We start from the raw sequence: 105,477 nt of genomic DNA, 5'->3' as shown, positions 1-105,477 counted from the left end.
CATTTAGAATTTTTACTACATGTAGTTTTTTTGGAACAGAATTTAAGTAGTCATAATCTACATTCATGTAAGAATATCAAATTAAACATTCTCTATATAAAATTCACAAGGCGGTTTCCACAAATACTATCTTTTTAATCTTTACAATTACAGGAGTTAAAGTTCTTTCCACACTGTAGCAGAGGGTTGCATAGGGACATTAAGTAGGTCCTCTGAGGTTGCTCGATTTAAAAGTGGCATATCCAGAATTCGAACCCAAGTACTCTCGTGATTCCAAATTTATAAAGGTTTCTACTCTGTTACGGGGGGGGGGGGGGGGGGGGTTGTGAGAGGGAGAGAGAGAAATTCAAGTATTCTTGAATATAAAGTAGAACTATTCATGTATATGGTTGTGGTTCAACCAATTCCCTGAACCATACGGAACAGTGGTGAGGTCTTCCACTATTCACCATAATTCCGCTATTTTTCACTTTTTTTTTTTTTTAAAGATTTTATTTATTCATGATAGTCACAGAGAGAGAGAGAGAGAGAGAGGCAGAGACACAGGCAGAGGGAGAAGCAGGCTCCATGCACCGGGAGCCCGACGTGGGATTCGATCCCGGGTCTCCAGGATCACGCCCCGGGCCAAAGGCAGGCGCCAAACCGCTGCGCCACCCAGGGATCCCTATTTTTCACTTCTAAGCAAAGGATGTGCGGATCAGCAAGCCCTGAGGCTCTGTGTGTGGTGCTCTCGAGGCGTATTCCTCTCCCAGGGCACCATCCTCTCCTGCCCTTCATCGTCCTGCACCTGCTTGGACAGATTCTGGGTCCCTGCGAGCCTCGGACTCCTCCCCTTTGTGCTCCTCCCGCCCCAGGAGGAGAGATGCGGGATGTGGTGAGGCTGGGCACCCGGTCTGCAGGTCTCGGCAGCGGAGCACCCCTCGCGCGGGGGACCGAAGGCTCCAAAAGGTGCTGGATCTTCAGCGAGGGGTGTGATGGGGGGGGCGGCAGGGGGGCGCCCGGGCGCTCACTCGCTCGCTCTGTGTCGCTCTCTAAAATAAATAAATCAATCTTTAGAAAATGTTAGTAAAATGGTTGTTGGGCGCCTGGGTAGCTCAGTCGGTGAAGCATCTGCCTTCAGCTCAGATCATGATCCTGGGGTCCTTGGATCGAGCCCCGCCTCAGGCTCCCTTTCCCCTGCTCACAAGCTCTTAGATAGATGATGATAGATGATAGATAGATAGATAGATAGATAGATAGATAGATAGATAGATAGATAGATAGATAGATAGATAGATAGATAGATAGATGATAGATATGAATGAATGAATGAATGAATGAATGAATGAATGAATGAATGAATGAGATGGTTTGGGGTTTTCTGGCAGGGAAGAAGGAGGACTTTATTCAATTCAGGTAGTGTTTTCCAGTTTGCCAGAATTAATACTATACTACAGTAATGGAAATGGTAACGTTATTTTTTTAACGTGTTTTGTTAATGCATCTGCAGTATTGCTTACATCTTTTTGTTGTTGTTGGCAAATTTTCCTCCATCCTCGGAGCAGCAGTGAGCTTTTTATTTATTTTTATTTTATTAAGATTTTATTTATTCACGAGACACACACACAGAGAGAGAGAGAGAGAGAGGCAGAGGCACAGGCAGAGGGAGAAGCAGGCTCCATGCAGGGAGCACGACATGGGACTCGATCCCAGGTCTCCAGGATCATGCCCTAGGCCGACGGCAGCTGCTCAACCTCTAAGCCACCCAGGTGCCCCAGTGGTGACCTTTTTAAAGCAGCTCTTGTATAAAGCCCCAAAAATTCTAACTTAGCAGAATTGAAAGTAAAGCTCTGTTCCAGGTGTGCTCCGCTCCCTAAACTGTACTGTGATTGCCCAAATCTTAAGACTGTCCTGGGTGGATCACGAGTTCCATGCCTCAGATTCACCCCCTCATCTTCTGGAATCCAGTCAACAGGGGACTGGGTATGTGCACTAGCTCTGGGGGCCTCATGTGCCTCACCTGACTCAACTTCTCCACTGCAGAGACCCCAGTGTTTTGAAAGAAAAAAGTGTGATTTCTTCTGACTTCTAAAACCTTGGGATTTCCTTTTTTACTTTCTAATCCTACTGCCATATTACAATTTTTGGTGCCACAAGATCAAGTAGGAGATTTCCTACCTGATGACTGTCACTAATTGGTACATAGGCCAAATGGCTTCTTAAATTTAAAATTGTACTGGCAGCGACTGGACTCATATTCCCTAGAAATCTATGTTGTGTTTATATAGCCCGAGAAGAATATCTCAGTCCACAAAATATTAGAGACAAGCATAAAAGGAGCAGCTTACTAGAAGGATATTGGTTTGCCACATACCTTTAGCACCATGTTAAACCCTGGAAGAGGGATTATATTGGAGTCGACGTATCAACATTTTGAAAATTATTCGTATTGCTTTCCAGTGAATCCTCCCAAACCCCACATTTAAACAGGAGATACCATACTTAAACGTTATTCTCTTTTTGAAAACTTTATATGGTTATTTCCCTCCTGGGTGGGCTGGAGTTGAGCATCTGCCTCGGGCTCAGGTCATGATCCTCAGGGTCCTTGGGATCGAGTCCCAGATTGGCCTCCCCACAGGGAGCCTGCTTTTTTTTTTTTTTTTAAGATTTTATTTATTTATTCATAATAGACACAAAGAGGAGAGAGAGGCAGAGACACAGGAGGACGGAGAAGCAGGCTCCATGCCGGGAGCCCGACGTGGGACTCCATCCCGGGACTCCAGGATCATGCTCTGGGCCAAAGGCAGGCGCTAAACCACTGAGCCACCCAGGGATCCCCAGGGAGCCTGCTTCTCCCTCTGCCTGTGTCTCTGCCTCTCTGTCTCTCATGAATAAATAAATAAAATCTTTTAAAAATTAAAAATAAATAAAATCATAGATTCCTTCAGAGGGCAGCCAGGGCCATTTAACTTTGTGTGGTAAGTCCTAAACTATCCAGAACCAAGCTTTCTAGCAACTTCTACCAGCAGACAGGCAAAAATGGGGAAACAAAAGCCTTAAAAAGACCGACCAAAGGTTATTAAAATCCATGCAGAAACATTCATATGCTACTTGGAAAACTCCCCTGGGTCCTTGCTTGTTGCCTGCTCAGTTCATACACGATTGTCATGGGCTTGATGACTTTCCTATGCCCGATATGAGGATGCCAATCAGAAGTGGGGAATGGGCAAACCCCAAGTAGACCAATGCAAGAGACATTTATTGAAGGTAAACTCCTGTCAGTCCCTGCGCTGGAAGACAGTGAAGCAGCCCTAAACATCCAGCCGTGGAAGGCTCACCTGGACCGGGGCCAACGAGATGCCTCCAAGGACAGCGCGGCTAGAACCCACCTTAGGAATGGGAGTAGGATTCGAAGACTGCACCCAGGAGAGACCCACTCATTCTAGGGAATCTGGAAAGATCTGCCAACGGTGGTGACAGCTGATCTGGGGTTGGGGGACCCAGCAAGAGGGAGGGGGCTTTCCAGGACCCTCTGAGGATCCCTCGCCCTGGGCACCCAGGAACCAGAGCTCAAAGGGGAGAAACTCCACCTGGTGCAGCTCTGCTCCCAAGAGGTGACACCAAGAGGGTGAAAACTGTGTTACTTTTGTTCCAGCTCTGCCCCCCTCTGCTTGGTCCCAGAGGCAGACGTGCGTGGCCTAGTAGGTCAAGCCTCAGCTTTCTGATCAGAAGACTCAAAACCAGACCCTTCAGGAAATAAAAGTCGAGAACCCCAGAGGTGGTTCTGAATTCCAGGGCTCCTTCCTGAGCTGCCCCTGAACAGACCATCCTGCTCAACACACCACAGACCACACAGCTAGCCGGCCACCACCCAGGGCCCCCACCCGGCCACTAGGTGGCACACGAGGGGGCCAGAGCTTGAGGAGCCCGTCCACAGTCTGGGAACCCCACTGACTTTGGAACTGCAGATTATAGAAAAGGAGCTGGAACTTGCGGTTTGGACCTAATCGCTGCACCAGGGTGGATTGTCTGCCTCAACAAAAATATCTATACTCTCCAGAGCATTTAACTTAATTCAGTGATTCTCTCCTCTCTCTCTCTCTCTTTAGTGTATTCACAAGGTTAATCAGCCATCCCCATGATTAATTATAGGACCATTCCATTCCATTCCATTCCATTCCATTCCATTCCATTCCATTCCATTCATGTTAGCTTTCCCTCCCCAAACCCTCTCTCATCCCTTAGCAACCACTAGGCAACTTCTGTGTTTATAAATTTGCATGTTCTGGATATTTCATATAAATTGAATTATATAATATGTTGTCTTAGTGACTGGTCTCTTTTAATTAGCATAATGTTGTCAATGTTTATCCACACTGAAGCATATATCAGTTCTTCACTGCTTTTGAATGAGAGAATATTGCTATATGGGGATACCACATTTTGTTTATAAATTTACAGTTAATGGACATTTGAGCGGTTTCCACCTTTGCCTGTTAGGAATCACGCTGCTGTCTTTTTTTTTTTTTTTTTGAGACTTTATTATTTATTCATGAGAAACGCAGAGAGAGGGACAGAGACAACCACAGAGGGAGAAGTAGGCTCCCTCCGTGGAGCCCGATGTGGCACTTGATCCCAGGACCCCAGGATCATGACCTGAGCCGAAGGCAGATGCTCAACCACTGAGCCACCCAAGTGTTCCTGCTGCAAATATTTGTATGCAAGTTTTTGTGCAGACACATGCTTTCATCCAATTCATGAACATGGGATATCTTTCCATTTATTTTGCTCTCCTTTAATTCCTTTAGAAAATGTGTACTTTTCAATCTAAAATCTTACATTTCTTTGGTTAAATTTATTCATAAGTATTTTATTTTTATGATGCTATTCTAAATGGAATTGTTCTTTTTTTTTAAATTTTTTAAATTTATTTATGATAGTCACACACACACAGAGAGAGAGAGAGAGAGAGAGGCAGAGACACAGGCAGAGGGAGAAGCAGGCTCCATGCACTGGGAGCCCGACGTGGGATTCGATCCCGGGTCTCCAGGATCGCGCCCTGGGCCAAAGGCAGGCACTAAACCGCTGCGCCACCCAGGGAATCCCCTGGAATTGTTCTCTTAATTTCAATTGCTCGTTACTATTTTACAGAAGACGACTGATTTTTAATTGACCTTGTATCATGCAACCTTGTTGAACTTGTTTATTAGCCCTAGTGGGGTTTTTTTTTTTTTTTTTTGAGAACTAAGAGATTTCCATATATAAGGTTATGTCATTTGTGGAAGAGATATTTTCATGTCTTCCATTCCTATATAGATGCCTTTTTTTTTTTTTTTTATCCCTAACTGTCCTGGCGAGACCCTCCAGTACAATGTTAAACAGAAACAGTGAAAGAGGACATCTTTGTCTTGCTCCTGATCTTAGAGGGAAGGAAACCTTTCTATCTTTTGCCATTAAATATGATGTCAACTGTGCGGTTTTTGTAGATACCCTCTCCTAAGTGAGGAAATTCCCTTCTGTTCCTACTTTGCTGATTATTTCTATAATAAATAAAAGGAATTGAGGCTTATTAAATGCTTTTTTCTGAACTTGTTGAGATGATCATGTGGTTTTGTCATTTAATTCTACCTACTATGTTGTAATACAGTAATTGGTTTTTGTATATGAACCAACTTCATATTCCTGGGTTAAGTCCCACTTAGTGTAATCCATTTTACAAGCTGCTGGACTCAGTTTGCTTAAATTTTGTTGAGGATTTTTACACGTTTATTCATAAAGGATATTGGTCTGTAGTTTTGTTGTCTTTTTCTGACTTTGGAATTACAGTAATACTTTTGCCATGGATTACATTAGAAAGTGTTCCATTCTCTTCTAATTTTTTGAAGAGTTTAAGAAGGATTGGCATTGATTCTTCTTTAAAAATTTAGTAGAGGGCAGCCCCGGTGGCCCAGCGGTTTCGCACCACCTTCAGCCCAGGGTGTGATCCTGGAGACCTGGGATCGAGTCCCATGTCAGACTCCCTGCATGGAGCCTGCTTCTCCCTCTCCTTGTGCCTCTGCCTGCCTCTCTCTCTCTCTCTCTCTCTCTGTGTCTGTCATGAATAAATAAAATCTTTAAAAAAAGAATAAATAAAAATTTAGTAGAATTCACCAATGAAGCCATTTGGTCCTGGGCTTTCATTATAGGGTGTTTATTATTATTATTGTTAAGAATTTTATTTATCTGTTTGAGAGAGAGCATGAATGAGCAGGGGGAGGGGCAGAGGAAGAGGGAGAAGCAGACTCCCTGCTGAGCAGCAAGCCTGGGGTGGAGCTTGATCCCAGGACCTGAAGATCACCACCTGAGCCAAAGGCAGACACTTAGCAGATAAGCCACCTAGCTACCCCTTATTTTTTATTATGTTTTTAAAGATTTTATCTATTCATCTATTTGAGAGAGAGAATAGGGGGAGGGACAGAGGGACAGGGAGAGAGAGAATCCCAAGCCAACACCATGCTGATCACAGAGCCCCAAGCAGGGCTTGATACCAGGACCCTGAGATCATGACTCAAGCCAAAACCAAGAATCAGTAGCTCAAATGACTGAGCCACCCAGGCATCCCTGGGCTTTTGCTGTTGTTGGTGTTTTAATTACCAACTCAATCTCTTATATAGGTCTGGTCACATTTTCTATTTCTTCTTGACTCATCTTGGTAGTTTGTGTCTATGAATTTGTCCACTTCATCTGAATTATCTAATTCACAAGCATATGATTGTTCATAGTATTCCCTTATGATCCTTTTTCTTTCTGTAAGTCAGTATGAATATCCCTTCTTTCATTCCCGATTTTCATAATTTGAGCCTATTTTACTTGGTTAATTTAACCAAGTAGCCATCCTAACCATGTATAAAATGATCTTATTGTGATTTTTATTTTCATTTCTCTAATGATTAGTGACATTTGGCATCTTTTCATATGATTGTTGGCCATTTGCATATCATTTTTGAAGAAATGTCTAAGTTTTTTTTTTTTCTAAGTTTTCTACCTATTTTTTCATTGGATTTTTTTGTTTTTTCTACTATTTTTCTAGTCTATTTCACCAATTTCAGCTCTAATCTTTGTTATTTCCTCCCTTCTACTTGCTTTATGCTTAGTTTGTTCTTCTTTTTCTTTTTTTAAAATTTTATTTATTTATTTATTTATTTATTTATTTATTTATTTATGATAGTCACAGAGAGAGAGAGAGAGAGAGGGGGGGGGCAGAGACACAGGCAGAGGGAGAAGCAGGCTCCATGCACTGGGAGCCCGACGTGGGATTCGATCCTGGGTCTCCAGGATCGTGCCCTGGGCCAAAGGCAGGGGCTAAACCGCTGCGCCACCCAGGGATCCCTGTTCTTCTTTTTCTATGTCTTTTTTTTTCCCTTCAAGTGGGCTCCATGGCCAGCAGGGAGCCCAAAGTGGGGCCTGAACTTATGACCCTGAGATCAAGACCCAAGCTGATATTAAGATTGGACACCTAACCAACTGAGCCACCAAGGTGTCCCTACTTTTTCTATGTGTTAAGGTTTAGGCTATTAATTTGAGATCATTCTTTTTAAATATAGGACTTTTCAGCTATAAATTTCCCTCTAAGTACCACTTTAACTGCACCCCATGAGTTTTGGTATGTTGTATCTTTATTTTCATTCATCTCAAGGTATTTTTAACTTATTTTTAAAAAGATTTTATTTATTCATTCATGAGAGACAGAGGAGAGAGGCAGAGACATAGGCAGAGGGGAGGAGCAGACTCTATGCAGGGAGCCCGATGTGGGACTTGGTGGATCCCTCCCTGAGCTGAAGGCAGATACCCAACCGCTGAGCCACCCAGGGCATCCCTCAAGGTATTTTTAAAAATTTCCCTTGTGATTTCTTTTTTGACTCACTGATAATTTAGAAGTATACTGTTTAGGAGCACCTGGTTGGCTCAGTTGGTTGAGGATCTGACTCTTGATCTCAGAGTGATGAGTTTAAGTCCTTTGTTGCCATGCTGGGCATGGAGCCTACTTGAAAAAAAAAAGTAAAAAAAAAAGTAAAAAAAAGTAAAAAAAAAAAGTATGTTAATATGCATATATTTATGGATTTCTGAGATTTCTTTCTGTAGTTGATCTCTGCCTTCACTCCATTGTTGTGGGAAAACATATTTTGTATGATTTCAATTCTTTTAAGTTTATTGAGTTTTCATTTATGCCCTGACATATGGTCTTTGTGAGAATGTTTTATGTGCACTTAAGATTTAACATGCAGTGTGCTGTTGTTGGAGTTTTCTTTAGATGTCTTTTATATCAAATTTGTTTACAGTGTGTTAAGGTCTTCTATTCCCTTGGTGATTGCTGTCTAGTGGATCTACCTTTATTATTCTTTAAAATACATTTGATGACTGAAAGGAAAAATTTTAAGATTGTTCAGTGCAGTTTACAATGTATATAAATGTACTTTGAGTCATCTATAACATGAAGAAAGGAAGGCAAAGATATCTCTATGGCCTTTAGATTTCTACAGTCTACTTGAAATGATGTGGATATTCAATTTAAGTCGTCTGTAAATAAGTATATTGTAATTCCTAGAGCCACCATTAAAAAAAACAACAACTATGCAAGGAGATTTATTCAAAGAAAATAGACAAATTAAACAAAATGATATTATTATTCAAAGTATTCAAATAACTAAAAAGGCAGAAAAGAGTAAACAAAGAAATGAAAAATAGAACAAACAGGAGCACCTAGGTGGTTCAGTGGTGACTGTCTGCCTTTGGCTCAGGTCGTGATCCTAGGGTCCTGGAATCGGTTCTGCATCCGGCTCCCTACAGGGCACCTGTTTCTCCCTCTGCCTATGTCTCTGTCCCTCTCTGTCTCTCATGAATAGATAAATAAAATATATTTTTTAAAGATTTTATTTATCTATTCATGAGAGACACAGAGAGAGAGGCAGAGGGAGAAGTAGGCTCCATGCAGGGAGCCTGACATGGGACTTGATCCTGGGTCTCCAGGATTTGGCCCTGGGCTGAAGGCAGCGCTAAAGCGCTGAGCCACCTGGGCTGCCCAGATAAATAAAATCTTAAAAAAAAAAATAAATTGCTCTCAGGAACACAATGATTATAAAACCGCAGTTTTTCTTATAAAGAAAGGTGTGGGGGATCCCTGGGTGGCTCAGCAGTTTAGTGCCAGCCTTTGGCCCAGGGCATGATCCTGGAGTCCTGGGATCAAGTCCCACATCGGGCTCCCTGCATGGAGACTGCTTCTCCCTCTGCCTCTCTCTCTCTCTCTCTCTTTCTCTCTGTCTCTCATGAATAAATAAATAAAATCTTTTAAAAAAAAAAAAAAAGAAAGGTGTGGAAGATGTATCTGCAAAAATACAAAGAAACGAAAGCCTCCTTTTCGAATCAAACTGTGTAATTTCATAAATCAGACAAATTAGTCAAAACAAAATACTGTTAATAGTAAATGTGTTCTATATTGTTGAAATATAATTTGAATTCAAACCATTTGGGGACACCTGGGTGGCTCTGCGGTTAAGCACCTGCCATTGTCCCTGGGTCCCAGAGTCCCAGGATCGAGTCCCACATCGGGCTCCCTGCATGGAGCCTGCTTCTCCCTCTGCCTGTGTCTCTGCCTCTCTCTCTCTGTGTCTCTCATGAATGAATAAATAAAATCTTAAAAAATAAAACCAACCAGTTATTTTCCAGACCTGTATATAAGCTGAGGCTTATCACTAACTTGATCTTGTTTCTAAATTGTCAGAATGTTTGTTCTCTTTATATTAAGCTGATGTATTCCTGTTCTGAGAAAGCCATTCAATAAAAGCAGTCTGGGGGTCGGGGTTGGGGGCAGTATTTTTAAATATCTGGAAAATACAGACGACTCACGTGGAGATGATTACTGTAAACATTTTGTTATCTACTGTTCTCTAATATACATAAATGGGGGGGCTCTTCAAATTACACAACTATAGTCGTCCAAAAGCAGTATTTGTGGCCTCCCTTTTATATGACACACTTTTACTTTCCTCCTAGAACACGCTCTTCTAATACACACGAACTTTAACAGGGACGCTCGGTGTCCACAGGGGCCCGAGGTCACGTGTCCCCACCAGCGTCCAGGAAGGGGCTTCCCTTTGACACGCTCGCCAAAGCATCCCGGCTGCTTTTCCCTTTCACAGCATCACGTTATTAAATTTTTTTAAAAGATTTTATTTATTTATTCATAGACACACAGAGAGAGGCAGAAACGCAGGCAGAGTCGGGGAGGGAGAAGCAGGCTCCGTGCAGGGAGCCCGACGCGGGACTCGATCCCCGGCCTCCAGGATCCCACCCCAGGCTGCAGGCGGCGCTAAGCCGCTGCGCCACCGGGGCTGCCCTACGTTATCAAAATTAAGAAGAAGCGGCGCCAACTTTTGAGGAGCCCTCCGGTACACACCGCCCCGCCGACGGCCTTCCGTTCAGCAGCGCTCAGGCTTCCCGCCGCCGCTCCCGCAGCCCTAGCGCCCCCCGCGCCCCGCAGGACCGCGCCGAGCCTCGGGCGGGGTTGGCCGGAGCGCCGTGAGCCGCGCGAGCGACGCCGACGTCGGCGGGCGCACAGTGCTGACGCAACACGCACGCTGGCCCGGCCGCTCTTCGGCCGGCGACGGCGCTGCGTCACGGGCTTTCAGGCGCTTCGCTCCTGGAGACGGGACCGCGGTGGGCCTCGGCTCTGGCCTCCCGCGCCCTGGGAGTCCGGTCGTTGGCGCGATGCGGCGCAGCAAGGCCGACGTGGAGCGGTACATCGCCTCGGTGCAGGGTTCCGTCCCGTCGCCCCGAGAGGTGAGTGGGTCCTGGAGAGCCGGGCGGCCCCCGCCCTGCCCCGGCCCTGCCCCGGCCCCGCGCAGCGCCGGCGTCATGGCTCCCGGCGGCCGCCGCTCCCTGGCGCGCTGAGGCGCCGGCCGGCTCCCGCGTTCCGGTGGGCGGCGTGGCGCTCGCGAGCTCGGGGGTGGAGGGGGGGGCGCGGCGGGCTGCCGTTGGCGTCGGCTCTTCCCCTTCCTCCTGGCCTGCTCCTGACGCTCCGCGCTCGGGGGCCCATCCCGCCCGGGGCTCCTGGGCAGCGGCCGCGCGGCCTCGCCCCGGGCTGGGGAGCCGGCCAGCGGCGGCGGCGGGGCTGTGGTGGTTCGCCGGCAGTAGCCGCTGCGGCAGGAGGCCCTGCCTGGCCTTGGAGGGCGGCGGGACCCCGCGGGGCTGGCGCAGCTCGGGGTCCGCGCTGGCCCCTCCCGGCGGGGCGCGCACACGACGCCGGGGGACGTGGGGGCCCCACTCTGAGCATCTGTCACCGCGCGCCCGTGGGGACTCTGCCCCCGCTCTTCACACTCCGCTCCCGCTGCCAGCACTCCGCGCACGCTGCTTTTATTTGCCCTTAGCTTTCACAAACGCAGTCTTGGGAATTCTGAATTTCTTACAGGCCATTGTTACTACGGCTTAACATTTTTAACCTTTTGACAACACGTTCAGCGTATTTTTTCCTCTGAAGATAATGTATCATATGTTGTGGGTTCATTAGTGATTGGATGTGGAGGGTGAGGAACAAGGCTAATGGGTGAGTGGTGTGCCCCGGATCTTGAGTTAGTTTGCTGGGAGTTGAATCCCAGCACTGCCCCCTATAAGCTCTGCGATCAGAGGCGAGTGAGTTGGGTAATGGTATTGGTAGGAGTGCCCAGGATGGCCGGTGTTAAACATTTAGGGCAGTGCCTGGAGCATGGTACGCACTGAACACTGATGTCAGAACAGTTCTTGGGGGTCTTTTATGAGAAGGGCCTATGAGAATAAAGATAGGTGAGGAAATTAAACTGAGAGATGGATGTGATTGTAATAGCTGCATTTTTTAAAAAAAGATTTTATTTATTCACGAGAGACACACACACAGAGAGGCAGAGACACAGGCAGAGGGAGAAGCAGGCTCCACGCAGGAGCCTGACGTGGGACTCCATCCCGGGTCTCCAGGATCACGCCTTGGGCCGAAGGCGGCACTAAACCGCTGAGCCACCCGGGCTGCCCTAATAGCTGCATAATTGTATCTCTAACCATACATTAGGCATAGGTCTCTGTAGGATTTCGGTTGTGGGTCTGATTTAGTTTCTTTTATAACAGAGTTGGTTATAACCTGTTCCACCAGAAGAGAGGAATAGGTACCTACATAGAGATGGCTAATTTATTTTATTTTTTTTTTTTGAGATGGTAATTTTAAACAGCTGGCTTTAAACACAAACGTGGTGCCAGAGTCTAAAACAGAACTTAATTAAGGTTTCTGGACCGCTGAATTAATAAACCTTTTTTTAAAACAAATTTAGAGCTTTTATGAGATTTTTAGTGGCTCCCAAAAGATTAAGATCTTATGTCTGAGGACAGAATTTAGAATGTTCTTTGAACTACTTAGCTTTTTCCATCAAATAAAGAGGGGTGGAGTGAAAAATTTAAGGACTGATTATTATGGCTACCCTTGTTTTACATTTAAAGAGTATTATTTAATCAGATGTTTTTCTTCAAACCTGAGAACTTGGGGATTTCATTAGCAAGTGAGTAACTTTGTAGCAGGTGATGATATTCTATAATCTTAGGTCTAAGTGAAAGGACAAAACAGTACTTTGTATAACTTGGAATCAGGCAGATGGTGGAGGAAGCAGAGTGACTGTTGAGAGTAGAAAGATTAGGGGGATCCCTGGGTGGCTCAGCGGTTTAGTGCCTGCCTTTGGCCCAGGGTGTGATCCTGGAGTCCTGGGATTGAGTCCCACATTGGGCTCCCTGCATGGAGCCTGCTTCTCCCTCTGCCTGTGTCTCTGCCTCTCGCTCTCTCTCTGTCTCTCTCATGAATAAATAAATAAAATCTTAAAAAAAAAAAAAAAAAAAAAACTTTAGAAAAAGAAAAAAAAAAAAAGAGTAGAAAGATTAGTATTTACTTGGCTCCCAGCTTGGTAGATACCCACAGTGTGTGAACTGGGGATGCTTTCTGGGATGTCCCAAGTTCTGGAATGCTGTGATGGGTCCACAGTCTTACCTTCCCAGGCTTCCATTATGCTTTCATTTATCTCTTTTGTTTTGTTATTTTCTATTCATGCCTGCTTTTGCCATTATTGAAGATATTACTTGTGTTCTTTAATTTTTCTTTCCCTAGTTGGCTTCTATTTAGTTTTCCTAGATTTCTGTTGAGTTGGCTTCCCAGTCCATAATACCCCTCTTACCTACTGATCAGAGGCAACTTGGCAGCTCTTGGTTGATTGTTCTACCATTTACATCTATACTATAGACTTCTGAATAGCATAATATATACTTTTATTTCTCTGTTTCCTTTTCCACATTTTAGACACTTCCTGTGGGCTTTCCACTCTGTCCCCCAGATATCTGTCCACAGATCATTTCCCTCTCTTTTTTATTTTTATTTTTATTTTTCTTATTTTTATTTTTTTATAGATCTTTTCCCTCTCATTCTTCAAGGTCTGTTGTGATTTTTAGTTAAATGAATAGTTTGTTTATGTAATTATGATAAGGTACATATTTATACATTTGAGCCACCTTTTTTGTGTAGTTTTATCCTTCTTTGGAGTTAATAGTTGCTTTATTTTTTTGGTTTAGTTATCTATGATGTATTACTAATTCTTTACCCAAACTCAGTTTAATTCTCAAGTGTGATCAAAGAAGTCACATAGTCCACTGATTTCAGCTTAAAATTTTTTAAAAAGTCTTTGTTCTGGAGCGTTCTTGTCTTACTCCCGCAGTCTGGGCTGGTTTCTTCTCTTTGCTACACAGTTCTAGCTCTGGGACTTGGCTTTATCATCATCTTGAGAATTACCTTTACTTCTTTCCTGTTTTAGACCCTTGGTTTCTTGTAACTCAGTGTACTCAGTTTCCTTTGTTTTGGTGTAGCACAATCTCCAGTTTGTTTAAGAAGGAATGGTTGGAAATTTTTTTTTTTTTTAACATGATGTGCCTGAAAAAGTCTTCACCTAAAGTTTATAGTTGGTTATCAGATTCTAGGTTTGAAATAATTTTTTCCTCAATTTTGAAAGTATTGCTTCATTTTCTGATCATTTTTTTTAAAAAAGATTTTATACACACAGAGAGAGGTAGAGACATAGAGGGAGAAGCAGGCTCCATGCAGGGAGCCTGACGTGGGACTCGATCCCAGGACTCCGGGATCACACCCTGAGCCAAAGGCAGATGCTCAACTGCTGAGCCACTCAGGCGTCCCCATTTTCTGATCATTTGTATTGTTAGAAATCTGCTGTGATTCTTGTTATTGATAGCTTGTAGGTTTTCTGGAAATTTCCCTTCAAAAACTTATTTCTTTCGGTTCTGGGACCTTGTGTTACTCCTTTGAGCATTTCTTCCCCATCCCTAGCGCACACACACCCTCTGCCCCGCCCCCCCTTCAAAACACCTGGAAGTGGATTCTGGTTTGATCCTCCGTATCTTTCTCTCTTGCTTGTGTCTTCTATTCTATTTTTAACCTTCTCTTCCAGGGGAAGGTGATTGGGGAACTCACCACTCAGTATCTAGACTTTGCTTATCTGTGTCTATGACCTCTGCCCTCATCCCTTATCAGGACTCCATAAGTTTGGAGCTCATTGGTTTATACAGAGAAAATATCCATTTGCTTATATTTTTTGCAGGGGGTGTTGGGGACTTGGGGAGATGGGGAGATAGTGAGTCAATTGGCTGTGCAAGATGAGGGTTAATGTGGCATCTCTCCAGATCTGAATGTTCCTATTTTCAGCCCCACGTCAGTTTTGATAGGAGTTTAAATGAATTTAAGTATTTGTTTACAATGGCATAAAGTGTCATGGAAAAAAAGCAGTGACTGAATCATGGACTAACTGAATTATGAATAACATTGGCTCCTTTCCTTTCTACCTGTGTATCCTTAAACAAGGCATTTAACCCCCTCAGACTTAAGTTCTTTTATAAAATGAGCAGAATGGAGACAAGACTGTTAAATTTTCCAATTTTGTGCTTCTATATATTATTCTTTAATAATTGCTGTTCAGCTATCTTAATATAGTCTTTAATGAGATATTTGGAAGCAAAATAGGCTGTGGAGTTGGTTTTTCTATTATGTGTTAACATTGTAACTTGTGGGATTAATTAATAAATAAATAAATAAATAAATAAATAAATAAATAAATAAATAAATAAATTTTTAAAGAGTATTTATCCATGAGAGAGACAGAGAGAGAGGCAGAGATACAGGCAGAGGGAGAAGCAGGCTCCATGCAGGGAACCCAACGTGGGACTCAATTCTGGGTCGCCAGGATCATGCCCTGGGCTGAAGGCAGTGCTAAACCACTGAGCCACCCGGGCTGCCCAGGAATTAATTAATTAATTAATTTATTTATTTTTAAAAAGATTTTATTTATTTATTCATAGAGACACACAGAGAGGCAGAGACACAGGCAGAGGGAGAAGCAGGCTCCATGCAGGGAGCCCAACGTGGAACTCGATCCAGGGTCTCCAGGATCATGCCCTGGGCAGCAGGCGGCGCTAAACCGCTGCGCCACTGGGGCTGCCTGGAATTTATTTTTTAAAAGGAGGAAGAAAAGTGTTCATTTTAATGCCATCTTGCCTGTTGTGCATTATTATTGTCATAAACTACTTCATATCTCTTAAATTTATGAATTTGGGGAAGAGGAATGGAGGCTCTGTGCCTCAATTCTGCTGTATTCCTTCTTTGCTTTTTAAAAGTATTTATGATTACAGTTCTAGTCCCCCTGTTTTTCTCAGGTGTTTGTTAGTCCTGAATGAAGATTGATTGCTTATAGTTCTTATATAGTTATTAAAAAATATTTTGTTTATTAGAGAGTCTGAAGCGGACTCCATACTAGTTGTAGAGTGTGATGCGGGACTTGATCCCACAACCATAAGATCATGACCTGAGCTGAAATCAGGAGTTGGAAGCTTAACTGACTATAGTTAACCCCTACAGTTCTTTACTTTTAAAATATATCCTGTAAAGGGATGCCTGGGTGGCTCAGCAGTTGAGCATCTGCTGTCAGCTCAGGGTGTGATCGAAGAGTCCCAGGATCGAGTCCCACACTGGGCTCCCTGCATGGAGCCTGCTTCTCCCTCTGCCTCTCTCTGTGTCTCTGCCTTTCTCTCTGTCTCTCTCATGAATAAATAAATAAAATCTTAAAAAAAAATGACTAAACTCTTAAAAAAACAATATATCCTTTAAGGATGTATACTGAATACTGTCATACTAAGGTCACTTGGAATAATTTTCCGATAATTCGGTAATTTCAAATCACAATTTCAAAATCACAATTTTGACATGAGAGTGTATTTTATACAGTTTAATTGAGATACAGTTCACATGCCATATACTTCACCCATTGAGTATGTTCCACAGTTGATTTTAGTTTATAAAGTAAGAAGTGAAGAAAGTGGGGGCACAATTATAGTATGCGACACCCAAACTCAACCAAATCTGAGATTCCTGGAAAAACCTATCAGTTACAGAATTGGCCACTTCCTCCCCCGCTGAAACAGGGGCTTGTCAGGGGAGACCGGGGAATAAGTCAGGTGGCAGGACCGGTGGTTGCTCTTGGGGCTGGGAGTGATCTCTGTGACTTTCAAGGCCAGGTGGTCTCGGACTCAGGATCGAGACTTCATCGTAGATGCAGCCAGACTCAACAAGATGGCTGCGACCGTGAAGCCCTGGGCAGCGATCCGGGTGCGCATCATAAGCTGCAAGCGGTGGCTCTGACCCTGGTGGAAGCAGTAGAGGCCGTAGGTTAGGGCGGCCGCCGTGCCCAGGCAGCCTATGGATACCATTGGGTTCTCGTGGGTCTTCCGAAGGAATTTTTCCTTGAAGCTTTCTGGAGTGCTGCAGATACTGGGGCTAAAGCCCTCAATGACTGGGGGCTGTGATGGTTCAAAGGGTGCCCCCGGAGTCACAGGGCCAGGAGCCGCCTGTCCCGGGCAACAGCTTTGGGAGAAATCCACAGTCGATGTTTTAAATTGTAAAATACATGTAAAAAAATTTACCATTTTAATGCTTTAAACATTTAAAAAAATTTTTTTTTTTTTTAATTTTTATTTATTTATGATAGTCACACAGAGAGAGAGAGAGGCAGAGACACAGGCAGAGGGAGAAGCAGGCTCCATGCACCGGGAGCCCGACGTGGGATTCGATCCAGGGTCTCCCGGATCGCGCCCTGGGCCAAAGGCAGGCGCCAAACCGCTGCGCCACCCAGGGATCCCCATTTTTTAAAAATTTTAATTCCATTATTGTTAGCACAGTGTTATATTAGTTGCAGGTGTACAATACAGTGATTATTTTTTTTTTTAATTTATTTTTTATTGGTGTTCAATTTACTAACATACAGAATAACCCCCAGTGCCCGTCACCCATTCACTCCCACCCCCCACCCTCCTCCCCTTCCACCACCCCTAGTTCGTTTCCCAGAGTTAGCAGTCTTTACGTTCTGTCTCCCTTTCTGATATTTCCCACACATTTCTTCCCCCTTCCCTTATATTCCCTTTCACTATTATTTATATTCCCCAAATGAATGAGAACATACAATGTTTGTCCTTCTCCGACTGACTTACTTCACTCAGCCAATACAGTGATTATACACTGCTCATCATGATAACTATATGTCTTTAATCCCAGTCACCAAAAAGAAAAAAAAAAAAATCCCCATCACCTATTTCAGCTATCCCCTCTCCCACTTCCCCTCTGGTAACCATCAGTTTGTTCTCCGTAGTTAAGTCTGTTTGTCTCTCTTTTTTTCCATTGCTCATTTGTTTTGTTTCCTAAATTCCACATGAGTGAAATCATATGCTATATTTGTCTTTGACTTATTTCACTACACATTATATATTTTTTTCTTTTTTTTTTAGATTTTATTTACTTAATTCATGAGAGAGGCAGACACACAGGCAGAGGGAGAAGCAGGCTCCACGCAAGGAGCCCAATGCGGGACTCGATCCCGGGTCTCCAGGATCACACCCTGGGCTGAAGGCGGTGCTAAACCGCTAAGCCACCTGGGCTGCCCTACACATTATATTTAGCTCCATCCACGTTGTTGCAAATGGCAAGATTTCATTCTTTTTTATGGCTTAGTGATACTCCATTTTATAAGTATATGCCGCACCTTTATCTATTTAACTATCAATAGACACTTGGGCAGCTTCCATAATTTACCTTTTGTAAATAATGCGGCAATAAATATAGGGATGTGGGTGTTCCCTTGAATTAGTGTTTTTGTTTTTTTTCCTTTAACTTTTTTTTTTTTTTTTTAGGTTTTATTCATTCGATAGAGTATGCAGATGTGTGCACAAGTGGGAGGGACAGAGGGAGAGAGAGAAGCAGACTCCCTGGGGAGTGGGAAGCCCAATGCAGAACCCAATCCCAGGACCCTGGGATGATATCTTGAGCTGAAGGCTAATGGTTAACTGACTGAGCACCCAGGCACCCCTCTTTTTAAAAATTGTATTATTTTTTTTGGGGGGGTGTCATATGAAGGTTTTCTGTATTTTGGATATGTCATTTGCAAATCTCTTCTATTCAGTAGGTTACCTTTTAGTTTTTTATTGTTTCCTTCACTGCAGAAGCTTTTTATATTGTTGTAGTCCCAGTAGTTTATTTTTGCTTTTATTTCTCTTTTCTCAGGAGATCCGTCTAGGAAAAGGTTGCTATGGCCAGTGTCAGAGAAATTACTTCATGTGTTCTCTTCTAGGATTTTTTTATGGTTTCGGATTTCACATTTAGTTTTTTGATCCATTTTGAATTTATTTTAATGTATCATGTAAGGAAGTGGTCCAGTTTCCTTCTTTTGCATGTAGCTATTTGGGTTTCCCAACACTATTTGTTGAAGAGACCATCTTTTTCTCCCTGCATATTCTTTCCTCCTTCATTGGAGATTAACTATATTTGGGTTTTCTATTCCCTTCTGTTGATCTATGTGTCTTTGTGCTAGTACTTTTTAATTTTTTTTAAAAATTCATTTATTCATAAGAGACACAGAGAGAGAAAGGCAGAGACATAGGCAGAGGGAGAAGCAGGCTCCATGCAGGGAGCCCGATGTTGGACTCGATCCCGGGACTCCAGGATCACGCCCTGGGCCAAAAGCAGGCGCACTAAACCATTGAGCCACCCAGGTGTCCTTAGTACTAAGCTTTTGATTACTACACTGTAATATAATTTGAAGTCTGGAGTTGTTTATGCCTTTAGTTTTTTTCTGGTCTTTTCCAAGATTGTTTTGGCTATTCAAGGTCTTTTGTGGATGCATACAAATTTTAGGATTATTTGTTCTGGCCTTTGTGAAAGATGCTGTTGGTATCTTGATAGAGATTGCATTAAATGTGTAGGTAGCTTTGGGTGGTGTTAACATTTTAACAATATTTGTTCTTCCAGTCTGTGAGCTGTCTTTTTTTTCCTGTTGTCTGTAATTTCTTTCACCATTGTTTTAATTTTCATCTCTTAAGTTTATCCCTAGATATTTTTGGTGCAGTTGGAAATGGGATTGTTTTCTTAATTTTTATTTTTGCTGTTTCATATATATTAGTTTATAGAAATGCAATATATTTCTCTGCATATTGATTTTGTTTTCTTGACTTTAGTGAATTCATTTATCTGTTCCAGTATTTTTTTTTTTTTTTTTTTTTTTTTACAATCCTGAGGTCTTTCATTTTCTTTACAGTTATCATGTCATGAATTCATAGGGAACGGGTTCCAGCAGTTCAGGCTCCTTTCCATTGGTTCTCACAAAGTGTGCTTCTGGGTGGGGCAGGCTGGCGCTTCAGTTGGACCCAAGTACCTTTCTCTTTGGCTTCTTCTTTTTCTGATCATTTTCCTTCACACGCTTCAGGAAGCTATCTCGGCTCCTTGAGTGTTTAATATGCTCAATGAGGACATTAATTCTCTTGGCAAGAATCTTGCCCTTGTTTGTTTACAACAATGCCAACAGCATGCTGAGTAACATTGTAGACCCTTCCAGTTTTGCCATGGTAACATTTGTGGGGCATTCCTTTTTGAACAGCGCCCATTCCCTTGATGTCCACAGTATCACCTTTCTTATAGATTCGCATGTATGTGGCCGAAGGAACAACTCCATGTTTTCTAAAAGGCCTAGAGAACATATAGCGGGTACCTCTCCTCTTTCCCTTTGTGTTGGTCATTTTGGCGAATTACTGGAAGATGGCGGTTCTGGCCGAAAGGAAGCTTTTTTTTTTTTTTTTTTTTACAATTTTATTTATTCATGAGAAACAGAGAGGGGTAGAGACATGGGCGGAAGGAGAAGCAGGCTCGCTGTGGGGAGCCCCATGTAGGACTCGATTCTGGGACTGTGGGATCATGACCTGAGCCAAAGGCAGACATTCAACTGCTGAGCCACCCAGGCATCCCTCAGTTCTAGTAGCTTTTTAGTGGAGTCTATAATACATGGTATCACATCATCTGCTGATAGTGAAAGTTTACTTCTTTACCGATTTGGATGCCTTTCATTTCTTTTTGTTGTCTTATTTCTGTAATTAAGATTTCCAGGACTGCGTTGAATAACAGTGGTTAGATTGGACATCCTTGTCTTGTTCCTGACCTTAGGGGAAAAGTGCTTAATTTTCCCCCATTGATAATGATGTTGACTGGGGGTTTTTCAGGTAAGGCCTCTATTATGTTGAGATATGTTCTCTTTTAAACCTCTTTGTTGAGGGTTTTTATCATGAATCATGAATAGGTATTGTACTTTGACAAATGCTTTTTCTGTATCTATTGAAATGATTGTATGGTTTTTATCCTTTCTTACTGATGTGGTCTATCACATTGATTTTTAAGTATTGAGCCACTCTTGCAACCTAGTAATAAATCCCACTTGAATGATTTTTTTTTTTAATGTGTTGGATTCAGTTTGCTGGTATTTTGTTGAAGATTTTTGCATGTATGTTCGTCAGAGACAGTGACCTGTAGTTCTCTCTCTTTTTTTTTTTCCTAAAGATTTTATTTATTTATTCATAAGAGCCACAGAGAGTGAGAGAGAAGCAGAGACACAGGCAGATGGATAAGCAGGCTCCATGCAGGAAGCCCAATGTGGGACTCGATCCTGGGACTCCAGGATTATGCCCTGGGCTGAAGGCAGGCGCTAAACCACTGAACTACCCAGGGATCCCCAGTAGTTCTCTTCCTTCAGTGGTGTCTTTATCTACTTTTACTATCAGGGTAATGCTGGCCTCTTAGAATGAATTTGAATTTGGAAGTTTATTTTCTTCTTCTACTTGTAGTAGTTGGAGAAGAATAGGTATTAGCTCTTCTTTGAATGTTTGGTAGAATTCTCCTGTGAAGCCATCTGGTCATGTACTTTTGTTTATTGGGAGTTTTTTGATTACTGATTCCGTTTCATTGCTGGTAATTAGTCTGTTCATATTTTCTATTTCTTCCTGCTTCAGTTTAGGTAGGTTATATATTTCTAGGAGTTTATCCATTTCTTTTCTTTTCTTTTCTTTTTAAAGATTTTATTTATTTATTCATGACAGAGAGAGAGAGGCAGAGACACAGGCAGAGAGAGAAGCAGGCTCCATGCAGGAAACCCGATGTGGGACTTGATCCCGGGACTCCAGGATCACGCCCTAGGCCAAAGGCAGGTGCTCAACCACTGAGCCACCCAGGCATCCCCTATCCATTTCTTTTAGATGTCCATTTTGTTGGCAGGTAATTTTTCACAATATTGTTAAAATTGTTTATATTTCTGTGGTGGTGTTTGTTGTTTCTCCTCTTTCACTTGTGATTTTGTTTGAGTCCTCTCTCCCCCTCTCCCCCCCCCTTTTTTTTAATGAGTTTTTTGGTAGACAGCAGTTTTTTTTTTTTTAAGACTTTATTTATTTATTCATGAGAGAGAGACAGAGAGAAGCAGAGGCAGAGAGAGAAGCAGGCTCCATGCAGGGAGCCCGATGTGGGACTTGATCTTGGGACTGCGGGATCACACCCTGAGCCAAAGGCAGACGTTCAACCACCGAGCCCTCCCAGGCGCCTAGTTTTGATAATTTAAAAGAATCACATCTTGGTTTCATTGATCTGTTCTATTGTGTTTTTTTGTTTTTTAGTTTCTTTAACTTTTCTGTTTTAATCTTCATTATTTTCTTTTGCTTGTTTTGGGCTTTATTTTTCTAGGTCCTTTAGATATAAGGTTACATTGCAGATTTTCTTGTTTCTTGAGGTACACCTGTATTTCTGTAAACTTCCCTCTTAGAACCACTTTTGCTACATCCTCAAGATTTTTGGATTTTTAAAAAATTTTTTTTTAAATTTATTTATGATAGAGAGAGAGAGAGAGGGGCAGAGACACAGGCAGAGGGAGAAGCAGGCTCCACGCACCGGGAGCCTGACGTGGGATTCAATCCTGGGTCTCCAGGATCGCGCCCTGGGCCAAAGGCAGGCGCTAAACCACTGCACCACCCAGGGATCCCGGATTTTTTTTTTTTTTTTTAAGATTTTATTTATTTATGAGAGGTGCAGAGGGAGAAGCAGCCTCCATGCAGGGAGCCTGATGTGGGACTTGATCCCAGGACTCCAGGATCCACGCCCTGGGCTGAAGGCAAGCACCAAACCTCTGAGCCACCCAGGGATCCCGGATTTATGTTTTCATTTTCATTTGTTTCCATGTACTTTTTGTTTTCTTCTTTGATTTCTTGGTTGATTTATTCATTGTTTTGTAGTACTTGTTATTCACTTTCCGCGTATTTGTGGTTTTTTCAGATTTTTTCTTGGAGTTGACTTTTTGTAATCATGTTGTGGTCAGAAAAGATGCATGGTATAACTTTGATCTTTTTGAATTTGATGAGATTTGTGGCCTAGTATGTGATCTGTTCTGGAGAATGTTTCATGTGCACTTGGAAAGAATGTGTATTCTGCTGTTTTAGGATGGAATGTTCTGAATATATTTGCTGAACCTATGTGTTCCACTGTGTCATTCAAAGCCACTGTTTCCTTGTTTTTCTGTTTGGATTATTGTCCATCAATTTAAATGGAGTGTTAAAGTCCCTACTATTACTATATTACTATTGATTAGTTCCTTTATGTTTGTTATTAACTGTTTTGTGTATTTGAGTGATCCTATATTGAGTGCATAATTACCTAAAACTGTTATATCTTCTGGTTGGATTGTGTCCTTTACCATTATATAATGTCCTTTTTTAGTCATTTGTTAGTCTTTGCTTTAAAATCTGTTTTGTGGGCAGCCCCAGTGGCTCAGTAGTTTAGCGCCACCTTCAGCCCAGGGCATGATCCTGGAGACCTGGGATCGAGTCCCATATCGGGCTCCCTGCATGGAGCCTGCTTCTCCCTCTGCCTGTGTTTCTGCCTCTCTCTCTCTCTCTCTCTCTCTCTCTCTGTGTGTCTCTCTTGAATAAATAAAATAAAATCTTAAAAAGAAAAAAAAATAAAGTCTCTTTTGTCTAATGTAATTATTGCCACTCCAGCTTTCTTTTGAAGCCATTTGCATGACAAATGTTTCTTTTTCCCTTCACTTTGAATCTGCAGTGTCTTTAGGTCTGAAATGAGTCTCTTGTAGGTGGTAGGTATATAGATGGTTCTTGGTGTTTTTTTTTTTTTTTTTTTAATTTTTATTTATTTATGATAGTTACAGAGAGAGAGAGAGGCAGAGACACAGGCAGAGGGAGAAGCAGGCTCCATGCACCGGGAGCCCGACGTGGGACCCGATCCCGGGTCTCCAGGATCGCGCCCTGGGCCAAAGGCAGGCGCCAAACCGCTGCGCCACCCAGGGATCCCAGGTTCTTGGTGTTTTTAATTTAGTCTGTCACCCTATGTCTTTTGATTGGAGTAATTAGTCCATTTACATTCAAAATAATTATTGATAGGTATTTATTGCCATTTTATTACATGTTTTCTTGTAGATTTGCTCTGATCCTTTCTTGATGTCTTTCATTATTTGCTGGCTTTGGTGATATATTTTGGTTATTTTTATTCTTTGAATATCTATTACTGGTTTTTGATTTATGGTTACCATTAGTTGTATAACATCATCTGCATTTATCACTCTGTGTGAAGGTAATGTTTATGTTTGAATCCATTCTTCTCCTTCCACATGCCCCCCATGTTTTAGGTATACGGTGTCATTTGTTAACATCCTTTTATTTTGTGAGTTCCTTGACTGATTTTTACAGGTATTCTTATTTTTAAGTATAAAAAACTACTTTTGTGATACCTTCTTTTCATACTTACAGTCTTTTCTTTCCACTCAAATAGTTCCCTTGAATTAATTTCTTGTAGGGCTGGTTAGGTGGTCATGAACTCCTTTAGTTTTTGTCTGAGAAACTCTTTATCTCTATTCTGAATGATAGTCTAGCTGGATACAGTGCTCCTGCCTGCAGATTTTTCCCTTTCAGCATTTTGAATATATCATGCCACTCTTTCCTGTCCTGTAATGTTTGTCCTGAAAAAAATCTATTGATTGCTTTATGGAGTTTCCCTTGTATGTAACTATCTTCTTTTTCTTGCTACTTTAAAGTTTTTCTTTGTTACGACTTCTTGCCATTTTAATTACTGTGTGTCTTGGTGTAGATATTATTGGGTTGATTTTGTTGGGAGATTTCTGTGCTTCCTCAATCGGGGTATCTGCTTCCTTCCCCAGATTAGGGAAGTTTTCAGCTCTTATTTCTTCAAACAAATTTACTGCCTTTTCTCTCTGTTCTTCTGGGATCCCTATAATGTGAATGTTGTTATGCTTGGTGGAGTAACTGAGTTTCCTAAGTTTATTCTCAATTTGCAGAAGTTTTTTCTTTTCACTTGCTCAGCTTGATTGCTTCTTCCAGCGTGCTATTTATTCTATCAAGTGTGTTTTTAATTTCATATATCTTTTATTCCTGATTGCTCTTGTGTGTGTGTGTGTCCTTTTGTTAAGAGTCTTTTTGATGTCTTCTACTCTTTTTTCAAGCCCAGGGAGTATCCATATGAATATTACTTTAAATTCTCTATTAGGCATATTATATACTTTTGGCTTAGGTTTCTTTCTTTCTTTTTTTTTTTTGGCTTAGGTTTCTTGATGTGATCTTTTTTTTGTCCTGTTCTTTCATTGGGGCATATTTCTCTCCTTATTTTGTTTTAACTCTTTGTGTCTGTTTCTTTGTGTTAGGAAAGTCAGCTACGTCTCCCACTCTTGAAGGTAATGGCCTGAGAGGAGGAGGATGTAATGCCTGCACCACAAGGTCCTGTTTCTCAGGACCTGGCACCTCAGGGAGTGTCTCCTTTGCATGTTGGATGTACTCTGCTGTTGTGTTTTGGCAACTTTTTTTTTTTTTTTTTTTTTTAAGTTCAATCATTTAGAGAGGTTTCTTTTGCCTGTTGTGGGCAGTGTTTGTTCCCTGCTGGGGTGGGTGTGTTTTAGCAAAGTGCATGTTGGTCTGTTTATGAAATGAGATCTGCTGCCATGACTCCTGAACCGAGCAAAATGCAGGCGTTGGGGAATGTGGTGTGGGCAGGTTTTGCGCTGATATTCTGGGGCAGGTACCTACAGGGCTGAGACTCAGGGAAGTGTAATTGGAAAGGATAAGTCCCTCTGGGGAGGAGGGGGGTGGGGAATGGTTGATGTAAGCAAGTAGAGTAGGAGGACCCTATTAGGGGTAATACCACTCTATTTCCTGTAGGTGGTCGTGTGTTTATGCTGGGATCCTTGGAGGGAAATAGTCCCTGCCTGCTCCTTTGTTCCTGGAGGGAATTCTCTGTTATCCCTGCCTCTCTGGGACACACTCTAAGTTGAGTTAATAACTCTTCCCCCTGTATGCCCCAGATGTTTTTCCTTTTTTTTTTTTTCCCCAGATGTTTTTCAAACTGCTGCTTCTATGTATATCTCTTGTGCTTTGTTTATGCTTTCTGGGGTCTCAGAGCCAGATCTCCCTGATTTTTAAATTCCTCGGCCCCTCTTGATTTCAAAGCTAAGTATTACGGGGATTCCTATTCTGGGGGTGGGGGTGGCGGTGTGATAATCTGTTTCTTGTCCTTCGATGTGCTAATGGCTCTCTCCTAACTGGATAGCCATAGTCTGTTTTGCTCCCAAACCAGGTCTCTGCCTTTCTTACCTTTTTGCCTGTGGCCTCTTCTCTCAACCTTTAGTTTTGGAGTTCTGCCAGTCTCTGGATCATTTTCTGTGATATTTACAGTAGTGTACATGTTCCTGTGGGATGAGGTGAGCTTAGGGTCCTCCTCCTACTCTGCCATCTACCCTGCCTTCATGAACTACTTTTAAGTATACAATTCAGTAGTATTAGTTACATAAATAGTGTTCAACTACCACCACTATCTATGTTCAGAAACTTTTGGTCACCCCATGTAAAGAAACTTTGTAATTATTAAGTAGTAACTCCTCAGGTTTCCCTTTCTCCTAGTCTCTGGTTACTCTTAATCTACTTTCCTTCTCTATGAATTTGCCTGTTTTTGATATTTCATATAAGTGGGAGCATACATTTGTCCTTGTATCTGGGTTATTTAGAGTGTTTTAAGGATTCACCCATGTTGTAACATGGATCAGCCTCATTTTTTTATGGTTGAATAATAATATGTTGTATATATCATATTACTTTTTCATCTGTTAAAGGACACTTGGGTTTGTTTCTACTTTTCTGCTTTTGTGAGCATGCTGCTGTGGACATGGGTGTAAGAATATCTATTTGTGACTTTGTTTTCAGTTCTTTTGGGTATATATCCAGGAGTAGAATTGCTCGTCATACTCTTTAAAAAAGCTTTTGAGGAACCCCAAACTGTTTTTCATAGTGGCTGTATCCCCACCAGCAGTGTAAAGAGGGATCCAGTTTCTCCACATTCTTACCAAAAACTTATTTTCTTTCTTTCTCTTTTTTAAAGATTTTATTTATTTATGCATGAGAGACAGAGCAAGCAAGGCAGAGACACAGGCAGAGGGAGAAACAGGCTCCTCGCAGGGAGCCTGACGTGGGATTCGATCCCTGGTCTCCAGGATCACACCTTGGGTTGAAGGTGGTGCTAAACCACCGAGCCACCCAGGCTTCCCCATTTATTTTCTTTCTTTCTTTCTTTCTTTCTTTCTTTCTTTCTTTCTTTCTTTCTTTCTTTCTTTCTTTCTTTCTTTCTTTCATTCATTCATTCATTCATTCATTCATTCATTATTTTTTTAAAGATTTTATTTACTTATTCATAGAGACACACACACAGAGAGAGAGGCAGAGACACAGGCGGAGGGAGAAGCAGGTTCCACGCAGGGAGCCCGATGCGGGACTCGATCCCGGGTCTCCAGGATCATGCCCCGGGCTGCAGGCGGCCCTAAACTGCTGTGCCACTAGGGCTGCCCTATTTTCTTTCTTTTTAAATTGTAGCCATCCTTATCAACTTGAAGTGGTTTTTATTATGGTTTTTATTGGTGTTTTCCTTTTTTTTTTTTTTATAAAAAAAAGATTTTATTTATTCATTAGAGACACAGGGAGAGAGAGGGAGAGAGAGGCAGAGACACAGGCAGAGGGAGAAGCAGGCTCCATGCAGGGAACCTGAGGATGGGACTAGATCCCAGGTCTCCAGGATCAGGCCCTGGGCTAAAGGCGGCGTTAACCGCTGAGCCACCGGGGCTGCCCTATTGGTTTTTTCCCGATCATTAGTATTGTTGAGCATCTTTTTCTGGTTTATTGGTTATTTCCATATCTTCTTTAGAGAAATGTGTAGTCAAGTTCTTTGCCTTAGACTTTTTTTTTTTTTTAAAGATTTTATTTATTCATGAGAAACGGAGAGAGAGAGAAGCAGAGACACAGGCAGAGGGAGAAGCAGGCTCCACGCAAGGAGCCCGATGTGCCTGGGTCTCCAGGATCACACCCTGGGCTGCAGGTGGCGCCAAACCGCTGCGCCACTGGGGCTGCCCCCGCCTTAGACTTTTAATAGAATTTGTTGAGTTGCAGAAGTTAGTTACTGGATTTAATTTCCAAATATTTTTTCTCATCCTGTATATTGTCTTTTCAGTTCTTTTAAAATATCATTATGATGCACAGTTTTTAATTTTGATGAATTTCATTTTATCTTTTTTGTTTTGTTTCTTATGCTTTTGGTGTCATGGCTAAGAATGCAGTACCAAATCCATCTTGGATGAAGACTTATCCCAAGGTTTTCTTCTGAAATTTTTGTAGTTTTTATATTTAAGTCATTGACACATTTTGAATTAATTTTTGCCTATGGTGGGGGTGAGGGTCCAGTTTTATTCTTTTGCATGTGGAAAATCAGTTGTGCCATCACCATCTATTATAGAGACTTTTCCCATTGAATGTTCTTTTCCCATTGAATAGACTTGCCACCCTTGCCAGATATCCATTGGCCATAGATTTATGAGTTTATTTCTGAACTCTCAGTTTTGTTCCTTTGGACTATATGTCTGTCCTTAATGTTAGTATCACCGGTTTGATTGCTTTAGCTTTGTTGTAAATTTTGAAGTTGGAAAGTGGTGACGCCTCCAACTTTGTCAGTTTTGAGAGTGTTAGTCTGTTTGGGGATCCATGTAGTTCCACATGAATTGGAGAATTGACTTTTCCTTTTCTGCAGGAAAGGCTGTTGGAATTTTTATTGGGATTGTGTTGAATCTATCTATTGCTTTGGGTAGTAGAACCATTTTGACAATATTAGGTCATTGTATCAACACACTGTTTGATTTGTTTAAGTCTTTGTTTCAGTCTTTGGTTAAATTTATCACCAGGTATTTTACTCTTTTATTTTTTTTTTATTTTTTATTTATTTTTTTACTCTTTTAGATGCTATTGTAAATGGAATCGCTTTCTTAATTCTTTTTTTTTTTTTTTTTAAGTTGTTCATTGTTGGTGAATAGAATCACAGCTGACTTTTGTGTGGCTGTCTTGTACCCTGCAATGTTACTGAATCTGTTTCTTAGCACTAGTGGTATTCTTCTGGGTTCTTCAGGGTTTTCTATATACAGAATCATATCATCTGTGAAGAGAGAGAGTTTTACATCTTCCTTTTGTTTCATATTTGGAAGCCTATCTCTCTTTCTTCTCTAATTATTCTGACAAGAACTTCAGTGTTGAATAGAAGTGATAAAAGCTGTTGCTGATCTTAGGGGGAAAGCCTTAAGTCTTTTACCATGGAGTATGATGTTAGCTGTGGGCTTTTCATTTGTGGCCTTTATCATATTTGAAGATATGTTCTGGTTTTTGAGAGAATCCTTGTTTTCTGAGAGTTTTTATGAACAGATGTTGAATTTTGTGGGAAATTTTTTTTCCGGCAACAGTTGAAATGATTTTTTTTCCTAATGTATTCTTTTCTTTCTTTCTTTTTTTTTTTTTTTTAAAGATTTACTTATTTATTCATGAGAGACACAGAGAGAGAGAGAGAGAGAGAGAGAAAGAGAGGCCGAGACACAGGCAGAGGGAGAAGCAGGCTCCACACAAGAAGCCTGATGTGGGACTCAAACCCGGAAATCCCGGATCACTCCGCTGAGCCACCTAGAAGTCCCTAATGACGTATTCTTGATTAATTTGTGTGTGTGTGTGTGTGTGTGTGTGTATGGAACCATCTTGCATTCGTGGGATAAATCCCAGTTGGTTACATATTGGGCGTATACTACTTTTAATATGCTGTTAGATTCATTTTGAGGAATGGTATTTTGTTGAGAACTAAATTTTTTAGAACTATTTTTTAGAGCAGTTATAGATTCACATCAATACTGTGCAGAAGGGACAGATACTCCCCACATACTCCCTGCCTGCACACAGGCTTGGCCTCATCCATTATCAATATTCTCCACTGGAGTGGTGTATTTGTTACAGTTAAACCTCTTTGGACACATCATTATCACCCAAAGTCCATAGTTTACCTTAGGGTTCAGTCATGGTGTTGTATAACCTATTGGTTTTGACAAAGATATACTGATATGTGTCTGCCATTACTGTGTCACACAGAGTAGTTTTACTGCACTAAAAGTCCTCTGTGCTCTGCCTATTCATCCTTCCCCCAGTCCCTGGCAACCACTAATCTTTTTAGTGTTCCCTTAGTTTCTCCTTTTCCAGAATATCATATAGTTGGAATCATACAATATGTAGCCTTTTCAGATTGGCTTTTTCATTCAGTAATGTGCACCTGTCTCCTCCATGTCTCTTCATGACTTGATAGCTCATTTATTTTAAAGTACTGAACAATATTAATATTCTCTTGTCTGCATGTAGCACAGTTTATCCATTTACCTACTGAAGAACATTTTGGTGGTTTTAAAGATTCAACTATAAAACATTTTGTGGGAGGTTTTTGGGTGGACCTAAGTTCTCAACTCCTCTGAGTAAATATGAAGGAGCACTGTTACTGGATCACATGGTAAGTGTATGTTTAGTTTTGTAAGAAACTGCCATACAGTCTTCTACAGTGTCTACCATTTTGCATATCTGCCAGGAATAAATGAGATTTTCCGTAGTAGCACAACCTTGCCAGCATTTCCCGTAGCGGCACAACCTTCTTACTTAGCATTTGGTGTTGGAAGTGTTCTGGATATTGACTATTCTGATACATGTAATGGTATCTCAGTTTAATTTGGAATTAAACAAATTGATGTGGATCCTTTTATATATTTATTTTCTGGTTTTATATATTTTTTGGAGATGTGTTTAGATCATTAATTCATTTTTAAATCATATTTTCTTTTTTTTTTAACAGTCAAATTCTTTATTACACAACAGAAGGGGGAATTAAGTTTCTGGATATAAAAAATGAAAGCTGGGATCCCTGGGTGGCTCAGCGGTTTAGTGCCTGCCTTCAGCCCAGGGTGTGATCCTGGAGTCCCAGGATCGAGTCCCGTATCGGACTCCTTGCATGGAGCCTGCTTCTCCCTCTGCCTGTGTCTCTGCTTCTCTCCCTCTCTCTGTGTCTCTCATGAATAAATAAAAATCTTTAAAAAAAAAAAAAAAGAAGAAAGCTTCAGGAGGACATAAGTAAGAGACAGCTCCAGCGTTATACAAAGACTCACATATACATCATAGGACCATCATGGCCTCCCTCACCATCACTCTTCCATTCACTCTCTGCCATCCAGTCTCACAGTCTCACACAGGCTCCACACAGGCAGGACTCCTGCAACCCACACACTTGCTGCTTCTAAAGATTCTGCCCATTTGTCTGTCTCTCTCCATCTTCCATAGTCTCCTGCACCAGTCCTCTTCTCAGCATACCAATTTCTTGGTCTTCCTGAGAACAGGTCAGACTGGTCCTGAGAATGACAGAGAAGGGGACCTAGGGTTGGGGAATCCTTGATTCAGTCATGCTGCTCCTCAGGAGATGTGGAGCCCAGGACATGTTGGTATTGAGGAGATAGGAGGTGGCGCTAGAGGCGGAGGAGTGAGTGGAGGCAGGTTCTGTGGAGGAGGAACCTAGCTACCAGATTGTTTTTTTTAATTATTAGTGTATTTTGGAAAACAGTCCTCCCCAGATGTTTCTATTGCAAATAATTTTTTCCACTATGTAGCTTGTCTTCATTCTCAGTGTCTTTTGCAAAACAATTTTTTTTTAGAACAAATTTTTAATTTTAATGACATACAGTGTATCAGTTCTTTCATGGATAGTGCCTTTGGTGTTGTATATGAAAAGCCATCATCAAACGTTGAGGTCATTTAGATTTTCTCCTGTTATCTTCCAGAAGTTTTACAGTTTTATATTTACATTTAAGTCTGTGATCCATTTTGAGTTAAATTTTGTGAAGGGTATAAGGTCTGTGTCTAGATTATTATTGTTACTGTGTTGCACTTGGATATTAGTTCTAACACCCTTTGAAAGACTGTTTTTCCTCCACTAAATTGCTTTTGTCAGAAATCACTTGACTATATTTATATGGGTCTATTTCTGAGCTGTCTATTCTGTCCCATTTTACTGTTTATAATTTTGCTAATATACACTCTTTTTTGAGAAGTCTATGCCTTTATTGCCTGAACAGCCTACTAGAGAGAGATGAAGTGGGAGGAGTGGGAGGCCTCAATACCAGGTCTGCTGTGCTTCACAGGCTTGTAGGTAATAGAGAACTCGCCCAGATAGTGGCCAATCATCTCGGGCTTGATTTCTTAGTTGAAGGTCTTGGCATTGTAGACACCCACCATCTCAGCATGATGATTGTGTTCTACAGGTGCGTCTTAACCACCTTGGGCTTTTCTGTCAGGGAGCCTTCTTCTTGGCCTTGTGCAGGCACTTCAGCAGTGAGTGCTATTTCCTCCACAAACCCTGGTTTAGCCTCCACAGCTGCCAGGCTCTGTACAACTGCATCAACTGCTCCTAGGGCATGTCCAGCAGCTGGTTGTCTGTGCCGCGGTAGGTGAAAGTTGGGAAAGGTGAGCTACTGCTTCTTCACTTCTGCCATCTTGTCAGCTTGTTGGGAGGGACCAGCTAATAACTCACTGTCTTGGTTACTCCAGCTTTATAGTAAGTATTGAAGTCAGGTACTGTCAGTCCTTCCAATTTTTTTCTCCTTTAGTATTGTGCAACTGTGGGTTTTCTGTCTTTCTGTATAAACTTTAGAATCACTCTGTTGATATCCACAAAATAACTTGCTAGATTTTGATTGGAATTGCTTGAATCTATAGATACAGTTGGGAAAAACTGACATATTGTCAAGATCAGATCTTCCTATCCATGAGCATAGAATGTCTCCAGTTATTTAGTTCTTTGATTTCTTGCATCAGAGTTTTGTAGTTATCCTCTTATAGGTCTTACACATATTTTGTTAGATTTAGAACTACAATTGACCCATAAACAACAAACTGCATGTGTCCACTTAATATGTGAATTTGTTGATACAGTACAGTACTGTAAATGTATTTCCTCTTTATTATTTTTTTTTATGATTTTCTTAAATTTTTCTCTACTTTTTTTGTAAGAATGCAATGTATAATATCACTTGCAGAATATGTGTTAATTGCCTGCTTATGTTATTGGTAAGGCTTTTAGTCAGTAGCAGGCTATTAAGATTTAGGGGAGTCAAAAGTTATATATGGGTTTTCAATTGAGCTGAATGTTGATACCCACGTTGTTCAAGGATCAACTGTATTTTCATTTTGGGGGGTGCTAATATAAATGGTATTGTGAATATGAACTTATATTTCAAATTTCTCTTGTTCATTGCTGGTATATAGGAAAGTGATTGACTTTTTATTACTATTGTCTTTCAAACTTCCTTATTTTCAGGAATATTTTCATCATTTGTTTTGGATTTTCTACATGGACAGTTTTGTCTGCAAATATACTTTTATTTCTTCCTTTCCAACTTGTGTATCTTTTCTTTTCTTGTGTTATTGTATTAGCTAGGACTTCCACTATGATGGTGTAAAGGAGTGGTGAGAGAGGGGACATCCTTGCTTTGTTCTGATCTCAATGAGAAAACTTTTGAGTTTCTTACCATTAAGTATAATGTTAGTTTTTATAGATATTCTTTATTAAGTTGAAGAATTTGCCTTTATTCCTGATATACCGAGAGGTTTTTTTTTTTTAATCATGAATGGGTATTTTAGTTTTGTCAAATGTTTTTTCTACATGTATTGATGTGATCATGAAATTTCTTTTTTCCCTTTGACTTGTTGATGTGATGGATTATGTTAATTGATTTTGAAAGCTGAACCAACCTTGAGTATCTGGGATAAATCATGGGTCATGGTATATGATTCTTTTTATACATTGTTGGATTAGGTTTGCTAATATTCTGTTAGGATTTTTGTAAGTATGTTTTTTGAGTGATGCCAGTCTGTAGTTTCCTTGTAATGTTTTTGTCTAGTTTTGGAATAAGGTAATGCTGGTCTCATTGGATGAATTAATTATTTTCCTTGTTTTTCTCTTCTGAAAGATTGTAGAGAATTGGTGTAATTTCTTTCTTATTAAATGTTCAGTAGACTTCACCAGTGAACCTGGTGCTTTTTGTTTTAGAAGATTATTATTTATGCAATTTCTTTAATAGATACAGGCTTATTTAGGTAATCTATTTCTTTTCTGAGTTTTGTCAGATTGTGTCTTTTAAAAAATTGGTGCATTTCATCTAGGTTATCAAATTTGTGGGCGTTGAATTAATAGTCTTCCCTTATTATCCCTTTTGTCATGGGATCTGTAGGGATGCTCTTTTTTTAAATTAAAAAAAATTTTTTTAAAGATTTTATTTTTTCATGAGAGACACAGAGAGAGAGAGAGAGAGAGGCAGAGACACAGGCAGAAGGAGAAGGAGGCTCCATGCAGGAACTCGGTTCTGGGACTCCAGGATCATGCCCTGGGCTGAAGGCAGGCACTAAACTGCTGAGCCACCCAGGGATCCCCCGTGATGCCCTTGTTAATGTCTGATATTAGTAATTTGTGTTCCCTGTCTTTTTTCTTATTACCCTCATGGCATGTTATTGGTTTTGTTGGTATTTTCAAAAAAAAAAAAAAAATCAGCCATTAGTTTTATATATCTTATGTATTTTATGTTTTTCTGCTTTAATTTTTGCTTTCTTTTTTGCTTATTTTGGATTTAATTTGCCTTTTTATAGTTTCCTAAGGTGAAGGCTTAGATAACTAATTTTAGATCTTTTCTAATACATGCATTCATTGCTATAAATTTATCTCTACTGTATGGTAATGTATTGATGGCAGGCTCTTCTCTGTGGGCCTCTCATAGTATACCTGTGCCAGAGGAGCATGCAGCCCCGAACCATTGCCCAGCTTCCTCACTGGTGCACTGTGAGCACCAAAGGGGGCTGTATACTGTTAAATTTGTGTGTGTGTGTGTGTGCCTAAGCAGTGTTTTTGCTGTATTCCACAAATTTTGGTAAGTATATTTCTTTTTTCTTTACTTCAAAATATTTAAAAATTTCTCTTGATATCTTCTTTGAGTCATGTATTATTTAGTAGTTTATTACTTAATTTCTTAGTATTTTAAGATTATTCAGTTATCTTTGTTACTCCTTTGTTACTCTTTTGTTACTCCTTTGTAGTTTGAAAACAAAGGATTTCTGTTCTTTTAAATTTGGTCAGGTGTGTTTCATGGCCCATAATATGGTCTATTTTGGTGAATGTTTGATGTAAGCTTGAGAAGAATGTGTTTTCCCTTGTTGGATGAAGTAGACTAGAGATGTTGATTATGTCCAGTTGATAGATGATGAATATTTAGTTCAGCTATTGTTTTTACTGATTCTACTTGCCTCTATTTCTGATAGAGGGAAAGTGAAGTCTCCCAACTATATGTAAAAGTGTATTCATCTATATCTCCATGCAGTTCTGTCCGTTTTTGCCTACATACTGTACTAAGTACATATCACTTTAAGGACTTCTTTGTCTTCTAGAATTGATCTCCATATCAAAATGTAATGCTCCTCTTGATCCTATATGACTTTCTTTGCTCTGGAGTCTTCTGTTTGAATTAGTATGGCTACTCTTGCTTTCTTTTATTTAGTGTTAGATTGGTACATCTTTTTCAGACTATTTACTTTCATTTATTTACGTATTAGTTTCAGGCATACAACATGATTTGATATATAGTGAAACGGTTGCTATCTGTCAGTGTATATAGTCATAGAATTTTTTTCTTGTGTTGAGAACTTAAAAGATTTACTCTGTTAGTAACTTTAAAATATGCAATACAGTGTTATTAACTATATTCATTATGCTGTATATTACATCCCCTTTGACTCCATTTATTTTGTAACTGGAAGTTTGTACCTTTTGACTCCCTTCACCCATTTTGCCAACCCTCCCAACTCTGGCAACGACCAGTCTGTTCTCTGTATCTATGATCTTGAGTCTTTTTTTTTTTTTTAAGATTTTATTTATTTGACAGTGAGCAAGCACAAGTTGGGGGGGGGGGGAGTGGGCAGGCAGAGGGAGAAGCGGTCTGATGGTGACATCAGATTGTGACCTCAACTGAAGGCAGACATTTAACCAACTGAGCCACCCAGGCGCCCTTGAATCTTTGTTTTTGTTTTTGTTTTTTGAGATTCCATATATGTAAGTGAAATCATACAGTATTTGCCTTTCCTGACTTACTTCACCTAGCATAATTCCCTTGGAATTCATCCACATTATTTTAAATGGCAAGATTTTATTTTTTTTAATGGTTAGAATGAAATTCCATTGTATATATGTACCATATTTTTTTTTATTTTTTCATCTGTCAGTGGACACCTAGATTGTTTTCATGTCTTGGCAGTTGTAAGTAATGCTACAGAGAACATGGGGATACATATATCTTTTTGAGTTAGTATTTTCTTTTCTTCATTTTTAATCTATATATATTTTTTAAGGTTTTATTTATTCATTAATGAGAGATACAGAGAGAAAGGCAGAGACACAGGCAGAGGGAGAACCAGACTCCTTGCAGGAGCCCGATGTGGGACTCGATCCTAGGACCCTGGGATCACGCTCTGATTCAAAGGCAGATGCTCAACCACTGAACCACCCAGGCATCCCGATCTATATGTTTTTTTTTTTTATGTGGGTTTTTATATTTATTTTGGATTTCTTGTAGACAACATATAGTTGAATCTTAATTTTTAATCTACTGACAAAGTCTTTCTATTGGTTTGATGTTTTAGTTCATATTGATATAGTTGGGTTAAGAGCTATCATATTTATTGTTGTTTTCTATTTATTGTCCTAGTACTTTGTTCCTATTTTTTGTCTTTTTCTGTCTTTTGTGGTTTTCACTTAGTATTTTCTATGACTTTTTTGCTCCTTTTTTAGCATATCAGTAGAACTTTTTTTAGTTGTTTAGTGGTTGCCTTAGAGAGTTTGCAGTATACATTTAAAACTAATTCAAGTCTACTTTCAAATAACACTACTACAGTACTTCATGGGTAATGGGTAATACAGTACTTCATGGTTATATACATTTCTCATACCTAATGGAAATACATATTGGTGTTTTGAACAACTGGTATATGTTAGATCAGTTAAGAAAAAGGAAAATAAATTTTATCTTCACTTCTTTTTTTTTTTTTACAGAGATGGAATTTCTCATCTGTATCATTTTTTGTTTCTCTTTTATCAACATCTTTTGTAAGGCTGGTGTGCTGGTAGCAAATTCCTTCAACTTTGTGTGAGAAGATATTTCTCCATTTCTTGCAAAGAATAATTTCATGGAGTACTGAATTCTAGGTTGGTTGTTTTTCTCTCAACTTGAAATATTTCACTTCACTTTTTTCTTGCTTACATGGTTTTTGAGAAGTTCACTGTAATTCTTACCTCTGCACCTGTCATAGGTGAGATTTTTTTCCTTTATGTTGTTTCTTATTTTTAATAGTTTGAATATGATATGTGGTGTATTATTTATATTATGTTATTATTATTACTTTTGTCATTTATTCTGCTTGATGTTTTCTGAGCATCCTGGATCTGAGCTTCCTGGATTTGTGGGTTTTTGTGTAATTTTAAGTTGGGGGAAATTCCTAGTAGTTATTGTTTCAGATATTTCTCCTGTTCCTTCATCTCTTCTCATTCTTGTAGTCTGTTTCATGGATGTTACTCCTTTGATAGTTCCCACAATTCTTGGATATTTTGTTTTGTTTTGTTTTCTCTTTGCTTTTCAGTTTTGTAGATTTTTTTGAGATAGTCTGAAGCTTGCAGATTCTTACCTCAGCCATGTTCAGTTTATTTATAAGCCCATCAAAGGCTTTCTTCATTCCTATTATAATGTTTTTGATCCCTAGCTTTTTTTTTTTTTCTTTTTTTGTGCTTAGAATTTTTATCTCTCTGCTTACATGGCTTATCTGTTCTATTTTATCCATTGGAGTCCTTAGTGTATTAATCATAGTTATTTTAAGTCTCAGTCTGATAATTCCAACATCTCTTGCATATCTGAGTCTCATTCTGATGCTTGCTCTATTTTATTTTTATTTTTTTCAAGATTTATTTATTTTAGAGAGGGCACCTGTGAGAGCAGGGGGAGGGAGAGAGAGGGGGAAAGAAGCTTACTCCACCTAGTGTGGAACAGGATGCAGGATTTAGGACTTAATCCAATGACCCTGGGTTCATGACCTGAGCTGCAATTAAGAGTTGGATGCTTAACTGACTGAGTCGCCCAGGCACCCCTTGTCTCTTTTTAAACTTTTTTTTTTTTTGCCTTTTAGTAAGTCTTGTCATTTTTTTCCCCTTACATCTCGACATGATGTATTTGGTAGAATTTAAGTAATGTGATGGGTTTTTTATATTTCACACTTATTTCCAACAATTGTCAATGACAGTTTAGGTTTTCCTACCCTAGCACTGTCTCCTGTGGAGGTTTCTGCTATGGTGAGGTTTGATTCTTTGTATTTGTCTCCATTTTTGAGGGGCAGTTAGTGATCTACCTAACTTACCCTATGGATGTAAAAAAGAGTTGTGATTTTTCTTAGTTCAACGTTTTACTTGTAGGATGGAGTGGCTACTTCTAAGCTCCTTATGTGCCAGACTGGAAGCTGGATGGATGTCTAGAGTCTGTTTTAAAGTGTTTCTCTTTTTTTTAATTGTGATATGACTATTTTAATAGTTTTTTTTTTTTTTTAATCTAGTTAAGTCTTTTCCTACTAGCTTTTGGGTTCTAAAACTAAAATACTGCATCTGAAGCTCTTTTTGGGGCAGTTCATTTTATCTTTGCATTTCTAGATTGGTGCCATTGTAAATCTCAGATTTCTAACTTCACTTGGGTCTATAGCATTCTGCAGTTCATTTCCCTTTCCCTTTCCCCACCATCCATAAATTGTGGCAAAAAAAAAATGCATACACACACACACACACACAGTTTACCATTTTAACCATTTTTTAAAAAAAGATTTTATTTATTTATTCACGAGAGACACACAGAGAGGCAGTGACACAGGCAGGAGGAGAAACAGGCTCCCCACAGGGAGCCCGATATGGGACCCAATCTCGGAACCCCCAGTATCATGCCCTGGGCCGAAGGCTCAGCCGCTGAGCCATCCAGGCGTCCCCCATTTTAACCATTTTTAAGTGTGCAGTTCATTAATGTTAGTGTACATTATTGAGCAACAGAGCTGCAGACTTTTCATCTTGCCAAACTGAAACTCTGTACCCATCGAACAACTTCACATTTTTCCCTTCCTCTAGCCTCTGGAGACTGCCATTTGACTTTGTTTCTATGAATTCACTACTTTAGATACCTCATGTAAGTGCATTCATACAGTATTTGTTTTTCTGACTGATTTACTTAGTATAATGTCAGTGTTCATCCATGTTGTAGCTTGTGATAGAATTTCTTTCCTTTTTAAGGCTGAATAACATTCTGTTGTTAGTATTACATATACTACATTTTATTTATTCGTACATCCTTTGAGGGACAAGGGTTGCTTAGAACCCTTGGCTGTTGTGCATAGTGCTGTTATGAATGTAAGTATGCGGATACCTTTCCAAGACCTTGCTTTCAGTTCTTTAGGTTATATATACACCCAGAATTTGGGTTGTTGAATCATATGGCACTTTTATTTTTTTTATTTTTTATTTTTTCATATGGCACTTTTAATTTTAATTTTATGAGGGACCACCATACTGTTTCCATAATGGTTGTATTATTTTACATTTCCACTAGCAATATATAAGGGTTCCAACTTTTCCATATCACCACCACCATTTGTTACGAATTTATTTTTGTTAGAACTTTTTTTTTTTTTTTTTTTTTTTTGGTTAGTAGCCATTCTAATAGGTATAAAGTGGTATCCCAGGTGATTTTGATTTCCATTTCTCTGGTGATGGTGAGCATCTTGTTATGTGCTTTTAGAACATTTGTATATCAATTTTGGAGTAATGTCTATTATAAAGGTTTTTTTTTTTTTTTTTGAAGACTTTATTAATGAGAGACAACAAACAGAAAGGTAGAGATATAGGAAGAGGGTGGAGAAGCAGGTTTCATGCAGAGAGCCTAATGCAGGACTCGATCCCAGGACTCTAGGATCACGCCCTGAGCCAAAGGCAGATGCTCAACTGCTGAGCCAACCAGATGTCCCAGATATAAAATATTTTGCTCATTTTCTAATTGGGTTGATTTTTTTTTGTTGTTGTTACTGAGTTGTAGGAGTTTTTTTTTTTTTTTTGGTAAAGATTTTATTTATTCATTCATGAGAATACACAGAGAGGAAGGGAGGGGAGATGGAGAGAGGGAGAGAGGCAGAGGCAGAGACACAGGCAGAGGGAGAAGCAGGCTCCATGCAGGGAGCCCGATGTGGGACTCGATCCCGGGTCTCCAGGATCACGCCCTGGGCTGAAGGCGGCACTAAACCGCTGAGCCACCTGGGCTGCCCTGTAGGAGGTTTTTTTTGTTTTTAATATCCTAGATACTAATTCTTTATCAGCTATATGGTTTGCAAATATTTTTTCCCAGTCTGTAGGTTGCCTTTTTACCCTGTTGTGTCCTTTGATAAACAAAAGTTTTTAAGTTTGATGTGCTTCTTTGTGTTTGGTGTCAATTCCAAGAAATCTATTGCCAAATCAAATGTCATATAGCTTTCTCCCTATGTTTTTTATTAGGAGTTTGATAGTTTTGAATCTTAGTTTTAGGTCTTTAATTTGTTTGGAGTTAATTTTTGCAGGTGGTATGAAATAAGGGTCCAGCTTTACACTTTTGCATGTGGATATCCAGTTTTCCCAGCACCAGGTGTTGAAGACTGACTTTTCTCCACTTTGTTGTTAGCATCCTTGTCAGAAATTATGTGACCATATACATGAGCATTTATTTGTGGGCTATTTACCTGTCCTTGATTGCTACTTTCTCTTACTCCTACCTTCTCTTACTCCTTCTAGTCACTGTTTTAGAACTTCGCTGTCCAGCTGAAATTCTTCGCATTTACTCCACAAACTACCTTGCTTCTTTATTGGTGAACTAGTCTGTTGGCAGTGAACCGCCAGGCCCTATTCATTTTTCTGTCATCTGTATATTTCCTTTTCAAGGTACCTCCCTGACAACCTTTCTTGTTCTCCTCCCTTCGGTTTCCTGAAATAAGGATTTCCCCTTTTCCTTTTGAATTCTCCTCACCAGCTGTTTTTCCATAAGCCTGAAAACATATCCATGCCCTTATTTATCTTAAATAACTATCCATCTCCATGTCTTGTTATTGCCCTATTTCTTCCCTCACTTTATCAGTCATTCCTTTTGAAAATTATTTAGCAGTATTTGTTCCTTAAGAGAGGAAATAGTGTGATATACAAGTAGGAAATTTATGTGTGTATGTATACACACAATTTTATGCTTTTTTCTGTAGTTTTAAATGAAATTTTCTTTTTTTTTTTTTAAAGATTTTATTTATTCATGAGAGACACACACACACACACAGAGGCAGAAACAGAGGCAAAGGGAGAAGCAGGCTCCATGCAGGGAGCCCGACGTGGGACTTGATCCCAGGTCCCCAGGATCATGCCCTGGACTGAAGGCGGTGCTAAACCGTTTGAGCCACCCAGGCTGCCCTGTCCTGAAATTTTCTTAATCTTCATGTATGCTTTTATGATTTATTTATTTATTTTAAAGATTTCATTTATTTATTCATGAGAGACACAGACAGAGATATAGGCAGAGAGAGAGAAGCAGGCACCACTCAGGGAACCTGATGTGGGACTCAGTCCTGGGACTCCAGGATCATGCCCTGGGCTGAAGGCAGATGCTTAACCGCTGAGCCACCAGGGCGTCCCTACTTTTATGATTTAAAATGTATCTGCTTATTTAACACTTTTTTTGGTGTGGAGTAAGAAGTGTAGTAAGAGAAAGGGACTGTAAATTAAGGTGCCATAACAGATTTATGTGGCATTGCTAAGTGACATTCTTTTTTTTTTTTTTTTTAATTTTTATTTATTTATGATAGTCACACAGAGAGAGAGAGAGAGAGAGGCAGAGACATAGGCAGAGGGAGAAGCAGGCTCCATGCACCGGGAGCCCGACGTGGGATTCGATCCCGGGTCTCCAGGATCGTGCCCTGGGCCAAAGGCAGGCGCTAAACCGCTGCGCCACCCAGGGATCCCGCTAAGTGACATTCTAAAGCAATGGAGAAAATATGGATTATTCAATAGATAGTTCATGAAAAAATGACATTGGTTTAATAATTTATTTTTATGTATTTATTTATTTTAAAGATTTTATTTATTTATTCATGAAAGAGAAACAGAGACACAGGCAGACGTAGAGACACAGGCAGAGGGAGAAGCAGGCTCTATGTAGGGAGCCCGACATGGGACTCAATCCCGGGTCTCCAGGATCAGGCCCTGGGCCGAAGCCACTAAACAGCTGAGCCATCCAGGCTGCCCAATAATTTACTTTTAAAAAGAGACTCTCGTCTATGTTATTTACCAAAAGAAGTTTCAGATCTAAAAGTAATTTTAGAGAAACTGATATAGATGAGTATATCTATATACTGACAAATGAGAAAGATCTTTTTTAATATCTAATTTGAAAAAAAAAAAGTTTTTACTGCAAAAAAATTGAAGGTTTATTTCACAAATGCATCAAACATGGATAAATGATAACTTGGGAAACCTGGAAAAAGCCCTCAGGAATGCCTGGGTGGTACGGTTGGTTGGGCATCCAACTCTTGGTTTCTGCTCAGGTTATGATCTCATGGATCATGGGATCGAGCCCTACATTGGGCTCTGCATTTAGAGAGGGTCTGGAGTCGGCTTAGATTCTTCCCTTCTGTCCCCTCCTCCTTGCATATGCTCTCCTCCTCTGCCCAAATAAATGGATAATTTCTTTTGTTTGTTTTAAAGCTCTCAGATGTCAGTATGGTTAAGAATTCTTAAAAATTAGCAAGACAGCCTTTTCAAAATTGGGAATGGCCATGGTATATTAGTAGAGAATTTATACTATAAATATTTCATTGTGGATAGTAGAAGCCAGTCTTATCAGAGGAATGTCAGGTTGTCTTAGTGGTTCTTCTTTTGCTTATCAGATTAGCAATGATTGAAGAAATGGGAAAAATTAATTTTGAAGAATATATACTCTGACTTAGGCATTCAGATACTGAATGGGGAAATGATTGCTATGAATTTTATGGAGAATTGGCAACATAGCAAACAGTTCAGGTATGTGTATTCTTTGAACTATTTAGTTTCTAGGAATTTATTAGGAAATAATGGTACACAAATTTATGTGTATGTATTTCAAGAAATAGTGAATATGTAACATCTGCCAATTAATGTTCTTGATTCCTGGTAGTGGACAAGTCACACAGGCCTTATTACCCTAATGGAAGCCTTATAGTTTTGAGGGATAGATACCTATAAAAACAAAAATACTTATGTATAAATGCAGTGAAGGAGATAAGCAGGATTTTGTGAGAAATAATGAAGAGGACATACTTTAGTCAGGAAAGACTGTGGGAGAGTGCTATTCAGAACTGCCTGAAACACCGGTGCTGCTGTGTTGTCCTGCCTAGTTGGAATTCTGAAAGTGTTTAGTCAGAATGTCACTGATGTTAGCTTTGAATTAATTGCGCATTAGGCAAACTCACACAGGTGGTTGATGTCTCAACTGTGGTTTCTGAGCAGGATTATTATGGAGATAACCCATTATCATCAGAGTTAAACCAGTTTGTCTCATGGAGGTCTAAAACCTGTTCATGTTGGGTGAAGATCTAAGTAAACCTAGCTCTATTAGTGAGTCAGCAGTCCAGTGAGAGGTAAATTCTGCTACACAAAGATAGGATAAAGTGACATCAAGGGCCAAAAAGTGAGGTTTCTCAGGACTTGACTGCCAAGAGTCAGTATGGTTACTTTTCTGCTCTCTCAAAACTTAAGATCAGAAGGATTGGGGGACCCTTCTTTTCTGGGTCTGTATTCCTACTGAAAATGTAGATTTATTTATTGTTTTCACTTCTGTTTCACTGGAATTTTCTCTTTTTACTCAGCTGACCTAGAATACCCATGGTTTTTTTTTTTTTTTTTTTTTTTTTTAACGTTTTGAAGATTCTGCTTATTTATTCATGAGAGACACAGAGAGAGGGGCAGAGACACAAGCGGAAGAAGTAGGCTTCCTCCAGGGAGCCCGATGTGGGACTCAATCCCAGGATCCAGGGATCACAACCTGAGCTTTGCGAAGGCAGATGCTCAACCACTGAGCCACCCAGGCGTCCCTAGAATACCTGTGTTATTAACAGTTACACTGGACCCAAGATGTCAAGGGGAAGTGAGGGGCATGATGGGGAGTGGGTAGGGAATCTTCCATTTATTCTACGCTTATTGTTTCACTGTGCCAGAATAGAATCATGCTCAATAAGGGTTGTTCTGTTTTGTCAGATGATTCTCTCAAACTCATTGTCCCCTAGTTACGGTTTCACTAGGATAGTGAGAATCTTGTTAATTCATTCACACGTGTCTCTCTGTAGATGATGAGGCATTTATTTAAGGGAACCATAGTTTCTTTTCATTGAATTTCTCACTCTGACACTGAAAGCACTGGATAGAAGTCATACCGTATCAAAATCTGCTGTAGGGGATCCCTGGGTGGCGCAGCGGTTTAGCGCCTGCCTTTGGCCCAGGGCGCAATCCTGGAGACCCCGGATCGAATCCCACGTTGGGCTTCCGGTGCATGGAGCCTGCTTCTCCCTCTGCCTATGTCTCTGCCTCTCTCTCTCTCTCTCTCTCTCTCTCTGTGACTATCATAAATAAATAAAAATTAAAAAAAAAATCTGCTGTAGCCTTTGTTTAAAAGATGCCTCACAGCTGCCATAGTTGGAGAGATGCATTCTGGTTTTAGTCACTGGCTAAACTACAGTATGCAGGGCCAGATGAAGTAAAGTTGGAGAGCTGGGCAGACACCATGCTAGTCTTTGGTGAGAAATTTGATATTTTCAAAGCATAATGGAAGCAATGGAAGGATTTTATATTTTAAGTAAAGGCATAACATGGTTTGTCTTATGTTTAAAATGATATCCTTTTGGTTTATGAATTAGATGGGAGGAAAAATATACAGAGGGAAACAGGAAGGAATTAGCCTTTTCAGAAATCCTAGAGGGAGATCATAGAGGCTTGTTGGACTTTGGTTATAGCAACAGAGTTGTAAAAAATGGGTGGATTGACGTGATGTAGAAGGTAGAACTGACAGGTTTTGGTGAGGATATTTTGCACCTAAGTGTAGAGCTTAGGAAAAATGAGAGCCAAAGATAGATATTTGAGAGTCAGTATATTGTCAATAGTCATAGGTGAGATTCAGTATATGTCACAGAGGAGATCTCCTCAAAGAGGATTTAGGACTGACACTGGGGAAGTCAGTATGAGAAAGAGCCTGAAGAGTGACCACTAAGGTGGATGTCAAACTGGAGATTATGATTATTTTTGAAGTCATGAGAAGAGTATTTTTCAGATAAGTGTGATTTAGAGTATTTTCTGTAGGTTTGATTAAGAAGGAAAAATTGAAACATAGCAAACAGTGGGAATAAATTTTTGTAGTCCATCTGCTGTCTAGTCTGCCCTAGTCAGTCACTTTTCACTTTATTATATATCTGATCAAATATCCCCTTAATAAGACCTTTCCTGACAACTCTTACTTTATAGAACTTCTAATACCATTGTTTGTGCCCCTCTACCATTACCAGCTAAGAAAGAAGAAACACTGCCAACTAAACAGGCACAATGTTAGGATTCCTGTGACTTGTGAGATGAATACTGAGTTTAGTTTTGTTAAAATATAGTGTACTGTAAATAATTGATAGAATACTGTAAACTCTAGGACTCTTTTCTGCTCCTGTATAGGTAGCAGTTTGTCTGTCATCTCTCCTAAAATACAGGCTTCATGAGGACAGATTTTTTTGTGTGTACTACTGGTTCCCCAGTGCCTGGAACAGTGCCTTGTGAATAATAGTAGGCACAACAAACAAATCCTAAGTCTACATTTTTAAGGAATAAAGTGAATAAATGAAAACATACTGATTTGTACACTTCTTTCTTCACTTAATATATTGATTTTTTTTCTGTGTCCTTATGTAGTTTTCAAAATTAGATGTTTGACAGCTGTGTACTTTTATGTCGTGTGTATAACATTATCTGGTATGTCCCAGGAACTTAAACTTTGGAACTTAGGGAAATAAAAGAGCCAGATTTTTGACTTGGTTTACTACTGGAGAATTCAACTTTTATTTCTGCCTTTTTAATTCTTTGAGCGTAAAATATTGATTTCTAGAGAGAACAATTACCTGGGCTAGGAAGTCCCCTGTGCCTTAATGGGTTGGAAGTACTTGCTTATTTTTCCCCCAAAAAGCCTTGCATTTGGCAAGAGAAAGACCTTTCTAGTCTATTTCACCTCCTCTAAGAAAGGTTTCTGTTTAGTTATTTGTAAAGTGAGAGAGTGGCACCATGTGGTTTTTCAGGTTTCTTGATGATATAAATTCTTAATTTCTGACATTGTCTGTCTTGCTGTTCTTAAATTTTAGTTTTATGATGAGAATTATGAAACTTGGAATGATGACTTATTTTATTATGATTTATTTATTTTAAAAAAGATTTTATTTATTCATGAAAGAGAGAGGGAGGGGGCAGAGACACAGGCAGAGGGAGAAGAAGGCTTCATGCAGGGAGCCTGATGTGGGACTCCATCCCGGGACTCCAGGATCACGTCCTGGGCCGAAGGTAGGCGCTAAACCGCTGAGCCACCCAGGGATTCCGGGAATGATGAATGATGACTTTTAGAACATATATTTCTTTTTTTTTTTTTTTTTTTTTTTTTTTTTTTAAAATTTTTTTATTTATTTGTGATAGTCACAGAGAGAGAGTGAGGCAGAGACACAGGCAGAGGGAGAAGCAGGCTCCATGCACCGGGAGCCCGATGTGGGACTCGATCCCGGGTCTCCGGGATCGCGCCCTGGGCCAAAGGCAGGCGCCAAACCGCTGCGCCACCCAGGGATCCCTAGAACATATATTTCTATAGGCAGTTTTTTCCTACCTTTTAGATGAACAAAAATCAAGTATATTAATATTAACCTTATTTAAGACCGATTTTTAGTTATGTGAAAACTTTACAAAATTCAAAATATGAAAAATTAAAAGAACTCTTAATTTTTTTCAGAAGTCAATGAAAGGATTCTATTTTGCAAAGCTGTACTATGAAGTTAAAGAATATGATCTTGCTAAAAAGTAAGTATCGAACTATAAAGATACTTTAATTTTCTAAAGTCATTCCCCCTCCCCTAAGATTCTTAACTTGAAATGGGTGAAAATACTTTTTTTTTTTTTTTTAAAGCAGTTCTTCCTAAGTATGTCCCGGAAATAAGGTATTATATCACTTCAGACTAATATAAAGAACTAGCCTCAATTCTGTGGAGATTAAGCCTAGAATGAGTATCTCCTGCATGCCTGTCACTTACTTATGCCTAAGGCAAGAAATCATTTGGCTTAAAATTAAAACACTTCTAAGGAATAAAAGAGAACCATGTTTATTTTTATTTTTTTTCCTGGTTAGATACCTGGTACTTTAATCAGTTGGAAAAATACCAATGAATACAAAATTAAACTGTGATTTCTGAGCAGGACAATAGCTTGTGTAAAAGATCTTTAATTGACTTAATAGGTGACACTCTTGAGGCTTTGTCTCACCTGTAAGGCCAAGAAGGTTGGTGATCTGATTTCCTGATTTGGAGTGGCTTAAAGCAGGATATTAGGCGGGAGGTTAAAGGCATTTATGGGAAGATGGAAAGAAATGCTGATAAGTAAGGAAAATGGTAACCCTTTTATTTAACTAGCAGCAGTGGGGCTGTCAACCTTGTTCCTTATTCATATGACCCCTTTTCCTCCAGTTTTGGTCTTTGGTTTATCTTCACATATGTATATGTTATATACATATACATACATATATATACACACACAATATTATATATATATATTTGTAATATTCATTGAACCTAGATGATGCTTATATGTTTAGCTGTTAACTTGATTTAAGAAATGGAAATTATCTACATTGCTAGTTTATTTAGTAATTTTTCTTCTCTATTTTAACTGGAACAGTACAATTATTAGATAATATTTTCTTGTTTAAAAGATCAGTAACACAATTTAAAAAAGGTATTTGAATAGTATATCCTTGGGTCACCTAACTTGGTTAGTCAGTAGAGCATGCACTTCTTGATCTCTAGGTCATAAATTCAAGCCCCACATTGAGTGTAGAGATTATTAAAAAATAATAATAAAGTAAATAGTACATTGTCTTAGTTGTTATCTGGGGAATTATGCATTAGTATTTTGCATTATGATACTTTAAGAATATTTACTATAATCTTTTTCTAATTCCTATGTAAAATTCTTTAGTAATTGGCCAAAATGTAATTAGGAAGAAAAAGCAATTTATGCAATATTTTTTTTATATGTGGGTAGCATTGGAAAAAACTTTTGGTAAATGTAGTATTTAATGGTAAAATAAGTATATTGTCAATATTTTACATATGTTTGTATTTAATCATTCTTTTTATGGATACTTTTGCATTGTCTGCATATTCTAGTTTAAATAGTGGTAGTCAATAATTAGAATAACTGAATTAGTTTAGTGGTTGCTTTAGTTTAAGATGTGCTCTTCGGGTTAGAATTAAATACAGTTCTGAGTGTGATAATCTAAAGATTATTTTTGTATTATTTTTAAACAGATACATTTCTGCATATATTAATGTGCAAGAAAGAGATCCCAAAGCTCACAGATTTCTTGGACTTCTTCATGAAGCAGAGGAAAATATAGACAAAGCTGTAGAGTGTTACAAGGTAAATTATTTAAGTTTAAAATACAGCCCTTTGCAGCCACATGCATGATGCCCAGAGTAATTTGTATAATAAATAAATCAAATGTATTTTATGGATATCATGAAAATAGCATTGGTCATAGTGCTATTAAGCAATACAGATTAGAATAGATCTTAAATTATTTGGCCCAAAGCACGCTGTGATTTAATCATTAACTTAGCACTTGTAAAAGAAGATTAACACCTATAAATTCTAAGTCTAATATGGTTCAAGATGCTGTTCTTATAAGTGTGGTTTTCTTTCTTTTTTGGAGGCACTTACCTAATAAAAACATAATTTTTATTTAATTCATGTGGAAAAAAATTCCAAGACACTTTAAGTTTGATTTTAAACAACTTTGAAATAACGTATTGCCATTTAGAAAAGTTTTTAATGTGGGCAGTGATAAATTTTTGACTTTTATATATTTGAGTGTAGGTACTCGATGAATTCTAATTTATTTTTTTCTTTTTTGGTGTCAGCGTTCAGTGGAATTAAACCCAACACAAAAAGATCTTGTGTTGAAGATTGCAGAATTGCTTTGTAAAAATGATGTTACTGATGGAAGAGCAAAATATTGGGTTGAAAGAGCAGCTAAACTTTTCCCAGGAAGCCCTGCAATTTATAAACTAAAGGTAAAGACAGAACAAAACAGTAAACACGGGAAAGCTTAAGACACAACCATTTCTAATATTTGGAGTTTAAAAGACATTTCAGTAGCAAACTGAAGTTGAGGGTTGGTGGGAAATGTGTGAAGGTGTGTGGGAGTTGGTGGGAGATGGGTGAAGGTGTTCAAAAGGTACAAACTTTTGCACTTTGTGTATAAAATATATTCTGGGGATATGATGTATAGCATAGTGACTAATGTTACACATACTCTGTTGTGTATTTGAAAGTTGTGAAGAGAATAAGTAGATTTTATAAGTTCTCATTACAAGAAAAAATAACTTGTTTTAAAGATTTTATTTGTTTGAGACAGAGAATGAGCATGAGCTGGAGGGAGGAGACAGAGGCAGAGGGGCAAGCAGACTCCTTGCTGAGCAGAGAGTTGAATGCTGGGCTCCATCCCAGGAGCCTGGGATCATGACCTGAGCTGAAGGCAGACGTTTAACTGATTGGGTTGCTCAGGCACCCCAAGAAAAAAAGAAATTTAGAACCATATGAAGTGATGGATGTTAAATTTACTGTGGAAATTAGTCTCTATATACCTGTCAAATTGTTATATTGTACATCTTAAACTAAGACAATGTTGGGATCCCTGGGTAGCTCAGTGGTTGAGCGTCTGCCTTTGGCTCACGGGGCAATCCCAGAGTCCCGAGATCGAGTGTCTCATCGGGTTCCCTGCATGGAGCCTGCTTCTCCCTCTGTCTGGGTCTCGGCCTCTCTCTCTGTGTCTCTCATGAATAAGTAAAATAAAAAAATAAATAAAAAAAAACAAAGACTAAGACAATGTTATATGTCAATTATATCTATAAAAAATGGCAGACCAAAATTTTTTTCCTTCAGAATCTTTCTGAGCATATGCTGTTTTATTAGGCACTATTATGTTTTACAAATGGTATTTACCTTTATGAAATGATTGATGTGGGTATTTTATGGTTTTGTAGCTAGATGGTAGAGCTAGCATTTAAATTGAGCTCTGTCTGATGTAAAGTTTTTGCTTCATTGGGTGAAAAGAATAACAATTTAGGGTTTTTATATAGGTTTTTAAGAACTATTACCTAAAAATGGAAAGGGTTGGGTGCCTTGCTGGCTCATTCAGTAGAGCATGTGACTCTTGATCTCAAGGGTATAGAGATTACTTAAAAATAAAATCTTTAAGAAAAAAATGGAAAGGATTGTGTTAGGGGACAGTGAAGTTTTCAAGCAAAAGAGAATAGTGTCTCCAATAATTATGAAAAATAATGGGAAGTTTTTACTAATGTATTGACCAACTCTAATGTTTTATTTATTTATTTATTTATTTTTTTTTTTAATTTTTATTTATTTATGATAGTCACAGAGAGAGAGAGAGAGAGGCAGAGACACAGGCAGAGGTAGAAGCAGGCTCCATGCACCGGGAGCCCAACATGGGATTCGATCCTGGGTCTCCAGGATCACGCCCTGGGCCAAAGGCAGGCGCCAAACCACTGCGCCACCCAGGGATCCCTAATGTTTATTTTTAAATTTTTTTTATTTTTTAAAGATTTTATTTATTTAGGACGGAGAGAGAGGGAGAGAGAGAGAGGTTTTTACTGAATAAAATATACTTAAGTAAGTCTTTTGGAAAGTCTTTTCCAAATTTCCAAATTTGCTAGGTACCTGACAAGTACCAGCTGCATCTCATGAGAGCTGCATGCTGTCCCTAAAATTTGCTTATTGTGGTAAATGGTTTGTGAGTACTGGCAAGGACAACCTCCTCAATGCTTGGTGGACCCCGTACGGAGCTAGTATATTCCAGTCCAAAGAGTCCTCATCTGTGCTTAGCTGTGACATCTCAGTGGATAAGTACATAGTCACTGGCTCAGGAGACAAGAAGGCTACAGTCTGCAAAGTCATCTACTGAAAACATGTGGTTTAATGTTTATAGTTGAATCAGGCCAAAATGTTTTGAATTTGTAGAAATAGAAAAGTTGTAACATTAAAAGGAAAAAAAAAACCACCATGAAAACCTGTTTCCAAACCTTGACACAAAACTATTTTGAGTCTACAAAGAGGAGGCAACGAGTCCCATCAACTGAGAGTCACTGATCTACCTAGACCAAACGGACACCGAGGCAGAGTGGACAGAGGGGCCAAGGGCTGTAGGCAGAGCCTGTTCTTTCCTTTCTGTGTGATCTGCCTAGATTACCTTTCTGTTCCTTGCAGTTCCCCTCACGTTCTGTGCTTGGTAGAGCAGTAGTGTCTCCAATGAACTTGTTTCCTGGTTTTGCATCTTGTGAAATGTTTTTTTTGTATTTTTGTTGAAGGTTAAACATTTGTATAAATTGTAAATATATTTGGTTTATTACAGTAAAGGCTTTAGTACCAATAAAAAAAAATTTGCTAGGTAAACAATTTTAAGTGTGTAGTTGACCCTTGAATGATGTTGGGGCCAGGAGCCATGAACCCCCTGTGCAGTTGAAAATATGCATATAATTTTTCCTTAAAGATTTTTTTTTATTATTTTTACTTTTTTTTTTTTTAAAGATTTTATTTATTCATGAGACACACACAGAGAGAGGCAGAGACACAGGCAGGGGGATAAGCAAGCTCCATGCAGGGAGCCTGATGTGGGACTCAATCCCGAGACTCCAGGATCACGCCCTGAGCTGAAGGCAGAGGCTTAACCGCTGAACCACCCAGGCGTCCCAAAGATTTTTTTTTACTTTTATTTTTTATTTTGTTTTTTAATTTTTTTTTTATTTTAAAGATTTTATTTATTTATTCATGGAAGACACACACACACACACAGAGGCAGAGACACAGGCAGAGGGAGAAGCAGGCTCCTTACAAGGAGCCTGACATGGGACTCGATCCTGGGACTCCAGGGTCACATCCTGGGCTGAAGGTGGCGCTAAACCGCTGAGCCACCTAGGCTGCCCAGATTTTATTTTTTAAAGTAATATCTGCACTCAATATGGGGCTCAAACAACCCCAAGATCAGGAGTCACATGCTGTCCTGACTGAGCCAGCCAGGAGCCTCTGCTTATAAGTTTTGACTCCCCAAAAACTTTAATAGTCTACTCTTGATTAAAAATTTTACTGATAACATAAACAGTTATTTTATTTAACACTTGTTTTGTGTATTGTATGTATTATATACTGTATTCCTACTCTTAAAATAAGAGAACAGGAAATGTTAAAAATCATGAGGGAGAGAAAATATATTTATAGAGTATCATACTGTATTTGTTGGAAAAAGAATTCACATATAAGCAGAACTGTGCATTTCAAACATTTGTTCAAGAGTCAATTGTATATTGTTTTTAACAGCTCCCCACCCCCATTATACATATTTTGGGTAGAATTTATTTTAGATTTTATTTATTTGAGATAGAGTGAGCAAACATGGTGGGGGTTGAAGGAAGAGGGACAAGCACACTCCCTGCTGAGTGCAGAACCTGACATAGGGCTTGATCCCAGGGCCCTGAGATCATGACCTCAGCTGAGGTCAGACATTTAACCCAATGAGCTACCCAGCGCCCCAGTAGAATTTATTTTGAAATAATTATATTAAAAAAAAATAATTATATTTTTCATAAGAGGTGGCAAAGATTATACAAGGAGATTCTGTGAATATGTAATGTATAGTTCAATATCAAAATCAGGAATGATATTGGTATAATATGTGTGGATAGTTTTTTCATTTTATCACATGTGTAGATTGGTGTAAACCACCACTGCAGTTAAAAGTACACAACTGTTACATCATCACAAACCTCTCCCTCATGCTATCCCTTTTATTTTTTTATTTTTTAAAGGATTTTATTTATTCATGACAGAGAAAGAGAGACAGAGACACAGATACAGACATAGACACAGACACAGGCAGAGGAAGAAGCAAAGCTCCATGCCCGGAGCCTGACATGGGACTCAATCCTTGGTCTCCAGGATCATGCCCTGGGCTGAAGGCTGCGCTAAACTGCTGAGCCACCAAGGCTGCCCTGCTATCCCTTTTATAGTTCTCTCCACCCCCTTCTTCTTGTCATCCTCTGGCAACTGCTGATTTGTTCTCCATATTCATAATTTTGTAATTTCAAAATGTTATGTAAGTGGAATCATGCATTATGTGGCCTTTTGAAATTTTTAATTCAGCATAATGCCCTTGAGATCAATCCAAGTTGGGTGTATTAGTAGTTTGTTCCCTTTTATTGCTGAGTAGTATTTTTGTGTATGGATGTATTCCACAGTTTAACCATTTACTTTTGGTGGACATTTTGGTTGTTCCCAGTTTTTGGCTATTAGAAATCTCATATGAATAAATGTGCACAGATTTTAAAATCTAAAGTATTTTTAAAAACCCTAGAGATAAATACTAGTAATAACATCAAGTTTTCTTCTTTCCATAATCAGTTGGGTTTTATTTTTTTTTAAAGATTTTATTTATTTATTCATGAGGGATACACACACACACACAGAGGGACAGAGACACAGTCAGAGGCAGAGGGAGAAGCAGGCTCCATTCAGGGAGCCCCATGTGGGACTCGATCCCGGGACTCCAGGATCATGGCCTGGGCCGAAGGCAGGCGCTAAACCACCGAGCTACCCAGGGATCCCATCAATTGGGTTTTAAATATTAATTTATAATGTCGGGTCTAAGTGTAGATTTCTTTACCTTGTCTTTGTGTTAGTCTCAAACATAAATTGGATTGTCAAAGCCAATAAGGAAATTATTTGATGACAATGACATTAAGGAATATAGATAGATAGATAAAGATAGATAGAAGTTTATTTTTCTTGTATTGTAAAATGCTTCTTCTCAAAGATGTTGATTTTCTTTAGTAAATTTAGAGACACTGGTCTCTAGGGGTACCTGGCTGGCTCATTCAGAGGAATGTGAACTCTTGTTCTCAGGGTGGTGAGTTTGAGCCCCATGTTGGGTGTAGAGATGACTTAAATAAGTAATTACACTTAAAAAAAATACACTGTTGTCTAAAGTTAAACCTTCTTACATTTGATTTTTTTCTTCCATTTTTTGAAATTGAAATACTTGAGACTTAAAACTGTTTAGTAGAGTAATTCTGTTTCTCCTAAAATTTAAGGCTTACTTAAGGTAAATAATTTTTTGGTATTTATTTTAATGAATGAAAATATTGGTTAGAGGGCTTTTTTTCTTGAACACGAGAGTAGAGTTTTTCAAAAGCACCCATGAAGGTGTTGATCTTTTAGTTAAAAAATTTAAAAAATATTTATGTTAGAGCGTGAACGTGAGTGGGGGGAGGGGCAGAGAGAAAGGACCAGAGACTGACTCTCTGGCAGATCCCTTACTGAGCATGGAGCCTGTCACAGGGCTCAATCTCATGATCCTGAGATCTTGACCTGATCTGAAACTAAGAGATGCTCAACTGACTCAGCCACCCAGGTGCCCCACAGATTTTTAAAATATAAGTGAAGTGTAGGGTTTTTTTTTTCAAGATCTAGAAAGACCAAGTGTAAGTTTATTGAAATGATAATGAGAGAAGGAGAGAGATTAGTGAAGGAGAGGGCAATGAAACAGCACTAATGGAGAGCTTTGGTCTTTGCTGTGTGGAGGGAGCAGGGAGAAGGGGAGTATAAGTTGGAGTGATGGCTTCAGTTTTTGCAGTGAAGGGTGGAAAGTGTGGGAAATGTGAGGAAAGATGATCATGAATTAACCTTTTCAGGAAATGGAGAATTTTTTTTAAAGATTTTATTTATTTATTCATGAGAGACAGAGAGGCAGAGACATAGGCAGAGGGAGAGACAGGCTTCCCGTGGGAAGCCTGATGTGGGACTCAATCCCATGACCCTGGGATCATGACCTGAGCCCAAGGCAGACACTCAGCCACTGAGCCACCCAGGTGCCTTAGGAAATGGAGAATTTGTATATTAGAGGTCAAGTATAATTTTGTTCTAGGCATTACCAGTTTGGAGACTTGAGATTAACTAACTAATTTGAAAGTTAGTCACCCTGCTTGTGATCTCTGCCAAATTCCTGGATGCCCTACCCCCTATTGCTCAACTGTTAGTGTAATAGGCACAGGGAAAGCAGATTGTAGGGTTCTTCTATGGAAAGGTAGAGGGAATTAATTGAGGGGATCTGTGAGCAAGCAGTAATTATGGATGTTGGAAATTATGACACTTTAGCTTGGCAGAGAAGGAAAATACATGTTATATGGAAAATTAAAAACCTGGTGATATCAGTAATTGAATAAAGCTTCTTTCCATGTGGTAGTGACAAATATATGTGGCATTGAAGGTCTGTGTACCCACAGAGAGGTGAAAGAGTAAGAGAGGTATAGTGATCTAAGTGGTATGACCAAAGTACAGATTCTGAAGACCCAAGACAATGCTAAATGGATGGCTGAGACTGGAATGTAGAGCAAAGCCATGGAGATGAGGCAATTAAAGAACTGAGTAGAGCTACTTATATATCTTTGTACATCTCTCAATTGTTAATACTAGTGAGAGCTTTTAGGAATGAAGGAAGAGTGTTTTATTCTAGTTGCTCATGAGCAGGAATGAGTGGAAGAGCTGGATAGCATGTCCTTTGGAAAACAGGATTATAAACAGGTATGTGTGGGGAGATATGATTTGGAGGTGAGCAGCCACTAACCCCACTTCCTCTATTTGTATGTAGACTAGCAGAGAAAAGGCCACCATGGCAGAGAAGTAACAGAGCTTATATCAATATAATATTCCATTTAGTTAAGGCTAGATGGTGAAGACTGAGAAAATTGCAAAACAGCAGCAGCTTAGAGTGGGAGCCGAAAGAGTAGAGGATTGAGTCAAATTTAGGGAAGAACAGAACAGTTTGAGGATAAGGACCCCGGTATGAGGTTTGACTCGGGAGGCCTAGGCATGTGGTGGTGACTGGGGTGTATAGAGATGTGGGGCAATAGTCCTTGCGGTCTGTGAGGTGTATATGGGGAACCATTGCTATAATCACAGATGTTTCTTTCCACATAAATTTCTTGAGGTTTAGCTTCTGGGTTGGAAACAGCTCTCTTCCATGAGAGTTGGTACTTCTGGTTGGTAATTTACTAAAACTAGACACAGTGAAGTGGTGCTCATCAGAACTGCTATGTTTTTAAACTTGACAGGTGTTTTTCTAAACGATGCTTTTTTAAAAATAGGAACAGCTGTTAGACTGCAAAGGTGAAGATGGATGGAATAAACTTCTTGACTTGATTCAGTCGGAACTTTATGCAAGACCTGATGATGTCTATGTGAACATTCGACTAGTAGAACTGTATCGCTCAAATAACAGATTGAAGGATGCTGTGGGCCACTGCCATAAGGCAGAGAAAAACATAGCTTTGCGTTCAAGTTTAGAATGGAATTCATGTGTTGTACAGACCCTTAAGGTAGGTAAAAACTCTTGAGTCTCTGTACTTCTATGTAGACAATTAATATACATCATTTTGTACTTAAATGGTGCTCTCTAAGACTTAAATTTCTTTCCTTTATGCATAGCAACTGTGAAATGAAATTTTTACTAGGATACTTTCAATTTTATGATGGGAAGATTAGAGATAAATAAAACATATATATATCTCTTTGGTGTTTTCATAGGCTGACGTAAAAATCATTATGGTTTTATGAGTAATGGGAATGGGTAAAGGAATATATAGGCGTAAAACTAATTTTTTAATGCTTGATAAAGTTTTGTAATTGAGTGTTTTTTTCCATAAAATAGGAATATCTGGAGTCTTTACAGTGTTTGGAGTCTGATAAAAGTAACTGGCAAACTACCAATAAAGACTTACTTCTGGCCTATGCTAACCTTATGTTTCTTACGCTCTCCACTAGAGATGTGCAGGAAAGTAGAGAATTATTGGAAAGGTATGTTGACTTAAGGAACGTACTTCAGTGTCAATTATAGATTTTTTTTTTTTTTTTGGTAATGATTCAGTTCATTGATCTGAACATCTTTACAGCTTTGCTGTTTCTGTAACATACCTAGGGGTAACAGTTAATACGATAAACTACTTGGGAGGAATTTTATTTCTTTTGTATATTACAATTGGTTTTGTAGGACTTTGATTTTTAGAAAATTGTGTTACTGTTCATATTTTATTAAATTATTACAGTTATGTATCCAGTTTTGGCATACTTCATAGTTCTGAAAATGTTCTGCTATTTCACATTTTATTTCAAAGGCGATATAATCTTGAGTGAAAATCAAAATAGACTTCCATCTGTCAGATGTTGTAGTAGTGGAAGCAGTTAGCATCACTAGTATTTCAGAACACTCCTAACGTTTTAGCTTAGAAACAAGATAACTAAAATATAATGTATGATTTTTCTGTTTTTCTAAATTTTGATTTCAAGGACCATAGCTCCACTTTATTAAAATAAATTTCACTGAACAAAAGCATCACTTGGATTTGTATAAAAATGTTAGTTTAGAGCAGGAGTTAACTAGAGCTTGTAGGCCAGATATGGCTCACTGCCTGATTTTGTAAATACACTTTCATCGGAACACAGCTGTGCCTCTTGTTCGTATTATCTATGGCTGCTTATATGCTACAGTGGTGGAGTTGAGCAGCTGTGGCAGATTATATGCTTGTGGAGCCAGAATAGTATGTGGCCCTTTATAGAAATAGTTGTCAATCCCTAGTTTAGACTGTCCATTTGTTTTTAAAAGTAATTGTTCCTTACTTGATATTTGGGGTGTTAGAGAGTGGAGTAGTTTTCTTGAAGAATTTCTTAGTGTCCTAAGGTGGTAGGGTAAGAGCGGTATCCAGAACCATTTTAACTTTCAGATTATTTTAGAAAAAATTTAGGATGTTTTCTTTTGTATGACTTATATACCCAAACATGTTTGGTGTGTGAGCAAATGGGGGTGGAAAAGACCATTTCTCAGTAGTACTATAAAAATAATTTAAACTTCTCAGATACCCTGAATTGGTCTTGAGAAACTCTAGGGGTTCCTAGAACTCCCCTCATATAAACCTACTTAGAAATCATGCTTCACATTTCTGTTACATGTTTCACCATTTGGATTTAGAAGCACTAATAGTACATTTACAGATAATAATGAGAAATACAATTTAGGCCTGTAGTCATCTATGTAGTAAGAAGAGCAGTTATTGATAACTTAAATATCTTATCAGTTATTTATTTATAATTTGAGAATGACATGTCTAATTTGAGAAATTTCAACTTTGAATTAAATAGTGAAACCATATGGTCAGTAATAAACTAGAAAACATTTTAGTTTTCCATCTTTATTGTGGTCAGTTATGAAAATTTCATCATAGTCCATAAATTTGTCATTTGATTTATATCTTTTCTGTGATTAGAGGGCTGTAGTAACTGGATTAAGACCTTCTAGAGGTTAAGCTTGAAGTATAGAAAGTATACTGAATAAAAATAAACACTAGATGATTCATAATTTATAGAGAATAAGGAGTATTAGTTTGTGGAAGATGATAATTCATGAAACCATGATTATTCACAATGCAATGGGTTTAATACCTGTTTAATAATTTAATATTGCAGTTTTGATAGTGCTCTTCAGTCTGTGAAATCTTGTGTGGGTGGAAATGATGAGCTCTCAGCTACTTTTTTAGAAGTAAAAGGACATTTCTACATGCATGCTGGTTCTCTACTTTTGAAGATGGGTCAGCATAGTGAAGTGCAATGGCGAGCTCTCTCTGAACTGGCCACATTGTGCTATCTCATAGCATTTCAGGTAAGTTTTTTCTAGTTTTGGTTGATATTTCACTGTGAGACTGCTGTATTTCACTTGGAGGTGTATCCTGGTATATATTAGAACTATTAATAAATCTGAAGAATTGAAGTCAAAATAGTTAATTTGTTAGGTGGAAAGTAACAAGATGTACACAGCATTAATGAGGTGAAATAGATATGTTGATACATTGCTGGTGTCAGTCTCTATTGCTATGACTTTAACTGGAAGACTACTGTGAAGAGTTTGATCTTTATTCTGCCATTTCTGGGAACCTGTAATAAGGAGATAATCTCAAAGATGGGTAAAATTTGATTCAAAAAGATGTGCAGGGATCCCTGGGTGGCGCAGCGGTTTAGCGCCTGCCTTTGGCCCAGGGCGCGATCCTGGAGACCCGGGATCGAATCCCACGTCGGGCTCCCGGTGCATGGAGCCTGCTTCTCCCTCTGCCTATGTCTCTGCCTCTCTCTCTCTGTGTGTGTGTGTGACTATCATAAATAAATAAAAATTAAAAAAAAAAAAAGATGTGCATGCGTAACTTGCACAGAAACCTAATTAAGTAAATTTTGGGGATGGTTACATAAGCTGTGATAGAAGACTGTTTTTGTCACAAGCACTTCAATGTTAATTGAAACACATATGTTAATAACATTATATATAATATATAGTAGTATATTTTTGGAAACATGATTCCTTTTTTTATACATAGAACATGATATGAAGGAAATATGCCAAAATGTGAACCATTACTTTTAGATGATGAGATGCTGGCTATCATTCCTTCCCACTCTATTTTTGTAGTTTTAATGTTTTCTTTAGTGAACCCTACATTAATTCCAAAATGAGAAGAAATAAGCAGTCTGCTAAAAAATGAAAGCCTGGCTTATAAAAATCATTGGTAGTTTTAGAGAACTATCTTTTTCTTGAGGGAAAGTAAAGAGGATTCACTGTAGAATTATTTTTAGGGAAGGCTCCTTCTAGTTTATATTGTATTGATCTTTTTTTTAACATTTGATATTCAGCTCACAAGGTTAAGTGTTCCTATTTGCACAGCAGGAGCATTTAGGTTCATGAAGATTATATGTATTAGTGAAAATTAGTGAAGTTAATGAAGTTTGCTAACTTATGTAGGCACTAAAAGGTTCTTAGATTATTATTTTAAAGAATCTTAAAGTAGGTGACATTATTTTTAATGGAAACTGGAATCTTAAATTTTTAAAATATACATGATTTTTATTTTTTTAATTTTTTAATATTTATTTATTTTAAAAAAGATTTTATTTATTCATGAGAGACACAGAGAGAGAGGCAGAGGGAGAAGCAGGCTTCATTCAGGGAGCCTGACATGGGACTCGATCCCTAGTCCCCAGGATCATGCCCTGGGCTGAAGGCGGTGCTAAACCTGCTGAGCCACCCGGGCTGCCCTATTTTTTTATTTTTAATTTTTAAAAAAGGATTTTATTTATTTATTCATGAGAGACACAGAGAGAGGCAGAGACACAAGGCAGAGAGAAGCAGGCTCCATGCAGGGAGCCCAACGTGGGACTCAATCCCAGGTCTCCAGGATCATGCCCTGGGCTGAAGGTGGTGCTAAATCACCGAGCCACCTGGGCTGCCCAAATATACATGATTTTTAAAGTTAATACAGTCAACTGTTTTAAACTTTGATCCTTTTTAATAGTAAATTTCTTTCTCAAACCACTCCCATCTTCTTGACTGTTTAGTCACAAGACAATATTACTGATTTTTTGTTATTTAGAAGTTTGTCAGCATATGCAAGCATAATCTACATCCCATCTTTACTTTTTAAAACTCTTTTGTCTCAGTGAAAGTATACTTTTTCTGCTGTCTAGTATCTTATTTCATTTTCTCTTGTCCCATTTTAGCACATAGACATCTACCTCATTTCTTTTACTCTCCACACATTTCCATTGAATGGATAAATAATGAGACCTCTTAGATGCTTAGATTATTATGTGTTTATAAAGCTTAATTATCAAATGATTATAAACTTAGAGGGGAAGCATGGACTGGCATGGAAGTCCTTAAATCATGTTAGGGCAGCTTTTTTAATGGTAGGATTTTTTTTTAGACTCTTGATCAGGGGAATGCTGTATTATTAGTCTATCTGCATTTCAGCTAGGAATTAAAGTCTCTCTTGAAACTGTTTAATTCTGATGAGGAAATGTTGACTTGGGATATGACTGAGTGGATTCATAACTATTTAGTCACAAATGATAGCTGTAAAAGGGGCCAGTTTTATGAATTGAATTCAGTTTGAAAGCAAAAAGAATAATGTCACATTTTGTTTCTCATTTTGTGTGCTCTTCAACATCTTCAGAGACAATTTACCATCATGTTTAGAAAACTTGTGGTTAAAAGCATAGGTCAAACTAATGTTTTTAAAATTCAAAATCAGAAACTTTTAGATTCATGAATATATTTCCTTTAAAGAAGTAACTTCTTTGAAGAAGTGATTGTATTCATAGGTTTAAAATTCGAGTGGTGTAGAAGAGTATACTGTGAGAACTCCTTCCTGCTTCTGTTTAGTCATTTACTTCTCTTCCCTGGAGGAACTAATGATACTAATTTCTTGTGAGTTCTTCAAGAAGTGAAACTTTTATGCCTATGCAAGCAAATAGATAAGCACATACTCTCCCATTCCCCTTTAAAAGGTCCAGAAAGCAGCATTCTGTACATCCTATTTCCTTTGCTTATTTTCATGAAATAAATATTGGTGATATTTCCATGTCAGTATAGAAAAGACAGCATGAGTATTGCATCTTCATTTATTTTGATGATTGCATATCATTCCATTGTATGGATGTATCATAGTTTTAGTCTTTTTGTTTGTTTGTTTGTTTGTTTAACCAGCTTCACAAAACCAAGACATTAGTTTCCTTTTACTTTTTTTTTTTTTGCTATGCTACCTCTAATAATTCTTTAATGAATAACTTGTGACATTTCACATGTTTATTTTTTTATTTTTTATTTCTTAAAGATTTCTATGTATTTATTCATGAGCGACACAGAGAGAGGGACAGAGACATAGGCAGAGGGAGAAGCAGGTTCCCTCCGGGGAGCCCGATGCAGGACTCAATCCCAGGACCCAGGGATCACAACCTGAGCTGAAGACAGACCCTCAACCGCTGAGCCTCCCCATTTCACATTTTTAAATTTATGAGTAAAGTAAATTCTTGAAAAAAGAATCAAAGTGTATCTATGCATTTATAATTTAGAGCTTTTGCCGGTTTTCTGACTTCACAGAAGTTGCACCAAACTAAACCCTCACTACCAATTAAGAAAATAATTGAAATTTAACAGCAGTTACTCTAGCCACCCCTGTATTACTTTTAGAATATCTCTAGTAAGTGGCCCTTGCCTGTGATTGAATATTTTCAATGATGAACATTCACTACTTTCACCATATAGCCCAATGCATTTTTGATGGTTTGGGTCTTGGGTGCTCCCTTATGTGGAGTAAAATAGCACTTCTCAAACCTGTTACCTCTTGATGTTATTTTTCTTTTCGTGCTATTTAAAAACAAACTTTTTAATAGATAACTTTCTTATCTGAAGGGAGCTATTGTATTTTCTCGTCATTCTGTTCCTCATTTTTCAGCTCTTCATAGGATGTGGCTTGGAGTCCTTTGGTTGTCCCACCTTATCCCAGTGGTATCCCATATTATCCATACTTTTTGAAAAGGTGCTATATATAGTGTGGCATGCAAAGATGCTTTTGTAGTAGAAAGTAATTCCTCAGAAGTTAGTTTTTGTAGACACTTTTTACATATTATCTGAATTCCCTCTTCAGTTTTTTTCAATGGAAAACTGCAACTCCCAACTTAGTTTAACCATTGGTTAACTGTTTTGTCATCAAAAAATCACAATGTAATAGAAAGGAACATCTTACTATTAAAATATGGGTATCACTAAATAAAGGACTTTTGATTCTAAAATTATCAGGTTCCAAGACCAAAGATTAAATTAATAAAAGGAGAAGTTGGACAAAATCTGGTGGAAATGATGGCCTATGATCGTCTGAGCCAATCAGGTAATAGTAATGTTTAATTTTATTTTAAAAAGAAAAGAAAATTTCTCTGTTAGAGCACTCTTAATGATAATCTTCTATTTGCTTAGGAGAGAATGTGTCATAATCACTAATTTCTTTTTGCCATACTGGATGAGGGCAAGAGATACAGAATTAGAAGAAATATCTAGTTCAGAAGGTAACAAATGTTTGATACATTTTGCTCCTGGATGGAGAAACTCTTTAACCAAACCTCCCTCCTTTATCTAGCTGCTAGAGCCTCCATTCTGAATATTTTAAAGCACTTCCTGAACTAAGAATAATTTCACCACCCATTTAGCATTAGTAATTTATAAGATACTCCTATGGGAGATATAAAGATGAAGAACCTATGGATTTCTTGAGAAACTGACAACATAGTAAAGAAGATGGAAGATATATATACATTTACATACTGTTAGGCTTTTGGCGTTTGTAAATTTATTCCCAGTTTTGACTATTTGGATGGATCTTAAAAGGCCTATTACGTATTATCTGGTTTTGCTGAGTTAGAAACTTCAGGATGTTTATGTAGCTAGCAAATTTAGCAATGAACTGAAGAGACATAATGCTTTTTATGTAAGAAGCAGTTTTGATATAAAAATTGAATGAACTTTGTAAAGATCAAGTAGTATTATTAAAGTTACTCTAAGCTTTGTAGTTAGGCTCCTGTTCAAAGTATATATTGCTTCTCCATCCTACAACCTATTTTGTGGGAGGTGGACTTTCAGTCCTTGAAGAAATGGCTGTATTTTTTTCCTTTTGTCTCCTGTCTACCTTTGCAAGGCTGTTACAGATACTTCTGCAGAGTGTCACAGCTAGTAAAATGAACTGTGTTTTAATGTCTTGATCTATATATTCCTGAACTTGTCTGCAGATTTTCAGAGAGAGAAGTCAGATGCTAACCAGACCTGACTGACCAGCAGAATTGCTCCAAAGAATGTGTTTTTTTTTTTTTTTTAAATGCTTAAGTGAGATGAAATTCACATTGTATATAATTCATTTAAATGTACAATTCAATGGTTTTTTAGTATGTTCACAGAATTGTGCATCCATTACCACAATCAATTTTCGAACATTTTCATCATCTCCTAATGAAACCTCATAACCATTTTCCCCCAAACCCTTTAGTCCTTGGCAACCACTAATACTCTATCTCTTTAGATTGCCTTATTCTGGACATTTTATGTAAATTGAATCATATGATATGTGGTCTTTTGTGACTAATATGTGCTCCTTTGTGACTGACACTTCTTCCACTTAGCATAGTGTTTTCAGGGTTTAGCATTTTAGAGCGTGTACTAGAACTTCATCCAAGGAGTGTTTTAAAAATAGATTCCTCACCCCAAACCTGTGGAATCAGAATCTCTAGGAGTGCACCCTGGAATTAATTATTCTAAAAGCTTTTTTAAGGATGATTCTTTCCGGCTAGCTTTAAAAATCAGTTTATCAAATTAGAGAACTTGAGCTTGACTCTGTTCTCCTATGGCCACTTAAATGACACACTTTAAATACTTATGGCATTTTTCAGACATATTCTGGTCTTGTCTTTCCTTTCACTCTAGATATAGATAACAAACCTTAGTCTGTGTCCATTTTTTGCATGAGCACTCTTTTTTGTTCAGTTGTGGTTGCTGGATTGGCAGATTAATTCTGAGATAATCATGTTTTTTCTCCTCAGAGTATGAATGAAACTGTTGAGTTTCCTATGAAAGAAAATGTTGAGATGCGAGTAAAAACAATGTTTTTTAAATGATGGAAATAATTTGTTTTTCAGGACACATGCTGCTAAACTTAAGTCGTGATAAGCAAGATTTTTTAAAAGAGGTTGTAGAATCCTTCGCCAATAAAAGTGGGCAGTCTGCTTTGTATGATGCTCTGTTTTCTAGTCAGTCACTTAAGGATAGATCTTTTCTTGGTAATGATGATATTGGAAACATTGATGTGCAAGCACCAGAGCCTGATGATTTGGCTAGATATGATGTTGGTAAGTAGTATCTTTTTAAAGTAAACATTTTGTATCTTAATCCTTTTATTTTAGGAGATTAAAAGCAAATAGAAACAATCTCATAATCTCATTACCCATAGATAATGATATAATATTTCCCTGTATCCATTTGAGGTTTTTTGGGGGGATAGGATGGTGTAAGGAGTTGGTAGTGCTAGTGGTGGAATATTTTTCTTCTAAATAGTGGTTTATACTGTACATGGGATTGTCTTCTTTCATGGATTCTCTCTTTATCTGTTTTTGTAAATAACAACTTTTAATGGCAATATAATACATTATATGAGTTAGCCATAATTTGTTTGCCACTTATTGCTGCTTGACATCTAATATGTTTTCAGTTTTTTCACTATGAAAAATAAAGTATCTTTATTTCAAAATTTTCCATGGAGTTTTCTTAAAACCAGAATTACTGGAATAAGGTTGATGAACACTTTTAAGTCTCTTGCAAATTGCCATATTGCCAGAAAGGTTGTACCTCTTTATGCGTCTAAAAGCCCATAACTTTTTTGGTATTCAATTTCTTGTGGAAGAAAAGATATTTTTACTCTCCCAAGGTTATTAATAAAGTGGTATCTCATTGTCTTAATGACTCTCTACTGAAAGGAAAATTCAGTTTCAGGTTTTCTTACTGGGGGTGGCTTCTGTCAATACAGTGTTTTATTGAGTTCTAGGGAGTACCTTTTTTCTCTTAAATGGACTTGAAAAGAGCTTTCTTCATCATAACTGTTGCTACTAAATTTCCTAAATATGGAGTGTGAATACCTTTAATAAGAACATGAGACTTAGCAAAGAATTTGCCCCAGCTTCAATATAGAAAAGTAATTATAAAATTAAGATGTAATTGACAAAACTGATGGCACAAGCAAAATTTCCAAAACCTCAAGCCAGTTTTCTCCTTTCAGGTGCCATTCGAGCACATAATGGTAATCTTCAGCACCTTACATGGCTTGGCTTACAGTGGAATTCATTGTCTGCCTTACCTGCAGTTCGAAAATGGCTAAAGCAGCTGTTTCATCATTTGCCCCAGGAAACCTCAAGACTTGAAACAAATGCACCCGAATCAATATGTATTTTAGATCTTGAAGTAAGCAAAGATTTTAACAAATTAAGTATTTTGAATTTTGTTTAATTTTTTTTCTAACTTAAATTGATTTTTCTTTAAATGAAACAGGTATTTCTACTTGGAGTTATATATACCAGCCACTTACAATTAAAGGAAAAATGTAGTTCTCACTATAGCTTCTATCAGCCACTATGCTTGCCACTTCCTGTGTGTAAACAGCTTTGTACAGAAAGACAAAAATCTTGGTGGGATGCAGTTTGTAATCTAATTCACAGAAAAACAGTGTAAGTAGCAAAATAAAAGTATTCCTTTAACTCATTGCCTAAGTTTTTAACCTAATAGTCTATTTAATTTAAAAACTTCCTGCCTTAGGTATTTAATTCTCATGTGAAGGTTGAGTTTGTCATGATTAATGTACATGTAAGTTTTAAACTGCGTGTTTATAAATCGGTTTTATTAAACTTTTTTTAGACCTGGAACTACAGCAAAATTGCGACTTCTAGTTCAGCATGATATAAACACACTAAGGGGACAGGAAAAACATGGCCTTCAGCCTGCCCTGCTTGTGCATTGGGCAAAATGCCTTCAGAAAACGGTGAGTTTGTTAAAGTGTAAGCATTTTTAAGAACATTACCTAATTTTTAAAAATCCTAAACTTTTCAATGAGTCTTTTAGTTCAGAGAAACAGTAAGAGCTTATTTACATTATGCTAGGTGAAATGTATTTTTTAAATATTGCCACAAAATAGTTAATAGTTAAAATATATAAGCACTTTGAATAGTACCTGGCACAGTAAATGTTATATAAATATTAGCTGTTATTATTACCACTAAATAATTAAGTTACGATAATTATTATCCAGCCTGAAATTTTTTTTTTACATGTAGATAACAGAAGGCTCTGTAGGTTAAGGGCATTGTAGATCTTTATAAATATTTGAGGACTGTTCTATGGCAAAGTTAGGTGTGGATGTTTATTTCTGTGACCAAACTGTGACACAGAGTGGCAGGTTTGGGCTATGTTAAATGGCAACCTTTAAAAAATAGACAGGGCTACTTCATTAGGTAGTATCATTGAAAGTGTTTGAAAGTTGGGTCTAGAATGATCCCTGGTATTAAGGTGATTGGTATGTGAGGCCTATGACTTTTGAGATTCTGTTTTGCCTTGATTTGAAATTTTAACCAGTTGTTCCGACCATTTATAAAAGAATTTTTAGATTCTATTATTTGTGTTCCTTAGGATGTGTGCTTCCAATTTTCTCTTTTAGGGCAGTGGTCTTAATTCTTTTTATGATCAGCGGGAATACATAGGCAGAAGTGTTCATTATTGGAAAAAAGTTTTGCCAATGTTGAAGACAATCAAAAAGAAGAGCAGTATTCCTGAACCTACGGACCCTTTGTTTAAACATTTTCATAGTGCAGACATTCAGGTAATGGAAGATCCTTTTGTGAATGAACTGGAAATGTGAATTTCCAGTTTACAAACAAAGAAATAGAATTACAAACTGTTTAAGTCAATTGCCTGGATACTTGTTCCTTTTCTTGTTTTCAAAACCCACTAGCTATCACAAAATATAGTAGAAAAGAAGACTGAGCTGTTACTTAGATCATGTAAAATCTTTGGGAAATCACTTGGGTTTGATATTCTGGGGAGACGCAGTTGGACTAAAAATTACTAAATGTGTTTAGGCATCTGAAGTTGGCGAATACGAGGAAGAAGCACACATAACATTTGCTATATTGGATGTAGTTAATGGAAATATAGAAGATGCTATGACTGCTTTTGAATCTGTAAAAAATGTTGTTTCTTACTGGAATCTTGCATTGGTAAGTAGATGGTGATACGTGAATTAAAAGCTTTTTGTTTTAAAAACCTAATTGTTTCATAAAAGCATTTTTGTATAGATTTTTCACAGAAAAGCGGAAGACATTGAAAATGATACCCTTTCTCCTGAAGAACAAGAAGAGTGTAAAAATTACCTGAGAAAGGCCAGGGACTACCTAATAAAGATTTTAGATGACAGCGATTCCAATCTTTCAGTGGCCAAGAAGGTAAGCTGCAGGCTGTTTGTACTTTCTTGCTGTTGCTAGCTGGATGGTAACTATTTTTGCTTTGATTTTATAGTTTGATAATTTCAAAAATACTCAGTAATACTTATTAGTGCACAGAAGTGGTGTGTATATATTAGCATTGCTTTTTCTTAGGTTTGGTCTTCATTCATTCATTCATTCATTCATTCATTTTTTTAAAGATTTTATTTATTTATGAGAGACCCACACAGAGAGAGAGACACAGGCAGAGGGAGGAGCAGGCTCCATGCAGGGAGCCTGATGTCGGACTCTATCCCAGGTCTCCAGGATCACACCCTGGACTGAAGGTGGCGCTAAACCGCTGGGCCACCGGGGCTTCCCGGTGTTTCTTTTTTTAAACTTGGGAATCTAGCTTTTTTCCTACAAAAGTACTTGTTAGGGAATTTAGAAAAGGCTTATAAGGCAGAACATTCATTTTTTTGTTATCTTGGCAATGTAATCAAAGCAAATACTGCAGGAGCACCTGGGTGGCTCAGTGACTGAACACCTGCCTTTGAGTCAAGTTGTGATCCTGGGATCGAGTCCCATATTGGGCTCTCTGCAGGGAGTCTGCTTCTCCGTCTGCCTAGGTCTCTGCCCGTCTCTGTGTCTCTCTCATAAATAAATAAATAAAATCTGAAAAAATAAAGCAGTGAGCGGCAGATGGGCTGTGGCCATCGCGGCCCTGGAGTTTCCGCTTGTACTCTGCGCTTGTGGAGCGGGCTTCTGGGCACTTGGCAGACACATGAGAGAGACCCAACAGCGAGCTGCGTTACTGTCCTGGGAGCTCATTCCCATGAGAGTAGAACTTCTACGAAAGAAGAAAAAGGTAAATCCTAAAAAGATCAAGCAGTAAAGGACTGTTTGAAAAAAAGGATCAGATGACTGGAGAAAGCTAGCCAAGAGCTAATTCCCATTGAAGATTTTATTACACCTGTGAAGAAGCTCTTGGATAAAACAAGACAGCGGCCTAACATGGAGCTTCCCTTTTGAAGAGAGTGAGCAGAGAGCTCTGCTTCTCAAGAAGTGGTCCCTCTACAAGCATCAAGAACACGAGAAGGAGAGGGATGCCATCACATCCATGCTTGAGTCCCAGCAGGAAGCTCTGCAGGATATGCTGCTACTCATATCCCCAGAGCTACATGCGGAGGCTAGCTATCAAGTGGGACCCCAATTTGTTCCCCTTTGAAAGAGAAGGGCCAGATTACACACCACCAATCTTCAGCTACCAGCCCCCTGAGGGCAGGTACCATGACATCACCAAGGTGTACACACAGGTGGAGTTTAAGAAGTAGAGCTGCAGGCACCTGTCCTGTCCACAGAACACACTGCCCTTTCAAGCCAGAATGACCAGGGTACAGGCCTGCTTGTCACAGAATCAGGCATGCTGTGAATAAATACATTTAATCAAGAAAAAATAAATAAAAAATAAAGCAAATGTTGCAGCCTAAGGACCGCTGTTAATTTGGCAGTTAAACATTTCACTGAAATTAAAAGTAGTTGCTGACACCTTCAGAACATTTCTTCTCATCTTTACCATTTGCTATGGACTTTATTTTTTCTGTCAGCAGTTTGAGACTGTCATCATGGTATTAACTTTAGTTGTATTCATCCTTAAACATCATTTGTTGATTAATTCATGTTGCTGCTCTTATATTAGGGATGATATTGTCTGGTACATTCTGGCATCTGTGTTTCTCTCCCCATTCAAAATTAATAAAAAATTCAAAAATAATAAAAATAAAAACAGTAGCTTATTTTGTTCATGTGGAAAAACTTCCCAAGTTAACATTCCTCTACCATTATTGTTAACAAGAGAGAGAAAAACATCACACTTTAGCGTCAGAAGACTTTAGATCATACAGCAGTTTCATGTGTGTTCCTATGTAAAGTATTAAATGCTTATTATACAAAAGTAAGAACATGTAAGTAAATTAGTAAGATAAAGTCTTTGTATTTATTTCAGAGTTGTTTATTTTTGCAAACCAAAGCCCTTGATTCATGCCTTTTGTTTTTAGTTGCCTGTGCCACTGGAGTCCGTAAAAGAGATGCTTAATTCGGTTATGCAGGAACTCGATGACTATAGTGAAGGAGGTGCTCTTTATAAAAATGGTTCTTTGCGAAATGCAGATTCAGAAATAAAACATTCTACACCATCTCCCAGTATATATTCTCTATCACCAAGTAAAAGTTACAAGGTAAGTAGAAAGAAATGAATCCCTCCATTGCAGAATAGTTTCCATTCTAAATGCTTTAAATATTTTTTTATTTTTTTAGTTTTCTCCCAAAACTCCACCTCGATGGGCAGAAGATCAAAATTCTTTACTGAAAATGATCTGCCAACAAGTAGAGGCCATTAAGGTAAATTACTTAATATCTTTAAACTGTGCCTCTCTTATTCCCAGGTTTCTTCTTTGACTATTCCCTCACTTCTTTGTAAAGTTGTTCAAAATGTCCCTTTGCCATTCTACTGTAGAGTCCTCCTGTTTTGTATATGTCTACCATGAAATTAACCATATTATTTTTCCTATTTTTTAATTTAAATTTTTAAACTTTAATTCAAGTATAGTTAACCTAGTGTTACATTAATTTTAGATGTACAATATAGTGATTTAACAATTCTGTATATTACTCTGCTTATCAAATTAAATGTATTTTTTTATTTAAAAATTTTCTTTATTTAAATTCAGTTAAGTTAAATTCAATTAAGTTAACATATAGTGTATTGTTAGTTTCAGGGGTAGAATTAGTGATTCATCAGTAGTATGTAACACCCAGTGCCCATTGCATTAGGTCATTAGGTGCCCTCCTTTTTTTTTTTTTTTTAAAGCCGAGGTTTATTTATTTTATTTTATTTTTTTAAAGATTTTATTTATTTATTCATAGAGACACAGAGAGAGAATGAGAGGCAGAGACACAGGCAGAGGGAGAAGCAGGCTCCATGCAGAGAGCCTGACTTGGGACTTGATCCAGGGTCTCCAGGATCACACCCCAGGCTGCAGGCAGCACTAAACCGCTGCGCCACCGGGGCTGCCCAGGTGCCCTCCTTAATGCCCATCACTAAATTACCCCATTCCCCCCACTCACTCCCCTTCAGTCACCCTGTTTGTTCCTTATAGTTAAGAGTCTCTTATGGTTTTTCTCCCTCTCTGTTTTTATCTCATTTTATATTCCTTCCCTTCCCCTATGTTCATCCTTTTGTTTCTTAAATTCCACCTATGAGTGAAATTATATGGTATTTGTCTTTTTCTGACTGATTTATTTTGCTGAGCACAATACCCTCTAGTTCCATCCATGTCATTGCACACGGCAAGATTTCATTCTTTTTTTTTTTTTTTTTAATAATTTATTTTATTTATTCATGAGAGACACAGAGAGAATCAGAGACACAGGCAGAGGGAGAAGCAGGCTCCATGCAGGGAGCCTGATGTGGGACTTGATCCCGGGACTCCAGGATTATGCTCTGGGCCGAAGGCAGGTGCTAAACCGATGAGCCACCCAGGGATCCCCGATCTCATTCTTTTTGATATCTGAGTGATACTCTGGTGTGTGTGTGTGCATGCACGTGTATGTGTGTATATATAAAAAGCATTTTATATATGTATATATAAAACATATACATACACACATATATAGAAAATATATTTTGAAGTTTTATATATAAAACTATATATATAGTATATATAGTTATATATATGTGTGTGTATATACATATATATATGTATATATATATATAAAAACATCTTTATCCATTCATCTCTTGATAGATATCTTGGCTCTTTCCATAGTTTGGTTATTGTGGACATTGCTGTATAAACATTGGGGTACATGTGTCCCTTTGAATCACTATGTTTGTATCCTTTGGATAACTACCTGGTAGTATAATTGCTGGGTGGTAGGGTAGCTCTATTTTTAACTTTTTGAGGAACCGCCGTACTGTTTTCCATTGTGGCTGTACCAATTTGCATTCCCACCAAGATAAATGTGTTCTTAATCCCATTTACCTATTTTACCCATCTCCCCTCTGATAACCTCTGTTCTCTATAGTTGAGTGTGTTTTTCTGGTTTATCCCCCCCCCCCCCTTTGTTTTGTTTCTTACATTCCACATAGAAGTGAAATCATATGGCATTTGTCTTTCTCTGGTTTATTTTGCTTAGCATTATACTCTCTAGATCCATCCACATTTTTGTAAATGGCAGGATTTCTTTCTATTGATTGATTGAAGATTTTATTTATTCGTGAGAGACGCACAGAGAGAGGCGAAGACATAGGCAAAGAGAGAAGCAGGTGTAGGGAGCCTGACGTGGGACTTGATCCTGGGACTCCAGGATCACGCCCTGGGTCAAAGGCAGATGCTTAACCACTGAGCCACCCAGGTGTCCTGGATTTCATTCTTTTTAATGACTGAATAATATTCCTTTGTATATATGCACACCACATCTTTTTTATCCATCTCTCATTGGCCACTTGTACTGCTTCCATAATTTGGCTATTGTAAATAATGCTGCAATAAACATAGGGGTGCATATATCCCTTTGAATTAGTGTTTTCATATTCTCTAGGTAAATACCCAGAATTATGATTACTGGATCGTATGGTAGTTCTATTTTTAATTTTTTAAGAACCTCACAAACTGTCTTCCACAGTTGCTGTGCTGTTTGTACTCCCACCAAGTGTATGAAGGTTCCGTTTTCTCCACATCCTTGTCAGCACTTAATTGTTTCTTGTGTTTTTGATTTTAGTCATCTTGACAGATGCGAGGTGATATCTCATTGTGGTTTTGATTTTCCTTTCTATGATGTTGAGCAACTTTTCATGTGTCTTTAGGCCCTAACCACATTTTTAATTTTTTTTTTTATTTTTTATTTTTTATTTATTTTTTTAATTTTTTTTTTATTTATTTATGATAGTCACAGAGAGAGAGAGAGAGAGAGGCAGAGACACAGGCAGAGAGAGAAGCAGGCTCCATGCACCGGGAGCCCGACATGGGATTCGATCCCGGGTCTCCAGGATCGCGCCCTGGGCCAAAGGCAGGCGCCAAACCGCTGCGCCACCCAGGGATCCCCCTAACCACATTTTTTAAATTACTTGTTTCTGCTTCCTCCACCAGGTGTGAATCCTTCAAAGGGAAAGATTCTTTTATCCAAAACATAGCAGCATTCCTGATATAGAGGTGGTTCCCAAGTGATCGAATTGAACTAGAGAAATAAACTAATCATATCTTGGTCTAGGAGTTCATTTCTCAGACTGATTGGTTGTGTGTGTCGTATTTTGTAGCTAGATATTGATATGTGGTCTGAGTTCCACATAACTTAATTATGTAAGGAAATGGCTATGTATTTGTGATCTTATTTTAGCTTTATGAAAGTAATCTTAACTGTTAGGCTCACAGAAGCTTTATTTACTTATTTGGAATTAGAAGTGCAAGTAGGTTGTTTCATCCTCATTGGATAAGAACTAAAGCACCGATAGTTTTGAAGTTACAGCAAGTAAATCCTGATGTGTGTGCGGTTATTACAGTGTTATCAGCAATGTGAGAGACCTAACAAAAATGCTGTTTGGAGGGAAACAGAATTTTGGATTTGCACAAAGTTTTGTATGTTAGTTTTATACAATTGTGGCCTATTATGATATTACATACCACCTTTGGGTTGTAAGTTCAGCTACCCAGGGTTGTATTCTGTAGAAGTGTAGTGGAACATTACTCTGTGTTCTGAAAATCTGGGTTTTAATGGTAACTCTGCCACTAATTAATGCTCTGAGCCAAGCACTTCATTACTTTTCTATTTGTGTGGCTTTTCATCTGTAGAGTAAGAATTGTTGAAACCACTTCTCAGCACATTTTGTAGGTGTTTGAATTTTTAAAATTATGATTATAGCATTAATTGCATGTTCAAAACTACAGTCCAGATACCAGTAGTGACTATTAAATTTTTCCAGGTGATTCCATCAGTTTCTAATTTTTGGATGTGTAGCATCTAGGCTAAACACAGTAGATGGATGAATGGGGAAAATTTTATTTAACTTGAAAATTCAACATATTTCTGATCTCAGTATTTAGGGTTTTGGGAAATACCTATTTGAAAACACTTTTAGAAGAAGAAAGCAGATATGCTGGTGTGTCTGTGACCTTACCTGCAGCAGGCTGGTCAGATACCTGGACCCATATACAGATATTTGATACTGTTTTCAAAAACTACTGTTGACTGATGCCACTGTAGTTTCTTTGGAAAAAGAAGTAGTTTCTTGATAAGTGCCTGTTTTGTAAGGGACATTTTGTAGTTTCTGCGATTGGGGAGACTGTTGCCATTTAGTTGTCTGTAAAACAATAGAGATGTGATAACTAGCCACCTAGCCACTGTTAGAAAACAGTATGTCTGTTTTCTGTAGGCAGCAGGGTGGTATGAAAACATATTTGGAGTAAAATCTGGTTTGAATTCTAGCTGTGCTATTTCCTGTATCCTTTTTTCCCTCATTTTAAGATGTGAGTTAATATTGTTACCTGGGTAAGGATTGAGAATTTAGAGTGCCTGGACTATATGATTATATACTTAATATATACTAAGCAGGTAACAGTTATTTTCCTTTTCCTAGTGGATCATTACAGCGTCAACCTTGAAGGATTTTTAAGCAATTGTGTATAGTATCAGGAGGTAATTTGGAACATTGAGTAGCCCAGATGGACTGGAGAGGAAAACAGTGGAAAGGAGGTGCTAGAAGGATGTTTGGGGCAATACTTCTGAGGACCAAAAATATCAGAGAAGTTTAATTTGTAGGTACTTGTGTTTTTGAGCAAGGAAGTGTCTTGGCTAGAGCTCAACTCTAGGGGCACCTAGGTGGCTCAGTTAAGCATCTATCTGCCTTTGGCTTAGGTCATGATCCCAGGATCCTGGGATTGAGCCCTCTGTTGGGCTCAGTGGGGAGTCTGCTTCTCCCTCTTCCTCTTCCTCTGCTTCTGCTCTCTCCTCACTGTCTCTCTCTCTCTCTCTCTCAATAAATAAAATCTTAAAGCAAACCTTAACTTTGGAAAGATTAATTTAGGCAAGTGTGGAATGGAAATGGAGATGAAGCCATCTAGGAGGTTATCAGTTTAGGTGATAGCTAACTGTAATCTGGAATGAATTTGGTAATATGGTACTAAGGAATGAAAGAATGGGAGGAAATAAATTTTAACAAATTGAGGATCATTTTCTTAAATCGGCCCCTAATACATAGATCTTACTAGAATATCGAATCTCTAAAAACACATCAAGTATTTAAAGTACCTAAATTTAAAATATTTATTTGCTCTAGCACTGTTTCTGGCATGACAGAGTTGCTTACAGTTGTTTTCTTTCTCCAACAGAAAGAAATGCAGGAGTTGAAACTACATAGTAGTAACTCAGGGTCCCCTCATCGTTGGCCTGCAGAGAATTATGGACCAGATTCAGTGCCTGATGGATATCAGGGATCCCAGACTTTTCATGGAGCTCCACTAACAGGTTAGTTGGCAACTAGATAATTCCACATTTTAGTAAAATCACTGTACTTTCCCCTCCTTTACACAATAACTTGTGAACTCACCTTGTCTATATACATTTGTGTATATATACATGTTTATATATGTCTGCTTATATGTTTCTTAAGTTGTGTTTGGTATTACTGAGATTTTTATAACTCTAAGCAGAAACAAGCTTTATCTTAACCTCTTTGTATATAAAGGTTTAAAGAAACCTTTAATATGTATGTCAGAGAAGCTGACACTGAGGTAGAACTATTCCTTACTTTTGGCAAATGTTACCTGATATTGTTAGGCATTAAGAGATGGCTAAATAAAACCTTCTTTGGAATTATTTTGGTGATATACTAAGAGGTATGATATTCATAGGAAATCTTGTGTATTTTGAAATGCAATGGTCATACCGATAAGGAAGGAGTTGGAGCTTGGGCTATACTGGAATTTGAAGTTGTGCTGTCTAGTAGATAGTGATCTCTGAGTCAGTTTGTGTGCTAGAAATGTGGGGATAAAACTTGCCTCACATTATTGTGAACATTTTTGTATGTGTGGGTGTGTGTTAGGCATTTACTTAGAGTTATAGTAAACACTTAATGAAGAGGGGTGTCCCGTGGGTTGTCTGTGTGCAGAAGTGCTTTGTGCATGTAATTTTACTTAATCATGGTAACCCAGAATGGTAGATGCCATCATGAGTTCATTTTTTTTAAAGATTTTATTTATTAGAACGAGAGCAAGAGAGATACCACAAGCTGGGGGTGGAGGGGGAAGAGGGAGAAGCAGATTCCTGGCTGAGCAGGGAGCCTGACATGGGGCAAATCCCAGGACCCTAGGATCATGACCTTAGCTGAAGGCAAATGTGTAACCGACTGTGCCACCGAGGTGCTGTATGAATTCTGTTTTTATAGATGAGGAGATAGGTTTAGTAAGGTTAGTTAATTTATCCATTATTGTATGGCTAACTGTTGGTAGAGTCAGGGTTGAAACTTGAGTGATCTTAAATGTAAAGCCATTTGATAGTATGATATATTGCCCCCAGGCAGCCAGAAATGATAATAAAAACAGGTTTCTTTGGCATGAGATAGATTGCTGAAATGGTAGTAGTATGCTTTTTTTCCTAAATGGTTTTAACCCAGGGAAGATTTAGAGTAGTATGTTCCAGTTTAGATGAGCACATGTATATGATGGTCCATAGGGGCATACTGAAGGCAGCCTCACTATCCTCTTTTGACAGTGTCTTCTAAATGCAGACAAAATAAATCTTTGTAAAGTCAGACTTACTAAATGTTATAAGTCATAGATAAATACATGAAATGTCAAGAGTTCAAACATTGCTCACTTAAAAACCATGTGCACTATGTAGAGCCTTGCATAGAGAAGATAAGTAAACTGGCTAGCCTTTTCTAGGGCTTTTTGAATGCTGTGTGGAATTGATCATTTGGCACCTTTTGAGTCACAATTTCCATTTCTTCTGTGTACAGACATAAATGGTCTTCTGGTTGTTAAACATAACATTCACATTGTCTCATTTTATTCTTGCAATTACCCTATGAAATGTGTAGAAGCAGCACATCCTCATTTTACAGTTGAGAAAATGGAGACCCCAAACAGCTAATTGACAAGGTCACAAAGCAGCTTTGTGGCCCTGAAAGGAGAGCTCAAGTTCGCTGTTATGCATTCCTGTGCTCACACATTTTGTTTTTCTTAATGAAAGTAAAAATATACCAAGATTGTATATTTGTTTTTTTTAGTAAGATGATTAAAAAACTTGATTAATAAACTTACAGGAAATATTCAGAAGTCCTGAGCAATGTATACTAAAAACTAACTGTACCATATAGAATGCTATTAACGTTTTGGATCATTTCCTTCTGGTCCTTTCTCTTTGTATGTGTAAAGAATTTTTAGTGAGATTTTTATCATTATTATGTTGTAAGTAGATGAGTGATCTGTTTTTGAAATATCAGAGTTCTGAACATTTTTCTTAAATGTTTTTTGAAAATACTATTAACGAATACAGGGTATCCCATCATGTAGAAGCATTGTAAATTTTATTCCCTTACTATTTCCAGTTTGTTATAAATAATGCTGTGGACACATTCTTAGGATTGTTAGAGTATTAAAAAATTTTTTTTTTGTGTTGGAAAATTACTTTCCGGAAAAGCTATGCCAGTTTACACTCTTTTCCCATCATTATCTGATAGTGCCCATCTCATTGCATTCTTGCTTAGTGTTAACTATTACTAATTTCTAAAAACCTTCAATTTTTAAAAACAAAAATGATAATTAGTTTTTATTTTTTATACTAGACATGTTCAATACTTTATAATCTTTTATATTTCCTGAGTTATCTGTTTATTTGGTATTTTTTTCTGTTAGATTAATTTTAGTAGGTTTATAAGAACTCTTTAATTTTTTTTTTCCCCCACTATGGAGAGTCACTAGTCACTGATAAAGTCACTAGTTAAATTTTCAGACTTTATGATTCTTGGCTCATATCCATTAGCTTGTTCTGTGTTCTGTTCCTTTTTTTCTCCCCAGAATGTTTCCACAATAACCATCTTTACCAGGTAGTTCCATTAGTTTTCCAAATTCAAACTTGGGCTTCTTTAGCAATTTTTACTTTTCTAGTCACTGTAAAGAGAAGATAAGTAGACTGACTAGTCTTTTCTTGGTCTTTTTCAGGGCTTTCTAGAATCAATTGTTTAGCCCCTCTTGGGTCACAGTTTACATTTCTTCCACGACAAGGCATAAATGGTCTTTAAGTTGTTTTGTTTTATGATAAAGCTTTTCTCATAAAACAGATCAAGCAAATGATGGTTGGTAGCTTTGCCCTGAACATGAGTGTCTTCTAGTTGTTGGTTTCCTGGTGAAACTCATACAAAACTGATGGAACAAATAGTTTGGACATCAGCATGAGTGTTGGTCATGATGTGTCTTTTTTTCTTTTTTTCTTTCTTTTTTTTTTTTTTTTTTTTTTTTAAGCCAAGGAAACACATTTTGGTTACCTGTGAGATTCTTTGTGAATTTATCAGGTGATTTTTGACTGGAACGTTTTCAGCTTGAGTTTATAAAATGTAGCCTTATCTTCCTGAAAGTTTTCGAGGCTCACACTTTAAAAACATGGTCCCAAGGCCATCAGATGCATTTTGGTTCCTTAAGTCCTTTCTGTGACCAGTGTATCCCAATATTTCTGATGTTGAACATAGACTGTGCTTTCATATCATACCAATCTTTCTTAGAAAATGGACCAAACGCTTTCTTCTTGGCTCCTTTTTGATGCTTGTTGTGAGGCGCTTGTTCTTGTTGACCACTGTGGTGCTGCTCTCTTACTCCTCATGTGTCATATTTAGGGTTTTTTCCTAGTTTGTCATTTGATAATCTTCTTTATGGTATATTTTGATGTATAGAAATTTAAAAAAATCTATAGTTAAATCTTTCTTTGATTTCTATTGCTTTTGTAATTTATAGTTCTTGCCTAGATAGTCTTAACTGTAGTATAGACTTTTTTAACTGTTTTCTTTCTTTTCTTTTCTTTTTTTTTTTTTTTTTTTAGTTGCAACTACTGGCCCTTCAGTATATTATAGTCAGTCACCAGCATATAATTCCCAGTATCTTCTCAGACCAGCAGCTAATGTTACTCCCACAAAGGTAACAAAGGAATAATTTATACATTTATAAATATCTCCTTTTTAATTGTTCAGGCTTCCTTCAAAGAAATTCAAGAAGTAGTTCAGCATTAAAACTTATATTCCCATAAGATACAGATATTTTAAATTTCTTTCCAGATATAGAAGTTATGCTTCTTATTCATCCTATTTTTATGTTACAATACGTGTGAACATTTAGAATATTTTCTAAATGGGGTGGTGGTGGTATTGATGATGGGTCCTCCATCATTTTGTTTTTGGCGGAAATAGAACTAGAATGGCCTTGCTGAACCACTATGTGGTAAGTACTTTAGGCCTGAAGTGGCTATGTAGGTGTCTATTAACACCCAGTATTACAACCATAGTTGAGCTACAAAGCTTTGAAGACAGATAGCTTGGGTGCATTTAGACCCTGGCTCTTCTCACTGTGACCTTGGGCAAGTTTCTTAATCTCTCTATGCATTTGTTGCCTCATATGTAAAATGAGGATAATAATCCCTTAATTCATAGGGTTTTTGAGGATATTAAAATGAGATATTATATAAAGTGCTTAGGATAGTGCCCATTAGGCACATTAGTAAATGCTTGATAAATGTTAGTCTCCATCATCATCATCATTATTGTTAACATCATTTGACACATTATTTAGGAATAAAGAAGAAAATTATTCTATGCATTTATTGTAGAATTGGATTTTTAAAATTCTGTCATTAGTTAAGGTAATTTCCATTATATACCAAGAAAGGAGTATAACTGTAAGTATCTTTGTAAGCAATGTCTTCTCTCAATGCTGTGATACATACCTTAATGATATCTTTACCTTATAATGCTCATGTTTGTAGTTTGTGAGAATTGGTATCTAGTTATCTGTAGTATTGTGGACAACCTACAAAAATTTTTAATTTTTTTTCTTTTAGGGCCCAGTTTATGGCATGAATAGGCTTCCACCTCAGCAACATATATATGCCTATTCCCAACAGATGCATACACCACCAGTCCAAAGCTCATCTGCTTGTATGTTCTCTCAAGAGATGTATGGTCCTCCATTGCGCTTTGAGTCTCCTGCAACAGGAATTCTATCACCCAGGGGTGATGATTACTTTAATTACAATGTTCAACAAACAAGCACAAATCCACCTTTGCCAGAACCAGGTTATTTTACAAAACCCCCAGTTGCAGCTCATGCTTCAAGATCAGCAGAATCTAAGGTTATTGAATTTGGGAAAACTAATTTTGTTCAGCCTGTGCCAGGTGAAGGAATAAGACCATCTTTGACAGCACCTGCACACACAACACAGCCAACTCCTTTTAAATTTAACTCCAATTTCAAATCAAATGATGGTGACTTTACCTTTTCTTCACCGCAGGTTGTGACACAGCCCCCTTCCACAGCTTACAATAGTAATGAAAGCCTTTTAGGTCTGTTAACTTCAGATAAACCTTTGCAAGGAGATGGCTACAGTGGATCAAAAGCTAGTCAAACCGTTGGACCTCGAAATATGTTCAGTTTTGGAAGCAAAAATGTGCCTGGACTTTCATTTACTGAAAACATGGGTCCAAATCAGCAAAAGAATTCTGGTTTTCGTCGAAGTGATGACATGTTTACTTTCCACGGTCCAGGGAAATCAGTATTTGGAACACCTGCACCAGAGCTGGCCAACAAGAGTCATGAAACAGATGGAGGGAGTGCCCATGGTGATGACGATGATGATGGCCCTCACTTTGAGCCTGTGGTACCTCTTCCTGATAAGATTGAAGTAAAAACTGGTGAGGAAGATGAAGAAGAATTTTTTTGCAATCGTGCAAAATTGTTTCGTTTTGATGTAGAATCCAAAGAATGGAAGGAACGTGGAATTGGCAATGTAAAAATTCTAAGGCATAAAACATCTGGTAAAATTCGTCTTCTGATGAGACGAGAACAAGTATTGAAAATCTGTGCAAATCATTACATCAGTCCAGATATGAAACTGACCCCAAATGCTGGCTCTGATAGATCTTTCGTTTGGCATGCTCTTGATTATGCAGATGAGTTGCCTAAACCAGAACAACTTGCTATTAGATTCAAAACTCCTGAGGAAGCAGCACTTTTTAAGTGCAAGTTTGAAGAGGCCCAAAGCATTTTAAAAGCCTTAGGAGCAAATGTAGCCACAACAACAAATCAGGCTATGAGAATTGTAAAAGAACCCATGAGTCACGATAACAAAGATATTTGCAAATCTGATGCTGGTAACATGAATTTTGAATTTCAAATTGCAAAGAAAGAAGGGTCTTGGTGGTATTGTAATAGCTGCTCATTAAAGAATGCTGCAACTGCTAAGAAGTGTGTATCATGCCAGAATCTAAACCCAAACAAGAAAGAACTCCTTGGCCCACCATTAGTTGAAACTGTGTCTGCTCTTAAAACTGACCCAGAAAATACTTCAGATAGATTTGCATCGATGACTCCAAAGAAAGAAGGTCATTGGGATTGTAGTATTTGCTTAGTCAGAAATGAACCTACTGTATCTAGGTGCATTGCATGCCAGAATGCAAAGGCTGCTAACAAAAGTGGATCTTCATTTGTTCAGCAAGCTTCCTTTAAATTTGGCCAGGGAGATCTTCCTAAGTCTGTTAACAGTGATTTCAGATCTGTTTTTTCTGCGAAGGAGGCACAGTGGGATTGCAGTGTATGCCTTGTACAAAATGATGGAAGCTCTGCAAAGTGTGCTGCTTGTCAGAACCCAAGAAAACAGAGTTTACCTACTTCTTCTGTTTCAGCACCTCCTTCTTTTAAGTTTGGTACTTCAGAGATAGGTAAAACCCCAAAGAGTGGATTTGAAGACATGTTTGCTAAGAAGGAAGGACAATGGGATTGCAGTATTTGCTTAGTGCGAAATGAAGCAAATGCTACAATATGTGTTGCTTGTCAGAATCCAGGTAAACCAAGTCTATCCACCTCTTCTGTTCCAGCACCTGCCTCTTTTAAGTTTAGTACTTCAGAGACAAGTAAGGCTCCAAAGAGTGGATTTGAAGGAATGTTCACCAAGAAGGAAGGACAGTGGGATTGTAGTATTTGCCTAGTGCGAAATGAAGCAAGTGCTACCACGTGTGTTGCTTGCCAGAATCCAAGTAAACAAAATCAGCCTCCTTCTGCTGTTGTAGCACCTGCTGCTTCATCAGATACATGCAAGGCTCCAAAGAGTGGATTTGAAGGAATGTTCACCAAGAAGGAAGGACAGTGGGATTGCGGTATTTGCTTAGTGCGAAATGAAGCAAGTGCTACCACGTGTGTTGCTTGCCAGAATCCAAGTAAACAAAATCAGCCTGCTTCTGCTGTTCTAGCACCTGCTGCTTCATCAGATACATGCAAGGCTCCAAAGAGTGGATTTGAAGGAATGTTCACCAAGAAGGAAGGACAGTGGGATTGCGGTATTTGCTTAGTGCGAAATGAAGCAAGTGCTACCACGTGTGTTGCTTGCCAGAATCCAAGTAAACAAAATCAGCCTGCTTCTGCTGGTCTAGCACCTGCTTCATCAGATACATGCAAGGCTCCAAAGAGTGGATTTGAAGGAATGTTCACCAAGAAGGAAGGACAGTGGGATTGTAGTATTTGCTCTGTGCAAAATGAGAGTTCTTCCTTAAAATGTGTGGCTTGTCATGCCTCTAAACCAACTCATAAACCTGTTGCAGAAGCTCCTTCAGCTTTCGCGTTGGGCTCAAAAACTAAGTTAAGTGACTCTTCTGGAAGTCAGATTGGAACAGGATTTAAAAGTAACTTTTCTGAAAAAGCTTTTAAATTTGGTACTACAGAACAAGGATTTAAATTTGGGCATGTGGATCAAGAAAGTACACCTTCATTTACATTTCAGGGTTCTTCTAGTACAGATTCTAAGTCAACAAAAGAAGGATTTAGTTTTTCTGTCCCTATGTCTGCTGATGGATTTAAATTTGGCATTCAGGAGCCTGGAAATCAAGAGAAGAAAAGTGAAAAGCCCCTTGAAAATGACACTGGTGTTCAGGCTCAGGATATCAGTGGTCAGAAGAATGATAGTGGTGTGATTTTTGGTCAAACTGGTAGCACTTTTACCTTTGCAGATCTTGCAAAATCAACTTCAGGAGAAGGATTTCAGTTTGGCAAAAAAGACCCTAATTTCAAAGGATTTTCAGGTGCGGGAGAAAAATTATTCTCATCACAAAGTGGTAAAATGGCTGATAAAGCTGACACTTCTGCTGACCTTGAGAAAGATGATGATGCCTATCGGACTGAGGACAGTGATGACATCCATTTTGAACCAGTAGTTCAGATGCCTGAAAAAGTGGAACTTGTAACAGGAGAAGAAGATGAAAAAGTTCTTTATTCACAGCGGGTAAAATTATTTAGATTTGATGCTGAGATAAGTCAGTGGAAAGAAAGGGGCCTGGGAAACTTAAAAATTCTCAAGAATGAAGTAAATGGCAAACTGCGAATGCTAATGCGAAGAGAACAGGTACTAAAAGTGTGTGCTAATCATTGGATAACAACTACCATGAACCTGAAGCCTCTCTCTGGCTCTGACAGAGCATGGATGTGGTTAGCGAGTGATTTTTCTGATGGTGATGCCAAACTAGAGCAGTTGGCAGCAAAATTTAAAACACCAGAGCTGGCTGAAGAATTCAAACAGAAATTTGAGGAATGCCAGAGACTTCTATTAGATATACCACTTCAGACTCCTCATAAACTTGTAGATACTGGCAGAGCTGCCAAGTTAATCCAGAGAGCAGAAGAAATGAAGAGTGGATTAAAAGATTTCAAAACGTTTTTGACAAATGATCAAACAAAAGTCACTGATGGAGAGAGTGAGAGCTCTGATGCAGGTTCTGCCAATGCCTCCGATACAATCAGCAAGCCAAATCCCGAAAACACAGGGCCCACACTGGAGTGGGACAACTATGATTTAAGGGAAGATGCTTTGGATGATAGTGTGAGTAGTAGCTCAGTGCATGCTTCTCCATTGGCAAGTAGCCCCGTGAGGAAAAATCTCTTCCGCTTTGGTGAGTCAACAACAGGATTTAACTTTAGTTTTAAATCTGCTTTGAGTCCATCTAAGTCTCCTGCCAAGTTAAATCAGAGTGGTACCTCAGTTGGCACTGATGAAGAATCTGATGTTACTCAAGAAGAAGAGAGAGATGGACAGTATTTTGAACCTGTTGTACCTTTGCCTGATCTAGTGGAAGTGTCCAGTGGTGAGGAAAATGAACAAGTTGTTTTTAGTCACAGAGCAAAACTCTATAGGTATGATAAAGATGTTGGTCAGTGGAAAGAAAGAGGCATTGGTGATATAAAGATTTTACAGAATTATGATAACAAGCAAGTTCGCATCGTGATGAGAAGGGACCAGGTGTTAAAACTTTGTGCCAATCACAGAATAACTCCAGACATGACTTTGCAAAATATGAAAGGGACAGAACGAGTGTGGGTGTGGACTGCCTGTGATTTTGCAGATGGGGAAAGAAAAGTAGAACATTTAGCTGTCCGCTTTAAACTACAGGATGTTGCAGACTCATTTAAGAAAATATTTGATGAAGCAAAAATAGCACAAGAAAAAGATTCTTTGATAACACCTCATGTTTCTCGTTCAACCACTCCCAGAGAGTCTCCATGTGGCAAAATTGCTGTAGCTGTATTAGAAGAAACCACAAGAGAGCGGACAGATTTAACTCAGGATGATAACACAGCAGACGCAACTTCAGAAGTTGGAGAAGTATCTAGCACATCTGAAGCAACAACAAAAGCAGTGGTTTCTCCTCCGAAGTTTGTATTTGGTTCAGAGTCTGTTAAAAGTATTTTCAGTAGTGAAAAATCAAAACCATTTGCGTTTGGTCACAGTTCAGCCACTGGGTCTTTGTTTGGATTTAGTTTTAATGCACCTTTGAAAAATAACAGCAGTGAAGTCAGTTCAGTGGTCAAGAGTGGGTCTGAAAGAAGAGTGGAACCTAATGGTGAAGAGTCGAAGAATTCAGATAGCAAACAGTCTTCAGACGGCAAAGTCAGAAATCTCTTTGCTTTTCCAAAGGAGGAGTCCTCAACTAATTACACATTTAAAACACCAGAAAAGGGTAAGCACTTAGTCTTTAATGTGAGCAAATTTTTCTTCCATTGATTTGTAACTATTTTGCTTAACGCATATACTCTTTGTAGAGTACTAATGTTTTAGTAAAAGTTGGGTCATAAACACAGTGCTTCATGAACAGTGAAAATACTGGTATAGATTTTTTTTTTCTCCCTAAATGTGTTTCCCTGTGACTGTTTAAATAGCAACAAAGAGTGGGTGTGTGTAGGTCATTTAGGAGATCTGAGTAACTGGAAGATATTTATATCATGTTTAGTGCAGAGAGCAAGAACCTAATATAGTACCAAAGTTTAGTGACTCGTACTTAAATCACAAACATTAACTCAAGTCTCATTTTTTTTAAGTGTTCATTCTTCAATGTAGTATTCTCTTGTCACTCAAAAAACGTGGTACTGAGATGTACATATAATATATATAAGGTAGTCTTACCACTATTTATTAAATGATCAAAGAATGAAACTACCAGGATAAATGAATATGTGAGACAGCCAAATTGGTATAAATTGAGGGTCTCTGGCTTTTTGTATTTTAAAATCACATTCACTTTGATTCTCAAAATGTTCAAAAACAAAATACTCTTTATTTTCTAGGATTTAATTTTAGCCTTTTTAAATCTAATCCAATGGCTTTTTGGACCAGCATCCCTTCCTCACAGCCTGAAAACAAAGGTATAGAGCTAGTATTCTCAGTATGAGATGACTTTTTTTTTTTTTTTAAAGGAGCTGGTAGTCCTTTGCAAAATAACTGGCTGTATGAAATTAAGGACTTAACACTACAATGTGCATGTTAAAAGAATGTCTGTTTAAACAAGTACTTTTTGACTGGTGGTGTATGATACCCTTTAATACTGTTTTTGTTTTTTTAATGTACTCAGATATCATGTTTTCTCACTCCTGTACAACAATATTTTGAGATAGATCCATGTGGTCTTTACCTTTTGCTGCTTTGTACTTTGTTACTGTATTATTTTCGACTCTGCTTAATGAAGACCTGTGTTTTTCTAACATTTATCTTTAGCCAAAGGTAATGTTTGTGAGCATGTATACACATGGAACAGTTTCCCTTTTAGTTATCCTTTTGGACAGGGTTTAGAAAAATAATATTTGAAAGTAGACCCCGTTTTTAATAGCGACCATTATATACCTGGTATGTTACAAAAGTCAATGTTGGTATTAGAGAGGAATAATAGGAAGTGGGGGGGGGGGTCTATTGAAGACCTTCAGGAGCAAGGGTAGGGAAATGTAAACTGTTTATTAGTATCTAATAACATATCTTGAGCAGCCCAACTATGTTCAGTGATAAAATGACAATCCTTGATTTTGGGGCCCATCATTTTTAAAGTATACCAATCATAATACTAGCTAACACAGCTCTTAACCTTCATTCTTAAGAATGTATTCCTTGAGAAATTATGTGAAAGTGTGGACTTCTTCCTGTAAATGACATATACTTGCATGCATACTATGGGACCCTGGGTTAAGAATCCCTGGCCCAGGCACCTGGGTGGCTCAGTTGGTTAAGCGTCTGCCTTCAGCTCAGGTCATGTTCCTAGGGTCCTGGGATCCAGCCTTGCGTTGGCTCCCTGCTCAGCAGAGAGCCTGCTTCTTCCTCTCTGCTGCTCCTCCTGCTTCTGCTCTCTCTCTCTCTTTCTCTGTCAAATAAATACAATCCTAAAAAAAAAATGTATCCCTGGCCTAAGAGCAAATTTACCAGTATAGTACAGTAGGATGAAGAGCCTTATTCTGTTTCAAGTCCAAGAATGTCAGGGCCCCGAAGGACCTTAGGGATGGAGGATATAGACATGAGGAAACAGGCCTGATTGGGCTATCTGAAGTGCCCAAGTTGTCTTTACTAGCTAACAGCAGATTTGGAATAAGAATCTGTATCTTACAGTATTGTAATTGATACCATGTTTTTCTATTTAAGGAGAGTAAAAGGAAAGTTTAACTTTGTAAAAGGGCTCCAGTTCTCTAGATCAGATCAAATATGACCTGTGTATGTAATTTAGAATTTTCTAATAGCCACATTAAAAAACAGAATTTAAAAAAAGTGAAAAAAGGAAGCAGATGAAATTAATTTTAATAATCTATCCAGTTATATCTGAAATACCATTTCAAGTTCTAATCAATACAAAAATTAGAGATTTCATATTTTTTTTGTTTGTTTTTTGTTTTTGTACAAAGTCTTCAAAATCCAGTGTGTATTTTTTTTTTTTTTTTAAGAGGGAGAGCTAGCAAAAGTGTGCTCACAAATGGGAGGGGCAAATAGAGAGGAGAGAGAGAATCTCAAGCAGACTGCACACTGAATGTGGAGCCCCATGCAGGGTTCAATCTTACAACCTGGAGATCAAGACCTGAGCCAAAATCAAGAATTGGACGGTTAACTGACTGAGCCACCCAGGTGCCCCAAGAGTGTATTTTTATACTTGGAGTAGGACTCAGTTTGGACTAGCCACATTTTAAGTGCTTTAATAGCCACATGTGACTAAGGTACCATCTTGGACAGCACCAGTTGGCACATGATTTGTTATCTGTTCCCTTTGCCAGATACTCTTCTTTATAGACAACAGCATATCATATGAAGAATCCCTTTTTTTTCTTTGTGTTTTGCTTTTGTTGTTTTTCAGCTATTAAAATGATCTTAGATTCCTACAGTATTACTTACCCCTAGGATAACAGTGGGTTTTGATTTGGTTTTATATGTTATCTGCTTGGAAATATGCAAAACTGGTATAACTGATCACTCGCCATCCTTGACAATTGTTAACTTTCCTTGTAGGAACTAATCAAGGTTAGCTTTGCATTAGTTTCGTATTGATACTAATCTATGCTCATGATTTCTGTAAGTTTTTTCCATTGTTGCAAATGCATGGATATTTTGCTAAACTATTGTTTAGCATGCCAAATATGGTTATGGCAACACTCTATAAATACCTTTTACAATTATAACCATTAATAGTAGTTTTTCTTGATCAGTGAGTAAATGAAATATTTTTTTGGTTTTAAATAGATTCCTTGTTCATTAAGGGTTTTTGACAGAATGTTAAGTCAGGCTTATAATTCTTTACAGAGCTCTGTCTACATCACAATTGGTGTTTTCATCACCATGCTATATTATAACCTAAAGATAAGTCCCATGGTTTTTATTTTCAGTTAGGATATTGATGTTAATACCTATGTAATATCTTGTCTTTATAATTTTTTTGGACTTGTTTTATAGCAAAAGAGAAGGAAAAACCTGAAGATCCTTCCTCAGATGATGATGTTTTCATTGTATATGAGTTAACGCCCACCCCTGAGCAAAAAGCTCTTGCAAGCAAACTTAAACTTCCTCCAACTTTCTTCTGCTATAAGAATAAGCCAGATTATGTTAGTGAAGAAGAGGATGGTAAGCCTTTTGTTATTTTAAACACATAACATTCTTTTCATGCTAGTCTTAGTAATTGGGGGGTATATTTAAATCATTTTTAAGATTGCCTCTTAGAACCCATCACTGCTGTCTTTGTAGGTAGTTGTCTATATGTATATAAATAGTCAATGGATGTAATGATTGAAACAACTGCACTTACCAAGTGAGGATTTTATGGATGCCTACTATGAGTTGAGCAGGCATTTTTGAGAGAATTGAAAACAGTCCTAATTTCCCTGTAGACTTAGAGGGATCAGAGAGTAATGAGGCAGATGGGTGTTTGATTATGGAAAACTTTGTGAGCCATATCAGAATTTTTTAGCCAGGGTCGTACCATGTTCAGAAAGTTTCAGTAGGACCAGTTGAATTTAGTAGTGTAAAGGATTGGGTTGTGGGACATGGAGACAGGAAGATGAACTGAAATAATAGAGTAGCTCAAACAAGAGAGCCTGAATGAAATTTCTGTAATGTTAGGAGAGGTATTAGGAAGATAGAATTGGTACAATTGGGTGTTTTTTCAGTGTGGGGAGTAAGGGAAGGTATGAAGTTGGAGGATAATTTCTAGATTTGTGGCTAGAAAAATTCCTGGAACTTACTAGAAACTTTTTTTATTTAATAAAATCAATTATAATTTAAGATGAAGATTTCGAAACAGCTGTCAAGAAACTTAATGGAAAACTCTATCTGGATGACTCAGAAAAATGTAGACCATTAGAAGAAAAGCTAACAGGTATGTTTTTTAGTATATGTGCTGCCGAAGCGAGCACGCTAACAGGTATGTTAAATTAAAATTGCTAGTTATGCTAAGTTAAAATTACTTATAATTTTTATACATTTATTTATGAGAGGGAGAGAGAGAAAGAAGAGGGTGGAGAAGTAGAGGGAGAGGGAGACAGAGAATCTTAAGCAGCCTCCATGCCCAGTGCGGAGCCTGATGCAGGTGTTGATCTCAGAACCCTGAGCCGAAATCAAGAATCGGATGCTTAACCAACTGAGCCACTCAGGCATCCCACTCTAGTTAAAATGTGTTTTTAAAAAAATCTTCTGTTTAAAAGGAATCTTCTAATCTGATCATTTTTATAATTACCAGTTTTACTCATGTACTATTCCTACGGGTGATTTAAAATATTTGAAAATAACATGAAGTGTAAAACATTGTTTTCATGGGTATCCTTGTTCTCCGTTAGCATTCATAGGTATTGCTATCTGGGTCTGTAATCTGTAAATTGTATTGAGGATCTCTTTTGGAGAGTAGTTGGACTTCTATAACTTTCTTTTGCTTTTATTCTGTGGGATTTTCAGATAATGAAAAAGAATGTGTTATTGTTTGGGAAAAGAAACCAACAGTTGAAGAGAAGGCAAAAGCAGATACGTTAAAGCTTCCACCTACATTTTTTTGTGGAGTCTGCAGTGATACTGATGAGGACAATGGAAATGGGGAAGACTTTCAGTCAGAATTTCAAAAAGTTCAGGACTCTCAGGTAAGAGCATCTCCATTATTTTCCTTCTGGCTCAGTTGCTTTTGTTGATGGCAGTAGACTAGAATGTTCTTACCAAATGGTAATAATGTGTCATGGTTAGAAAATAGGTGTCTATTTACTAATCAGCTTTGGCCAAAGGAGGAGGAATTTTGTTCTACATAGAGGACTGTAAAGGTTCATCCTTATGTGTATGTTGGATTTTTGTGGGGATGGGAGAAATTGACTGAGTAGATATCCCTAAGAGTGTTATTACCACAATACCAAGATTGATATTAAGTAGTTCATTTTTCATGAGTTTATTTTGTGATGGGCAGAGTGGATACGAAGTAGCATTTGAGACTCAGTTCCCTTGGCCTATACCTTGGTTTGTCAGTTTCGTCATTTGATTACTTTCTTAGCTCAATTGTAGTGATAATTTTAATAGCTATCAACACAATGGTATCTTAATTTGTATTCCACAGAAAAGAGAAGACAAAGTCCCTGTCTAATAATTGCTTACAGTGTAATATTGGCATGTATTCAGAACGTTCCTGCCCTTCAAGTAATACTGTTTTTTGTTTGTTTTGTTTTGTTTTGTTAGAGAGATGGTTATTGAAGTAGGGTCCTGGAATTAGTTACAAATGCAGTGGTTTATTTAAAGGATATGTGACTAGAGAGAGATGTGTGGTGTAAACACATGGTCTGAGTCTCTAAGAAATTGATTACTCTTTGTTAGTCTTTCTGACTCTGAGGAGTCTAGCTGGCCACCTAGGATGTGTAGGTTTAAGCTTAATTCATCAGTACACATAAAATTAATGACCATCAGTGGATGTAACGATACCACTTTCCCATTTATAACGACAGATTTATTTGTGGAAATCTGAAGTTTTTACAGCAGTGGCCTCACTATGTTGAATCTAAAGTGTATTTCAAATTACTTAACAGTTTGCGTGGACTCACTGGAAGTACACAATATGTAATGGCTGTTACTCTAATTGCTAGATGCTAGAGGCTTTATCATGTAGTTATTCATTCAACAAATACAGTAAAGTCATATTAATATAAATTTGGATTATGCAAATTTATACAGTGATTTAAACATGGCCTTTTATGTGCAGAACTTAAAATTAGTTATTGATTTAAAATTCATTTATTTGAAAACTTAAAACTGAAAAATAATTTCAGTTCTGATGCACAGATTGAATTGTACATCATTTATTCTTTTCCTTCTTGTGGTGCCACTTTAGCCAGTATACAAGGACTTGGTATCTTTTGTCATTGTTTTGTGAACCATGCTGTTTATAGGAGTTTGATACCTTATTTGAAGCGACAGTTGTGTTATTTTAAAATCTTCCTCATTGTTATAAATTAAAATGTCCTGTAACACTCTTCACGATCTTCATTAAATATTAATATTAGTGACTGTCCAAAAATACTTTTAGTACCAAAGTTAAATGTGATAAATCTCTATAAAGATTGAAAAAAATGCCACAATAAGCTGTATTTTGGAGGAGAGTAAGCATCCTTTAATACACAGAGATGAAATAGAAAACTAAAAACAATTAAAGCTAAAATACACTCTAAGAGATGTAATTTACATTCTCTCAGAATGCATTGTTCCTGCTTTATCTTTATACTCAGTCTACTTTACCTTGGATTTGCATCTGTTGCATAAAATGCTTAAGTGTCCTCTGTTTATAAGTGTTCACTGTGAGCTAGCACTATGCTGACGATTGGGGATACAGTATTGAACAAAACAGAAGTAATTTGATTTGTCTGAGGATGCATTAGGAGCTGAATTAAAACCCTTCCTATCACCCAAACAATCTAGCCAACTTTTTTTGGGTAACATTTATTGTGATATAATTTATATACCATACAATTCACCCATTTTAAAGTGTACAATTCACTGGTTTTTAGTATATTTACATGGTTGTGCAACCATTACCACAGTCCGTTTTGAACAGTTTTATTACCCCAAGACAACCTCTGACCTTTAATAGTCCTCACTCTTCCCCATTTCCCCCTAGCTGCTCCAGCCCTAGAAACTACACTGATGGACTTTCTGTCTCTATAAAGTTCGCTTGTTAGGGACATTTGTTATAAAAAAAAGTCCTGATGATATGTGGCCTTTGTGTCTGGCTTCTTTAATGTTTTCAAGGTGTATCTACATTGTAGCATATATATGTATGTATTGATTTTAATGGCTGAATAATAATACTCCATTGTATGGATATACCACATTTCATTTATCCATTCATTTGTTAATGGCCATTTGGGTTGGTTTTACTTTTTTGGCTATTAGGAATAATACTGTTATGATAGCATAAAATGTTTGACACAAACATAGAGTGAATTCTCTTTTCCTAATGCTTTGGTATGTTAAGAAATAAAGACTTTTTTTATTTGTAGTAATTTTTTTTTAATTTAGAGAAGTAAAATTCACTTTGTGTGTCTGTTTTCTGAGTTCTTACACATGCCTGAATTTTTATAATTTTCACCACAGATAGGATACATCTCCCAAAGTTTCCTTCATATCATCCTTTTGTATTCAGATTCTCTCCCACTTATATCTTCTAGCAGCTGGTGTTTTCTGTTTCTATATTTTTGCTTTTTCCTAAGCAAAACATCTAACATCTGAATGAAATCCTACAGTGTGTAATCTTTGATACTGGCATTTTTCACCTAGCATAATGCCCTTGAGATTTGTCCTAAGTTATTGTGTGTAGTAATAGTTTGTTCCTGTCTATCACTAAGTATTCCATTGTGTGGATCTACCACAGTTTATTTATTGATTCATGGAAGGTTATTTCCAATTTATTTTGCTCTTTTTCTAGTTTCTTACAGTAGAACTGTAAATTACTTATTTAAGACCATTCTTCATTTCTAGTATATTTAGTGCTGTAAGTTTCTTTCTAGGAACTATTCGGCTCTATCCCACAAGTTTTACTGTGTGGTATTTTCATTTACATTCAATTAAAAATATATATTTCCCTTGAGATACTCTTTTTGATATATGTATTAGTATGTTGCTTCCAAATATTTGGTAATTTTCCAGATATTCTGTTTCTAATTTCTAATTTAATTCCATTATTGTCTGTGAACATATTTTGAGTAATTTTAGTTCTTATAGGCTTAATGAAGGCTGTCTTGGTGATTGGTGTGCACTTGAGAGGAATGTATAGTCTGTTCTTTTGGGGTAGAGTGTTCTATAAATGTTAAGATGAAACTAGTTGATACTGTGTTCTGTGTTGTCCAAGTTTCAATATATCTTTGATTAATTTTTTTGTCTCCTTGTTCTTTTTATCATTGAGTGAACTGTTGCTAGGCATAATTATAGATTTGTCTGTTTCTCCTATTAATTTTTGCTTGATAGAAAGTGTTGCCTCTGAAGCAAATTGTGGAAGTTGTGGGAATTGTGGGAAGACATTGTGGGAATTGCTTTTCTTTCCTTTCTTTTTCTTTTTTTTTTTTTTTCCTCTTTTTCCATCCCTCCCTCCCTTCTTTCCTTCCTGACTCTCATGAGACACAGAGAGAGGGGCAGAGGCGCAGTCAGAGGGAGAAGTAGGCTCCCTGTGGGGAGCCTGATGCGGGACTCCATCCCAGGACCCCAGGATCAGGACCTGAGCTGAAGGCAGATGCTCAACCACTGAGCCACCCAGGCGTCCCTATTATTTCTTTCTTAAATGTTTGATAGAATTTACCACTGAACCATTTGGTCCTGGAAGGATATTAATTGATCTTTAATAGATGTAGGCCTGTTCAGATTATCTGTTTCATTTGTGAGTTTTGGTAGGTTGTATCTTTGAAGGAATTGGTCCATTTTTTTATGTTATCAAATTTGTGGATTTAACGCTGTTCATGAAATTCATTAAAATTTATTACCCTTTTAACATCCATCAATTAAAAGTGAGTTAGTGATGGCCTTGTTATCATTTCTTTTTTTCAAGAGTTTATTATTTTTTTGAGAGAGAGAGCATGCACAAACGGGGAGGGGCAGGGGGAAAATCAGGACAAGACCCACAAGGGGCTTGATCCCAGGACCCCAGAGCCAAAGTAGATGCTTAACCGACTGAGCCACCCAGATGCCCCTTGTTTCATTTCTGATATTAATAATTTGCATCTTTCTTGTTTAGCCTGTTAGAGGTTTATCAATTTTTATTGACCTTTTCAGAAAATCAGCTTTTGATTTTATTGATTTTTTTCTGCATTAATTTCCTGCTTTATTGATTTCTGCTATACTTTTCATTATTTCTTCTCTTTTTTACATTTATATCTCTCTTCTTTAGTTTCTTAAGGTGGAAGTTTATTGGTTTTAGGTCTTTTTTTTTTTTTTTTAAGATCTTATTTGTTTGAGAAAGAAGAGAGAGAGGGAAGAAGCATGAGCCCAGGGAAGAGGGAGAAGCAAAAGCAGACTTCCCTGCTGAGCAGGGAGCCTGACCCTGGGGACATTCTAGAAACCCTGTGATCATGACTTGAGCAAAAAGCAGACACTTAAGCAACCTACTGGGCCACTCAGGTGCCCCATAGATCTTCTTAATATATACATTCATTACTATAAAGTTTCCTTTCTTTGTTTCTGTTGCATTGTATAAGGTTTGATAAGTTGTAGTTTCATATTTATTTTGTTAAAAATATTTTTAATTTGTCTACAGACCTTTGGACACATGTATTTTAAAAAATGTGTTATTTAATCTCAAAATATTTGAGATTTCTCCAGTTATATTTCTGGCAATGGTTTCTAGTTTTTTTTTTTTTTTTCTTTTTCTTTTTTTCTTTTTTTCTTTTTTTTAATGGTTTCTAGTTTAATTCCTTTGTGGACTGAGTATATACTTTTGAATTTGTTGAGGTGCATTTTTATGGGCCAGAATGTAGTCTTTCTTGGGTAAATGTTCCATGAGAGCTTTTTGTTATTGTATTTTTCAGTTGTAAAATTCCCATTTGATTCTTTTTATACCTTCAGTTTTTTTGCTGAGAACTTCTTATCTTTCCATTTGTTCTAAAAATTTGTCCCTATATCCTGGAGCATTGTTGCAATAACTTCTTTAAAGTTTTTTTCTGATCATTCAACACATATCATTTCATGATGTCCCCCAACCCCTGGCCAGGAAAAGTTGGCTTTTCTTGGGATTTTTTTTTTTTTTTTCCCATTTCTGTCATTGGCAGCTTCAGTTTTGGGACTGCCCTAGCACCCAGGCTGGGATATAGGTTGACAGGGAAGGAAAAGACCTGTAAAGTTCTTAACCACCAGATTATATTTCAAGTCTTGGGATTCTTAATCCACCTTTCAGAGGCTTTTTATACTTTATCTGTTTCAGTCCATTTCAATCATAGGTTTTGGGAGAGATAAGGTTAAATGTGCTTATTTCATTTTGTTTAGAACTCCCAAGTCCTCAATTTCCTTTTTAGTTGTGGGTTTTGTTTTTTTTTTTTTTTTTTAAGGATTTTATCTATTTTAGAGAGAGAGCACTAGCCAGGGTGGGTAAGGGGCAGGGTGAGATGTGGGGGTGGCAGGGGGGTAATGAATGAATATATCAAGCAGGGCTGGATCCCAGGACTCTGAGATCATTACCTGAACCGAAGTCAAGAGTTGGACGACGATACTCAACAGACTGAGCCATCCAGGCACCCCCTTAATTTCTTTTAAAATAGGATGTGTGATCCTTTTTGTCAATCAGTATTTAATGACATAATTATTTGTTATTTCCTCTTTGCAGAAATCCCAGAATGAGGAAGTAACTAGCACAGCTGACAGTGTGTATACAGGTGGGACTAAAGTGACTGTACCATTTTTATGTAAATCTGAAGAAACTGATTTTATTGCCAAATCTATTAGTTCATCACCTATTTCTTCTGGAACTGTGGACAAACCTGTAGATTTGTCTACTAGAAAGGAAAATGATGGAGATTCTACAAGCCAAGGTAAAATTTGATGTTTTCAAAATCCTAGGCATATATTATATAAGGTACACCTCCCTGTATGTTTGAGAAAATAGGCTTAAATGTCAATTCTAAGAACTCCCTTACCTTAAAACAAATTTTGAGATGTATAAAAGGGGCATGAGATTTTTTTTAAAAATTTATTTATTTATTCATATGAGAGAGAGAGAGAGGGAGAAGCAAGCTAGCTCTATGCAGGGAGCCCGATGCGGGACTCGATCCTGGGACTCCAGGATCACGACCTGGCTGAAGGCAGACGCTTTAACCACTGAACCACCCAGGCGTCCTGCCATGAGATATTTGTAATAATAACCAGAAAAATCATACTTCCTTGTCAACAAAGATAATAAACATGTATTTTTATTGTTAGAGTTGTAGTTATTAAGGAATATGAAGCATTGTGAGTCAGACCTATCTACCTGAGAATAAATGAGAATACTTATGTGAAAGTTTTCTTTGTGATAATAGTCTCCTTTGAATATTGTTTGAATTCTGTTATCACTGAAGTATATTAAAATTTACATATGAAGTAATTGTAGATATTAAAATAAGATTAATTTTTTGTAATATTCCTTCAATGCCTTTTCCTCTACCTGCTTCATTAATCAGTTATAGTAATTAAGATCTGATATGCTTTCCTACTTGTTTTTTCAGTCCAATTGATAGTAGAAGAGGGGGAAATCTTTTCTAATTATGTTCCTTCATAATTGCTTGTCCCTTTACTAATTTGTTGAATAACGCACAATTACTACATTTATTGGCACTTGAGAGTCTTATATGCTAGAAAAGGAGTAATCTCATACCTAAAATCTCAGATGTTTTCACATAATGCACCTAAGGCTTAGCACTAAATTGATCATGTGCTACACACTGTCAGAATTAAGATCCCCAGACTCCAGGTGACCAAATATAAATACGACACTCATTTTTGTGTGTGTCTGTGAGTTTATTTAGAAGAGAGAACAGAATATTTTATGGAGATCTTCCCTAAAACCCTACCTGTGAATGAATATAGTTTTAGATTGTAGAGGACTCTATAAAGCAGAAACTATATAGCTCTATTATCCGGCTTAGTATAAATCTACATCTCATTTTTTGAAAAAGATTTTTTTGCATTGCTTTTGGTGTAGTGTTCCATGAGAAAGTACTTGTTAACTTAATAATACTGAAGAATCAGTTCAGAATTGGGTGTATTTTGTAACTTTTTTTTAGAGAGATAACCAGAAGACAAATATTGCACACCACACACCTAACCCCTTTGGTAGTATAGAACGTCCTACCCCCATTCTCGCTGGATATGGAGTAAAGCTTTGATGTTCAGTATATAATAATTGAAATATTAAATTACTCTTTTCCTTTTGCCAGTGGAAAGCAAAACAGTTTCATTTGGATTTGGAAGTAGCACAGGGCTGTCATTTGCAGATTTGGCTTCCAGTAATTCTGGGGATTTTGCTTTTGGTTCTAAAGGTAAGATCGGGAGGAGAGATTTTAATGATTATGTTACAGAATCAAGCACAAATGAAAGAATTGGTCCTTTGCACAGTGTTGTAACTAAGTTGGACATTGCTTCCCTCATCTTCACCTTCTAGTTTGTTTAGAGGGTTTTTTTTTTTTTGGTACTTTTTTTTTAAGATTTTATTTATTTATTCATGAGAGGCACAGAGAGAGAAGGAGAGGCAGAGACACAGGGACACAGGCAGAGACACAGGCAGAGGGAGAAGCAGGCTCCATGCAGGGAGCCCGATGTGGGACCCAATCCTGGGACTCCAGGATCACGCCCTGTGCCAAAGGCAGACACGGAACTGCTGAACCACCCAGGCGTACCTGTTTAGAGTTTTAAAAAGGAAGGACTTTTAAATTTTACTATTATTTTTGACATTTATTAATATAAACCATAAGAATTTTCCCTTAATTCAGTGTAAATCCTGTGAATAGTTTTCCTCATCCTGAAATGCAGAACCACCTTTCCAGTTTGGGATTTACCTTGATTTTGATTCATTGTTCTTCTTTTTTTTTTTTTTTTTTTAAAGATTTTATTTATTGATTGATGAGAGACAGAGAGAGAGAGAGAGAGAGAGGCAGAGACACAGGCAGAGGGAGAAGCAGGCTCCATGCAGGGAGCCTGACGTGGGACTTGATCCTGGGTCTCCAGGATCAGTCCCTGGGCCAAAGGTGGTGCCAAACCGCTGAGCCACCCAGGCTGCCTGGTTCATTGTTCTTTTAATTATAGTTTTGGATTTGTTTTTTGTTAATATTTCAAGATTTGTGCATCTGTATTTTTTAAGGAGATGATTTTATAGTTTTCTATTTTTCCAGTTGATCAGGTTTGAATATAGGATTATGCTAATTTATTGTGATAAATTAATAGTTGGTGAGGTTTCCTATCTTTTTCAGTGGTTTTCTGTTTTTAGTGCATTTTGTATCATTTGTAGGAAATAATACATTACTTGATTGTTTCAAGTTTATGGCATATTACTTTTTATTCTTGCAATGTCTTTCATATATCTGATTATAGCACCACCTAAGTTCTTATAGAAGGTGCTTGATTTGGGGAATATATTTTATTGGTGAATAAATTTTATTGAAGATATATATGTATGTGATTTAACTAACCCAGAATAGCGTTTTTCCCTCTCACATAATTAAACTTGTTTCACACACTGGCCACTTACGGAAACACATGTAAAACTTTCAGAAATTACCTTCAGGTATTTTTTGTTATGCTGGAATTTGTAGCTTCACTGATGTCAAGTTGCTTTATTTTTGTTTTAATTTATAGTAGCCTGAAGTCAGAGGATTAAAAGCAGTATAGTGGATATAGTTATCTACAAAAAAAGAATTGTCAAATGAAAGTTGATGTATTAGGTTGCTTGTTATTCAGTGTAACGTTTTCAAAGTACTCTATCAGTACTGTGCAGTAAACTATGAAACAGGTTAGACTCAAACCTCATGACATTTACTCCTCACCACCACTTACCATTTTTCAATGAGATGAATCACCAAGTTCTTTGTTCAACTACATTTTTTACTTTGTTTTGTTCTTAGATCTGACAGGAATTTATGCTGTCTTTTCAAAGAAGTGCCTTTGGTTTTGTCAGTTTTCCTTTTGCTTGTGTTTTTGATTTATCTTTAAATTTTGTTATTTTCTTTAAAAGATCATAAATTTCACCAGAATATGCAGAATGTAGCTATCCTTTTTTTTTTTTTTTTTTTAACTTGTTTCTGGCATTGCATGAACCTTTCTGATTTTGAAGTTTTTGTTTTGGTTGTTTTTTTGGGTTCAGAGGAATCTTTTTTTCCCTCTTTTTATCTTGCATATTCTTTTTCTATGGTGATTTTTTTTTTAATCTGTCCATTTTTTGTAGTGATTTTGTTTCTTTTTTAAAATTCATTTTCTTCACAAGTTCTATTCACATAGGTCTGTCAGTCATTCCATGTTTGTTGTATAATATTTAACTTGGAAACTAAGAGAATAACAAGGAGTGCCTGTTTAGAAATCACCTGCCTTTGTCAATAATCACTATTTTATCCTTGTTCCTTCAGATTTTCTAATGTTTTCATTAAACCTAGACACATAATGGAAGCTTCCTACATACTGTTACCTAGAACTGTTTTTGTGAAGTTGATGTTGATTATTGACATGTATGTCTTTATACTTTTACTATAAAATTTTTCCTCCTGGAAGCAGTGGTTTTCAAAAACCCCTTGGCTTCATATTTGAATTTCATGGAAGGTGTTTTTGTGTGTTTTTTTTTTTTTTTTTAAAGTATCTGTTATGTTGGATTCCCTGGTCATGGTAACCCAGGTATTGTTTTTTTTTTTTTTTTTTTTTTTTTTTAAACAAAAGCTCCTGTGTGATTCCGATAATGCACCCAGCATTAAGAACTAAAATTGAGAAATTTTGAAATTTTCTGTCATACCTCTCAGGGATCCTTGGGGGTAATTAAAATTTTTTCCTCTGGGAATTCCTGACCAGTATTTTTTTTTTTTTTTTTTTTTTAAGAGAGAGTGCAGTGGGTTTGGGGGTTGCACCAAAGCGGGGGAGAGAGAACCTGAAGCAGGCTGCATGCCCATCGAAGAGCCCATTGTGGAGCTCCACCTCACAACCCTGAGATCATGACCTGAGCCAAAAATCAAGAGTCAGTTGTTCAACTGAGCCACTCAGGCAAAACCCTCTTTTGCAATATCTTAAGCATTTTTGTCTTCTCTCTCTTTTTAAAGTTTTTTTTCTTCTTCTTTTTTTTTTTTTTTTTTCCTGTCCCCTACCCATTAAATCTAGCTTAGGAGTTGCTGTTAATAGATAACTTATTTTGTGCTTTTTTTTTCAAGGGGCTGAGTTACTTTTTAAATGATCTGTGATATTTCTGTTAAGTTTTTTTTAGCACTAGATAGATGTAGAATTTTTTTTAAGGTGATTCATCAGTAAGTGATGAAAAGTTAAGAGGTGTTTCTTTCCTCTAAGATAGTGAAGAATGTATTAGCAGGCTGGGCCATCTCAGTTGAAATGGAGATAAAGAAGTAATTAGTTTTCATCTTCTCCTAGATGTGAGGGAGAGTAACAGTCTTTGTTTCTCTGTATGGAAACGGGGGGTTTTCAGGCCCAACAGCTTAGTATCCCTTGAGGATAGTTAGAGTCAGTGAGCTTCTCCCAGTGCAAGAAATGTAAGCTGCAACACTAGTTACTGCAGGAAGAAGTTGAAATAGAGAAGCTATAAACATGTGTTTAGGCTGCTTTGACTACTTTGGAAGTACCAGATTTGACCTCTTTGAGAACACATTTTTAGGTTCAAAGGTTATTTTTCACATGTGATAAAATGTTTTATGAAGTAAACTACCTTTGAAGCAGAGCTAAGTGTTCACAGTTCCATGGTATGTACTTTTAAGAACATACTTCATTACTGAAAGTTCTTGTTTAGTTTAGTATTATGAAATTTGCCTAAGGCTCAGATAATCTTTTCTTTTGTATCTCAAAGCAGAAACAGTACTAAATGTACTGTGTGCTCACTATATGAGTAAAACTTCTCAGAGTAATATAATTTTAAGCATTTTTACTAAAAGTATATGTCATCCTTGGAAATTACAGGCCTCAGTATAAAGTGACGGGGGGTTAAAAGCATATAAAAGTAGATGCTACTGTTTAAATATCCTAATTTATTCATCAGATAAAAATTTCCAGTGGGCAAATACTGGAGCAGCTGTGTTTGGAACACAGTCATCCAGTAAAGTTGGTGAAGATGAAGATGATAGTGATGAAGAAGTAGTTCATAATGAAGATATCCATTTTGAACCAATAGTGTCCTTACCAGAGGTAAATATTAAAGAATGGAACTCTTACTAATAACTTCACATTTGAAGTTTAAAACTCAACATAGTAAGCTTGACTTGTAGGACTAGCTTTGTTGTTTACATTTTTTTTCAGAATATTTCCCTTTTCAAATGGAAGCTTTTATTATTTATTATATATATATATGTAAATTCTACATGAAATTGTTAGGAAGAACTAAGTTTTTTCATAATTTTTAGAATATCTTGTTTTCATAACATAATTCTGTAAATAATAAAGTATCCAATCTCATACTTGCCAAAATCCTTTCAATAGAAAGTAAAATACATTTTCTGGACAAGAATGTTATTTTAGGCAAATTATCAGTTTTCAACTATAATCAGTAGTTAATATTTCTCTTCAAGAACACTTTTTGAAACCATCTTCTGTCCTATAAAAGCATTTATTTTTCAAAAGGAGGAAGAATACTATGTAAGAGAAAAATATTTCGTGACAAATCAGTCTTTACTGCGTCATCCAAATCATATGTATTCCTAGCCCTTGGGTATTACCATTTATCTTGATACTGTAGTTCAAATTTTATTAATGTCATTGCAACGGTAATATGAGGCATTTGGATCTTTGGGATTTGTCATGGGATATGTTAAAAGCAGCAGCTTATAATTTTATCTACTGTCATAGGTAGAAGTAAAATCTGGAGAAGAAGATGAAGAAATTTTATTTAAAGAGAGAGCCAAACTCTATAGATGGGATCGAGATGTCAGTCAGTGGAAGGAGCGTGGTGTAGGAGATATAAAGATTCTTTGGCATACATTAAAGAATTACTATCGGATCCTGATGAGAAGAGACCAGGTTTTTAAAGTGTGTGCAAACCATGTTATTACCAAAACAATGGAATTAAAACCCTTGAATGTTTCGAACAATGCTTTAGTTTGGACTGCCTCAGATTATGCTGGTGAGTTCTTCATTCAGATGCTACTTTTCACTTTTTGGACTTTTCTAAAATCTATAACAAATATATAAGACAGTTTATGACAGTTATTTTAATATTAAGGTCCCTGTGTGGTTTTGTTGTTTAATAGATGGAGAAGCCAAAGTGGAACAGCTTGCAGTGAGGTTTAAAACCAAAGAAATGGCTGACTGTTTTAAGAAAAAATTTGAAGAATGTCAACAGAATTTATTGAAACTCCAGAAAGGACAAGTATCACTGACAGCAGAGTTATCGAAGGAGACAAATCCTGTGGTGTTTTTTGATGTTTGCGCAGATGATGAACCACTAGGACGTATAACCATGGAATTATTCTCAAACATTGTTCCTCTGACTGCCGAGAACTTCAGAGCACTTTGCACTGGAGAGAAAGGCTTTGGCTTCAAGAACTCCATTTTTCACAGAGTAATTCCAGATTATGTTTGCCAGGTAAGTACAGTAAAAGTCTAGAAAAGTGAACCACACTAACTTGGGAAATTTGAGTGTTTCTCTTCACCTGGAATTTTCTTAAGACTTTAGCTTTTCTGTATATTAGTTGGTGGTATCACCACCCAACTTCCTGTCCCCACAAAAACTTTCAACCCTAAAATGGTTCAAATTTCTCTAATACCTTGAAACCTGGTAGAAATTGAGGGTGGGAAAAAGACCTTCTCTTTTTTTGTCTTTCAAAAATAGGTATTTCTTAGTTTTTAAACCACATTCTCAAGGAAGCTGAGTTTTTTTTAGGACTTATCCTGTAGTACTAGTTCTGTGTGTATTTTAATATTTTATTCAGGATTCTTATTAACTGAAATATTCTTTCAGGGGGGAGATATCACCAAACATGATGGAACAGGAGGACGGTCCATCTATGGAGACAAATTTGAAGATGAAAATTTTGATGTGAAACATACTGGTCCTGGCTTACTATCAATGGCCAATCGAGGCCGGGATACCAATAATTCTCAGTTTTTTATAACATTGAAAAAAGCAGAGCATTTGGACTTTAAGCATGTAGTATTTGGGTTTGTTAAGGATGGCATGGATACTGTGAAAAAGATTGAATCATTTGGCTCTCCTAAAGGGTCTGTTAGTCGAAGAATTAGTATCACAGAATGTGGACAGATATAAAATCATTGTTTTTCATAGTAAATTTAATCTGTATAAACAGTTGAATTGAGCTTAGCTGTTGTGACAATATGGTAATTATGTTCAGCTTTTGAAAATGGACGTTTCCAATGTATAAATGTAAAATTGCAGCTTATAGCTGTTGTCACTTTTTAATGTGTTATAATTGACCTTGCATGGTGTGAAATAAAAGTTTAAACACTGGTGTAAATCAGGTGTACTTGTGTTTATGTACTCCTGACATATCTCTGTTAAAATGGAATAATACTAATCTTGTTAAAAGCAATAGACCTTCTCAAACTCTTGAAGGAATATGATATATGCAATTTAATTTTACCTTTTAAGGTATTGGACTTCCTGCATGGATAAACTTACCATTTGAATAAAGGGACCACAACTTGGATAATTTTTATTTTAGATTTGAAATATATTTGGTAATATTAACTATTGGTGTGCTCATTTATGCATAGAGACTCACTTATGAATGGGTAGAGCCACAGAGGGTAGAGACTTAACCAAAGTGCTCTTCTATAATCCTTGAACCTCCTGTATAGTTAAATTAACTTTTAAGTAGAATACCTTCTTTTCTTAAAATGATCTGTAGTTCCTGTGCCCTTTCAGAGGTATTAAATTAATTTTTACATTTTAAACAAGTATTTCCTTAGTTTTTTTGTTTTGTTTTTTAACTTTTCTGTCATCTGTTTCTACTACCTCAAACTGCAGCTTGGTTCTGATAGAACTTGAATTTTTCCTTGCAGTTATTGTGATAAAGTATGACTATTTTAAAAAGGTCTATACCATGTTCTTTGGTTAAAGATTTGCTTTATACTAGATTGTTGCAGTACCTTTTTCTGGTGAATTTTGTAGCAAAAATAAAGTGACAATTGTTAACAGCCATGACATTTAAAAAATTTATTACTTGTGCATCTAGTTGTTTGTTCATTCTAGAGCCAAAGTAAGGAGAACAATAAAAATTCTGTAAATCAGACTGCTACATAATTTCCAAAGCTCCCAAAAAAGTGACTTCAAATTTGATACATACACACTGAAGATTTATTTGGAAATGGCTACTGTCAAAGTTAGGCAAACTGCTGAAAAGGTGGTGGGGCAGGAGGGGGAGGTATTCTCATATCAATCAGCCTACTCAATATAGACCTACAAAGAATCTAGAGCACAAAATATTGTGTATTCTGATTACCAAAAATGACTGCCTTCTACCCTCCTGTGTTCTTCCCAGTGAAATCATCTCATTTTGTTTAGTGAAAGATGGTGGGGTTTATTCTGTTGTTTGGGGATTTGGAAATCAGTTATCATATGATACCTGTTTAACCACCCGACGGAGGAGGAGAAGGATGTCATGTGTGGTGTGTGTGAGTAATGAGTGGTGGAACACTCACTGAACCCACTTGGCCACAAAGGCAGATAAACCTATTGCAGTGTACCATTTGAAATTACCTGAACCTTGGACTACATGTGTGTACATTTAATATTAAGAATTGGCTTCTTTGGAGACCTATGTAATATAAATTGATATAGTGTGTTATAGTTTTTCAGCTGGGACAGCTGATGGCTTTGTCATGATTTTAGAATAAATTCCAAGTAAGGGAATTATGCTTTACATATTTTTTAGACAAATGAGTTTACACTATCTTCTATGCTATCCTAAAGCATTAAGACTATGAATTAAAAGAGCTTTAAAAGCTAATGCTTGAACCAAAAATTTTATTCAATGACATGTAAACTGTTTTCCAGTGTTAGTATTCCAAGGTGCTTAAAAGATGGCTTGGGACGTTAATGACAAAAGACATTTCAGGAAAGGACTTTGTGATTTCTCTCTGTTATTTGATCCTTATGCAGTATAAATCCACAATGACAA

The 105,477-nt window shown here is 37.6% G+C and overlaps 1 protein-coding gene, 1 non-coding gene and 1 pseudogene across 4 annotated transcripts; all 3 read left to right on the top strand.

Annotated features, from left to right (window-relative positions):
* Positions 1-10,616: 10,616 nt before the first annotated feature.
* RANBP2 (RAN binding protein 2) lies at positions 10,617-104,516 on the top strand. Of its 3 annotated transcripts, none has more exons than XM_038550838.1 (30): positions 10,617-10,794; positions 46,941-47,005; positions 48,508-48,619; positions 49,120-49,272; positions 56,413-56,643; positions 56,976-57,121; positions 58,784-58,976; positions 62,940-63,027; positions 64,820-65,029; positions 65,953-66,134; positions 66,222-66,397; positions 66,585-66,708; positions 67,381-67,542; positions 67,802-67,939; positions 68,018-68,164; positions 70,201-70,380; positions 70,460-70,543; positions 75,529-75,664; positions 79,232-79,326; positions 80,243-85,400; positions 86,005-86,082; positions 88,634-88,801; positions 89,460-89,552; positions 90,125-90,303; positions 96,000-96,204; positions 97,588-97,689; positions 101,385-101,530; positions 102,188-102,461; positions 102,589-102,923; positions 103,299-104,516. In XM_038550838.1, the coding sequence occupies exons 1-30, from the start codon at positions 10,723-10,725 to the stop codon at positions 103,602-103,604; spliced, it is 9,738 nt and encodes a 3,245-aa protein (XP_038406766.1). In that variant the 5' UTR covers positions 10,617-10,722; the 3' UTR covers positions 103,605-104,516. The 3 variants fall into 3 exon arrangements, with proteins under 3 accessions (XP_038406766.1, XP_038406765.1, XP_038406768.1); XM_038550837.1 differs by having other exon boundaries at positions 46,938-47,005; XM_038550840.1 differs by lacking the exon at positions 86,005-86,082 and having other exon boundaries at positions 46,938-47,005.
* Positions 34,542-34,678, top strand: LOC119873836. Its single transcript, XR_005366330.1, has one exon. It is a non-coding gene; the product is annotated as a small nucleolar RNA SNORA42/SNORA80 family (small nucleolar RNA).
* On the top strand, positions 68,492-69,836 carry LOC102153183 (annotated as a pseudogene).
* Positions 104,517-105,477: the final 961 nt, after the last annotated feature.

This window comes from Canis lupus, chromosome 10 (genome assembly GCF_011100685.1).
Source record: "Canis lupus familiaris isolate Mischka breed German Shepherd chromosome 10, alternate assembly UU_Cfam_GSD_1.0, whole genome shotgun sequence".
Classification (NCBI taxonomy): domain Eukaryota; kingdom Metazoa; phylum Chordata; class Mammalia; order Carnivora; family Canidae; genus Canis; species Canis lupus.
This window is presented reverse-complemented; position numbering and strand designations above follow the sequence as displayed.

What these genes read in the sequence shown, in the direction of transcription:
- RANBP2 (XM_038550837.1), top strand. Translation starts at nt 10,723, where the DNA reads ATGCGGCGCAGCAAGGCCGACGTGGAGCGGTACATCGCCTCGGTGCAG. An exon ending in GCTATCTCATAGCATTTCAG is followed by an intron (nt 58,977 to 62,939) that starts GTAAGTTTTTTC and finishes TAAAATTATCAG; the next exon opens with GTTCCAAGACCAAAGATTAA. An exon ending in TTCATAGTGCAGACATTCAG is followed by an intron (nt 67,543 to 67,801) that starts GTAATGGAAGAT and finishes AAATGTGTTTAG; the next exon opens with GCATCTGAAGTTGGCGAATA.